Raw genomic sequence first — 144179 nt, 5'->3', positions numbered from 1 at the left:
AAGGACCTAAATATCATAATTTAGGTTTGATTTTAAAATTATCTATTGAGCTAAGGAATTTTCTCTACAGAGGGTGGCCGTCTACTTTACTGTGTCTAGAAGACAGTAGTCATAAAGTGTTGCTAACTTTCCTTATTTTCTAAAACCTACCAATATTGGGCACAGTCAGCTTGTCACTGAGGGTCTTGAGTACACTAGACTGTGCTAAATATCCCTGATGAGAAACCTCGGGATGTGGAAATGGAGGCAGGTAGCAGGAACTATGAGGAACAGTGTCCAAGGCCCACTACTCTTCTAGTGTTCCTCTGTACTGTCTTCTGTACAGCCCTGCTCTCAGTACTATGTTCTTGGGAATGTAATCTTTCTCTGTCTGCTGTTCCCAAGGCTAGATTATTTTTGCAAGACTAAAATAAATATTCATTTTTTAATGCCTGTTTCAGTCATTAACCTCTAAAGCTACATTTGGGTCTGATTCTTCTCTTATTTATATGACTAATCTTTTAAAACAGTCAAAAGAATTACTCAGAGTTTTGGATTGATCAAACCTAGAGACAGTCTGGCTTTACAGAAACTAAAAGATGACTACCTGTAATTCACAGAATGGCAGCACTCTTCAGTTAAGTAAAGTCCAATTTGTTAGATGCATTCCCTTATTTTTTCTATCTTACTTATCCCCTTGTCTTTTCTATCTTCTATAACAGGAACTGATGCTTTCAAGATGGTCTTAAAGAAGCAGAGAAAATCGATCACATTAATTGTTATGGGAGGAAGAGAAACAGCAGAAATGAGACACCTCTAAGCTCGATTTATGAAGTGAATCAAGTGAGGAATATCCAGAAAAGCTTTATACAAATGCATACACTAACGTACAGAGACCAACTCAAGTCACCACTCGAGTAAGTCAGCAAAGCTGAGGTTGGGCTCAAACATGGCTCTTTTTTCCACCACTCTCCATGTCAGGCACTTAGGTGGTAATTTGGCTTCAACATGTAACAGTTCCAGTTTGGGCACATGGTTTCTCATCCCTTTGGGAGTAGCTGGCCCTTGCTATGACCTAGCACTATCTAGTAAATCCTACTGCGACTTCGTCACAGAAAACAGTGATTCTGGACTCTGGATAGTTCATATTCTGATTATTCAGGATTGTTCATATTCTGATTATCTATAATACTATGATGAATTTTCTGTTTCAAGCTATTCCTTTTGAGACATATTTGCTGTGCAAATCAATTTGTGGTCAAACAGTAAGCAAGAAGTGACATCATATTCAGTTTAGTTCTTGGCAGATTCTTCTGTGCCCAGTATGTGAGGGGAGAACAAGGAAATAAAATACAGAATATTATGCTTTATTTAATATAATAGCAAAAATAAGCATATCAAATGCGATCTAATAGGCCAAATATAAATGATGCAGCTGAGTAATATTTCTCAAGAGTAACAAAGAAATTACAAATTAGGAATCAGAATCAACCTCTCTTGAATTTTCAGAGACAAAAATCAACTCATGAAACATGAGAATACTCTTGTTGCTGCCATAGGTGACGGGACCATTGCCATTTGACCATGTGACACGTGTGTATGAGCTGTGGAAAAGATCTAGAAACCTAGGGGTTGTGTTCTTTGTTTGGATGTCTTGTTCTCATGTGCAGAGAAAATGACCTGAATCCGAGTCCCACTTAGAGTCTTTATAGTCACTGCTATTACTTCATGTACTGTGGCTTTTCTGTTCCCTACATTGGATACAGGACTTCTTAGTCTCCTGTGGACTGAAATTTGCAGTCAAACCCAGTCACTGTTGTAGTATAATCCAGCAGGCAGATCAGCACCACACAGTTGCTTGTTCACTCTTCCCAGAAGGGGGAAAATTGAAAAGGTGAAAGTGTTAGAGCTTGTAGGTAGAGATAAAGACAGTTTGCTAGGTGAAAGCTGCGCATGCAATAAAAGCAAAATAAAGAATTCATTCACTATTATCCATTGGCAGGCAGCTGCTCAGCCACATCTGAAAAAGCAGGCCTCATCTCACTTAACAGTTTACTGGGGAGACAAATACCACAGCTCTGAATGTCTCACTCTTCCTCCTTCTTCATCAGATTTTATTACTGAGTATGACACCTAGCTATGGTATGAGACATCTCTTTTGTCAGCTGGGGTCAACTGTCCTGATTCTCTCCCCTTGCAGCTCCTTGTGCACCCCAGCCTCCTTGCTGGCAGTGAGAGGAAAAGAAGTGTTAGCTGTGATGAAGAGACTGCTTACACAGTAACATAGGGCCTAAAGCATGAACATTTTGGCAAAGAAGTCCTGTATCTCTGCTGTCTTCTGAAGATCTCTTCAACAGTCTTCCTGTGGGTGGGTAAGGTAGATTTCTAGCTTACTTGTGAACAACAGATCTTGTATGGGTTAAATCTAGTAAGCAGCTAAGCACTGAATCATAGAATGATAGAAAAATAGAAATGCTTAGGTTGGAAAAGACCTTCAAGATCATCAGGTCTAACCTAAGTCACAACTTAACCACACTACCTAATTTTAACAACCCATTGCTAAATCATGTCCCTGAGCACCACATCCAGATGGTTTTTAATCACATTCAGGGGTGATGACTCAACCACCTCCCTGGGGAGCCAATTCTCATGCTTAACAACCCTTTTCTGTAAATAAGTTCTCCCTGATATCTAACCTAAACCACCCTTGTGCAACTGGAGGCTATTTCCCCTTGAACTGTTACCTGTCACCAGTGAGAAGAGACCAACCCCGCTCTCACTGCAATCACCTTTCAGGTATTTGAAGAGAGCTATAAGGTCTCCCTTCAGTCACTTCTTCCCCAGACTAAACAGTGCCAATACCTTCAGTTACTCCACATTGGGCTTATTCTCCAAGCCCTTCACCAGCCTTGTTGCCCTTCTTTGGATCTGCTCCAGTACTTCAATGCCATTTCTGTATTGAGGTGCTCAAAGCTGAACACAATACTAGAGGTGAGGCCTCATCAGTGCCAAGTACATGGGGAGGATTAATTCCCTAGTCCTGCTCACCACGTCATTCCTGACACAAGCCAGGATGCCATTGGCATTCTTGGCCACCTGGATACACTGCTGCCTAATATTCAGCTGACTGTACATCAGTACACCAAGGTCCCTTTCTGTTTCCAGACACTCCTCCCTAAGCCTGTAGGGGTGCCTGGGGTTGTTGTGACCAAAATACAGGACCCAGTACTCGGCTCATCAAGATCATTGATAAAGATGTTAAATAGGAGTGGCCCCAGTATGGAGTCCTGAGGGACACCACTTTTGACTGGCTGCCAACTGTATTTAACTCAATTGACCACAACCCTTTGGGCCCAGCCATACAGCCAGTGTATATGCCCATACTAACCATGGGCAGCCAGCTTCTCCACGAGGATGTTGTGGAGGACAGTGCCAAAGGTTTTACTTAAGTCCAGGTGGATCACATCGACAGCCACTTCATCCACTAAGCGGATCACTTTGTCATAGAATGAAACTAAGTTTTTCAAGCAGGATCTACCATTCATGAACCCATGCTGGTTGGTCCTGATCCCCTGGTTGACCTTTGATTGACCCATGAAGACACCTGAGATTATCCATTCTGTAACCCTCCCTGGCACTGATGTGAGACTGATAGGTTTGTAGCTACCAGGATTGTTTTTAAACAGTTGGTCCCCACTCCCTGGCTCAGCTCACTGTCATGGTTTTATGACTTTCTGTTATTGGTATTCCACATTGTAATATCATGCAAGGCTCTGGGAGTTAAAGAGTTAATGCTCCAGTTACATGGATCATCAGTAGTTCCGAGTGTACCTGGCTCAGAAGAGACTACTCCCAGAGGACTTTGCATTGCTTTGCATTTTCTCATTTTCCGCTCAGAAGGAAATATAAAACTGTTGGCAAGTCATGAGATGGCTCTTTCCCCTTTTGGATCATCCCAGTAGTGTGTGAGCTCCCTAGCCATCTTGCCTTCAGCATTAGAGTAAGGCCTTTGGTTTTGGACACTCTTGCTCATTTTATTTGATTTATTAGCCTCAATTCCAATTATATTGTTTTATATTGTGTTATTTCGCATTCCGATATCTAACTTAGTAAAATAGCTTTCCTTGTCAGATCATTGCTGCACTTTTGTTTTTAGGCCCTGCCCTTTCCCCTTTTCTCTTTTCCCTTTTCCCTTTCTCAGAGTGTCAGTACATGGGTCCCCCTACCCCGTTGGGGATTGTCTTGGCCAGAGTGACCATGAAATTGTGGAGTTTGCTATTCTTGGTGATGTCAAGAGGGTGACTAGCATAACTGCTACCTTGGACTTCTGGAGGGCAGACTTTGGTTCAGGACGCTTGTTGCAAGGGTCCCTTGGGACTCACTCCTGAGGGGTAAAGGGGTCCAGAAAGCCTGGATGCTCCTCAAGATTTCCATCTTGAGGAGGCTGTCCGAGTCCCATAAATCGAGCCGGAGGGGAAGAAGACCAGTGTGGATGAACCAGAAACTTTTGTTGAGACTCCAGGATAAAAAAAAGAGTCTATGTCCTCTGGAAGATGGGACAGGCTACTTGGGGAGACTACAGAGAACTTGCCAAGATTTGCAGGCAGGAAGTTAGAAATGCTGAAGCCCAGCTTGAACTTACACTGGCTACTGCAGTAAAGGAGAACAGAAAATCCTTTTACAAACATATTAACAGCAAGAGAAGAACTAAGGAGAAATTCTCTCCTTTACTTGATGCGGCAGGGAATGTAACCATGGAGGATAAGGAAAAGGCTGAGGTTCTCAATGCCTTCTTCACATCTGTCTTTAATAGACAGAGCAGTTATTCTCAGGGTACTTGCCCTGACCTTGTAGTCTAGGACGGAGTGCATAATACACCCCCTGTGATCCAAGCAGAGACGGTCAGAGACCTGCTCCTCCATCTGAACTGTCACAAGTCCATGGGACCAGATGGGATCCACCCAAGGGTGCTGAGGAAGCTGGCAGAGGTGACTGCCAAGCTGCTTTCTACCATCTATCAGCATTCCTGGTTATCTGGAGAGGTCCCACAAGATTGGAGGCTTACTGATGTGACTCCCATCTACAAGAAAGGCCATAAGGAAGACCTGGGGAACTACAGGCCTGTCAGCTTGACCTCAGTATCAGGGAAAGTTATGGAGCAGATGATCTTGAGGGATATCACATGACACATGCATGGCAACAAGGGGATCAGACCCAGCCAGCACGGGTTCACAAAGAGCAGGTCGTGCTTGTCCAACCTCATCTCCTTCTATGACTGGGTGACCAGACTGGTAGATAAGGGAAAGGCTGTTGATGTAGTCTACCTGGACTTCAGCAAGGCCTTTGACACGGTCTCCCACAGTATTCTCCTGGGGAAAAAGGCAGCCCATGGTGTGAACAGGTTCACCCTTCTCTGGGTGGAGAACTGGCTAGAGGGCTGTGCCCAGTGGTTAATGGAGTTAAGTCCAGCTGGCGTCCTGTTACGAGTGGTGTACCCCAAGTTACGAGTGCATACCCCAAGGGTCGGTACTGGGGCCCATCTTGTTTAATATCTTTATTGATGACCTAGACAAGGGGATTGAGTGTACCCTCAGTAAGTTTGCAGATGACACCAAGTTGGGAGGATGTGTCAAACTGCCTGAGGGTAGGGAGGCCCTTCAGAGGGATTTGGATAGGCTGAATAGCTGGGCTGAGCTCAATGAGATGAGGTTCAATAAGACCAAGTGCCGGTCCTGCACTTTGGCCACAATAACCCCATGCAATGCTATAGGCTTGGGGCAGAATGGCTTGAAGAATGTAGAGAGGAAAAGGACCTTGTGTTGGTTGATGCTCAGCTTAACATGAGCTGGCAGTGTGCCCAGGTGGCCAAGAAGGCCAACGGCATCCTGGCCTGCATTAGAAATAGTGTAGCCAGCAGGAGCAGGGAGGTGATCGTTTTTTTTTAATATATATATTTATATTTATATTTTTTTATATAAAGCGCCTATCACCTGATTGATAAACATTCTTTGGAACCATTCTGATGGCAGGGGTAAGAACAGGAGTCAGCCTGTCAGTCCCTCAGCATTTCTATTTCCAACCAATTGAAAAAAATAAAATAAAAATAAAAATAAAAAGCCACAAGACTTTGCTGCCAGCCCGGCACGCTGACCTTTAATACTGTTGCTCCGTCAGGGCTGGAGGGAGACTTATTGTGAATGGTACCCTGTACTCAGCTCTGGTGCGGCCACACCTCGAGTACTGTGTTCAGTTTTGGGCCCCTCACTACAAGAAGGACACTGAGGCCCTGGAGCATGTTCAGAGAAGGGCAACAAAACTGGTGAGGGGTCTGGAGCACAAGTCTTATGAGGAGCGGCTGAGGGAGCTGGGATTGTTTAGTCTGGAGAAAAGGAGGCTCAGAGGAGACCTTATTGCACTCCACCACATCCTGAAGGGGAGTTGTGATGAGGAGGGGGTCGGCCTCTTCTCCCAGATAACTAATGACAGGACGAGAGGGAATGGCCACAAGTTGCGCCGGGGAAGATTTAGATTAGATTTGAGGAAAATTTTTTTCTCTGAAAGAGTGGTCAGGCACTGGAATGGCCTGCCTAGGGAGGTGGTTGAGGCACCATCCCTAGCGCTGTTCAAGAAGTGTTTAGATGAGGTGCTAAGGGATTTGATTTAGTAGTTTAGTGTGTAGGGATGGTGATAGGAGGATGGTTAGACTAGATGATCTTGTAGGTCCTTTCCAACCTAATGTATCTATTAATCTATGAATCTATCATGGAACTGGGCTGAACCAGCCCGTAAACCACTGACACACATTTGGGAGAGAAATAGAAGGGCAAATGCAAGAGAACTGATGGGCTGGTGTTGGGAAAATTTTGCTCTAAAAGGCTTGCTCAAGTATCTTTATCTCAAAAAAGAGACAAAGAAGAGTCTTTAGCTTTATTCAAACTAAAGAAGAGTCTACTGGGGACATTTTCCCAGTAGAATTTCTCGAAGTATAGGATTTGCAGATTCTCTTTTATCATAACTTGCCATTTGTGTTGTCCCACCTTGTTTCTTCATTGTCTGAAATACTTGGAGGTTACAGACTTCCGGGTCCACCTAGTAAAGGATCCCCCTTGTATGTGACTTATTCAACCTGCACAGTAAGTCCAGAGTTCATAAGTTCAAGTTGTCTATAAACCTTTGTAACTAAAGCCTTATCTGATGAGAGTGTACAGACCAAGTGGAAAGGAATTTGCGAACTTTTGCACAACAACTTGTGAGCAAGGGCATCTTGATTGCAAGTCTCTGCATAAATGATTTTATTAGCAAGGACATCTCATTTGCGAGCCTCCATGTGAATGATTTTATTTTCAAGGGCATTTTAAAGCTTATTTTATGCCAGCTGAGAAACAAAAGTAAAGAAAGACTAAACAAAAAATGTCAATAAATCCTTCAAATAATGCAAAAGTGATAACCACCAATAGTGTGTGTGATGTCTGCAGAAGAAATGTTAAGAATAGAAAATCACAGTCCATAGTACGGATACTTTCAATTAAAGCTTCTTTTGTTTGCTTGTTTTTCAATCTGTCTCATGAAATTTATTTGGTTCACTTCTCTGATTTCTATAGCATTATCAGGTAATATGGAAGAATTGTGTCATAAGAATATTAGGATGTTCTGTTTAGGTAAGAAAAAACAATACTGAAGTAAGAACACAGGTGAGTCCTTCTCACTAACTGTGTTCTCAGCCTTTCCTGGGTCAGGGCTCTGCCCACATGCCCTCACAGCTGGCTAAAGCTGGCTCATTGTTCAGAATCAGAGTTGTAAAGCTCACCTACCAATTATCTCAATCTGTTATGCTCCGTACAGAAATTGAACAAGAGTCTCAGTAAATTATGCTCCTATGTAATCTGCAGTTAGATGAAAGGACAGAAAACTGATGAATAGGGAAGAACATTGGTGGATGTCCATACAGTTCAGATTTTTAAACTCATATGCTTTTAGGATTGACTATTTATGTGTTTGTTTTTTGTGTACATTATTGCATTATGAGGAAACCTCACTGAGTGCTTCCAGTAATTAAAGGGAGCTTATAAACAGAAGGGAGACAGACTTTCATGTGATTTAACAGTGATAAGACAAGGGGGAACGGCTTTAAACTAAAGGAGGGTATATTTAGGTTAGTTGTTAGTAAAAAAGTGTTTACTCAGAGGGTGGTGAGGCACTGTAACAGGTTGCCCAGAGAAGCTATGGGTGTCCCATCTCTGGAGGCATTCAAGGCCAGGTTGGATGGCCATAGGCAGCCTGACCTAGTGGGTGGTTTCCTTAAACGGGCAGCACACAAACTAAACTTCAACAAAATTTGTGTTTTTTCTTTCTACTAAAAATGTAGGTATTTTCTGAGAAAACCCCATTAAGCATAAACATGTAATGGATTTTCGTTTTTACTGTCAAATGCTCAAGCAACTGAATTTACAAACTAACACCAAATTTACCATTATAATCTGAATTAAGGAGTCAAATTGTAAGTGGAGGTTGTGACCTAAGGCTCTGTGGCATAAGCCCTGAACTTTTAGTCATATTTATACTTTATCTTCCTCCTTGCTTTCAGACTTACACCTACTGATTGTCATAAATTGCCAATAGATCATTCAGCCAAAGATGTAATGCAAAAATAGGAATCAAAGTTCAGGACCTGTAAAATCCTCAGAGATTTGCAGGATGGAATCGTCTGATTCAAACCATTTTTTTTCTATGGTGTCTGAACTAAATTTCCTTCTTATGTATTTGTCTTTCTTCTCCCTAGCTTATCTGTACTTTCTATTTTCTTTCATAATATTTATCTTCCCTTTTCTATGACTTCTATCTATATCCAAATTTGTGGTTTATTTATTTATTTATTTATTCATTCATTTTAAATGAAATAGTTAAGTGTGATGCTGGAGTCAGTGTTACCAGACATACAACTTGAGTTTCAAATGTCGAATAAGCCAAGAGACATTTGAGAAAAATTACGTGCCATATGCTTGTCCCCTCAAGACATACTTGCTTAATGAAATAAATTAGGGGAATGGTATGTCTAGTAAACACTGTTACTGTAATACTGTCAAGTTGTAGGACTGTCATGTTGAAGTTTGTTTCCTGAGAGACATCAGTATGGAACTCTGTGACATTCTGTCTAGCTCTCTGTTACTTGGAATATATCCTGGAGTCCCTGTGCAAAGTGCTCTCAAGAATCTCTAAAGTTTCTGGATGATTTTCTCCAGTGACTCTGCTCATATATTTATTTCAGCTGCTGGATCCACATGGTCATTTCCTCCTGTCAAATCTGAACAAAGAGAGTTATAACATCCTCTAGCCACCTGTGCCTCTACTTTATACAGTGTTGAAGCCTGACAGTGAGATAGATCCTGTCTCTCTTAGCATGTATGTGCACATCAACTTTCTAGTTGCACCCAGTAATTGTGTTCTAGATAGCTAGAGAAGAGAATGAGACAAATCTAAAGGAGACTTTCAGATGATGCATCACAAACTTCAATTTTGTCTTTTTTTTTTCATTTGTATGCATTACATGCCTGTTGATGTTTGGTTGTAAGAAAATCTAGGGAATTAACTCACAGAAAAGGGTGTACACTTGAAGATATGAATCTCATGTGTGTGTCAGGGTACATTTTACTGTAGTGTGCAGTTACAAAACCTACCAAGTCAAACAAAAACTTTAAGAACGTTGATTATTTTGGGGTACTCATCCCTGTGATTATACCACCAGAGCACTGACAGAAGCTCTGGCTACTGTGTCAACACTTAGTCAACACTAACACTAATATGAAATCTTCATAAATGTTAGTGTTCACATCCCTGACTACTGAGGTAAGTCAGACAGATTTGTGAGTAAAGCAATTTATTGTCTTACCTGGAGTAGCTGTGATCAAACTCAAGGCTGCTAAAAGATATGTCTGAACAGCCCTGAAAGAGGCAGCCTATCATTCATATTCCTTCTCCCTTGGCAGTTTCTCTGGCCTTAAGCCTTTATGTGGTATGTGTTGCCTGAGCCACCTTAGTGATTTTTGAGTCTGGTAATTCCCCTTTTTAGACATGTTGCTATTTGTATGGTTTTGGTTCCCCTTTCCACTAACTTATTTGCGTAGTTGCAGCTTATTGTTGTCTCCTTGCATGATCACCCTCAGATGAATATATTTCTCCTGACCTTAACAGTTGTCTTACTGAGAAAGGACAGACTTACTGATACTTCTGAAGGAAGAACTGGACATGCCTTTTAACTAGAGTGGCAGTATATTTCTTTTCTCTTTACAATTACTCGTGGAAAAGATTGGTTGCATACCAATAGCCCTCTATGCAAGAAAGAGAATTCAGTCTACTGAACGGAAGAGGAGTGGGGTTAAATTCCTAGCTCAGCTGTCCTTAGTGAGGAAAGCTAGTTCTTGTTTGAGCCATTCCCTGTATATGAAGTATGTAAAAGAGGGACTAGCAGAAGCGTTTGGACAGCAAAAACAGTGGGAGAGATACAGAGAACTGGATATTATAGACAGGGACTTAAAAAAGTAGTAAAAAGTGTAACTTATTTATAGTATGCTGTTTCTGACAGAGGAAAAATTAAATATTAGACTTCATTTCAGTTTCATCCACCCCAAAATTTACACAGGTCTTTAAATATCTCAGGACCCAACCTTTATTCTACCTGTCTGAATAAGATGTTCAAATGACAGGATATGTAGTCAGTGACATGCAGTCAGTCAACTAAGCTAATCTCTCAAAGTAGTTAATGCAATGTAACTGTTCAGGAGATATTTTCCCTTGTCTTTGAGCCTTCCTCAATCTCTTAACATCTGAGATTAAATAGTTTTGTAGATCATGCACAAATTATGTCATCATTTTGTGGTTTGTTAATGGTATTCCACACCATAGGTTTGTGTAGCATAATGGGAGTTAAAGACTTAATACTGCAATTCTGTTCCAGGTACATGGTTCTCAGAAGAGAATAGTGAACTACAGCTCCCAGAAGATTCCATTATTCTGTTTCCGTTTTCTGTTCAGAGGGAAAGATAATATTGGAAATCACGACTGACAATTTGTTCTTTGGCAGATCTGAGTAAGAACTTAGGTTTTCAGAAACACTCTCATTTTATTTGGTTTATTAGCTTCAAACCCAATTAACTTGTATTTCGCTACTACAATTAGTAAACTAAGTTTGTTTTCAGATTGTCTTCTACTTTTTTCCCTTTTGTTCCTTTTCCTTTCTTTTCCTTTTTGGGGCAGTGGGCTTGTGGGCCTTTTGTCGTCCTGTCACAGACACAGATCTAGAGATAAAAACCATGACAAATGAATAGCATATTGCTTACCAGGAATCTGGACTGAACTGTCTGCCAAATGCCTGTGTGTATCAACAATCAGCAGAAGATCTAGTGTAGTTCCATAGGCAGCCATACAAGATGAATATGGCCTTGGTTTCAAATAACCCATACGTCGTCATGCGACCTTACTGATTACTGTGGAGACCTGGTGGTTGGGAAGCCTCTATGGAGGCATTTATGTTGAAAGTCAAGAGCCTACTCAACTGGCTGTTTCAGCCAAACTTAAGCCAGCCGTAAAAAGGTAAATGAGGCCCATTACCAGTAGATCTGACTCGTCAGTAATTCCATGCAGAAGGAATGGAAGCTATATGTGCTCAGTCCTTCTGAGCTCCCAGACCCATTATAGACTCATAGAATGGGTTGGGTTGGAAGAGACCCCAAGGATCATCAAGTTTCAACCTCTCTGCCTCAGGCAGGGCCACCAGCCTTCAGATCTGGTACTAGACCAGGTTATCCAGGGCCCTATCCAACCTGGTCTTGAACACCTTCATGGATGGAGCATCCACAGCCTGTATGTGTAGCCTATTCCAGCACCTCACCACTCTCTCTGTGAAGAACTTCTCCTTAACATCCAATCTAAACCTTCCCTTCTTAATCTTAAAACCATTCACCCTTGTCCTATTGCTGTCTTCTATTGTAAAACATTTATTTCTCTCTTGTTTATAATCCCCTTATAAATACTGGAAGGCTGCATAAGCCCAACTCCCTCAGCCTGTTTTCACAGGGGAGGTGTTCCAGCCCTCTGATCATCTTCATGGCCCTCTTCTGGACCCTCTCCAACTGCTCCACATCTTTCCTGAACTGCAGTCCCCAAACCTGGATGCAGTACTCCAGATTGGGCCTCATGAGGGCAGAGTAGAGATGGACAATCACCTCCCTATCCCTGCTGTCCACCCCTCTTCTGATGGAGCTGAGGATACCACTGAACTTCTGAGCCAATGTGTTCTTCTTTCTGTATTTTTTTCCAGGTGAGACGCCCTTGTTTCCACAGCTGGTACAAGCCCTTCTTTTCCCTCAGTCTGACCAGCAGGTCCTTGTCAAGCCATGACAGTTTCCTTCCTTTCCTCATGTGCTCTCAGAAAAGCATCCTTAAAAAGCAGCTATCCTTGCTTTACTCCTTTGTCTCTAAGAACAGCTTCCAAGGAGGTCTTATCCAACAATTCCTTAAAAAGCTGAAAGCTCACTAAGGGTCCTGATCCCACTCTTGCCATGCCCACATTCCTTGAGATCCTCCAGATTATACTAATTGTGCTCAATGTTCAGATGTGTCTCACTGACCTTTGCCATTGACAGCTTACACTGTTCTTGGGGCAATCCAAGATTCACTGATCACAGAGGTGTTCTGAGGAGAGTGAGTTCCAGACACATGCCCCTGGAAAATGTAGTCTCTAGTGTCAAATTCTGGGTTCCCTCACACAGGAAAAACACGCAGGAACTGAAGGAGTACCACTGCAATAGTTACAGAGCTGGAGCACTTGCCCCACAAGGAGGGACTGAGAGAAGTGCATTCGTTCTACATAGAGAAAGTTAAATGGAATCTAATTGCAGTTTTCCACTTCATGAAGGCAGAGAGGACAGTCAGAGTCTTAAAGCTGCACAGAGGGAAAATGATGCAACAGACACAAACTACAAGAGAAATTTCTACTGGAAAAAGCATCCCTCTGACAGTGTTACTGTACTGTAAGAAGTATGTAGAGAAGCTATCAGATCTTCATCCATGGAGATACTAAGAATTTTCCCAGGAAAGGCTCTGAAATACCTGACCTAATTTTGCCACACTGTTAACACAGTATTAGGCTAGAGACATTTCTAAACAAGGTGGCTGTGTTTCTTCAGGATCTAGCCCCATTTCCCCTAGTTTCAGTTAGGAAATCAGTTACCTTTTAAATTCTTCTGTTTATGAGTGGTCTGCCTTTTTAGCAGGAGTTTATACTGCATGGTAAACTCTGAGGTGTTACTCTGTTGCATGTATCCTGTTGCATGTATTCTGTAGCCCAAGGGCGATTCTCTGACATTCTGATGGTGGATCGAGATGAACTCTTGGAAATGATTTTCAGACTCAGGATCATGGTGACAACATTAAACTTATAGCAATTGGTCGCTAACGTTCACATTTCTTTCCTCTTGCTAGGGGTTTCCTTCATTGCTTTCAAACTTTGAAGGTTTGCAAGCTCAATTTGTGCACTGCACGTTACTTACAAAACTGGAAAAGTAAGTCTCTGACAGCCTTTCTTACTACAGCCTTGAACTACAGGTTTCATACTATCAACACAGAAGGCCCTTATGCCCAAAAGGCTGGGTCTTCAGGAGATCCATTCTGAAGATTTAATCAGAGCAGCACTTTATATTGCTTTTTAAAAAATTATTATTATATTTTATTTATATTTTTATTTATTATATTTTATTATTCCTATTTTTATGACTATGTAGAAACAACAGAATAAAAGGGAAAATGTCAACTCTGTGGAACCCCTTTTTTTTTTTTTTTTTCAGATCCTGTGCATGCATTTGTCCTTTGTAACTCTGCCCTAGTTGTTTATTACAAACTGTGAAAAGCCTGTGCTTTTCAAGATGATAGCCCTCAGTGGAATAGTGAGGCAGAATATATAGAAAGCTCTGAGGTATCTCTAAAGGGATAAGACAAAGAGAAGATACAGGTATGTTGGGCATTTCTACAGTTTACAGTTTGCACTGAAACTAATGCAAAATATCTGAACTTTTGTTGAGAACACCAAGTTTCATGATACCCAGTGCCTTTAACTAGGAGGCCTGTTGTGTCATCCCTCTAAGCTACCAGCTAATGAGACTTGAAAAATGACAGGCAGAAATGATCATGTGAAGAATAAGGCAGAGACTAGTGAAAATTGTGCTTCCCTGTTCTATTATAGGTCAGGGTTTCAAGATATCTAGAAGAAAATCAGTGGAGGAAAAATGATGTAGTCTGAGAAGGCACCTGCTGTCTGAGTATCCAAAGTTGAACAAAGGTGTCTGAGAAGTGTGTCCTACACTAACAAAACCAAATTATTCCAACAAATGTACAGCATGGATGAAGTTTTCCTGCCCAATTTCTAGGTCCTAGGGGAGGATGTCATATGCTTTCCTTCTGACAAAGCTAGTGTTAACTGATTTTTCCTTTGAAGAAATTAAATAATTTGATCAGCATATATTTTGTATACTGAAATCCATAACCACTTAGCAATAAAAATTCACTGGGCTGCTGTGGCATGTGACAATTGACTTTGAGCCTAATCAGCACATACATCTTCAAAAATCTATATTTATTTCTTACTCTGAAACTTCATTGTGTGATAAATATTAGTTGAATCAAGTCTAAGAATCTAGAAAGTACAATGTTATTAAAAATGTAAAATCCATGGCCAGTACAAATTGGAAACCCTTCACTAAAAAGTTTTAAGTTAATCTTCAGTACCTGAAAACTCATCCTTGTCTCTAGTCATAATTTCTCAAGCATCATATGAGTTTTGGTCACAGGTTAGCTTAGCACAGAGATGGCTTTACCCATGACAGCGTGGAATACACATTTGCCAGTTCATAGACCTCTTGTCTTGAAACTGCCTAACACTAAATAAAGCCTGACTCCATCTTCTTCACACTCCTTTTTTCAAGTACTCATATACAGTAATAAGATGCATTTAGGATTTAGCTTTCTGAACTTGAATGACTGGATTTGAATGACTCTGTATTCCACCCAAGTTACCCATCCTTGCTTTCTATATTCTTTCTTTCTGTGTTTGAGTTTGGCCAGGAACTCCTTGTTCACCCACAGAGGCCTGCTGTCATTTTCATCTGGCTATACCTTTGTTAGGATTCACAGCCCTTGAGCTTGGGAGAGATGATCCTTGAATATTGCCAGCTTTCTTTATTAATCTTCCCTTCAGAGCCTTATCCCATGGAACTGTTCCAAGTGGATATTTGAAGTCTGCTCTCCTGAGATGATGGTTGTGAGATTGCTTTTGACTCTCTTCTCTGCCTTCGAGATACTGAATTTCATCATCACTTGGTCACTGCAACCAAGACTGCTTTTAACCTTCAAATTTCCAACAAATTCTTCATTGGTGATAAATATAATATCCAACAGAGCACCTTCTCTATCACTCAGAGGAGGAAGTTATCTTCAGTGCATTCTAAGAACTTTCTGGATTGCTTAACTTCTACGCTGTTCCTCCAACCACATTGTTTTACATGACTTGTATTCCAATAGAGTATATATTACCACAATGTTGATCCTAATCCTATAACACAAATATGGTGGCTAGCTCCAAATGAATTGTTTTTGTTGCAGTGTCATCTAAAGATGAGTACAAAGCCAGCTATGAATCCTGCCTTTTTTGTCCTGGCAGTCAAAGTCCATTTCTGTGCTGCTATTACAATAGTTTTTTTTCCTGCAGTCAAGATAGGGGAACAATGTCTTTAGTGCAGACAGAATGGTTATACTTGACACACCAAAAGATACCATATTCTTGCTCTGAACTTCAACTAACACTCAGCTGTTTAGCCCCAGGCCAGAGAGAATTGGATGAGGGTGGGAAGGTGGCAAAGGGAGAAGAGCTCTTGTCAGGATATATGGCAGAATAAAAGAGGACAAAATGATTGTGAAGGCAGAAGGAAACAAAAACATATTGGGCTTCTTAGTTTATCAAACAGCTGGTTGCAGTAGTATGATTCTCTTCAGATTGTGAGTGTTGTGGTTAATCCCTGCAAGCAGCTGAGCACCGTTTGCTCACTCCCTTGTCTTGGGGACAGAATGAGAAAAAAAAAATTAGAATGCTTGTAATGGGAGAAGGACAACTTAACAGGAAAGAAGAGGGGGGAGGAGTGGAAAGGGGGAGAGGAAAAACAAACAAATACACAAAACAAATGAGGTACAATTGTCACAATTTGGCCTGGTTTCTGTGACAAGGGGGCAAAGGGACCCACAGATTCATGCCTTGAGGAGGGTGGGGGGAAGGGAAAAGGCAGGGAGACAGGCCTGGACAAGGAAAACAGTGGCAATGAGCCAAAGGAAAAAGAAAAATAAATTTACAAAATATAGTAGTGGAATGTGAGATAATACAGTATGATACAGTGATTGAAATTGAAGCTAATAAGTAAAATAAAATGCAAAAGAGAGAGAATTTCAAAAATTGAAGTCCTTACTGTAATGCTGAATGTGAAGTGGCCAAGGAGCAAAAGAAAGACAAGTGACTTGTCTCTTTTATCTTTCCCTCCAAATGGAAAACAGAAATGGAAAAAAATCTTTTGGGAGCTGTAGCTTATTCTTCACTTCTGAGAAGAATGAAGTTGGAATGCATGAAATATATCAACGATCTATGGAACTGCAGCATTAAACTCTGTAACTCCCAATGCACTGCATGCTGTTATGATGTGGAACACCAAAGAAAAACAATGATACTACCACATTCCATCCCTTATTCCACATAACCACATAATACTTAATATGTACAAACAAACAATAATTAGCAAGCATTAAACACGCACTTTTATATACATACATGGAATTACTGGCTGCACTCTCCCAACATCAGATTCCCTTGTGATACACATTGAACATTCCCATTTTTCTGCATAACCCACCAAATGTACCCAGGTCCCTAAGCAAAAACAGTTCCATGGAAATGTTTGCCTTTGCCTGAAGCTGGGAAGACCCAAACTGCTTGTCTCAGCAAGCTCTTTACATGCATTAGAGGGACTTAATCTCCCTCTACAATATGCAGGGAGCTAGATTGAGTAGGACTGATAGATCCTTGAGTACTGAACAACCAGGTGGCTTCTGCCAATGCTTATCCCAGTGCCTAAATGTTCCACCACCCACTGCTTTCAGTGTAGTTTTTAAGAGCCCAGTATTTATCATTCAATTTTACCAGAAGCTGGTGAATGACAGAGGATATGATAAATCCACTTGATGACACAATCTTTGGTATTTACAAGAGAATTTTTGAAACGAGTCCTATTATCTGATCAATTCTTTCCTGAGTGCCATGTCACCATAGAACTTGTTTCTTGAGACCCAGTATAGTGTTTTGGTTGGTGGCATGAGGTACAGGATATGTTTCAAGTTGGTTACCTCCACTGTGGTAAGGAGATAACACATACCCTTGTGGGTTTGTGGCAAAGGGATTTTATCAACCTGCCATACCTATCCATATTTATACTTTTGCCATTGCCCTTCCTTCCTGAGAGGTTTCATCTTCTTGACTTGTTTAATTGAGGCACATTTTCACAGTCATGAGTAACCTGTTCAATAGAGTCCATAGCTAAGTCCACCCCTTGTTCTCTAGCACGCTTATATGTTGCCTTTCTTCCTTTATGTCCTGACATCTCATGGGCCCACTGAACTATAGATGATTCACTCTTGTGTTGCCAGTCCAAATTTATTTGAGCCACTTCAATTTTGGCAGCTCAATCTACCTGTTCATGATTTTGTTGTTCTTCAGTAGCTTGACTCTTGGGCACGTGAGCATCTACATGATGCCTTTAGAACCATATCTTCTATTTGGGCTGCAAAGTCTTTCCACAGTTCAGCAGGCCAAATAGGTTTACCTCTTCACTGTCAGTTGTTTCATTCCCACTGCTCTAACTACCACCATAGGACATTTTTCACCATCCATGAATCAGTACAAAGATAAAGCTCTGGCCACCTCTCCCCTTCAGCAACATCTAAGGCCATTTGGACACCCTTTACCTCTGCATATTCACTTGCTTCTCCTTTTCCTTTGGTAGCCTCTTCAACTTATCTTGTAAGGCTCCATACAGAGGCATCTTCAATGCTTCCCCACAATATGATGCGATCCATCAGTGAACTGGGTGTATTTATTTACATTTTCTGGCAATTCATTGTGTGGTGGGGCCTCTTTAGCAAGTGTTACCTCTTCTGGTGATGTTCCAAATTTTTTGCCTTCAGGCCAGTCCATGATCACTTCTAAGATTCCTGGATGACAGGTTCTTTTTAGTTTTTATTATTTTTGTTATTAGTATTCCACATCATAACATCATGTAGTGCACTGGAAGTCTCAGAAGAGAAGAAATGTACTCCCAGAAGACTTTGCTGTTCTATTTCCAATTTCCAGTCAGTGGGAAAGATAAAATTGGCCAAAAGTCAATTTTTGCTTTTGCTCTTTTTGATCCCTGGTGGATCAGAGTAAGAACCTTGGTTTTCAGAAACTCTCTCATTTATTTGATTTATTATCTTCAATCCCAATTAACTTGCATTTCTGCTATTGTAATTAGTAAATTAATATTCTTCCTCAGATTGTTGCTGCTGTTTTTTTTTCTTTTTTTCTTTCCTTTTTTTTTGCCTGGTGGGCCTGTGGGCCTGCTGTCCTCGTCACAGGCACAGTAAGATCTGGAGATAACCATGAGAGGACTGCTCTGCAACAACTAGAACATCATTAAATTACCAGCATTATTCTCATCCTAAGTCCAAGACACAACATCATACCAGCCACTATAAAAAATAAACTAACTCTATCCTCAGCAAAATCAGTACACTGAAGAATATCTCAGATATCTATAATAGTATGTCAGCAATAGCAGGCATATGAGATGGTTATGCAATATGATGAGATCTGGACATGTCCTGGAAGCTATTGGGCCTTCTCTTATTCTGTTATAACGTCTCAGAGCAATACTGACTAGAGTTCACTAACTCCTTGGAGATTTTTTAAGGAGCAGTGTGTACCTGCGTAGGGATGTCTTGCTTTCTATCCCTTTCCAAATATCTATAGTTGTATTTTTGCCTCTCTGAATTTAACTCCACTAAAATATGTTTTCATCTTTTATTCTCTGTAATTATCTGCTTTACTATCCAAGTACTTGTTTGTCTCTCCTTCTCTGAGAGGTTAATCTACCTTGCAAGGAGGAGTCCCAGAAGAGAAGTCCAGCGACAACAGATTCCTGAAGAAGTCTTAGAGAAGAAAAAGTGAGAATGCTTCTCGCTTGGTACACACTCCCAGACTCCAGCTCTCTTCAGGTGCACCAAATGTGGTTTCTGACTATTCAGTAGCCATTTCTGAAGTGCAAAAAACTACATTACTGTTCTTGGAGAAAAAGTGAAGACAGATCTTGTAGCCAACTGAAAGCAGAGACAGAGTTTTATGGAGGCTGTAACAACCACAACTGGAATTTGATGAGGTCCTGTGGCCCTGCATCAGTAGAACTGTTGAGGCAGATTCATGTCCGTTTGCTCAGCAGCAATTCTAGTTTATTAAGCAAGAACTTTGAAGTGATTATGGCCCTATAATGTAAAGGACTATAGTTAAGCAAGAGGAGACACGATGAAAGTAGAAATTCTGAACAGGTAGGTGTGAAGGCCATACTTCAGGTGGAACCTGGGCACCAATCTGTCACAGGCTGGTACTTCAGTGTGCCTGAATCACAGTTGACTGGGAATAGTCTCTTGCTACAGGCCAGCACCAGGATGTAATGAGGCAGAGCTCTCTGGCATCCCCATCCACATAATAGGTCACAGTTCTGCCACCACTCATGTCAGCACTGGACATTACCATGTCATTCAGTTGCGCAGAAGTGCATGAATTTGCTGTAGTTCATGACCTCATCTTATAAATTAGCCAGAGTATACAGTTGTTTATGAAAAGTTCATTCTTTCCCACTGATGGCAAAAACAAACTTTCTCTGGACTACTTGGAAGCTTGCCAGTTCAAAGTTGAGCTTTTTGCACCAAACTGCCAGAGTGATCCACTATATCACTTCTTTGAGACTACTGTCATATTACGTTCTAGCAGTGAGTCTATCGCTGCTAGTCAAACCACAGAAGAGAGTTGCTCTAATTTCATTTTCTTTCTCTTTGTACTAGTGAAAGCATTGTTGTAACTTGTAGAGCAAGCTTATTCCTAACTGTGATTAGCAACAAAGTTATAACATGGAAACATCAATATTCCTCTTGCCCCTGAATCTGGGTGCCACCTGCATTCTCCGGTGTGAGGAAACAAGCATAGACAGGAAGATTACCTCTCTACTATTAATTCTAGACCTTGAAAAGTCACACTGACCCTTCAACTGGTATGCTTAATAATAATAGTGGCAATGACAACGACAACATTGATATTTCAGCTATACTTGAAGTGTGAAGGAAAATTTACTTATCACAAGCTTATGAGAGATTTAAATGCCAATTGTAGCCTACTTGTCACACTTCAGCTCTTGCCCTTGCACTCTGGCTGCCGCTCTTGCAGAAACATGATTTCTCTTTACCTTTCAAAGGCTCGCCTTATCCCTGTTAGCTTGTCAGAAGAAATGGTATCTTCTATGCCAAGCCTCTTGCATTTGTTCTGTGAACAAAATCTGATCCCCAACACCACAAGTATTGAATATGTAAGAGATTAAATAGTGTTTTGTTGTTGTTGTTGCTGTTTTGGGTCCATGGAAAAACCAAAGGGTCAATAACAAGGGGGTGACAAAAAAGCAACTTGATTTCAAGAACAGTGATGAGCACAAATAACTCTAGGCTAAAAAACCTTTGATCAGACAAGTAGCAGGGGACCAGACTCCATGACTTTGAAACCTCTTTCTGTACATGTTCAAACACGCAGAGGATTGGGGATGGAATATAAAGAGAAAGGGAGAGAAAAAGAGAGAGAAACTTCCCCAGTTCTCCTCCTCCCTCCCTGATAGTTGTAAGGGCCTGGAGCTTGTCTTTGTATTGTTCATTGGTAATCTGTTTCTTATTATTGAAAAGTGATGTCCAAGGATGGTGTGTGCTGACCTGGCATAATGCTATGTGCAGCTGTGGGAATGATGTTAGTGTCCTGCTCTTAAATGGATGTGTTCTAGGGATTCTTGATAATTGGAGTCCAGGCGCCACTTGCAGAGAGTAAAAGTATCTGTCCAGCCAGCACCTTACTAAAGGGTGTTACATACTCCCACACCCATTTTAACACACAGTAACAATAATCATCCAATCCCCTATCTGTCCTGTTTCCAAGATTATCGAAGACTGAGCTTCTGTACAGATGAAGCTTTGACAGAGTGGGTGGTCTCTGTGTTCCAGTCATTGGTGTGATAAAGCAAATGTGAATTGTTGTAAGACTAAATGCATCCTGGGGGTCTGATTACCACAAGGTCCTTCATATAGCTGTGTGCTCAGAAATAAACACTCATGTTCAGTGAGAATGTTGGAGCTATCCCCAGTGTGTGGGCAGCACCCTGGGCTTCATAAAGCATGGAAAAAGCACCCAAAACTTTGGGCACTCTGTCATGGAGTTTTCTAACAGGCAGACCTGTTGAGAATTCTTTTTTATTTTTATATTTTTTATTTTTTTGCCAGCTTTGCTGATAGATCTTTTGGATTCTGTTGTTAATTGTTAATAGAATAAGAGTAACATGAGTGCAGAGATGAATACTGTTGTGAAAAACATGGTTTGGGGCATCAGTGTACAGTTGTTTGGATTCAGTCTATTCCTTGTTTGTCTCTGAAAGTCATGAGATGTTGGAACAAGTGAGACTGGAATTTCAGCTAGCACCACAGGCCCTTTCTCTCTATGCTGTCCACCCTCTCTGAAGGAAAAATCCTTCCAGAAATCTCAAGCATGGCTCCTGTTTCCCATAACTCAGGCAGTGAGATCTGAAGAATACTCTCCTCCCTCCTCTTGAGAGATTAGCTTTTTCCCGGGTGCATACCAAGAAGCGAGAGACCCAGAATAGCATATCCACTATTTCCATATTGCTATAAATATAAGCAATATCCAGCACATTTGCAGTAGTTATAGGTTCCCTATATACACAAAGACAAGTAAAAAATGGTTAGGCTGAAAAGTTAATGTTAATACATAATAGTCATTGTCCTGGGAGTTATTTTTGGCAAACATACCTAATTCATTTGAGGTTGAAAGAATTTATAACGCCAGTTCAAGGAATACTTCACAGCAAGTAATAGGAATTAGTATGTAAAAACAGAAGAAAAATCTTAAATTATCTTCATAGCAAGAGAGCTAAATTTCTGTAAATAAATCACATAAATTAGCTAAACAGTCTACACTTCCCTTAATCTGGTTTAATTTCAGAAGAATCAGCTTAGAATGCAGTGCTTTTTGCTTTTTGCTTTTACTCCTTACATTTATTCTTCTACTGTATAACAACACCAGTTTCCATGTTTTGATATGTATCTTTGTATTAGTGCCTGCTTGACAGAACTTGAGTAAAAAAATAGTGTCTTGACTGCTTTATTAGAAAATGCTGTTTTTTCTAATTGTTATCCAGCAATTGCTTTCGAAGGACTATGTGCTGGATAGGCCAAACTAGAAGCTGTAAGACAGAAATTCTTTTTTGACCTCTTCTACACCTCTTGTTTTGCAATGTATGTTGATTCAACACTTCTTTGTCCAGTTTGCTCAATTAGGAGTCATAAATTTGGAGGATGGGCTAGTAATCAATAGATGAAGTATCTTGAGCAACATGTATTTACATGATTTTTGGTAGTACTTCCAAAGCACCTGTGCCCTGAAGACTTTATCAACCTTGATTTTCTAGGTGCCACTGTCAACAGATCTGACATTATAAGCAAAAAACGATGGAGACAGTCTAATAGGATAGTGCCACTTTCTCTCTGCAGAAATCAAATGGGAGAGATTACATCAGTCTTCTGTGTTGATTTTTACTTCTCTCATGAAGTGATACTAAAATAATGACGAAAAAATGCTCTTTTGCAAGACATTTTTAATATAAATAATATTATATCGAACAAATATACCATACCGTATATGCAAATTAATGCTATTTTTGGTCCAAATTCCTCAAAATGAGAGTTCATCAGAAGTCTGAAGTTGTAGGAATCTTGTGCTGCACCCAGCTCTTACTTCTCAGAGCAAGAGGCACGGTGGGTGAAGAGCTGTGTGCAGTCCTGCTGCTGGCCCATCATTATAGGAGGCATTGGGAGGAGCAGCATAGGAACATTGGCCATACCCATAAAGAGGAACAGGATGGAGCAGAGAACTCACAGCCATCATGAAGGAAAGGACAGAGCACCTCCAGAGTATGAGACATACTGTTAGCCCTGGTAAAGCCTGGAAGTTAAACTGAAGAGGACAGTCCACCTGCAATCCAGGAAGTTGGAAGACTGTCCACAAAACGAGATACTAATTGGGTTCCTTAATGAAAACACAGTGAATGTCAGGCAGGAAGATTGTTTAGCTTTGTCACTACAAAAGACATTTACAAGCTGTACAGCTTCTCTCATGATGGATGTTTTTTCTGGTCAGCTCTCAGTCTAGTCACCAACTAGCCATAAGTAGATGTATTGTAGTCAATAAAAAGCCTGTAAAGACAGAGGACTGTATCTCAAGAATCACAGTTTCTTTCCATTCTTGTGGATAAAGACAGAGAAACAATTACACCAACCATTTCCAGCTGCTTTCTAACCTGACATTTCAAGAATCACAGAACTGTAGATGTTGGTAGGGGCCTCTGGAGATCATATAGTCCAACCCTCCTGCTTAAGTGGATAAGAAACTACAAAATGGTTAGTTGTGAGTAACCAAATTAAATCAGAGTGCAAACTCTTAACCTTTCCGAATTGTCAGGCTTTTAAATGTAGCACACAGCCAAAGCCTTCTGTCATAAAACTCTCATAACCCCAAGTAAAACTGGAACAAGCAAGGTGCCTCCAGGAGAGGACAGTTGCCTAGGTATGAAGCATATTGCAGGTCTGATCTAGGAAGAAATGCTTTGTGACTTTAAAGTACTCTGTTAGTGAGACTTGTACTGCTCATCCCTGCAGTATGTCATCAAACAGATGGTGACTGATGTGGGTGCCAAAATACCATCTAAATGCCACATATTCAACCTATATGAATGAGAATCTCAACCTATATGTCTGAGGGGCGATACAAATTAGCAATGAAGCATGTTTTCTGTTAGATATATGCTGGTAAAACACTGCCATGGTGAAATGCCTTGGAAGCTCCTTTCCTGGCTGGGTGAGAAGTCCATACATCAAGAAGCACTGATGTGGAGCTGCCACAGCTCTCAGTGTAGTGAGTAGGTATTGTATGGATTTCCTATTTCTGCAGCTGACACTTGAAAATGTTGGAAAAAATGATCTTTTGCTTCCATTTTAGGCTTTTATTGTCTAGTTTGAACTTGTCATAGGGAATAAAATTTGGACCCACAGCTATTCAGACTCCCTTCATTCTGGGCAAGAGGGCCCAGATCTGCACAAAAACCACTTAGAAGATACGCTGATTTCAAATGAGATTTTCAAATTGATCTGTCCAGGACTCAGTTCAGTACTCTCATGAGAGCTTTTCAATTTGTCTGTTAGGACAGAAAAATATGAATGGTCTTACATCTGGAAAGAGGTCTGGAAGGAAGAGAGATGGAAAGAAGGAAGAAGAGAAAGATACACTGTGAGGGAGAGAGCTGAATATCAAAGAACAAATGCTTGTGAAGTCTTCTTATTGTTGATGACTTTCACTTCAAAGTCCCAGAGTTTTAAAGGCATCCCGTAAATCATCTACTTCATACAGTGGCTGCAGAATAAATAAGCAGTAAGTCATTTATCAAGTAAGCAGAAGTCTATAAAGATGGGGAAGGACAAAAGAATGGGATGAGATGGGATGAGAGGTGCAAGAGAAGGAGTGGGAATATGAACAAAGCTAGGAGAAAGAGGCATAAGCAGCATGAAAGATGATGGCACAGGAAAGAATGAAATGACAGCAGAAGTGAGTAGTAAAAGCAGAGAACTAAAGCAAGGAAGAGAGGAAGAAGCTAAGAGGAAGAGGCACTGGAAGGAGAGGAGGAATTGGTCCTTACCAGAAGGATCCGTCGAAGTTTCCTGGACAGATGGACAGAGTTTTCATGCAGCCCTTCCCAGGCTTTGAATGTCTTTTCCCTGTTCTCCACAAATGTGTTCCAGCAGTAGAAGTAATCTGTTTAAGGCACAGGGGCATTAAAGGATGCTCCAGACTGCTCCAGAGAGAACACTGACCTGTCCTAATGTCACTAAATCATCACATCCTGACAGCTTTCAGTTATCTCTCCCCTGCCCATTTTACCTTTGAAAGTCATGATGGCGATCTGGGCCCCAGCCCGATGCAGGCGCCGTAGCCCCTCAGGCTCAGCCTTGCGATCCTCACAGAAGTAGAGGCGGGCAGTGAAAATGCGCAGGGTCAGATTTGGGTAGGCACGAAGGAAGTCAGCCACATGACGGGCACAGTCATAACAGGGGCTCCAGGAGGTGAACCATGTGATGCGGTAACATCGGCCTGGGTCCAGGTCCCAAGCTGAGATGTAGCGTAGGAATAGAACCTCCACATGGCAACCCATCTTCATGAAAAGGAAGAGGGGCAAAGTATGAAAAAGGAATTAAGTAGGCTGTAAGGGAAGCAAGGAGGGTGGTTTGAGCTGAGTGATGAGTGAGAGGAGAATGAATAAGGGGAAAGAGATCTTAAGGTCAGTGCACAGAAGAAGGCACAGTGGTCCATAAGTGGATGACTAGAAGACAAATGTGTGGAAACAAGGTAGAAAAACTGAGATATTGTTAAAACAGCAAGAACTATATGGATGTCTTATTAGTAACATACTTGCAGGTAGCACAAGATGCAGATCTACCTGGAGGCTGAATCCCACAAATGTTATATATCAGTGTAGTGTCCATTCTTGTGGATGCATGTGCTAGAGAAGATGTTGCTGCTTGCAGCTCTTCTTTCCCTGCTGCCCCAGGTGAGAGAGCTGCATCAACCTTAACATGGATATTAGAATAAGATGCCAGTGTGTTCTTCATACCTTGTTACGCAGGTATCCGAAGTCCAGGGAGCATGATGTAGCACTGTCACGACGCTTTACAACGTAACAGAGGTAGGTTTCACGACGGCCTTTGGCCCAACGCAGGTTCTTGAAATTGTAGAGGAAGAGCTTTCTCTTCATCAAGAGGCTGAAGGAGAAGATGAGATAATTTCTATTAGCCCCATCCTGGAGTCAGCAGCTGGCCACACCTATGTTGAGGGCTCAGCAACAGAAATATCTCCATCAAATTCAGACCTCCCAGTGTGAAAAACAAACAAACAAACAAACAAACAAAAAAACAACCAATAATTTGCATGCAGTATTTTAGGAAAGACATGCAGACATGACTGTGGGGATGAAGGAGGAAATGAGGGGACCTTGTGAGTTGAAACAGTAAGTGAATTAGTAGTGATTAATCAAACAGCAGTCACATCTGAGGAGAGTGCAAAGGTATCTGCAAACGTCCCAGAGATGGATGCAAATGAGAGCAAAGCATGAGGGTATCTGGGAATAGAAGATATGAGAAGATGAGAGGGTCTGGAGTTCAGTGATCAAGGTATATTCTTTCTGCTATGTGAAACCGTTATAGCCCCCAGAGCAATGAAAGGATCAAAAAAGACCTTTAGAGAAGACTGGACTGTTTATTTCTACCCTTTCCCAATGGAAGAATGTGGCTGGAAGTGTTCAAGACTAGGGATTAGAAGACAGAGTATGGTGCCATATGCTAGTTGACAGAATTGAGTAACTAGGATATGCACCATAACACCTGATGCGTTAATTCCATTCCCACACTAGGTAAGCAAAGAGACTGGCAAGGGCCTGATCCCATTTCATATGTCCTGCTTGGGAGAAGTAGCAGGAAAATGAGGACGATAAGATAGTCATGAGCCTTATTCAACAGCCTTAGTGTAAACTGCAGTAATATCGGAGGACTTCTGTGTTCACTGTGGTAAGCTATGCACCCCCCCACAACAATGCAAAACAGAAGCAAATGTCTTAAAAATAATAATATCCTTTGTCATCTTTTCCCTCAGGTAAGCTGGTGTTAAGTAAGCAGCTGGGGTCAGTGTAAGAGTTTTCAGGGGGTCTTCAATGAGGTGTGGGAAAGGAGAATTCATATTTGTTATGCATTTCCTGATTTAAATAAGAGAGTCTAAGCAAGGAAGAATAAACACTCTTTATCTATTTCCCACACCCCTTCTATGTGTGGCAGATCCTCAGGAGGTTTGGGGAGGTCAATCCAGACAATCACACAATAAATAAGTGGGCACATTAGGTCAAAGAATTGCAAAGCCCTTACCTGGGGTATATAACAGGGAAAAAAAACACTAAAATTTTCACAGTCATATTTACTTTCAAAATATTTCTGATTTCCTTCCTGCAGTCCCTTTCCTTACATATTCCCATTTTTTTCTCTTCTCAAAAGTCTTACTCTTGCAGAGCAGCATGGTTTTGCAGAAACAAGTGAAGAATGAGAAATAACAACAAGAAAAGAACATTTGGGCCCTTTCAGTGTCAAGACAAAGTGAAGACTATACAAGACAATTCTGAGTCACAAAGATCCATTTGTGCATTTGTAAATATTCACTAACATCAACTCCTGTTTTCTCTACTCTTCAGAACTGGCCATCACTGGGGATTTTTACCAGGAAGAATGACCAGTATGAGAAGAAAAATGAATGAACAGATGTTATGGGAGGCAACTGAGAAGATCTGTAGCTAAGTACAAAGTGATGGTTATGTATGCAACTCCTTTAGCACAGGACATTGTATAGTTCAAAAGAAAGCGGCAAAGACACAGGAGCTTGATTATACACAAGCACTGAACAGAGATCTTCTCCTCAAATAAAGATTCATGAAGCAATCCTGAAATCAGAGTGAAAGCTCCTGGGCATCTGAATGATATGCAGTTATGCAAAATAGAAGAACGTAGTGCTGGAACAGCCTATGCCTAAAAGCAAAAGGTAAGAGTAGCAGAGACAGAATAAATTGGAATCTGATGTAAGAGGGAGAATAGATGGAGAGACAGAAGAGTGGTGCAGGGTTCAAAATGCTTAAGCAGCATCTAAATGTTCATCTTTCTGTTACATTATTTTGTTTGATTCTAGAAAAAAAAAGGATGAAAAGGAACAGAGAATAGTCACAAGAAAGAAATGACAGAAAGGGAAAAGGATACAGGTTAGTTTACAGTCAAAGAGGGAAAGAGTGATGGTGACAGATAGCTGCAAGGTGTAAGAGTAGAACAGGGTGGGGATTTAGATCAGAGTCATATGGAGAAAGGAAAAAGGACAAAAGTGCCAAACAGACAGCAATTTAATTCTAAGAGAAAGACCTAATTTATTATATCAGCAGGAAATTGAAGGCATTCATTTTACCTGTCCATGACAGTTGGGTTCTCTCTCAGATGACTGGGCTGCACAGAATTTGCCTCACAGCCTCTGACTGCTCAGCCCTCAGACTTGGTGCACAGAAATGTGGAATGTTCTGTACTTCTCTTCCCCATTCACCCCTATCTACTCTTGCTGGGTTTCAGACTGTGAGGCTAGGGGAGGAGTTAGAAGGGGCCCTGGAGTTGTATGAACCAAAGAGCAAAGGGTTAAAATGTGAAGGCATGCCAGTTCTGAAAGATGCTCTGCACTCATTGGCTGCCTCTCCTCATTGCACTTGCCATTGGGCCCTCCCAGTTTGCAAAATTATTCCGAATTAATATCAATAACATAACAAGGCAGGAAGCATTGTCTGGTGGTTAGAAGGGGGCCTGGGAGTTGTGTACCACTAACGTGTGTGAGCAAAACCACACTACCCCTCTGGGCCTCTGCTCACACAGCTGTGCAGTGATGATGGTGATGCAGACCTTCCCCAACAAGGAAGCAGCAGAAGTGGCTTGTGACAGTGCCCTGTGAATCCAGGTGGAAAAAGCTCAGGGAGCACCAAATTCTTTTCACTTCTATTTCTTACAGAAAGGTTTGGCAGCTACTTGGCAACATGCAGCAGCACCAAAGCTGAGGATGAGGGAGAAGAGACCTACCTGGCTTATGGAAATGGCATAGGGGTGGTGAGCATAAATTAGGCATGTGGCTCCTTTTGAATGCTTGAGTGCCATGCATTCTGGGCTGTGTTAGTGTGAAAGGATCAGGCACTAACCCAAATCACAAAACTGTATGCAGAAAACCTGCTGAAAAAAAAAAGAAAACATAAACTCAGTCCCCAAACCTACTGAGCACACAGAGCTGGAAACGGTACTGGAACCAGTGAGCTTGGGATGGCATGCAGAATCCCTTTTCTGGATATCTCATGGCAGCAGAGCATTCACTCATCAGGCATGTGGTTACATGCACGTGTACTGAGGCTCACTCTCATCATATGCACTCTTCACTTTGCTAACAGAGTTTTCTGCTTCTCAGGATCTGCTCCACTGCAGCACTGTTGAGGTGACCATTCCTTCTGCAGTGCTGAGGGACAGAGGAGAACCTTCATCCAGGCACAGACTCTGAGAGGCAGGAGCTATCCTGCTCTGTTTCTTCCTCAAGCTGGGCATATAGTGTGAGAACTACAGCCCTTTTGTTTACCTCATGCTAGGATAGGGTAGTTCTTCATTTTTTCTCTGCTCGATTTACTTTCTTTATTAATTTTACTGGCTTTCAGCTTGCTGCTAGAACTGCGTGAAGCCAGTATATGCAAAAACATAAGCTGACAGACCAGAACAGACTACTACAGGCCAGTACTTTAAGAGTGGCTGGTAATGCATGCTTCAAGAAAGGAAGAACTACGGGAAGATCCAGGACTGGACTGTCCTACTCCTTGGGAAATGTATTCCTGGTTCCACGGAAGTAGTGCATATATTCAACAGACACATGGTTTAGCAGCTTCATTGTCAAGAGTTATAGCAATTATGCTTTTTGGAGATCTGGCTTTTAGTATTTGACCGAAGACAGAACAGTCTGCATCCCTTATTAATTCCTGTCCTACATAACAGATTAATTCAGGACATTCCTGCTAATAAAAACTCCCTTTCAGCCTATGCTCTAGCAGAACCTTATGACAGGCATCCCAGGTCAGTCCCAGAATCATTTTAACCTGCTTTCATATTATTTTTTTTTTCTTTCAGTAATGCAAAGGAATTGTCTATTACACATAAAAAGTGAAAAACAACAACACACCCTTGGAAATTTTCTTAAGGTTGACTGCCTATGTTTCATCAGATAAATTAAAATAGCTTTGGCTTTATTCTTGTTTTGGTTCCTAATTTTTAGATCCAAACATTTATAGAAAAATTTGCAAGTTTTTTTTCACATTAAAAGGAGTAAAAAAACCCAAAACTTAATAGTCAGCTAGATTGTACCAATAAATGAAATCTGTGAGATTTATGTGTCAGTTCTCATAAAATGTTGAAATAGATTCTTTCTCAGGTTCTGAGAACCATTGGAATGTATTCTTCAAGATTTAAAACATCATTCCTTTTCCTTAAACTTTGATACTCTGCACAGAGATAAGAAAAAACAAATGAACCAACAGATGAGTTATGTCACTCTTTGGCAGTGCTAGCAAATCTAACTGCTGATGAAAGCTTTCTAATAACCTTCATTTGGACCAGCCACCTCCTGCTTAGTGTTAATGTGAATGCCCAAAGCCAGTAGCAGCAATTCTCTACCTCTGGCTTTAATCCCCAGAGCAGGAATGTGTTGGTGTCAAAACTAGCAGTGGATGTATTTTCAGTGTCTCACAGCAAATCTAGGACTACATCTTGAGAGGGACCCTCAGCTCCTATGCTATTCTTCTTATGGCAGGAGATGCAATCTTTATTGCAGGTTAGCAGAGGTCACGTAAAAATATTTAGCAGATAAGCATGGAAAGATCACTGACCCCTGATTTATTTGCTAGTCAACCTTCCTTCCTGAATGTAAATTGCTAAATCTTTAATATCTGGTGGGACTTCTTTAAGGATGGGAGCTAATATACATGAGGAGATATTTTGACCCCACTTGTTCTTTCCTTTCTGTGCAATGCAAAATTATTTGGAGAAGGGACTGGGTATGAAAGAGAGAAAGGGTTTTATGAATAATGATTCAAAGCTCAGGTCAGTTAAACAAGGCTAATCAGGAAGACTAGGAAAGTTCTCTGCATTGGTGTGTTTGGAGTATTGTTTAGAAAGAGACACTGGTCCAGCTTATCATGATTACATAATGATGCACCAGCATCCCTTCAGGCATCTTATACTTAGGGATTTATTCCCTACATAAAAATGAGAACATCAGAGAATTAAAAGCAGATTGAAGAGTGGGGTAGGGGAGGAGAAGGAAGGTTAACATCACCAGAAAGCAAAAAGAGAATAAATCAGAGAGCAAAGATGTGGTGAATAATTAAAAGTAATTACCTAAACCCAAGGCAGAGTAGAAGTTGCTTGTTTAGTCAACAGGAAGTTGTGTGCTGTTGTGTACTGATATAAATACTTTTTCCATTAACCTCTTGCTCAGAAATCACATTTTGAATCGACCACCAGCATCAACAGTTGGTTGTTTCTTACACTGAGCACAAGAACTGCAACCACCTGTTTCCCTTGCCTCAGTTCACAAGCAAAAAACTTTCTCTTCTTGAAAAGTGCTGATGCACCATAGACTCAGACTTGCACAATACCTCAAACAGGGCAAAAGCAGAGTTCCTTGTAGGTAGATACTGGCAAATAAACAAGTTGATGTGCTTATTTCTTATAAGCATGTTACATTATATTCTGTGCTTATTCCACAAAGATTCACTGCCCCATATTGAAAAATAGATCGAACACAGAAGTAAAATAGTTCTGCCAAGCATACCACTACCCCTGTCGAGGTATGAAAAAAATCAGCACTACATGTGGAGGCAGTTTGTTCCATGGGACAAAGAGCCTTGTCCCTACATCTGCCAACATTCCTGTGATGCATGTGTGGACACCATGACTGGAAAGTATGTTTCAGTAGTGGTATGGCAAAGCACCACTTTTCATGGTGTGGAATATACAGCACCACAGACATATAGGAGATCTCTGAGGATGTGTGTGAAGTCCACTTAGGGTGGATGTAAGTGGGAGGGGTAGGCTGCAAATGAAAATCTAAAGCACTATGAGGCAAGTAAAACTGAAAAGGCATCTGTATTAGATGAGAGCTGCAGCCTAAAGCCACAAGAAGGAAGTGGGAGAGAGAGAAGTTAGAAATTCAGGATATGCTGAAGTGCTACTAAGAGGGTGGGTTTATGAAACTTCGACCTCCACTTTGCACATTGCTGCCTGCTGCAGGATTGAAGATGATGCCACTGATGTAGAATTGAGGGCTGGTTGCTGGGTGTGCACTAAGATTAACTTTATTATGCATTTCATTAGTAATTTGGATTTCAAGGCTTAACCTGCAAGACTTTTACCCGGAGTCTTGTCATAGTTTATTTTTAGCCCATTGTTGAGTTTGTGTTTTTGATGGATGATGAGGAAAATTAGGGTATTATTGAATTATTGAATTGAGTACACGTTTTTCAGCTGCAGTCCTATGAGTGCCTCTCATTCCTTCCCTGTAGCTCTCTGCTTGCCCAGCATAATGAACCTAATCCTGCTTTTATGACCCCATATTTTTTCTCAAATCTCCTGTATTAATTCCTTCATCATGCCACCAGGTAACAGCAGCTCCATCCCTTGCAATGAGTGACTGACATCTGCTGAGATCACGACTTGTAGAAGGAAAGGAACCAGGTTGGTTGAAGAGTATGAGAGCTACTGAATACCTTCTGCGCTTTACACATGCAGGTAAAAACTAAGACTAGAGACCAAGTACATGCAGTAAATGTTTGACAGCTTATCTCAATGACAGTAAGAAAACCACATAGTTTGCAAATCAAAGGAGAATGTACCTACCCCATGCTGAGAGTTGGACGTTGGGAAATAACTACCAGAGCTGATCGCACCATAGCAGTGCATGCAGCTCCAGTCTCAGATATGTCCTGCCAATCTTTCTTGACTTTTGACTCTGTAGTGTGCAAACCTCGAGAACATCATCTTTTTGTACAGTGTACTGCAGGTGTCATTCCAGTGTTACTTCAATCTGCAGCACAAACTCCTGGTCTAGAAAACCCAGGCCATGCTTCTAGTTACATGCTTCCCTTAGTGCAAGTCACTGGCTCCATATCTATGCAATCTTCTGCTAGTCACAGAGAGAAACTCAATTTTACACCACAGTTTTTCACAATGAGAGTCACCTCTTCGCTGTGGTTATGGTTTCACAGATCATAGCTGTCTCTTACTAGCTTCTGTTTGTGCAGTTGCTGCAGCTTGTGCTATTCACTGCAAAAAGAGCTTGCACCTGGCACCTGATTTTTATTTTCCTTTTCTTTTTCAGTAAATTTTATTTCTGGGAAGGGCTGTCACAAAAGTACTTGGAAGCTCACTAGAGAGCAGTATGTTTCATGTTTCTTGGATTACAGTAATGTATTGAGAATTCCCTGCAGTTTTATAAGTTTTTCTTGGCTGGAGGTCCTCATGAACAGTGTTCTTGTATCTTGCAAAGTGTTCTTAAGAAAAAGAAAACAAATGCATTCAGAAGACTCAAGATAGCCTTGCTAGTTCTCTTCTTACTTTCCTTAATGCCAATGTCAAAAGTCAGACAGTACAGTTAGTACGCTGACACCCTGACCCTCTTCTAGGAGGCCCAGTCCTCAGGTCCATGGAGCTGGAATGAGAGACTCATTCCAATTAATCAGTGAAGACAGGGAGGTGAAAAGTGATTTCCATTGCATGATGAAATTCTTTGCTATGACAACTTTGCTGACTTACCTCCTTGCTACTGCACTGCTGTGTCTGGCAGTACTGTACTGTTATAATCGATATTTCTTCAGCCATAACTAAATGGGAAGCTCCCAAGTTTCTGCTGTAAGCAGTGAGGTCAGAGTTATGAAACACAGAGCTAACTGCCCAGGCAGGGGAAGTATATGAGTTTGAAAACTTCTCAGCTGATTCCATTGTTTAAAAATACCCTCTCTGGTTCCAGCCAAAATCATGGATTTGGCTTGGATGAAAGGGCTGGAGGAACCTCCTAGAAAGCAAGAGGAGAGGAAAAAGAGGAAGAATCTGAAGGGTAAACAATGACTCTGACAAACTACTGACTGCAAATAATTACTATGCAAAACTTAACTTTTTATAATTCACTGGTGCCCAATGGATTTATATGCATAGCCTTGTAGCATTGCTTCTGCTTCCCACTCAGATGTACCCATAAAACAACTCCATCTAACTAAAATCTACAGCCCTTGCATGACTACACAAGCTCATTTTCCTTTGCCCAGACTGTACTGTTATCAAAGGGACACTGCGTCCACTCTTCTCTTGTTTCTTTTCTGTGAAGGTACAGGGATGGGTAGGGCACAGGTACATTCATGTTAAAGGAGCTAGCTTGGTCCAATCTTGATTTGGAAAACTAGTGACAAGACTAAAATAAGATCACAGATTTGAGAGGAAAAATCTACCCTGGAATCATTCTCTTAGCTATGCTCTCAGAGAAGACAAACGGCAAAGGAGGTGGCAGAGCCTATGAGGAGTTCAGCTGCCTTTCCTAACACAAACTAAAGAAGTTACAAAGAAACCAGTTGATGGATAAAGGATCTAGGAGAAATGTAGTAATGACGATGCTGAGCTCAAGAAGAGCTGATGAGAAAAAATAGGATCAACATTCACCTTGCACCATGCATAAAAGAAATTCTTTTGAACCCTTCTTCCACAGCAGGAATAAAACTGAAGGGTAAGACTAGGCTTGGGAAAAAGCATGCTTAATTTGTAATCAAGTTAATCCCTAATAATGGCAAACATTGCTTGCTGAAGCTGCTCTGTGCTACTTGAATACCAGCCAAGAGACATGAAGAGCTGTAAGCATTTTCCAGTGGGTACATTTTCTGTCAATCTGACTTCAGTGCTACAAGGGAATAATCTAAGCAGTAAGGTTCACAGGAGTGCTTTGAGCATGGAAATGCTTTGTAGGTACAACATACCCATTGCAAGATATGGCATGCTGATATATATCAGTGTGAAACCACAACCTTAGTCAAGACATCATGTTGGTAGACTATTGGCTTTCATGTTCAAAATAACTTGCTGCTTGCACTTGCCAATGCTGCTCTTGCCACTGCTGCTCAACCCCCAAGGTATCTGCTAAGAAACCAGAGAAAGCTGCAGGAGGATCCAAATCCTACAAACCTGGTGTCTCCAGGTATGCTGATTATGAAAGCAATGTCTGCCTACAAGAAACACAAACAAATGGTAACACATGACTCCAGAAAGGAAATGAAGTCTAATTAGTATACAGAAACTCCAGCATCACCAAGATAGGGCTCAGTAGTCTGGACAAGGGCAGAAAAAGTGGTCTTGGTGCTTATAGCTTCTTAAAGCTCAACAACAACAACAACAACAAAGAGAAGATGCCAAGAAAGCAGTGAAGACCAAGGAGAACCTTATCCTTGATTGTCATATACTAGCTGAGACTGTGAAGAACATCCCAAGAAAAGCCAAGAAACTGTCAGCCATGATGACCAAGAAAGCAACCGAGAGACTAGAGCATATGAAAGCTGACAGACCAAAAAAGGCAAAGATCCTATCTAAGGGCAAAACAGTGAAAATCAAGGCTGCCAAATGCAAGGCAGAGAAACTGAAAGTGGCCCAGGTTAAGAAGGCAGTACATGAAGAAAATGGGCTGTAATGAGCATAGAGTCCTGCTTCAGGAACACAGAGAGTAATTTCTTTAAACGATTAATCATTTCAGTCAGGTTTTGCATTTTTTTTTTCATTCAGTTTTCCTAAAGGAAGAAAATAAACCATAGTAATTAAAATATCTTGATTTGAAAGAAAACTCAGGCTTTGTATGAATTACCATGTTTTTTTTTCTATTTTCTTCAATTTTCTACAGCATGATTGTAAAAGAGAGAGAGCCAACCTTTTCTCAGAGGCGTACAGCAAAATGAGCAGAGGCAACAGATCAGTTGAAAAAAGGAATTTGTGATTTAAGATCAGGGAAATATTCTTCATTGTACCAGAAAGGTTGTGGATTCTCCATCCTTGCCTGTTGTTCCAAGCTCAGCTGACCTAGGCTCTGAGCAATTTGATTAGTTTTGGTTAGCTCTGCCTGCTGTTGACATAGTTTAATCGATGATCTTAATTGAGATTTCAATGAGGACACATTAAATAAAAATTAATATACATTTATTTTTACATTTAAGCCAGTGAGTTCTTGTGTTTCTTCTTACTTATAAACTTAATACAGACAGTTATTCATGTTAATAATAATATATTTATATTGTATCTCTTTGTTAATGTCTAATTTGTGACTGTATTTGGATTGTAAGTGAAGTGTTGTTAAAGTATCCAAAGCAATGGTCTGAAAGAGCACTTAGTCATTAAATCAAGCTTTGCTCTGTGGATTATTTTTACCAATTCAATTGTTCAATATATATGGGAACAGAATGTCAAGAAGTACATGCAGCTTGCATTTTAACTGATACAGTATTGAAAACATTTTTATAAAAAAAAACTCATTAACAGCAAAATCATAGAATCATAGAATGGCTTAGGTTGGAAGGGAACTTAAAGATCATCCAATTCCAAACCCCCAGCCACATCATCCAGTTCCAACCCCCCTGCCACAGGCAGGGTTGCCTCTCACTGGGTCAGACTGCCCAGGGCCCCATCCAACCTGACCTTGAATGCCTCCAAAGATGGGATATCCACAACTTCGCTGGGCAACCTGTTCCAGTGCCTCATCACCCTTTGAGTAAAGAATTTTCTCCTAACTTCTAACCTAAATCTCCTCTCTTTTAATTTAAATCCATTCCCCCTTGTCCTATCACTATTAGATAGTGTAAAAAGTCAGTCTACCTCCTGCTTACAACCTCCGTTTAAGTACTGAAAGGTCACAATGAGAACTCCTCACAGCCTTCTCTTCTCCAAGCTAAACAAGCCCAATTCCCTCAACCTTTCTTCGTAAGAGGTACTCCAGCCCTTTGATCTGCTGACAGAAATACACTGCAGACACAAAAAATCTCATGAGTCAAAGCCTCACCCTGTGTAGATGAGAGCTCCATTTATAGTCACTCAGGCTGAGGTTGTTTCTATTATACCAGTGTGAAATAAGGACTCAGTTGTGCTAGCCAGGAAGAAAAATTGATTCTATGGTATAGAGTTGTGCAATGATGTGCATTGTGTGCTTCAGTCTTGAAGAATGATAGCATGCCATTAGATGCCATTAGATGCATTTAGATGGGTAATTTGGGCCACTGACATTTTTGTTCTAGAATTAGTATCTAAATTTAGTCCTCTTCACTGCTTGCACAAAAATGGACACTGCTTAGAGTCTTCCATGCACTGAGTGCTCCTTCTTTGTAACTGAAATATGATACAGTTAGCATCTGATGAATCTACATGGAAGTCAAATAAAGATAATTTTCCTGATCTTCTTGACCTACAAGTATACTATTTAATGTAGTAAATTTTTCAGTTTTCCGTAGTTCTGAGTTAAATGTCACCAGAGAACAAATTCTTTGCTTATAATGTGATGTATCACAGTTCTTTTCTTACCATTTTACCACCTTACCATTTTACTTTGAGACATTAATTCTTTTACCAGTAAGTCATGGCACATGCTTAGTTAGAAAACATGTTTTCAGCACATATCTCGTGGGCTGGTAGGAGTTATCATTGTGCTCCTCAGCTATGAACTGCCAGAAAAAATTTAGCACAACTATCCATGGGAAATTAAAAAAAAATACGATAATAAAAAAAAAAAAAGCTGAGGATAATTTTCTGTATCTGTAGAAATAATAATGAGCTTATAGAAAGACTTGTGATTCATGAGTGAACGATGGGTAGCAACTCAGCAATGAGCTAGTAGGGAGTAAAGAGGTCCAAATGACAGATTTGGTGTGGAGTCAAGTCTACCCACAAAGCTGGAGGAAATACAGCTAGACACAAATAAACTCAGACACGTGAGATTTGCCAAGAAAAGCAGAAAATAAACTTTCTTTTAATGTTTTGTGTGTATTAATGGATTCTAGCATTAAAATAGTGTTCTCCTGGGGAGGAGCACCTCTTCCTATCCCTGCTGAAAGCAAGCAACAGAAAGATTTCTAACTATTCCCCAGATTGTATGAGTGTTATATTTCTATATACTGTACAGTAGCTATGTTATGCAGTTATATATGTATATATCAGCTTACATTCAACTCAAAATACAGGGTGGAGACTTGCCCTAGTCCAGTTTCCAAGAACACCTTCTAACTTCTCATTTCCATTCTACAGGGAGGTAGGATATGAGAAGGGGGCCTCACAGGATCCCAGCATAGAAGTCAGTGACTGCAAGTTACTTGACTAGCTTTGAGATAAAGTTCTTGGTGCCCTTCCCTCTACAGAAACGTGTAATAATTTCCTCCTGCATTCCCAATCTCTTGAGAGGAGAAGCATCATCCACTGTGTAGCAGGTCTATGCCCTTACGTATATATATGTTATTATAAAGAATTACAAGTTATGCAATCACTGCATAACTTGTAATTCTTTGTCCTGTAAAATGGATTAACATTTAGAGATTTAGCTCATTTAGCCAATTTTGACCTTATATAGAACAAACATGCCCCTGCAGGGTGTCCTTCCATACATGGAGGTTTGTAAAGCAGCTTCTATCTGCACACAGCAAAAATCCAAGTATTGTGGAGAGGCTCTTACATTAAGTGCTTTTCTCCTCAGTTTTCTGAGTAGTCTACCTCTGCACAGCAAACTGTCCCTTATACTGTGTTACTCTGGCTGTTCAGCCTGCCAGGCTGAATGGTACTCAGTTCAGTTGCAGAGTATATTATGTTGTGAGTGTGAATACATGCTGTAGCAAACTACCTTTCTGTTAGAGCTAAGAACAGTGCTCAGAGATCCTCATTGATCTTCTGCTGCAGTGAGGTAGATGCTGAGCTCAGGTGTTCTAGAGAACAGTTGGTCATGCCACCAAAATTCACAAAGAGTGAATTAAGACTCTTCAGACAGCTCTTCCCCATTTCCCCTATCCAACCTCCAAACATTGACCATATACCTGGAAAAGTTTTCTGTGCATCTGGAAAGTGAGGTCCTCTAGCAGCCAACAGACATAATGCTACCAGAGTGAATTATTTTCCCAAGGTTGGCCTGTCTCTATGCTCATAGCTACAGATATGTCCACCTCCCCACCAGCACCTTGTTCTGTACAATACAGCACATACAGAGTGCCTACAGGAAAACCCAAGGATCCCAGATAATGATTCCCCTACCACATCTCATTCCAGTTTGTGACTTCTTTAAGTGCAGAAGACACAAGGTCAGAAGGTAGGAACTCAAGTAGAGATACTGAAAGTGGACTCAGCATCTGGAGAGTGTAGGTACAGACAGATCAAACAGCCCATCAGGACAAACTAATTCATTGCCTCTTGCTGTCCTTCACCCCAGAAAAAGCAAGTTCACAGTTCTTCAAGGACACACATGTTCTTTGAGCTCTCTTGGGCTTAGGAACAGATGTAGTCATACTTGCTGCTTCCTGAAACTTGCCTGAAATGGGCATCAAGATTTTTCTTTGGTAGAAAGGGAAGAAAGGAGAGGAGAGGAGAGGAGAGGAGAGGAGAGGAGAGGAGAGGAGAGGAGAGGAGAGGAGAGGAGAGGAGAGGAGAGGAGAGGAGAGGAGAGGAGAGGAGAGGAGAGGAGAGGAGAGGAGAGGAGAGGAGAGGAGAGGAGAGGAGAGGAGAGGAGAGGAGAGGAGAGGAGAGGAGAGGAGAGGAGAGGAGAGGAGAGGAGAGGAGAGGAGAGGAGAGGAGAGGAGAGGAGAGGAGAGGAGAGGAGAGGAGAGGAGAGGAGAGGAGAGGAATCTCTCTTCTTGAGAACATAATCTTGAGAAAAATGTAATGCCATATTAAATCCAGAATTGTTTCTTTTGGTAATATTTGTGTGAGGGAGGCAATGGGCTTCAAATGAAGAACTTCCCAGAGGTAGTTATAAATCATCTGCTGCCATACAGGACAATGTTGTTTGCCTTGGGGGGAAAACAGATCATCTCCCAGTTCTGTCACTTCTCTGAGTCCAGCAGAGACAGAGTAAACTCAGTAGCTGTGGAGGACTGGAGAGGAACAGTCTGACTGAGCATATCAGAACTCATACTTTTGCCATGCGAGAAACATAAGCCAGGGCATAAAGCCTTGTGCATAAAGGCTTGCACTCCTCCATATGAGACACAGCTTAGGGCATTTCTACCATTGGAGAGGACACTCCATCTCCATTCATGTTTCTTTGCAGAGACAATACACAGATACAAGGACCTCTGGGAAATAAGCCTGCCAAACAGAAATTGAGAGAAAAAGAGAGCATCCACATCCTCAGCAACAGATTTAGTAGACAACTGCAGCCACCATGACAGGGGACTCTGCACTGCAGCATCTGAAGAAGAGGATGTGGGAGGTGGCAAATAAGCAAGGAAATGGTGGGGGAATTACAGTGAGAAAGAAGGACTTGTCTTGATTTGTAGGCAGGGGATGATGATTTCTTTTCTCTCTCTTCTTTTTTCTCTTCTACTTTTGGTAGCTTACAGAGCATCAGGCCTCCTGCGCTGCTGCTCTAGGAGCTGTTTGCAAGGGAGTTGTAGGACTTGCCCAGATCGGTGGAGACGTCGAGAAGGAAGGCCAGCCAGCTGGCGACAGATCTCATCTGAAAACAAAGCAGATAAATACATGTTGACAGATAATCAAAAGTTCCTTCAAACTCATCACTACCAGAAAAGTTGGGAGTCTATCCTTCACTGTGCTTACAGAACCTGTTATCAGTGCTGAATCCTCACACACAGGAGGCAAGTGAATAAAACCTTAGGCTTTTTTTCATTTACTTCTGGCTTTATTAATGTATAACATATATAACAATCGCCTTTTTTTTCTGCAACTACATGAGAGATCTAGATTAGATCTTTTTTTTTTTTTTTAATTTATGAATAGAAATACTGAGAGTTACTCTTTAACCTCAGTGTAAGTTTGAGTAAAGGCTTATCTGGGGTTAGCAGTGCATGATGAAAGCAGAGCAAATTCAAGGCACAATCAAGAGCTCTCAAAATTTTGGTAGAATAGTATCTACTTTTCATAGCACGTGTACTGGATGCAAGCCTGCACTGCATTAGCATTCCCACAAAATTAGTCTATGGAACTTACTACATGTAGATTGGGGCTGGGAAATAAGCTAGTTTGGAGACAGTATCAGATGGCTGCAGTTATTCTTCTGTTCCCCTTCCTAGGCTATCTTGTACTGTAGCTCACCTTGCATGACCTCATTCTCCTTGCAGACAAGACGAGAACACACCTCCTTGTTTATTACATACATGCGACGTACACTGAGGGATCACCAGGAATATGCCAAGGACAGCAGAAAAAAGCACAGGAATAAAAAGAAACAAAATCGTTTATATTCATGATGAGGAGGCAAATCTTAAATCTTTTTGGAATAAGTAGTCCAGAATAAGGCCATTGTAAAAAGAATGGTAACCTTCGTCAAGTCTTCATGGTATGGCCAAGTGACTTGCGTGAGGATTGCAATACAGGATGCATAGTAGCTCCTTAGTGCTGCTCAGATAATAGATACGCTCTTTTAATTAATCAGCTTAAAAGGCAGCACTGAGGATTGGATTAATCTCACCAACTAGTTCCTTGAAGGAAGTTGCAGTTTCCAAAGGAAACAATTGCTGAACTGGATGTGCCATTTCTGGAAGGCTTATAGGGCTTTTCTTGGAGACTGCTGTTTTCTTACCTGGTAACACAGAGGTAGCTGATACACTGCTTTACTGGCTTGTGAACAGAGTACAGGCGTGTGCAAGGGAACTGCTCCTCATGACAATCTGAGAACACACGTAACACACAGAGGTTCAATCCAGCATCACTGGCAGGTATATGCATTCTGGACGCATATTTTACTAGGTACTGTCCTCCAGGCTTCTAGTGAAAGCAGCTAGTAACAATTTTCCATTCTCATGTAAGAGATGGGAATGTTTTAGAGAAGAGGAAAATAAGGCAAATATTTCTGATCGCCTTGCCTCATCAGATAAAAGTAAGGGAAAGTGAAGTGCAAACCAAGCCTACTGGGGATCCTCAACATGGAAGGCAGATACAAATAAATGGAACAAATTGTAGTTGCACAATTAACATGTTTCTAATAGATCTACAGTCTCACGCTTTGGGATACAAATGTGGACAACCAACTCCATTGATTAGGGTTAACTATGATGAGTTTTCTTGAATTTCCTTCTGAAATACCAGCTCTTGGCCACTCAGTGTGCCTGGTCTGATGATGTACCAATTCTTCCCATCCTGGGCAAGCCACCCAGTGAAAGATTTCAGTTTCTACTACTGCCATTATCCAGTACTCTTAATGCAAGTAACAGGATGAAGTGAATTTTCCAGCAGGTCTCAGGAGACAAAATTTGGTGCTCAGCCAGCACCTACCTGTAGAGGTAGGTGAAAGTGGGTTGGTGCAAGCGCCAAATTTAAACATACCTGATGAAGCTGTTGTAGTTTCAGTGTCAGATTGAACTGAAAGACAGAAAGGTAGCAAAATTAGTGTAGTTTTCCATGATTTCTTTCTAGACAACTGGCTTATTCAAAACAAATAACTGGAAAGTTCTTTCAAAAGCCCCCTCGTGTAATTTCTGATGTGGAAGAAGATTTATTTGCTACTTGCACAAAGTATAAGAAAGTACAAACCCAATGTGAATCTAGTGTCACACAACAATGGTAAAAATCTGTCCAAGGTTTACCATAAAGCATTACTGTTCAAAATCACACTGTAAAAGGCATCCTGATTTATAATTCAAAAGCTTGAGTACATGTCACTGTAATTGCCATCAATTTGGACATGCAAAGAAGCCTGTGACTGGCTCTTACTAGCTGGACCAGCTCGTTCTTTAATGCCTATGACAAGAAAGCAACAGCTGTTTGGTTTTATTGTTCCCTGTAACGAACCAATCCACCTGTACCACAGAAAAACAGTATATTTTATTATTTATCCAGAGACAAACTCAGAGGAGTTGCCAGGCACAAGTTCCCACAAGTATTAGAAAAACTTCTGCACACTTCCTGTGTCAACCAGAAGCACAGACAAAATACATGAACATAGAGAAAAGGAGTCTCCTGGGCACTAGGGCTCCAGTTAGGGACTTTCAGAGAACATGGAATTCTAAGTGTTCAAGGGACCAAGTGAGGAGAGGAAAGATGGGTTTGCAACACACAGCTGTGAACTGAAAATAAACTCACCAGGACTAAGAAGAACAGGTGGTGTTACAGCTGCAGCTGGAAAAAGAGAAGATGTTCTGAAAGATTTGAGATTTCATCCTCTTCCCTCCTAAAGTTCTGCCAATGGCTCATCACTACTGACTTGTAGACAACAGACATGCTGTTCATAATACCAACAACTATCTGAATTGTCAGATTAATAGCACACTTCTGTGAATATGCTACATCTGACTGGATGCTGTAGAGCAGAGTTGGATTCCATGGCACATCCCTCCCTGAGTAGTTTCTTCTTGATCCCTCCACAGTAAGCATTTTGAAAGTAAAGTTTTCTGTCAAGGCTTCATATTTAGCCTTTTCAAGTTTAGAAGCAGGTTAGCATCAGCCAGTTTAGTGTGGACACAGGATGCATTTATCTGTCCTCCTGAAGACTGTCAGGTCTCACAGACTGAATGTGAGACTCATATATGTTCCACTCACCTCGCACCAGCCACCATGTATACATGAGACTGTGCATCCACTTTTCTCTGCCAGCATTTTCCCAGTGTTTTCCACTTGATCCACAATATTCTAGTCACAGAGCAGAATCCGTTCCCTGGGGCAATCTCTAGAACAAGACTTGGCTCCCCATACATGTTTGCATGAGGTGAGCCATGGGTGTCTAACCTTTTGGCTTGCATGGACTGCACTGGGTGAAGAGAAATTGTCTTGGGCCGCATAGGTTGCTCTGAGCCTAAAGTCTCCTATTTATTTCCCTGGAAACTACAACAGATACGATGAGTACAGTCACTCTGTTTGTTCAGCAAATGAAAAAAAAAGTCTATTTATTTATTTATTACATGGAGGAATTCAGAGACATACCTTTGCTTCATATGCATTTCCATATCAGAAATCATTTTGTCAGACCACTCAACTGCTGCCATCTGTTGCACAGCAACAAAATGCAACAGGAAGGTTGGCAGGAAGGTTCAGCCTTGTACTGCCATATTGCCATCTGCCTCTAACATTATGAGCCAACATAAAAAATAGCAGGCATTACTTTCAGAACAGCCCTCGTAAAATATGTACTATAGATAGAGCAACAAAAACATAAAGCTAGTGGGATATTTGCCCTTGTCTTTGTGAAACTAATGCATCAGTCTGACTTGATGGCACTGGTTGCAATTCTTTGTGAATTATCAATGTGCTCGTCAGATTTTTAATTAAATTTTACTCTCCCTGTCCTTCACCCTTGACAGCAGTTGCTCACAAACGAGCAAAAGTGATGACATGAATAAGGCATGACTGTGAAGTGAGGGACACCTTTTTTTGTTGAGAGGTCATATAAAAGTCTAATAAGGCAACATGATCAGATTTTTGAGTTGAATACCCGGTTGCAACTCTATGCATTCCATTTGGAAGTTTGCAGGTAATGTATTTATGTCAACTGAAAATGGAGTCACAAATGTAAATTAATGATTGTTTTGGCAATATTGAAACCTATTCACAAATGCCCGTATTAAAACAGAAAGCATGGCTGTGTACTTTGCACTGTTCACAGGACTATTGTTATGGTTTTGTGATTTTTGTTGTATTGTTGATATTCCGCATCATAACATCATGTGGTTTATTGGGAGTTAAAGAGTTAATACTCCAGCTCTGTGGATCATCGATTGTTCTGGGTGTACCTGTCTCAGAAGAGAAGAAGAACTACATTCCCCCGAGGACTGTGCGATGATTTGCATTTGTACATATTTCCGCCCAGAGGGAAAGATAAAAACTGTCTGTGGTCACAGGACTCTCTCTTCCCGTTGGGATCGAGCTCGGCAGTGGGTGTTTGTTGCAGCTGTCTGCCTTCAGCGTTAGCATAAGGCCTTTGGTTTATCGGACACTCTCTCTCTTGCTCATTTTATTGATTCATTTGCCTCAATTCCAATTATATTGTATTATATTGTGTTATTTTGCTTTCTGATATCTTATTTAGTAAATTAGCTTTTCCTCCTCAGATCATTGCCGCTGTTTTGTTCTTAGGGCCATCTCCCTTTTTCCCTTTTCCCTTTCCCCTTTCCCCTTTCTCAGGGTGTGGGTCCGTGGGTCCCCTGCACCTAATGTCACAGAACCGGGCTGAATCTGCCCGTAAACCGTTGACAACTATGTTTACCAGTGTATTAAAATGCAGAAAACTATTGGCGAGAACTTGTTAGCAGTACACTACGATCACTCCGTCATCTGGAGCCCACACAATGAAAATCGCATACAGACGTCTGGTAGTTGGGAGCGACGGGTGCGCACCCGGCCTCTTGACGCCAGGGGGCGGGCCACAGTGGGAGCCGTGCGGGGCCGCCGGTTGGACGTGCCTGAGTAAGCGCTCGTCTGAAGTGCCATGCATTCACCGTAATTTTCACTTTTTTTTTTTTTGCTACTCCTCGGTGACGTTAGCTGCAGGTACGGCATGGAGGACAGTACTACTAGATTAATACGTGAACCTGGCCAATTTATCTCCCTTGTCACTTAGTCTCTTTCTTCCTACAACTTCCTCCGGAAACTCAGGCTGTGTAAACATCAGATTTCATGGCTTCCTGCAGTGCAATCGGTTTCAGTCAGCTCTGAGTACACCAGGTGAAACCAGCATTTCATTGGATAACAGATCATTAGCTACCTTGATTTACTTTCCTGCATGGTGCAGAGAAGAGACTCCCTGAGAGCCATAAATTCTGGAAGAGGACTGCCAGATGTCAAAGGTGGGGAAGAGGGGTTTCTTAACATTTGGGGCTAAAGGAATGGGAATAAAGGTGAACAAGGGGATAAAGAAGTCTGAAGTTGTTGAGAGGTAAGAACTTACCAGGGGTGCTGATGAGAGAGCTGGTGTGAACTTCACCTGGAAGAGAGAATGTCATAGAATCACAAAATTGTAGGGGTTGTAAGGAACCTCTCCAGAGGTACGTTACACAGGAGAGTATTCATATGGGCTTTGAATATCTCCAGAGAAAGAAATTCCTCAACCACTCTGGTTAGCTTCTTCCAGGGCTCTGTAAATCTTAAAGTGAATAAGTTTTTCCTCATGTCCATATGCTCTTTGTTCTAGGTTGCTCCTATTGCCCCTGATTCTGTCAGTGGGCAGCAGTGAAAAGCATCTGACCTCAGTCACTTGACTCCCATCCATTAGATATTTGTAAACACTTAAGAGATCTGCACTCAGTTTTCTCCAGGCTGAAAAGACACAGGTCTCTCAGCCTTTCCTCCTAGGGGAGATGCTCCAGTCCCCTAATCATTTTGTAGCCTTCCACTGGACCCTCTCTATAAATTCACTATCTTTCTTGAACCGAGAAGCCCAGAACTGGACACAATACTCTACATGTGGCCGCAGCAGAGCAGAGCAGAGGGCAAGGATCACCTCCCTCACTCTTCTAGCCACATTCCTTTTAATGAACCCAAGGATAACACTGACATTCTTGGCCAAAAGGGTGCCTTGGTTCATGGCCAACCTGTTGTTCAGCAGGACATCCAGTTCCTTCTATATCCTGAGAGAGTTTGTCTTTACTTTCGTAGTTTCTTACATGACAAACTATAGATAGCTTGAATTATCTGGGCTACTGGGATAGGCTCAGGAGACAGTGGGATTCAATCCAGGATGTACATAAACATACTGAACTTGTTCCACCTTATCCACTGCTTTCTACAGTAACTGAACTGGAAATGGAATTCTTAGTGTTCATTTTTGTCTGTTGATGTCCTTTGAACAAGGGAATGAGACTTGATAATTCTTAATGGTCCCTTCCAACTCAAGCAATTCCATGGAGGCTGCTTCAAAAGTAATACCTCCTATTTTATTATGGTGGCCCACAACATCAGAGGTGATGGTATGGCAGTAGAGGTTGAGCCTTCCCACTAATCTTCTGTTGCACTCTGTTGCTGTGTGGCAGATGGCAGCAGAGGGGCAGTCTGACAAAATGACATCTGACATGGAAGTGAGCATGAAGAAAATGTGTGTAATTGAATTCCTTTGTGTTGGAAGTAATTGCGCCCATTGATATTCATTGATACTTGCTGAATGTTTCTGGAGAAAGAACAGTGAATTTTAGCACAATGAGGCAGTAGGTGGTGTGTTTCAGCAGTGGTGACAGTGATGTGAAAAATAGCCCATGTTCTTGACAGTCACACAAATTTTTATGAGTGTGGCATGCAAGTTCATCACTGATAAAAATGCATAGCTAATGGTGGAGACTGTGTAGAAAAACAGAGTTTTGTAGCTGAGAATTTCCTCTGTCAAGCAGTGTTACTGCACTCTTGTCTGTGGAAATAAATAAGAGGCATTACTTTTGGAGTTACCTATGTATGATTCTATGATGTTGCACTAAACCCTTACTGAACTCTGGATTCATATTCTGATTTCTCAGCTATGGACACTGTAGGCATCATGATTGGAAGAAAAGTCTTCTAAAACCAAGGCACTGATGGCTCCTGCAACAGCAGGACACGCAGCTGGAGTACTCACTGCATGACCTAATGAGCAGTTAATTGCAAGGCAACTCTAAAATCTACGCTGTAAGAATTCATCAGCAGATGAGTTTCTCTGAAGGGAAACTGATGGCAAAGCTGGGGTAGGTGGAATGGAGGGACAAAGTGTGAAGAAAAGGGAAGCTTGGCTGACACATTTTGGACTGGCCTCTGAATTCTTTTCAAGAAAGGGTCATGGCTCTGAGATGCTTCAAGGCTTTAGTCAGTTGCTTCAGTTTGGAGAAAAGTAAGGCTCTTGTGGTTCCTCTGAGTGATAAAACATGATGAAAATATACATTTATTTTATCTTATCATGTCAAAGAAATGGAAGAAATAAGGTACAAAGAGATAAATCAATTTACCTCCCAACAACACATTCAGTGTGAAAACCAGTTAATACTCTTCTGCTGCAGTCTTGCAGACGAAGTATGATATCACTTATGCACCATTTTGCTCAGGATTTTCCTGAGCAGTTGTGAAGTTGCCCCAGCTTCTCACTGCTAAAGAAATGTGACCTCACAGCCCTTGACGTAACTTCACGCAAAGCACTCAAAACCCCAATATTACTTGCGAAGAGCATATAACATTTAGCAGGTTATTTTAGAAGCCTTGTTTATTCTTCCCTGAAAGACAAGCTACAGTGTCAGAGGCAAGGAAACTAAGAACAGCATTTGCAACTAATCAGGCTGCAACTATATAGGACAACTAAGTCACATGAACAGTTAATATACAGGCAGTATATTAACGTGCCAGTAATACTTACCAGTTACACTCTCCACGTCTTGTCCATTCACCACCCAAGGAAACCAGCCTGCAAGGAGAGGAGAGTGAAGAAAGGAGAGGGATTTCTATAAGAAATCTTTGTAAAATTTGTTATGAGATGATTGATTGTGTAGAAGATACCACCCACAGCTGAAGAGAGAAACGCTGTCCACTCTGCCTCCGCCCTCTCTGCTCCCTGTGAACCCTGATTCTCCATGTGCTGTTTCCACCATTATTGAAGGCTAGGCAGGGGAAAAGACGTAAATACCTCCAAATCTCCCTGATTTTGCACTTCTGCAGCACTTCTTGATGTATTTTGATAACAAATTACTACTTGCCTCCCTGCTGAGGTTGGTCAAAATCCCTATCTGTGTTCTAGAGAAAAAAGAGGAAACCGAGTCATAGAAGTTATTTGTTTGGGGTCACAAAAGTGTGTCATTGGCACAGTAAGCAACAGATTGCATGTCTCTTTTAGCAAATAATTATCTGGTCCCTCATCCTCCCCGAATACTGAGCAGAGTAGAAGATCTTTCCTGTGCTCAGGAAGGCTTGACTGTGTGTGCTGCATGACAAAAGAGGAATTGAAATAGATTGCTCATTTATCCAAACATAACGGGGCAAAGAGCTGCTTTCTCCAGCAGCCAGGAATATGAAAATATTTCCTGCTACATACAGAGAGGGGAAACGCTTGCATAATTGGGGATGGGTTGAAGGAAAGAGTTGGCAGGAAAAAGAGAGTGATCTGGGGCACTGCAGGAATGTGTGCAGGACCAGCCCAAAGCACATATTATGGACTCAGCCTTTAGCTGTCTACTCTTAAATGGAAGTACTACATGAGTAAAAGCTATCTTGTCTGGAGTTTTATCCTTAGTCCCTCCTCATTCCAATAGCCATTACATGCAAACTGCAGAAGGATTCTTGTGACTTCTATTTAATTATATTCTGCAGCTTTAAAGGACTATTCTGTTCCACACCCAGCTGCCAGCAAGGGCTCAGCTGCTGGTTGTTGAGGGAGAGACAGATACATATAATTTATATACAGGGTGGTGGATGCCTACAACTTTCCTGTTCTGGCTAATCTCTTAAAGGTAATAAGCATAGGCAAAAGATCTTCACTTTCTTGATGGTTTCTAATAGAAACAAAGTTGTCAGGTTCTGACCTAAAAAAACTTTTTAACATTGAAAAGACACCTTTTACTACCTTTTCTTCCTCCTGCAAGATGACTAGAAAACTAGACCAGTTCTAAAACGGCAGGACACAAGTGAAGTGAAACTTCAGAGTACAAGGAGAGGAGACAAATGAGGTGAATTTCTAGAGAGATTTTCAATTACATCAGTTTGTATTTGTTCAGGTAATCAATTCACATGTTTTACAAATGCTTGCATTTTATTGTCCAAGTTGCAGCAAATGCATCCTTGAGGTCTGAGAAAACTGCAGCCCTAACTCACCAGTCTATAGCTAAACCAAAACTGAAAAAGACAATGAGAGACCAGGTGCTGTTGTCTAAGTTAAAATATAAATAACAGAATTCCAAAACCAAATTCAGAGAAGTAAGAAATTCTCATTTAAGATCATTTTCTATGCATCATAGACTTTTTCTTTCTACCTTTAACTTTGTGGACCAGGTCTTGGATGCCTCTCCCTAATTTGTAGTCACAAACATGACATCTTCTTTGTGGTAACTACTGTGCATGCTTACAGGAAAAAAAAAAAAGTGCTACTGGGGGCAAAACTGAGCTCCAATTAAATTCCTATGCAGTCACCAAACAACAGAGGAAGTTCGTCTCAAGCCATTTCATGCAGCTTGAGAGGAGAATTGATGAGATTAGATCAGAATGACCTGATTTGAATGTCATAGGTGCAGTCATCTGTCTCTTATATACAGTTATTCTGGGGTGAAACTTTCTCCACTCACTGGAGTTAATCTTTTGCTGTCTATTCTGAGTATTCTGACTCTACAGTCTGATGCTGATCTATTTTTTTTTCTTTTTGTAATTTGATCCCACTTGAATTTTTGCCTAAGATACACCAACCAAAGGAATGAAGCAACAAAACAGAACAAAACCATAAAGTGGAGGCTAAGTTTTCAAAACAGCAACACAAAGATGGACAAAATTTACTGGCAACTAGAAGACCTGTCTAGAAGTGGGGGCACTCCAGCAGTAACTGCTAGTGACATTAACCTTATCACAATTACAAAAGAATGAATTTTGTGGAGTACTGGGAAATGGTCTGCAGATTGTGCAGACACTGGTTGTCAGCTATATGAAGTACAGCACAATCTATAGCATAAAGCATAGCTAATTCTCTTTCAAATTCCAGACCTGGATGTTCTGCTTATCAAACATTCCTGCAATTCACCTCTGTCTTGTGACTGCCACTATTTACTGGGGGGTTGGCACATACAGGAACCAGTTCCTGAGTTCCTAAATTTTTCCTTATACCCCTGTGCCTTTCTTGTTCAGCCTTTTCCCCCTTCACTATCCTTCTACATGTCTCTGTCTTTTTCAGAGCATTTCACTTTAGCCTCTGTAGGACACTCAATGCAGCCAGTGTGGAGAAGAAATCCTCCCCTTGTAGTACAGACTCACCAGCTGCAGAAAAGAAGAAAGCTAAGAGGCACAACACTGTAAAGGTTCCAGAGGTCTCCATACCTGTGGAGAGAAGAAGAAAGTAGTCAGAAGAAAACTATAATGGGAGCAGAGATACTCTCCTTTGTAGCCTAGAAATTTTGCTTGCTGCCTCCATTTCCCTCTCAAGACCACTTGTTCTTCTCAGCCTCCCTCCCACCTGTCTCTCTCCCAATCTGGACAGTTTTCCAGACATTTCTGAAACATTTCAGACTGAATGTAAAATTCCATCTGCCTTCTTCCTCTTTCCGCCTCGTTTCAGCCTCCATCCCTTTTCTTATAGAGGTGGCTAAGCCCTTCCACACATGCAAACCCAGCAAGCAAGAAGTTATCTTCTTGTCTCCCTCCACTCTCTTTTACGTTAGCATTGTTTTAAGGAGAATTGAGAGAATACATAGGATTCACATCACTTACTGCTGTCCTCGGTCTCTGCTTGTTTCAGCAGCAGATGCTGTCTTTCTCCTTTAGCAGTTCCCCCACTTTGGCTATTGGCTAAATCAAATGCAACCACACCCAGAACATGCTCTACTTTTGTTTGTCTTCAAAATCCAATTTTCAGGGAAAAAAAAAAAAAAAGAAAGAAAGAAAGAAAGGAAAAGAAGAAGCCAGTGAGATGGTGGGATATGCTGTCATCATGCAGCTGGAATGAGAGGGGGGGTAGCGTGGAGTAGCAGCCTACACCCTCATTCCAGAGTTTATTATACTCCAAAGTGAGACTGCTCCTCCCATTCCCTCAGGATGGCTCAGCCAGCACCATTCTTGTGCCGACATTGTCCCGTTTTGCTTCGTCCTCCTATGCAATGCCCTTGCTCTCCCTTCTCTCTTCTACACGAAGTACCGTTTTCCCATTTAGCTGTTCCCTCGATCCTCTTTTTTGACCGCTTCCCTGTCTCGCCCTTGCACACTGACAATATACAGCCCTCTCTGGTTTTTCCGAAACAAGGCGCTCGGCTCGCCACGGTGACAGGATGGGTTCTAGTTTCCCCGATGGTCCCCAGGATTGCAGTATTAGAGACAGAGGCCCTATCAGTCATGCGCTGCAAATGATGCTGGAGGAATCCGAAAGCATTTAGCCAGCGGGACCCGAAGCCAGAGCGACGGGCGGGTGGGCGCACTGCGGCACGAGAACAGGGCGGACAGGGACGAAGGGAGGGTGGCTGGGCGGGAAAGGATGTTCCCACTGCAGCGAGGAGGGGGTGCACAACGACGGCGAGCACAGGGCGGCCTCGGCCGCGAGATAGGGGGCAGTGCGAGTGCAGGCGACGGCACAGTGCCACCACCCCCCCGCCCGCCGCGCGCAGACAGGAGCCTGGCCGTCAACCAAACAGCTGGCAGAATCAGCATTACATCAATCGCCGCCCCGCGCCAGGGAGGGAGGAGTGTTTCTGTTCCCAATCCTCTGCACCGGCATGGGGAAGGGAGTTGGGAACTGGATGTGATAGGGACAGGGATGGGAATAGGGATAGAGAATGAAATGGTGAAAGGGATGGAGGAAGAGATAGGCATGGGGAGGGAAAGGGTTTGGATATAGGGATGGGATGGGGAAGGGGATGAAGAGAAAAACTGGAGTTGGATGGGGAGAGGGATAGGGATGGGGAATGGGTTGAGGATGGGGATGGGAATGATGATGCGGAAGGGGATGGGAATGGCGATGGGATAGAGGATGAGGATAGGAATCAGGATGTGATTGCAGATGGGATGGCAATGGAGATGGAGATGGGGAAGGAGATGGTAATGATGCTGTGAATGGGGCTTGCCCTGTTCTGGGGTTGTATGCAAGGGGGTCAGGAAGCAGGTGTTGGTCAGGGGTCAGCTCTGCAGTACCACTGCTGTTCAGACCAGTATGAAAAGGATGGGGAGCGTGGAAAGTGTGTGTAAAAGGGAAAAAGTAACAGAATGGGAAATAAACAAACAGCAGAGGAAAGGTGAGGAAAGAGGTGTGAGCCTCACTGATGCCATCCTTCAGAATTCCTTATGCTGCTGCACCTACAAGCACGCCGCACACTACAAACAAAGGGAGCAAGCCAGGTAATCGCACTAGCTCCCGGCCCTTCCAGCAGCAGCCCTGGCAGCACCTGCCTCCTGCTGCCTTCCCAGGCTAGGGGATGGCCCAAGCTCCCTTCATTTACAGCAATGGGAACTTTGCATTGGAAAAATGTAGCCTATCAGGCTTACCTTTACTTCTCAACAAATTGCAAACTAGGAACAGTGCATAATTGGTAAGGAATTCCTCACTATGTCCTAGCTGCCGCAAGGGACCCGAAGTGTTACACCATGCAACAGAACTGAAGCCAGCACCTCTTACTTAACAGCAGCTGAGCAGTGCTTGTGGCAGTGCTCACAAGAACAAACAACCGCCTGCTTACTTATTCCTGGTCTTCCCAGGCCTCAGATGAAAAACACTGGTGGTGGGTGGTAGCAGGACAAGGGTAGGGGGAATGGGGAAAACTGAGCGTTTACTTCCCTGCTCAAGGGCAGTTCTGGAGTGAAGCTAGATACTGTTTCACTGGGGCTAGATACATGTTTCACTTGCCACCTGCCAAAACTCTGTACTCTGGAGATGTCCAAAAGGTGATTAAAAAAACAAAATAAACTGCTGGAAGCTATAATAACAGCTCTCTGATCAGAGGAATCCTCCCAAATCCAAATAGTAGTATGTTTGGGCTATAGCTTTCCACAGAGCTTGGTTTGGCTTTTGTTTCCCTCTGTGCTTCTTTTGTATTACCATGGATAAATAAAATCCAAGAGCTGCTTCAAAAGTAATGCCTCCTATTTTATTATGGTGGCCCACAACATCAGAGGTGATGGTATGGCAGTAGAGGTTGAGCCTTCCCACTAATCTTCTGTTGCACTCTGTTGCTGTGTGGCAGATGGCAGCAGAGGGGCAGTCTGACAAAATGACATCTGACATGGAAGTGAGCATGAAGAAAATGTGTGTAATTGAATTCCTTTGTGTTGGAAGTAATTGCGCCCATTGATATTCATTGATACTTGCTGAATGTTTCTGGAGAAAGAACAGTGAATTTTAGCACAATGAGGCAGTAGGTGGTGTGTTTCAGCAGTGGTGACAGTGATGTGAAAGATAGCCCATGTTCTTGACAGTCACACAAATTTTTATGAGTGTGGCATGCAAGTTCATCACTGATAAAAATGCATAGCTAATGGTGGAGACTGTGTAGAAAAACAGAGTTTTGTAGCTGAGAATTTCCTCTGTCAAGCAGTGTTACTGCACTCTTTGTATCTGTTGGAGTGTCTGTGGAAATAAATAAGAGGCATTACTTTTGGAGTTACCTACTTTTTGCAGATAAAGACCCCGTGAGTTCTGAACCACATGTATTCAAAAACTTTCATTGATGCCATATGTTGTGGTCTAGCAGTGTACTGATCACTATATACCACAGAAAGCAGAACTCAACTTCTCCTAAACAAGGTTTCTTCAGATTTTAAGTCTTTTTTTTTTTTTCTTTTATAGTGGAGGATTGTGTTCTCTCTAGGCTGCCTCTATTAAGGGAACTATTGTTAGCAGCACCCCTCTGTTTTTAGAGATTGCAGTGGATGGGTGGATGCTCTTGACGATGGAATGGGAGGCTGTGAAGCAGCTCAGTACCTCATACACCAAACAGACCGCAGTGACGGTAATGGATGCATCCTGGTGTATTTGGTTTCTCCGGACACTGGAGGGAGCTGCTGCATATCAGCGTGGCAAGCCACATTTTTTCTCTTGCAGTCCAAGCACGTTCTTGGGAAGCTCTGAGTCTGCAGGCCACCAGCTGGCATGAATTCTCTCCTTTTACTTCTCCCATTTTTCACTGCATTGGACCCACAACTCTTTAATTGTTTTGATTTAAGGGAATCTTGCTATCTCCCCTCCATCCCTGCTCTGTGACATTCACAGTTATGGTAGACAGACCTCAATGTTGGTAGATAAAAATAATTAACATAATTCTAAACCTTCCTTTGTAATCCATTTTACTGCCTAATTCTTTTCATGCAGCTGTCCTTCTCCAACAGAAGTACCTTGGGGACATTTGCAGCAATCTGGAAGATGACTCAAAGTGAAACATTCTTTCCTCTGAAAAGTCAGACCTCAGTGCCACGGCATGATGTGAAGGAGAACTGTGCTGCAGTAAAATGATATCATAAATTGGTCAATCAGGAAACTCTCTAAGACTCAAGCTGAAGAGTCAGAAAGCAGGTGTTCTTTAATATCAGTGCTGGATGCATATGGGCTATCTTCCTATCATGCATGGCTTTACACAAAAGATCTTCAGCTTATATACATTACTTGTTTTACATATGCTGAAGTTTCCCAGAATTATGTTACAAATTCAGAAACTGACTCCAAGAAGGACCTCCTATTTCCTTGGTACAAAGATTCAGCAGAACTTCCTTATCTCCTTGGTTCAGAGCCACAGCCCTTTCTACAATCTAAATTAATTTCAGGCAGGGGTTTCCATCAATCAACACTAGCAAACTTAACAAAATTGTTGTATCAAATAGCATGAGTGATTCATAAAGGAAATGAGTCCATGTCCATACACACATTTCCTAACTGATTTGACCCCAGCACCTGTGTGTAGTTACCTAAGAAGAGTTGCAATACAGTGATTCAGCAAGAAGTTCCCTTCTTTTCAAGTACATGTTTCAAGTACAGCATGAAGATGCTATAGCAATGGTAGCATGATATTTTGGATGAGACACAAAATCAGCCTTCCCAAAAATGGAAATCTCCTGGTGCATTTCACTCCCAGAAATGACTGCATCTCAGCAGACAGGTGCATATCATTTGCAAAGGTCCTGGAGAGGCATTTAAATGTCAGCTGAATTCACCGTCTCTGGTCTTTGCATATCTTCTCAGCAAGTTACATCTGAGTGATAAGAAGTTGAACTGCTATAAGATGTTAGAATGTATCATTCACCAGTGTATTAGTAGGTGGTTATTTGAACTGGGGCTGGTGAAGTAAGTTTTCTTGGAATTTACACTGATGACTTCTTTTTTCGGATGGGCCCCACATCTGAGGTCTGACACTATCCTGCATCTGTCTCACTGGAGCAGCTGAGGTCATCAATGGGGAGGGGGCATGAGCTCAAAGCCTGATCCATCTGTCCCCAGTTTTGGGAGGTTCAACTCTGACTTCATATCCAGTTAACTGTAGAAGGGGTGATGCTGCACCTCTCACTGAGTGATAGTCATGCTTTATGCTGTTTTGTATCTACAAGGATAAGGGATTCTTCACCCCTTTATTTCCAAAAATGCAGGCTTGCCTTGCAATGTCTTGCAGTCACATAATACCCTAAGGGAGTCCATGAAACTAATTGATACATGTTCAGCTCCTTTAAATCATTTCAGCACTTGTGAAGAATGAGAATAGGCAATCAGTGAGCTCTTGGCTGTTGGGTGATTTGCCCTTGTTATTTAGGCTTCTCATGGCGAACAAGCCTTCAGTGAGAAGTTGCCAGGATGTTCCTTCTGCCTTTCTGTGCTTCGGCATTCCATTTTCTGCCCTTATCTGTAGTTCCTACTGCCAGAAACACCTTTCTTTTCTGGTTCCTTATACTGCCTCAGGGCCAACGTTCTCTTGGCAGTTTCACATGTCCTTTGGGAACTCCCCTTTCTTCAAGCGCCTGAGCTTTAAAGTGGTTTTTCAGTCCTTTCTACAAGACCACCCTCCCAAGGAAAAATATTACACTTTAAGTGTGTCAATCACATAAGTTAAGACCAGTTGTTTGTTCATATAGATTTTGGACCAAATAGAAACATCATCTTTAATTAAACCAATGCCAGTTTTAAGTACACATACGCTATGACTGCAAGTTAAAAGACAGTAGCAGTTTTAGCCATTGATTCCTCCTCCCATCTATTCACAAGCCCTAGAGCAAAGTTAGCAGGTAATTAGAGCTGGCTTAAGAAGTCACTGCCCTGTTGGTGTCTCATCTGCAACCAGCTGCCTCTGCAGCTTCAGGAAGAAAGGACCTTCTCTTGAAACATCTCCTGAACCGTTTCTGTAAATTGACACGTGTGTTCAGGACTGCAGACTGTAAGTAGTTACTCTGGTTCTGCTCAACAACCAATCTAGTACTGAGGTTGCAAAACCATCCTCTGACTGCAAGCAAAGCAAGCGTTAGAAAGTAGGAATGTTTTAATCTTGCTTAGAAAGTTCACCAGAGCTGATCTGGTGGTGATTAAGTCACATCTGAGCTTTCTCATCGTTACTTGAGGCCTTAGTCAAGGCTCACTCTTTTGTACCTTTTTACTGCCACTTAATAGCCCTAGTTTAGTTGTAACCTGGACAAATTTTGTCAATTTCACTTCCTCTAGCAGGCCAAAGCCCAGAGCTGGACCAAACCTCTCCCCAAGTAAAGCAGCTTCAGAATCACATGCTCAGCAGGCCACCCTTCTGTTCGGATGCTATGGCACTGAGATGTGTTTTGTCTTGGGATCCTCACGCAGTCTCCTGATTCCAGTAGTGGACTTAAAAAACTTAAAAAAATTATGTGATACCCCTATAAGCTTTTAAACATAATTAGAGATGGGGACAAATGTGATGGTTTGCTTTACATTTTGTAACATTTAGAGAAATAGCTATTGTAAGGACTTTCGAAAAAATCTGTCCACATCCAAAATATGCAAACTATTCAAGTCCTTTTTGTTATCAGTAATGATGGAACGGTACCCTGCTGCTGGGAGGAGGTAAGAAAGAAGAGCAGCAGTTACACTGTGTAGAAGAAATGAAAATGATGCTATATGTCACCAAATAAAATGATAAGGTTTATATTGTATGAAAAATTAGGAACTACCAACTTTCAGGTTTTTACCCCACTGTTTCCCATCCCTCCACAGGGACTGTAAAGGCTGATTTACTTTTTAAATCCACGGTTACACTTTATTCCACAATTTACATTATGGGAATTTGAGCAAATGAAGATTTTAGGCACTACTGCTACTACAATAAACACAAACTGCTGTCTCTTCTATAGGTATAGCTGGGTTTGACCAGGTTGCTCAGATTTTCTTCGTCCTTTCCCAACACTATTCTGAGTTGACAGCAGTCTGAAACCAAGGTATATGATGCTAATGAAAACATCCTAATGTGATATGCATGCATTTAAAGGGAAAGGGACTGCACTAATCTAACTAATCTCAGCTAAAACAGCACCAAAAGTAGACCATTGTGCATCAGTATAAACAAGATATCTGAAGAAAACAACATAGGTGACTACCCTCCAGCAATTTTATATTATTCTAATATTTTTTGCTTCTCTGTCGATGCAGCTGCCCTAATATCTATTTTGTAATTACAAAAACAATTCAACTATTCCTTTATTATTTCATCACTTGTAATTGTTCTCAGAATAAAGATTTACTGGAAGTTTATTTGCCTGCAACATAGGATATTTGCACTGAAATCAATACATGCTGGGTTTGCCTGTTATAAGTATATAAATGCTATTTCTTTATAACAACCTAGACTGTTTAGCAAGTCTTTGGCTACTTATTGTATCCTTTAGTTCCACTTACTCACCTGCCATCCGGGTTATTCTCTCTAACTTAATCATTTTTTCCCCTACAATTTTGTGGGTTTTTTTTTCTTTTTGTGTATTTTTTTCCCTATGTTTAATATTTTTTCTTTCTTCCTCTCCTTATCTCCATATTTCTTCCTTTGTTCCTCTCCTCTTCTGTGCATATCCTCTTTTTTTTTTTTCTCTCCTTTCTGTGCTTTCTCCTAGTTTCTCTGAGCTTTTCCAGCTCTGCTTTCTTTCTGTCTCCCTGGTTTATGTTCAGTTACCTTCACTGGAATGTTGGCAGAAATATTTTTTGTCTTTGAAAACAAAGAGGCTAAATAAGTAACTGCATAAATAGCTAGAAGCAGATAGGATGTTTCAGTTGCAGAGCTTCCGTGTTCTCACAGAATTTCTTACTCAGCAAAGGAGACAGTTATGCTGCCATCCCTGGCCCTGCACCAGGACCTTGGCTGGGATTGATGGATTGCACTGCAGTGAGGGCTGGGAGTACTGCAGGGAGAAGAGGGGAGGGACGGGGAGTGAAGGGAGAACACAGGTTGCCAGTATCAGGACTGGAAGGGTAGAGTGGGGAGTGGTGGAGAGAGAGGAAAGGGAGTTCAGTATGGGGGGCATGTCTAGGAGGGCATGTTTTGCAGGCTGCACCATTCTTGGTAGTTTGCACAGCAATAGTGTGCAAACACAGCTCTTCAAATCAGAATTTCTTAGGAGCTGTAACAGGGAAGGCAACATTAAAATGCAGAAACATTTAAAAGGTCAAACAAGGTGAACTGCAAAGCTTATTGAAGTTACTTCCATTGTACTCTGAAGGGTGCCTTTGAGCAGCAGTGAGGTATCTCTGAGGCTACTGGTGACAGTAAACATGTTGGCAGCATCTGGCTGCCGCAGCTTTGTTGCCATCTGGAGTTTGGCAAGAAAGGTGAGCCCTTTTTGTTGGGCACCACAGGGAATGCAGACAATGTCTCCACAGCACCAACTACAAGCACTGAACCATTACTCATTGTTGTGCTTCTCCTCTTCCTCTTTCATTTTTTCTCTATGCTTCTCCATATGTTCTTTAATTGCTGGACAGATTTTTCTGTTTCCACACAGCTTCCCTTCTCCCCTCAGTATCTTTCTCTCCATCACTCTCCATCCTCTCTCCTCTGGTGGACTTCTTCTTGCTGCTCCAGACCCAGCTCAGTGTCAGGGCTCCGCTGGTACCTTGCCCAGACTGGTTATCTGGGGATTGCAGGGCTGCAGTACAGCACTTTCAAAGGAAGTGGGGCTGACACGCAGCTGAATTACAGCTCAGGAGTACAAGAGTGCCTCTCCAGCTGATGAAGGCTCCCCACTTGCAACCTGCTGGAGAACCCCCCCTTCGAAATGAATTCCTTTCCCATGCTTGCCCCTCTGACTCCTGCTGGCTGCCTGTCCAACCACCCCCCCTCCCCTCCATCCGGCATTGTGCTGCACCAGCTGCCGTTTCCAGCCACGCTGACCCAGTTCTGCCTCCCTGCAAGACTATTCCATCCCCATAATGCCAGCTGCAAGGAGAGCAGGGAAAAGGGATCCTGCACTGCAGGTAGCCCTGTGGCACTACATCTATCATGGTGCACACCCTGTCAAGGGGAGAGAGCCAGAGCTGACATACTTGTGGCTGCCACCCTTCATCTTCTCCAGTGACTTTCTGCAGAGCACACAAGTTACATGAAGAAACTGCTCTCCACAAATGAAAAAAAAAATACAAAAACATTTCCTGTAACACTGACTCATCAGTTCTGGACACAGAATTGCTGGGCACTGAAGGAAAACACCAAAATCACTGGAAGAAACAGCATGCTCTTAAGACTGATAAACATCTCTCCTTCAGGCTGAATGTACCAAAGTGCCTGCAAGGTATAGCCACCCTGTGGCTGCATCATAACCTTCCCAACAGGCAGTGAAATTGCAAGTCATCACTGCAACAGCATTCATCAAAAGAAAATGGGGAAAGAGACACAGAAAAGGGCAGAATAGAAAGAGGGAAAGGATCTGGATATAAACAAAGGGGAAAAGAAAGGGAAAAAAAAACCCCACAAACTTCCTCAAGGTGGTAGAAGAAAAATATATACAGTGAGAAAAACAGCTGGGGAAGAGGAGCCAGGTAGATTAATAGAAGAGACAGAGGGGAGAGGGGAAGCGTTTTCCTTCCGAATTATCATATCCTTCAAGGATTACCTTTTCCCCTTTGTTCAGCTCCTCAGTGCTGTTCCCTGTTTCTATGCAGTGTAACTGCACTCAGTAAGGAGAGATGTATTGCTGCCTTTTAGAGCTGGTTATGCAGCAGGGCTTGAAGCCGTACCAGCTGTTGTGCATCCGCCCCTTTGTTTCCGTGTATAACTGCCTGTATGAGCTGCTTTGTGTATTTCTGATCAGACCGTGTCCAGAAGGAGGGCAGCAAAAGCCCCTGCCCTTTCCATTACCCATCACCGTGATGCATGCTTTCCCCCCCCCCCCCCTCCAGTTCCGAACGGCTGCTTCCCGGCAGGAATCCCGCAGTCCCCTCAGCACTGCTCTTCAGGCTTCTCCAGTCCTGCTTTCAGGCTCCGGGGCACAACGGCGCTCCCACTCCTCCTTTAGGAAGAACTGTACCATGACTTGGACAGTCCATCTCTTGCCCTTTATTTTACCTCAGCGCTCACACTGCAGAAATTCTTTTCCGCCTGGTCAGCCTGCTCGCTCCCTCCCTACCGCTAAGTGAGGAAACAGATAAAGCGTAAGAAATAGGGACAAACGAGAAGCTCCAGTATATCGATCCCCACCCGTCGGCGCCTCTGCCGCGTAAGCATTTTCTGAGCTCAGACAGCGATCCTTTACACGACGGGAAGATGGTGGAGCAAAGCGGAAGACCGCAGACCGACCTCTACCGCCGCCAGCTCCAGCCGGCTGCTGAGCGAGCTAACAACGGAGAGACCGCGCGTAGGGGCGGTCCGCAGTCGTACGCAACCACACGCCTCCATACACTCGCGCCAGGCCAAATATGCGCGCGCGTGCCCCGCTGGCGGTGCGGTGCGTGCCGCATATGTAGTCTCGAGGCCCGTGGAGCGGTGGCTGCCTGAAGTTCGGTGCACGCATCGCGCGGCTCTTGCTGTCGGCATCTCAGTCTTTCCGGCTTGCCGCCCGCTTTGCTTGCTTGCTTGTTTGTCTGCCTGCTTGCCGCCCGCTTTTGTTTGCTGGCCGTGGCTGCTACGGGAAGAAATGCTGCTCAGTCGCTGGGAGCACTGCGCGGAACAAGGTGTGGTACGGCCAACGGGGAACGACAACCTGTTGGGAGCGTGGGCCTCGGTGGGGGGGCGGTGGACGGGACGTGCTGCGTGGCAAGGGTGGGTTTGGTGCGATGAGGGTGGGTCAGTGCGCAAATCTGGATGCCTTGCCCTTCAAGGGATTGTGTGGTGCTGTTTGTCACAAACACAGAGGTTGGAGCTGGCAGCAGCTGGATGCATCGTGAGCCTGGAGCTTATGGCACGCTCCTCCCTGTGTGCTCCCCTGGCTGTAAGCTCTCTGTTTCTGCTGTCATACAGCAGCTTATTCAGAACAAGAACTAATATAATAGTTGGAACCAAAACGAAACTGTAGTTTGGTGAAATTCAAGATTATTTTGCACGATTTTGTATATTCTTATTTTACCTAGTATGCAACAAGGATTATACAGCTATTTTTTCATTGAAAGACTGTCCAAAAATTGTTTCTCTCCATGGGAGTATCTGAGGCCATGTGTGAATCGAAGCATTCATGTATGAACAAAGGCATTTTTACCTTGCCTTATATTTTTTTATTTATTACTTATACATCCATGTGGGAAGCAGGAACACTGCTGTGAGATATGGCCAAATCTATAGCTATTGCTGACACTGGTGACATACAGGCTTAAGCAAATTGATATAGTTAGGTTTTGCAACTTTTGCAGGCTAATATTTTTTATATTTTTCTCATCACGATCTCATACACTCAGACACAATAAGGAACTTTCTGATGTTAGTAATGAAATAATGCCCTGCAGACCTGGGCTGTTTTGCATTTTTAGTAAACCCAGTGACAAAAGATGTTTCATGGAATCAACCGTGAAATTGGATTTTGCATACATTAAGGCTTTGGACTAGTTCTTCTCCATTTCAGAGTGCATGGGAACAATCTCAAAAGATGGGTGTCAGGAATGCTTAATGTTCGGTGGCATTCATTCTTTGCTGATTATTATCAGTTTATTTCCTGAAGAGTAAAACTAGGCAGTCTTCTGGACCATTGATGTTGAGGGCACAAGCAAATGTTTTCCTTCCTATATCAAACAGTGAGAACTTTGTCCTAAAAATAGGGACCTCACCTTCATTGACAAAAAAAAAAAAAGGGAGAAAAAAAAAAGTATAACATCTACATACACCTCAGCTGCAGTAACAACTGTTGAGGAAAAAAAACACCTCAACAGCTTCTGCAGCTGTGGGCATGTCTTGGGTGAGAATATTCTGAGCAGTAAATTGGTGCTTTCATCTGCAACAGCAAAAGAATTTGAGGACTCCCTCCAAAATGACTTAAGTTTCTAGATGATGGGAAATTATTCTAGAGAGGTGTTAACTGACCTCTTTAAACTGACACTATCAAACTCAAAGTTTCTGCCTGAGTTCAATGTACTACAACTACAGTATATCAAGAATAAAGATAATTAATGGCTACATTTTGCATGCAAGAGAGCTGAGAAGGCAAATATTAGTCAGTGGAATAAATTCTTGCTAATAATCTTTAGATCCATATGAAATATCCTGAACAATTTGAGATATAGATCAAATGTTTTAGCATCACCAAGATGAGTGTCTTTCCTGTACTTGGGGAACAACTTTCTTTCAGATGCCTTATAACCAAACTCATATTTCTATATACTAAAATCTACATTATAGAATTTCCCAGCTGTGCAGTTCTTTCTACAAACTTCTAATTATGTTTGGGATACAGAGGCACCTGCCTTAAAGGTTTTCTGCTTACGTGAATATAAAAGAAAAAAATCTGCTATGTATGTTATACATCACTATAGTTAAAGCTAGTGAACGCTGATGTGCACATTCTCTTCTTGCTTAATATTGTCTTTAAAACAGCAAACATTAATCTAGAAGAATTCTTATTCTGAAATGTCTGCTAAACACGTCTTGGTTACACACATCTTCAGTATAGCAGTAATACCACAGTAGACTTCTGTTAGTAAATTCCATGTGTAAATAAACCTTTGCACCTCACAACATGAAACTGGAGCTTTTGAAAATGTGAACTTGAAGTACGTGTGAACTCTATTCCAGAAAGCTTAGAATACAGTAAATCTGCCAAATAATATGTTGTTTTGCTAATATAAAAGTAAAAAGAAATAAAGTATTGTCTAGCATTTTTGCGTTATATTTATTTATGTTTATTTACCTCAGTGGGATTTGCCTACAATTACCTCCTTCTCTCAAGGAGTTTTCTTTGGTGTTTAGATGAGTATTATTGTGTTTTTCCTGTACTGTTGGGCAGAGTCAGGCAGATGGGAACCTGGAATTCAGAAGTGGTCTCTGGCTTGCAGCCACAGACTATTTAGGAGCCAGAAACATTGGCAAACCACCTAAGCACGGAGCGGGAAAGTGCTTGTGCTTCAGGTGATGTTCTGAGTAAATGGGGATGCTGGCCACCAACATCATCCACGAGGTAGCCCTTCCCATAGCCTACTTACTAGGCAGAAAGTTTTCAGAAGAGGTGCCTGAATCATGCCTGCAGTTTGGGGAGTTGAACTGGCGTGTCTGCAGAACCAAATGAACAGTCATACCCTTCAGTAATGGCAGTCTTAAAAATGCTCAGTGATGTTTGTGTTGGTGAGTTGTAACTATCAGCCATAACACTGTAGCAGGTGTAACAAAATAGGAAGGTATGATACTATGGTACATCATTCTGCAGTATGACTGAATGGATGTTGCATCAGATTTTAGGACATACTGTCATAGAGATATATACACCAATACTGCGGAAATCAATCCCACTGTGTCAGTTAAATATATAGGATACTGCAAAGAGGTTTGGATGGCACATCTTTATTCTGTAACTGCAGGTTTTACAGCCTGCTTGAAACAATTCTGGATGCATCAAGTGTAGATGAATTTCACTGGGGGCACATGGAGTATATATGTGTCTGCCTTTCAGCTGGTAGAATTAAAGTGGTTGTGGTTAATTCTTAAAAGGGAGAGGAGGGTAGGTTGTTTGCTTGCTAGATTATTAGAATGAGTGTTAGGTAACATCAAATTTGACCAAGTGGGTATGTCCCATATTTGAAAGGTTGGGAGTGTTACACACTATTAAACAATATATATGTTGTTTCCCTTAGACACAGATGTTGTGTGCTTTGTCCAGACATTATTAAGTTAGATGAATAAGAATTTCCTACAGGACAAGATGAAGAAATTAAGTTGAATATGTCTTGTTTGTGTGTTGAAGCCTAGTGAGGGTGCATCTCGATTATTTTGTCCATTCTTGGCCTTCTCAATATGAGAAGCAAAGGATCCACTTTAGATATGGTGGATAAGGACTTGGACCATCACATATGTGCAGATTCTACAAGAACTGGGACTGCTCAGTCTGGAGGAGTGGAGGAAACTCAGGGGATCTCATCACTATGTCTAAATACGTGAACAGAGGGAGTGAAGATGGTGAAAGCAGATTGCTTGGTGGTATTCAGTGAGCAGTCTATTCTTTGGGCACAAATAGAAATATGAGAAACTCCATTTAAAAGTTGTTGATTTTTTTTTTCGTAATTATTTTTAATGTGAGGGAGGGTGGCTAAATCCTAGAGATTGTGGAGCATCTATCCTTGGAGATGCTCAAAATGCAACTGGCATGAGTCTGGACATCCAGCTCTGGCTGACCCTAGTAGGGGCAAGGGGCTTCCAGAGATGCCTGCCATCTTCAGTTCCATGGTTTTGTGGTGATGGATGGAATGGAGACCACTGTGTCATAGTCTGCTGTGTGCAATTTGTGCACACACAGCACATGTCAAATGAATTAATTACATAGTTGAGAAATTCTTGGGACTATTCTGTCAACAGTTGCGGTGACTAGGCACTCAGTTGTACTGGGGTTGTAAGATGTGAGAGTTTCATACAGGGAGTATTTTGGTCATGCCATTCCTGAGAAGGAAGTAAGATCATTAGCAGATGTAAGGTAGAAGTTAGGGGATTTTCAGTGTGTACTGCTATGTGAAAGTGTAAATTCAATTCTGCATGAAAGTATAGGAGACAGGGAAGAGAAAGGGTCATTAATGCATCGGGTATGCTGTGTCAAGAGTGTGTTTGGCATGCATTTGGGGGGCAGCATGCTGTCATGGTGAAGCATACCTAATATGTGCTAGTATGTCTTGTAATGTGGTATGGAGGAAGCTGAGTAGGTGTGCTACAGAAACTGATAAGGTGCTTGTTAACACACTGAATATATCATACTAATTTGTTGCCAGCAGTTATTATTTTAGAAAAATGATGGCAATATGAAATGATGCAGCCCACGTGACATACTGATTGTGTCAAACATAGTGATTGTAAGTAGTGTGTGGAATATGTCACACTTGTCTGCTGTATGAAGGACATGAAGGTTTTGGCTCTATGTGCCACGTGAAGCAGCAGCCACAAAAAGCGCAAGTCATAATGCGTTTTGTCATGCCACCTGACGTTTGCCACTTAACCTGCACCGTACTGCCAGAACCCCGAAGTGGCAGGGTGGCAGTGGCACATCGGCTCTAGGAGCAAGCAGCCGGAGCCGTGGAACGCAGCAGCCTGGCTTTTCCTCGTATAGCTGCGGGAGAAGCTGGGCAAAGCCGCGCCACTACTGCCTGCGCCCGTTTTGCCTGAGGCGCAACGCTGCGAGCACGGTTTAACCGTGCTTCTGGCCTGGGGTAGACGTAAGCTTACCAACAGGGAGATGGCCACCGCCTGCCCAAGGCAGCCAGCTGGGGGCCGCCTCGAGGCGCCGCAGGCGTTGCCCTTCGGCGGGGCGGGGAGAAGGCCACGCTGTGTGGGTGCGGCAGCCGCAGTGGCGGCCGTAGTGCCTGAGGGGAGCGCGCGGCCTGTCTTTATTGCCTCGCCCGCCTCCTCTCGGCGCCCTGCCTCGCGCCCTCTTCTCCGCTCGTCTCCACCGTACTCGCTCATTAGCGCCGTCGCCGTTTCCATTCCTCCATCGGTCGGGCGGCAGGAGAGAGCACGGGCGGCGGCGGCGGCGGCGGCGCCCACTCTTTTATCGGGGCGGCGGTGGTGGCGGTGCGGGAAACAGCCAGCCCGGGGAGGAGGGAGGACGAGGAGGTGGAGGGCGGAGGCTTAGCCCACTCCCCTTTAGGACCGCGCCGCTGAGTGACTGCTGGCCGCAAGGAGGGGGAGGAAGGGGCGAGTCTCGCTCTGCCGCCTGCTTGCCTGGGCCTCAGTCCGGCCCTGCGGGCGGCGCTGAAGCGGGCGTCGGTGAAGCGTCCGGGCGGGCTGTGTGAGCCCGAGTTCTGCTGCACCCGGGGTGGGTGAGATGGGCTGAGCGGATGTGAGCCCGGGGGTGGGGTCCTCTGTGCCTGGGGGTTGGGATCGTTCCGCCCCGCTTCTTCTCTCAGCGCGGTGCCTGTGGTGATTTTGCATCCCCGGTTGCTGAGGCGGCCAGCGCTGCGACGCACCCGCGCCTTCCAATCGCGCCCATGCGGGCAAGCCAGCCGAGACGCAGGGTTGGTGGCTTCTGGACACAGTTTCTTAGAGAAAAAATAGGGTGGGCAGCTGTTACCCAGCTGTGAGGCGGCGCGGGTCCCGCTGCCTGCGCTTTCTGTAGTCGGATCGAGCTCTGCTTGTATGTGTTGGGGTAGGTCTCCTCGCGTCTTGCCTTCCTCTCTGTGCTTGCACGTCTTGGGCGTGCGCACACGCGCTAGTGTGTGTGTATGCAGCCGCTGAGGTGGGCTGGGAACGCTCCCGTGTGCCTGAATGCAAAAATCTGCGTTTGTTGGGGACAGTTTTTCACGTGATTTAGGTTTGAGTGAGTGTGTGTTTGTCGTTGAGACTTAAAATGAAATCTTTACAACTAGGTTTCTTCTGGTTTTTTTTTTGTTTTTGTTTTTTTTTTAATTTCTCCTAATGTTTAAAGAGCTAGCTGCATGTTGTTGGCTTGGCGGATCAGGATCTCCATCTTCAGTGTGCGATTGTTATGCTTTAATTAACTCAATCATTTAAACAAGCTTCTGATTTTTTTTTTTTTTTTTTGTGTACCACTGTTTATAAACGACTCATCCTGTTGGAGAGGGGGATCTGATGTATAGGATTATGCCTCTGGTCCGTAATGTACTTTTCTGCAGTCTTCATAGTTGAATTCTAAATGCTCTTATTGGGGGAGTGTCTGAAGAGTCACACAAATAAGCATGAAAGCTTTTCTTAGATTTTAAAACAATTCTGAATGTTTTGTGAGTAGATATAAATGTACCTTTCCTTTAAATAAGTACACATTCATCAATAAGTGAACAAACACGAAGTTTCTGTTATTTTTTAAATGCTTTTTTGTTTTCCTTCCCTCTTAAAATGGATGTCTGTGATACTGTATTTTTGGATATTGTTTAAAGTTGCACGTTTTGCCTAAGTGGTTCATCACATCTTTTTCTTTTGATTCTGCTTGTTGTTTTGCATAACACCTTTTCTTCCTTTGAAATTTGTATACTATGTCTTTGTATGTTTGCTTATGTCTAATAGGGATGTTTCTTTTTCTTCCCTAGGTGTTGGTGTCTTCAGACTAATTTAGAGGTTTAGTTCTGAGAAAGTTGAGCCACAAGGATTACATACAAAACTACTGCTCGCCACCAGTATTCTTTTTCCTCTTTCCTATTCCTCTTCTCCCATTGGGGAGTACAGCTTGGGAATTTACCCCCTCACCCCCACAGAAATCTGTCTTGGTCCTTAAGGATCAGCTAGACACAGTACCAGGAGAACGTTATTCCTTATTTGCTGCGGGAGCTTTATTTGTACATTTGGAGTGCAGTGTAGGGAGGCGTCCAGGAGACTTCCTCGCCCTCCTTTTTTGAGTAATAGGGGATTCAGGAAAAGGGGTGCTTACGGATACACGTGACCTGGTTAAAGGAGTCAAGACTGAAGCAGCACTTAACACTGAAGGAAGCACCCACCTATCTTTTCGCATCTTTTTTTTGTCTTCTGCTACTTCCTCACCCAATTTCGGGTAAGTCTTTTCAGTCCATTCATTGATGCAGTGCATGTCTCCCTTCCCCCACCACAGACACTAGGAGAAGCATGCATAGACTGAGAGTAGGGTGGGGGAAGGGAGGAGGGAGAACAGGCTTTCATACACAGATCAGGAGGAGAGAAGTGTGTGAAACCACACTGCAGATAAACCTGGATGGATGTGGAAGAACCTCTCTTTCAGAAAAACATCTAATGTGGGAGGAAACGTATGTTTTATTTGTGTGGGTGTGCACACACACGGTGAAGGGGGGTGAAAAATCTGTGAGCCTGTTGTAGACAAAAAGAAAAAAAAGAGGAAAAAACACTGAGATTGAAATGGAGAGATAGCTGATCTTGATTTGACCAGCTGATGTTGCCTTGTGTGATATAGAGGAAGAGGGTAGATTATTCCTTGGAGATTAGGACCCGGGGTGTGTGAATGAGGGATGTTACCACCTACTTGGAAACGTTAACATGTGAGGAAAGGCTGGTGGTGTGGGTTCCCACGTTTTAAAATGCAGTTGTGCCTAGGATAGCTATCTAGCATCTTTAACATTACTCAGTGCAAAGGTAGGGAAGAGTTGGTGAATGCCATCGTAAGGGATGCATTTGCTAGTCAACGGGAGTGGAGGGGTTGTACTGGAAAAAGAACAAGATTAATTCATTTCTATATCCTATATCTCTTGCAGTCTACAGTTCTTGCATGGGAAGGTGGGTAAATATTGGTCTGTGATTTCAGGGAGGTGTGTTTGACTTTTACCTGCTTACAGTGACTTTAAATTTTAGGGTACTTGTACAGAGGGTGGATGATAACACAGCAGGGCTTGATGAGTTGTACTGCAGCTGCTCAATATATTACATAAAATGCATTTAAATAAATATTCTAGCTTTTCAGGTTTTTCGCCTTTAAAAATCAACTCTCACCAAATATGCTCAATTATGTGACAGTTTTAAGAAAACTGGTCTCTGGTAGGCAGGAGAGGAATTTTTCTTGAGGTGTCCTTAATCGGAGGAGCAGTGTCAGGAATGATTTATGGGTGTTATTTTGTTTTATTTTATTTTTTAAATAAAGCAATTTTAGAAGTGGTTTAAGCTGTCAATTTTATCTCTTTATAATTCAACTACAAATATTAAGTGTTTATTTATATAATTGGTATTCTGGTGTCTGTGTGGGGAACAGAATTAATTGTTCTTTATGCTTGAAAGAGATGTGAACCAGTTTTAGACCAGCTATGGGTGTTTGGAATAATGCTTTATTCTCCTCACTAGAGTGAGACAGATGTCTATGGCATGTGCAGCATATGACCCATCATACAACTCTTAGTTAACTGATCTATACAACTCACAGCAAAAGTAATGCCTCCTATTTCTTTCCACGGAAACTCCAACAGATACAAAGAGTGCAATAACAGAGAAGAAAAAATAGAGAAAATTCTCAGCTACAAAACACTATTTTTCTATATTGTCACCATAATTAGTTATGCATTTTCAGCAGTGATGTACAGGAGCCTTCATGTAGCAGTCATAAAAACCTGCACTGGTGGAGATTACTGGCTGTTGCCACTGCTGAAGCCCACTGCCTCACCGTACTAGCATCCACTCTTTGGTCTCCAGAAACATTCAGCAAGCAACAGTGAGTGTCTGTGTGTGTAATTTTTTTCCACGAGGAAGAATTCAGTGCTACACCTTTGCTTTATACGCGCTTCCATGTCAGATGTCATTTAATCAGAGTTGTTCAGCTGCCATCTATTGCACAGCAACAAAATGCAATGGAATATTTGTGGGAAGATTTGACCTCTACTACCATACCACCACCATCTGCCTCTGACACTGTGAGTCAATGTAATAAAACAGGAGGCATTACTTTCAGAATAGTTCTAGTTATATCTAACATTTCCATTGCAATTCTGCCTTGAGGAACCATCATTAATGTAGCTTAGACGTATCCATTGAATGTGCTTAGACCTTCATCATCTTAAGGTGTAGCCTCCTAAACAGGATTCTAGAAGCTGCTGTAATGGTAGAGAAAATCAGTTTATTGGAAGTATGTGCAGTTTCAAGCCTTAGCTTAATTGTGATGAAAAGTAAAGCAAAATTCCCTTTTCCAACTCAAATAATGCTGTTCTGTAGAGGAAAAAAAACCCACCAACAGTGAGATGTGCATTAATAATAAAAGATGAGTGACTGGAGTTAATTTTTTCCTTTTTCTCTATTTCCCATGGCAATCATGACTCATTTTTTTCTCTTCACAATTTCTTGAGATTTTTATTGTGATCTAAGATGTAGGGATTAGGCATGCCTAGTGGTGTGCTAAAACTAAGATTAAGTTTTACCTTTCTAACTGCTGAAACCTCTAATCACTGTTAGGTGAACAGCGCTGTGCTGTAACTGAAGCCTAGAGTCTCAGACAAGGACTAAAAAAGAGGTGATTTTGGGAGGGAATGACGACAATTACTATCCTAATAACTTGTTTCTCAGATCTCAGTATGGGCAATAGGAGAGAGCTACATCAAATCACAAGTTAAGAAGTTGAGATAGATAGTGCTAGATCATATTGATTTCTAAAACTGCAAAACACTTGTAATTGTATTTGTAATTCCTGTAGGGAAGAAACAACCTAAGTTTATTAATATAGAAACGTACTGAGTATCTGCGTTTTGAATAGGAAGGATATAGAACAATCTTTTTGTGTACTAGATGCCTTGTATATCACACATTTATCAATAATGCATAAATATATTAGTATATCCTAACAGTTGATTCCTTGTTTCAGCTTAGGGGAAAAAATGTCATGATCAGTAAGAAACTCATCCATGTTTTCTCCTTTAGCTTTTTGGTGTTGAAGCCAGGACAAGGAGTAAATGGATAAGGGAGCCCAAGTCTGTAATTCCCAGAAACAGGTCTTTAAATATATCTGTGTGAAGATGAGACTGTTTCAAGGGAAAGAGTGGTTTCCAGCTTTTCAGGTCTGTCTGGACAGCTGATATGATTGGACGAATTCCTTGTTATGCCAGTATTATATATTCTGCTAAGATGCAAAGTAGAAAAGAAGCACAGTGACTACTTTTGTTACAGCAGCTGTGGAAGTTATGTTATAGATTCAAGGAATGCAGGAGGAAATGTTTGCATATGATAGGTAAGGGAAGAAACTGCTATGTGAATGCGAAAATGAACTTAGCTTAAGCAATACAGCAATGCCACAGCTTGAAATTTAGGTTCCATCAGTTCACTTCATACGCTGCTAAAAATCAGTTCCACGCAGCATCTCTCTGAAGTAGTTGCAGCAGTAGCTGCTTGGCTAGTCTGAGATTTGGTTTGCTTTCTATTGTAGAACTTAGATGCAACTGTTTTGCTCCTAATCTGTTTTATGCAGTTAAGTCTGTTTTTTTTCTTCTTGTTCTTTTCATTTACTAAATCTATTAGTTACTGAAATATAATGTAAATTGACCTTAGTAGCGTTAAAGAAAAACAGCATTTGAATTGTTCATCTTATAGAAGGCATTTAAGCATCTGATCTTCCCTTTATATGTATTATACTTTGCAATTGATGTTCACATGGATTAGAAAATGTCATGAGTACCCAGCATTATATCAGATGCATCTTTTAGTTTGAAATTGGTAGAGTTGGTTATCATGGAGAAATACATGTCCAGATCAAGAGTTTCTGACTATAAAGCAAGATTTCTTCTTACAGGCTATTTTCTTAAAAATGTGGTGGTGATTTTTATGAGGTTTAAGCCAATACAATAAATTGAAGATTTTGTGTTTCATAAGACTTCTACAAGATCGAAGTAGAGATTATAAGGACAGGCTGAAATTAGAAGATAGAGACCATTTTTAGGAACAGAATGTTAGAGTAGTGAGGATTATTATCGTAATCCTTCTCCCTTGCTCCCTCCTTTTTTCTGCTTTTGTTTTATTCTTCCCTCTCCGTTTTTATTTTCATCCCTCTCCGTTTTCTTTCCTCCCTTCCTCCCCGTTCCCCCTTTTTGCTTTTCCTCTTGCCTCTCATCTGCCCTCTCCTTTTTTCCTCTTATATCCCTCCTGCCTGCCCTCCCTGTTTTCTTCTCTCATCCACCCTTCTAGCTTTTTTACTTTCATCATCTCCCTTCCCTCTCCCCCTCCTTCCCTTCCCTCTTGCCCTCCCTGTCCCCCCTTTCTGTGTGAAGGACACATAGATGTGACCATGTAGAAGAGACTTAAGAAAAATGAGAGAAAATCCCTGTTGGCAATGAAATCAAGGTTTGATAGCTAAATGGGGAGAATGTTGTTGAGGAAATACTTTTACCAATTTTAGTATCAGTACTAAGAGCAAAAAAGAAAGGGAGAAAAAGCACCCACAAATAGACTTGAATATCTGTTACGGTTTCTGTTGTTTTTTTTTTTTAATCATCAGGAAGTCTGTCTATTTATTTATTTATTTTTACAATGAGTTATGCTATCCTGCTAGACAGCGCACTCTTCAAAAGAGAGATGGTAGGTTGTGTTGTTTTGTCAGTCTCAGATGCAAAAATAAAATAAGGGTAGAAGCCTTCTGAACTGTGTTGTAATGGTGCAATTTCTGAAAAACGTAGATAATCTTAATTCTTACCTGAGGATGTAGTGCCTGAAAGTTTCCTGTAAACTACTGTATGGAGAAAACTGTTGAGCAAGCTAGAAGTGGGGCAGGATTTGTCAGTTGTCTGCTGTTGCAAGACCAAGCCTCATCTTGCCTTTTTCACTTTCAATTGCTTTGAAGGAAAAACAAAACAAACAAACCGATACAAAACATACACTTTATAGTCTACTCCCTCTTGTGCCCTTTTCCTTGGAAGGAGCAAATACTCCTTATCCTGCTGTCATTTGAGCATCTTGCTCTCAAGGACTGGTCTGCATCTGTGATTGCTTTTGACTAGCTTCTGCTTTCTTTCAGTCTGTGTAGTAAGAGCTTTAGTCCTTGGCCTTATTTTTATTTCTAATTCAGCAAAGCTGTGGAAAACTTGTCATGGAGTCTCCAAAGTTTGCTTTTTGCCATTATGATTCTTGGTATTAGGAATAAAAGTGATCACTTAAAACTTTCTTTTTTTTTCTTTGTTGTTATTTAAGAAATAGGTTTATTCTTATGATTACAAAATAACTCTTTTGCCTTAATACTTGCTTCAGAAACTTCATGCATGACCAATAGAAAAGATACCTAATGGAAGTTCTTTCAACTATTAAGGTAGTTATACACCTGAGGTCTTGTATCTTCTAATACTGTGTCCTCTCATTAGGACTACCAGGTAGACTACCTGTTTTGGTCCCACAGTTCAGTTCTGTTTAAAAGTCAGGGAAATTGCATTAGTGAAAACAAACCTTTTATACCTCTTCATTTAACAGGAAGATTTAAAATTTTAAAACAGCTGTGGTTTTCTCCAGAATTCTATTTCTTTATGCCATGATGCTTCCTGGTGGTTTTGTTATTTGTTTGTTTAATGCAAATAATTGGTTTTTTTTTTTTGTCAATTAATATATCTTTAGCTGTTATACAGCTCTTAAAATATTTTCAAATATAGTAAAAATGCAGTCCAAGTCCCCTGTCAAGGGAAGCACTACCTTGCTTTTATAACCTCTAACACCATTGAAGTTCTCTAATATGAAGCATTCTTTGTATATTTGGTGTTGAATTTGTATGTGTTGTTTATGTGTAAAGGTTATTTTCTTTTTTACAATCCTTATTTTTCTGTAGGCTACATATATTAGTGTTTAATATTCTTAACATTACATTGATGCTCCTAGTTCCATTGGTTCTCCAATAATGTTCTGGATACGTGCTCTGGATAATGTCAAATACATTTCACAGTAGATGTGAAGTACTTGTAAGGGTGAATTGGTCTTAAAATAATACTATGGAAGATTGTTTTAGGGCCTTTTTGTCTGGGATATTTTCCTATTATAAAGATCTGGTGTAATCTGTCTTCTGTATACTGTAAAAGGATTCATCAATTCTGTCACAGGTGTTTTAACAGTACTTCGTTCAGGAAAGCAGCTGAGCTACTTACAATTGTTGCGAATTACCCTAAATATTAAGATGGAATTCTGTCCTTCAAAGATGGCCATTCAAAATGTTTTCATTCCTCTTATTACTGTCATGAAAGAAGAATGGTATTGCTGCTATCAGTAATTATGTTAAATGTATATTTATACTGTGGATGAAACTAGGGTAGGAGCTGAGATTAGCATTTAGTAAGTAGCACTGAATATAAATGGATTTATTTCTGTTGTTACTCACTTATAGATTAGACATAGACATTACTTTCCCACTTGCAACCCACAGGTTGAAAGTCTTGAAAAGGACTGACTTGTACAAAGGCAGTAGAACTCAGGACAGTAGGGAATGTGAACATAGGAGCCTGTGTACTCTAACAGTCTCATCTTTTCCACCATCTAGAAGTTCCATTGAAAAGAAACCTTGAAGGTTGCAAGAAGAGTTCAAGATGTGCAGTTCAGTTGCTCCCAGGTTGTGGTTCTTAACAGACCGTCGCATCAGAGAAGATTACCCTCAGCAGGAGATCCTCAGAGCATTGAAGGCCAAGTGCTGTGAAGAAGAGCTGGATTTCCGGGCCTTGCTGATGGATGAAGTGGTGCTGACAATTGAGGATGGAAATCTCGGTGAGGATAAGCTAAGGCTGGGAATGTATTGAAAGGGTACTTGTAAAAAGATCGTAAAATGGAATGTGTACTTTCTGATAATGAATTCCATGTGTGCCAGACTACGTATAAATCATCTAAATAATACAGATGCACAGGATACCATATTCTTCAGCATTTACTGTGATAATAAATTAATATATTTATTAACTTAGCCTGTTTGCTTTAGAAATACTTTTGCCTTCCCTCTGTAGAACAGAGAAAATGGTTGCTTTAGCTTAATGATTCCTGGATATGGTCTGTAGGACTTTCAAATTAAGACAGAATTACTGAGCTTTATTTTTGTGTAGATACTTAAATTTTATGGATCATATTTTAAGAGTTTTAGGTAACTTTTTTCTTCTGTTTATGTTCTGGCTCCAAGAAACCAAACATTTGAAATAAAAGGAATTTTCAGTGGACAGTACAAATTGTTAGAGAACTAGAAGTAGTAATGTGACTTAACCAAGCATGCTACTTTGCAGGTGTGTATTTAGAAAAATAGCCTGAAATACACAGAATGCGCCGCAGAATAATTTGAACTATTATTTCAACTTACAGTGTTTTAAGCTAAATTGTAACACTTCTGTTTTGCTATTAGCTTATTTCTTCTGTTGTAATTAAAAAAGAAAAGCAAAACATCAAGGTGTGTTAGAAGTATTAAGTAAAATGCTTCTTTTAGACAATGAGTTTATGTTAAAGGTAGAATATTAATGCTATTGTCAAACTGAGTAAAGCTGTTTTTTTACAGCTTTTTAGTTTGGATTTCCTATAGGAAAGAGAATGTGGTGATTTTTTTGTATCCATGTCTCTTCCTATTCCTCTTTACTGTGTATCACTCGGAGGGAGGAAAGAGTTACGTTCCTGCAAGTTGTGTTAGAATTATTCTGTGTAGGAAGAAAATATGCAGGTACTCAGCTGTGAAGAAGAGGTTGCCACATTACTGTATGCCTTGTTCCTTGTTGAGGAATCTTTATAGGAGGGAAATCTTAAATTGGCTCTTGGGAAGAACTTCGGTCAGCATTTGTACTGTCACATGAATCAATCAAACATACAACAGAAATGCTTGGAAGAGTGGGATTTTTGATTCTTCCATTACTAAACATTCATTATGTTAATTTGCATATTGTTATTTTTGTTAATTTATTTTTTATTGTGAAATGTCTGTGATTTTTATCAGACTTGAAATTCTGCAGAATATCTTCACATCAGAGAAATTTGTCAGAAAGTCTGAATGTATTTTTGCCTAGAGTATGCTGTTCATTGGGCAGTATGTTAAGGCAGTCATCCAGAAATGTGGCTGCAGTCTTTTAAGACTCATAACAGATCCTTCAGCTTTTCCGTATTGTTTTTTATATCCTGTCCTCTGCCTGTATTGGGGGAATTAAATATGTCAAGCATGAACTGTGGGCCTTTCTGCTCTCTTCCATGTAATGTTGCAAGAAGAAAAGATAAAGTATGCAAGCTGGAGTTGCTGAGAAACATATAGTACAAGAATGAGAAAAGTTAAAGAAATGACTTGAAAGAGAATGCAGAAAAAGGAAATTATTTTCATTCAGAGTGTTCATTCAAAACTGTGTAAGTAAATAACTTTTTTCAAAAGGAGTGAGATAATGCAGAAAAATTGTGGGTAGAAATTTCCTTATATTTGATCTGAACTGGCTTATTGTGGAGTTGTTTTGTTGCTTTTTTTTTTTCCTGCTCAAGAGAGATGAAAAATCATGCCCCTTAATTTTCCAGTTTTCTTTTTCCCAGTGTTTGTCCACAACTATACATGCAGATTTCTGCTTGAGGACACATGCAGATGTTTTGTGTTTCATTTTCTTCATTAAACTGCTCTGTTGGCCTAGAATAAATGGTGTCTTGTAACAAAGTTGAGGTAGAGCATTCTGCACCCTTTTTGTTAACTTTTGTTATGAGGGATTCAGATTGAGCAAAATTTCATGTAACATTGAGAACCTGATGATGAGGCTGTTCCTTCAGTGGGTAATACCTGCTTTTGCTTCTAGTTTTCTTGTTACTTCTGTTGAAAGCATGGCACTAGAGGACTCAGACTTAAAGAATAATCAATACATGTGGAGGAAGTCTTCTACTTTGCCCTTGTGAGGTCCCATCTGAAGTACTGTGTTGAGGTCTGGTTGCCCCCAGTGCAGGAACGATGTAGAGCAGTTGGAGAGGGTCCAGAGGAGGGCCGTGAAGATGATCTGGAATATCTCCCCTACAAAGATGGGCTGAGGGATCTGGGCTTGTTCAGCCTTGAGAAGAAAAGGCTGTGAGGAGACCTCATTGCAGCTTTCCAGTATTTAAAATGGGATTATAAACAGGAAAGGAATCAGCTTTTTACTCAAGTAGGTAGTGATAGGACAAGAAGGAATGGTTTTAAGTTCGAGGAGGGAAGGTTTAGACTGGATGTCAGGGGGAAGTTCTTTACAGAGGGTGGTGAGGTGCTTTAACCAGCTGTCCAAAGAGGTGGTGGATGCGCCATCCCTGGAGGTATCCAAGACCAGGTTGGATAGAGCACTGGGTAACCTGGTCTATATTATCAGACCTGGAAATTGATAACCCTGCTTGTCACAGAGGGGTTGGAACTTGGAGTCTCTTACAACCCAAGCCATTCTATGATTCAGGCCTAGGCAGTCTAAATTACTGTCATTTAGACTCAGTACAGTAGCACCTTTACTGCACACAGTCATCCATTCTAGCAGGCCAGTGTTTGCTAGTTTCCATATAAACAGCTCTGTCTCAGCATTCAGCTCTCTTTCTTGATGTCCAGTTCACAAAAGCTAACGTCTGTGATTCTGAGAGTCTATGAAGTAATAGATTTTCACATTCACAGAACTGTGATTTGGACCTTTAAAATGTCTGCAATTTCTTAATTGTTAAAAGAATGTTAACTTTCCAAAGACGAGTTGAAAACAAAAGGATGTCATTTACTTTAGCACATTTTTTGTAAAAAATATTACCAGTGATATTTTTGTGTAGTCTTGCTGACTGTTGTAATAATGGATATAGAGACCAAAAATTCAGCATAGTATTTTAATAAGATTGAAATGCTTTGCCTCATAGAGGGAATGTGGTAAAGACACTTCTTAACTTATGAAGGGTTAGTGGAACAGTGGGATGTGTTGAGACTAAAACCTGGTGCTTGTATTGATTAGGTAGTGTATGCTTTGACAGTAGAGTTTGTTGATGTAAATATCACTGACGCCCAGAGCTGAATACGGGTCTGTAAAACTTAAGCAACTTTGTGACTCTTCCAGAACCTGTGTATGTCAGAGAATGGTCAAATTTACCATGTATCCAGTCCAGTAAGTGATCACAGCAGTAGTGACTGGGTCACTGCTTTACTGTATTGTGTTGATGGATACCCAAGCAAGCCAGCAGTGTAGGTTTAGTGTGCTCTGCTGGTTCCTTCTGCAGCTAGAAGCTGGTATTTTCCATCACCCCTAGTACCTCCCTGCTCTACTTCTGCTGGATACAGGGTCTTCTGGAGATCTGTGTCTAGTCTGCATGTTCCATGCCTCAGCGCAGCATGAATCCAAACATGAATACAAATGCAAGTGTAGAATTAGTTTCTCTGTTGTGTTCAGAAGGTCTTAAACTCTACCTTTTTTGGTAACAATTAAATTCAACAAATAGAAAAAAGAGCCAAAAGCTATCTTATCTCCTTGCCAGCTTACCCAAGCTGTGCAGTGTTACTTGTTTTGTATATCTCAAAGGCAGGAGCTGCAGAAATTTCCAGTTGCATAAAACAATGAATTTTTTCTTTAGGGCTGAACCTGTTGAAATGGTTATTGACTGAAATGCACAGCACTGTTGTGCAGGAAGGGGACAAAAATATGTGACTGGGCAAAAAAGGACAGTGATATAGCAGCTGTTTTGATTTAAAGTGGCTCAGGCTATCGTACAACCATAGCCTAAGTTTCTTAAGAGCTAAATTCTTGAAGCTAAGTCAGACTAATGATAATTCTACTGCTGAATGGAGCAGTCATTTCCCTCTCGTCTCTTTCAGGCTTTGCTGGTGCTTGTCTTGCCTGGGCTTCCTTTCATATAAGTTCATCTAACAAAAAAAAAAAAGGTTGACCCAATACTCTTATTCTTCTTTAGGATCTGGCATTTTTGGAAGTTGAGTGAACTAATCCAGTCAAACACTAGCAGCTCTGCTCAACTGATTAATAGTTTTCTGCTGGAACAGCTTGGTGCATTTTGTGGTAGCTGAATTGCTACCTCTAATGCAAACAGCAGAGAACGAGTCTGTTCTTTTAGGCAATGGCTGATATTTAGGTGAATATAATTAAACATTCAAAGCATACTTTAAAAGGTGAATTCTTTTATGGGCTGGATATTTGATAGTATCAACTTTAATTTTGTTTTGTGTTTGTTTCTTTGTTTGGTGTGCTTCTCTGAAGCATTTGCTGTTTACTGCTGTAAGGAAAACACTAGGTTATTAAATTAGGTGGCTAGTAGCCTAGTCTAGTTTAGCAATTCCTATATTACTTTGAAATAAATAGTAGGCAATTTGTCAAATTTAACGTGACATTTTCAGACACATCTGAAGTCCTGTTAAAGTGTGTAATTTTTAAATGCATATTTGTTTGCTAGGGTAGTGGTATCCACAGGCTTAGGGAATTCAGATCCAGACAGATGAAAGCCTGTGAACAGGAGTGAGTGGTGAATGGTGTTAAACCCAGCTGGCACCTGATCACACATGGTGTTCCCCAGATGTCAGTATTTGGGCCTTCCTGTTTAATACCATTATTGATCTCCTGCACCCTCAGTAATTTTGCAGATGACGCCAAGTTGGAAGGAATTGTCAGTCTGCCTGGGGTTGAGAAGGTCTTCCAGAGTGATCTGCACAGTCTGGATTGCTGATGGGATGAAATTCAACAAAACCAAGTGCTGGATTGTGCACTTTGTCCACAACAACACCTAAACAGTGCTGCAGGCTTGGGGCAGAGTGGCTGAAAGAGTGTGTGGAAGAGATGGACTGGAGAGTGTTGGTCAGTGCTTGACTAAACGTGAGCCAGCAGTGTGCCCAGGTAGCCAAGAAGGCCAATGGCATCCTCGCTGGTACGAGAAATAGTGTTGCCAGTGGGAGCAGGAAAGTGATCATCCCACTGTACTCATCTCTCATGAGGCTGAATCTTGAGTATTGTGTTCACTTTGGGCCTGTCACTACAAGAAAGGCCCTGGGGTATGTCCAAAGAAGGGCAACAAAACTGGTTAGGAGCACAAGTCCTATGTGGAATGGCTGAGAGAACTGGGATTGTTTAGTCTGGAGAAGGGCATCAGGTGAGACCTTATCACTCTATACAACTACCTGAAGGGAGGCTGTGGTGAGGTGGGGATTGGCCTCTTCTCCTGTATAACTTGCGATAGAACAAGAGGGAAAGGTTGCTGGTGTGCTGGTTTGGGTATTTGGATTTCCTGTATGGACCTGAAATCTTGCAGTATTAGTCAGCCATGTAGCTTAAGTCTTTAATCTTGCAAAATACATTTTTCATTTCATGCTGCCTATTTTTCATCCCTAATTTGGTTTTGATTTTTTTTCCCCCCACACTGGGTTAGATAGAATTGAAAAACAAGCATGGAGAAATAAGGACATTCAAAAGATTTCTGCAAAGTATGTATGTAATAGAAAGCTGAGGAAAGAAGGGTAAGATACCTGAGTTTTCAGTGTAATGGTAAGAATAGCATTCTGTCAGGTAGATCAGTGGTAATGGCTTTTATGTCTACAAAATAGTTCTTATATTAAGGTATCAAGAGTCTTAATATTTATGAAGAATCTTTAAGTCACCTTGAAGACTGTCTTCTTTCACACAGTAGGAAACATAATCATGTCTTCTTCCTTCTGTCTGTTTCAGCAGTGCCCTGACACTTGGTAGTCCAACAGTGTACCTTACTGTAGGAGCTTTTCCTGCACTGTGCATCAAATACTGTGGGAGTGATGTAGAGGCAAGTGGCCTTGGCGAGGTGCCTTGCAGAGTTGGCCTGTTTCCTGCTATGAACAACAGACACAGCAACCATTACTTTCAATGCAGTTTTGAAGAAATTGGTTGGTAACCAGAGGTGGTCCATAAAAATGATCCAAGGAGTGAAACACCTCTCCTGTGATGAAAGGCTGAGAGAGCTGGGGCTATTAAGCCTGGAAAGGAGAAGGCTCTGAGGTGATCTGGCAGCAGCCTTTTAGTATATAAAGGAGAGCTATAAGAGAAGAAGGAAACAGACTCTTCATCAGGATCTGTTGTGATAGGACAAGGGGAAATGGTTTCAAACTAAAATGAGAGCACTGGATTGGATAAGGAGATTTTTATTATTTTACAGTAATGATAGTCACACACTGGAACAGGTTGCCCAGAGATGTAGTACATGCCCTGTTCCTAGAAACATTCAAGATCAGACTGGACAGGGCTATGAACAACCTAATCTAGCTGTAGAAGTCCCTGTTTATTGCAGAGAAGTTGGTTTTTATAACCTCTTAAAGGGTCCCTTCCTACTCAAATGGTCCTATGATTATTCCATTATGGGAGTTCTTTTTGTTTGGTTCTTTTGATAGAATATATTTCAGTGCTCTCAAGTATTTCACATTTTCTGAGGAGCCACGCAGGGCATATTTCATGGTAAAGAGCATCCTCAGCTAAGTACGTGTGTTTGTATCTTTTTATATATAAACATTTATATATGTAAAAAAACATATGAGGCCCATGCTGTCACACCAGAAAACCAAGAGCATCTTGATCTGCTCATCCATGTGAATCAAAATATTATGACCAGAGAACTCTGTACAGAGCTGAATATCAGTTTCTATGCATGGGAAACAGTGGTGGGAACATTGAAATACCGCAAAGTTTGTGCCAGGTGGATCCCACAGATGCTCACACGGAAACAGAAAAAACACCATATGCAAGTTTGTCGGGACCTGTTGAACCAATATGAGGCTAAAGGTGACTGTTTTCTAAGATCACACCATAACCGGTGATGAGATGTGCTGCCACCACTATGAGCTGGAATCAACACTGCAGTCTGTGGAGTGGTGACAAGTGAATTCCTCATGGAACAAAGAAGTTCAAAATGCAGCCCTTAGTGAGTAGAATGATGTGCACTGTCTTTAGTGGTGGGAAAGTGGTGAGTGATCTTTCTGGATTTCCTGGAACCTGGACAGACTGTCAACTGTGACCTCTGCATCACGATACCGACTAAGCTGAAGGCTCCAAGCTCCTGAGTCAGGCCGGAGAAGAAAACAACAGGAGAGTTTCAGTGCCCATACCAGTTTGAAGATTGCAGAGCACACTGTCAATCCTGGCTGGACTGTCCATACCCACCACACAGTCTGGATTTGGTGCCTTCGACTTCCGTCAGTTTGGGCTGATGAAAGATGGCCTGCATCAGCAGCACTTTACTAACGATGATGCCATCATAGCAGCTGTGAAACAGTGGGTCACCTCCACTAGTGAATATTTTTATGAGTGTGGCATGCAGGCTCTTGTTCGAGGCTGGCAAAAATGCGTAGCTACCAGTGGGGGCTATGTTGAAAAATAGAGTTTTGAAGCTGAGAATTTGCTATATGAGATAGTGTTATTGTGGTCTTTATATCTGTTGTGGTTTCTTTGGAAATAAACAGGAGGTGTTACTTTGAGAGTGACTCGTGTGTTCATGTGTGCATTACTTTGGAATACTAACACTGGTATTGGTATTGGACAGTGTGTTCATGGTTGAGGAACCGACAACACGGATCCACAGAATTAATTATATTCGTAGTTCTATGGCCAGTCAGGATGCTGTGGTTTGAGTGGAAAATTTTTTTTAGTGTGAAGCAAAACGAGTTCACTAGTACAACTGAATAAGTCTGATGAGGCAGAAGCAGTCAGTTTTTACCGTCTTGAAATTTATTTTTATAGAAGTTCCATGATTTCCTGCACCAAACCTGTGTCTTTCAGATCGCTTATAGTAAGTACATCCATCCTAATCAGATCATGTTGTGCTTAGTGTTGCTGAGGAGTGCATTTCATTCCTATAGCATACCTTTACCTTCTCAACAAAGAAGGTTTTTGTTAATAGCAAAATACTGCATTTCATATTCTTCTGCTAGTGATGCCATGTGTTGCCGTTTCCCCGACTCAGATGTTATTTGTAGATATAATCTGTACTGGGATTAAAATTTTACGTATCTTTTGCATGGGTTGTCTATTGCTGTATCTGCTCATTGCCAGTGCAACAGGCTGTGGTACTTTTACGTTAAAAATTCATTAAAAAGTTGAAGTAGCTCTTACTTCACAAAACCAGGCTCAAACTCAACTCAGGACCTAAAAGGGACTAATTGTTTCATTGGCGGCCTCATGTGTTTATTTGTATGTTTCTTTGATGGAGAATATTGTTGGATGACAGTTTATGCCAGGAAGAAGGAATAGTGGTGAGAATTACATGTATAAAAATTACATTTATTTTTTTTTCTCCTTTATAGCTTAACTCTAGAAGTTCCACTTTTTTTTTTTTATCTTCCCTTTCTAAGTTTGGCTTCCGGACAGACTTTACCTGTACCTGTGACTGAATTTCTTAAATTGCTTTCTAAATTTCATTGTGGTCAGGAAGTCAGGCTGTGTCTTTTCTTCCCTAACATCATAGCTGTAAAGGCACTTTCAGCATGGAGATTTTTTTTTTTTTCTTTTTAAGTCAGATAGGATTGAAAGAAAGGACATTTCCCATTTACCCACAAATCTAGTCTGAGCTGTGAATGAGTGCATTGTGGATTGTATGTCTTACTCTCTCAGCCGCCTAAAAGCCCAGGCAAATCATGGGAGATTGCTATGGAGAATCGTAGAATAATAGAGATTTTAGTTGAAAAAATTGTCAGTACCAACCTGTTGCTCAAACAGAGATCAATTTGAAAGTTAAATCCAGCTTTAACATTTCATTAGATTCCACAGGGCATATCCAGACAGCTTTTGAAAATCTCAAAAAGCTCCAAAAATGAAGATGCCATAACCACTCTGGCAGTCTACTCCAATTACTATCCTCACAGAAGAAAAAAGTAGTGTAATATGCAGTCAGAAGTGTATCTGCATGTTGCATCTCTCGACTAGCCTATTGGGTAATTCAGAGCAAAGCTGCATGTGTGTGATACACTTCTTTGCGTGGAGTACAAACCCTTCTCCTCACCTTCAGAGCCTGTCTTTCTGTGGGAGTGTTTATCCATTTGCTACAGCACTCCAGACATGCCAACTATTCAGTCATATTTTGATGCCTCTCAGTGAGATCGTACCTTTTCCTCTGCGTTTGGCCTTCCTCCTTTTACTCCACACTGAACAAATGCATGAACCAGTGCCTAAGATGAGCTTTTGCTTGCATTGCTTTCACAGGGAAAGTTCCCTTGGGTGGGTATACTCTGCAACTCTGTGTCTGCTTCTCCTCAGACTGGTCACTGTTGCACAGTCATACTGGTTTAAATCCCTTCTCATTAATGACATCAAGTGTGTTGACAAGGATAGTCATAGTCTAGCCCTACTTTTCAGAGGGATTTTCTCTCTTCAGCAGTTTCCATTCTTCAGAAAGTATCTTGGGATGATAAAAGCCTCTTCAGCTTGAGCTTTCCTTAGTTCAGGTTCTCCTTTGGTCCTATAACCAGTGCCCATATAAATAAATGAGCAGAAAGTTACAGTAGCCCAAAGGCTGAATTAATCTTAGGAATTTCATCACAGCCTTGCAGATGACAAGCCCCTTGCAGAGCTTGGTCTGCAGAAGAGAGTTTGCAACTTTAGTCACCTGTTGTTTCCACTGGGTTATACTGCGTGAGTCAGGCTTGGCTGTATTTGCTGTCATTCCTGAGAGAACTTGTTCTTTCTCACCTGTAACTAAGAGAGACTGTAAGATCTATTTGCAGTCTCTTGGAAGTTTGTTGGAGGCTTCCTCAGGCACTGTAGCATTGCAAATGCATGTAGGATTGTTGCAGTATTCAGAATGGTTACTTTCTGCGTGAGAGATCCAGAATAGATTCCCCAGAGAGCTGCCAATGAATAGAGATTACTTGTTGGAGTTGTGGTGTAAATACAGGTGGAAAAGCAGATAGAAGTTACATAATATAATGACTGGATATTTTTGAGATATCCTATTTACATTTGTTTTTCTGTCAGTCTCCCCAGGATCATTCTGGTCGAAGAATGAAATGGTTCTCTATTCAGTTCTTCTTACCTTCTTGGGACTAAGGGTTAGGCAGAATTCTGAAAGTAGATGCTTGGAGCTGAATAAGATCTATGGCTTCAAATGATTGTTATGCTATGTATGTAAAGTGCTTTTGCTTATTTGTCATGCTTGAATGAGGCTGGCATCTCGGCCTTAATAGCAGTTTTGCTGCCTTTTTCTTTTTTTACCAAGCACGTTGGAAGCCATCAGGGATTGCACTTTTAATTTAGGACAGGAGAACAAGAGGGGCAGTTGAAGAAAAAGAAATCTGTCTGACAAACTTGTTTTTTCAAAGTGGAAAGGAGGGCTAGCATAACCAGCACGAAGCTAGAAACACAAGTAGAAGAAAAGCACATTACAGACAATTCTACAGTCTCAAAATGGCAGTATGCAAACATTTTAAGCTGTTCAGACGATTGCTATTGTTGCTATGATCCAGGCTTGTTTGTTGCACTGGCATTTCTATTGATCATTTTCTGCAGTGAGCTCATTATGCAGTACCTGCAGAAATCAAATTGAACAAAAGAGCAGAATAGTTTTATTGCTGATGCAGGAAGTTTACCTGCTCACCAGCGAGCGCAGTGAGTGCTAGTGAATGATTTGCATGGATTACATGGGACTGGAGAATCAAACTTGCTACAGCAGCAGCAGTTTAGTGACTTGTCTTTGTGAACTGCAACATTACCTGACTGTCCAGCAGCCTTTTGTCAAGGTGATTTCTAAAAAGGTGTTCATTTCTTCTCTTTTCTTGCTTGAGCCCAAGGTGCTTAATGTGCAGTCAACTATTTAACTTCTAAGAATTTTTGATCTTTTTAAATAATTAGAGGCAGAGTTTAGAATTGAATGTATGTTACAGTTCTTTTTCTGAGAATGAATCAAAGGTGGCACTTGGAGATGAGATTTTTCTGACTGTGTTCCTGTAAGGCAGAGGAAAATGTAATCTGAAAATATTTAAAAGAGTTTGAGGAATGTATGCAAGATTGTAATACTAAATGGTTGTAAAAAGCTTGTTTTCTCATCTCTGACGCTGAATTTTTTTTTTTTTTGTGTGTGTGTGCGCGTGTTTGTGGTCAAATCAACAGCTTTTCAGTGTTCTTTGTTTCTTTTAAGTTAGCCAGATGCTTATTTCCAAGCAGGTAAGACAAAGATCTTTTAAGTTTATAGTACAAAGAAAAAGTAGATAAAGGCATTCATGAATTTATAGGGATTGTTAGACTTAGCACTACATTCACAGTCCAAAGATTATTAAGATTGGTAAGATTTCTTAAATGTGTTTATTTCAGATGTCAAAATAAGCTGGCAGTTGGTGATGTCCCTTCTGTTGCCTTTCAGTTCCATACTACCACTGCCTGATTTACTTTATTTGTCTAGTCTGGTTGGAAGGACTGTTTGTCTGTGTAATTTTGAGAAATGTTTTCTTTTTAAGGTAGTTACGGATTTTATGGACTGTCTTAATTAGTGAACATAATAAGCAGATGTCTTAATTTCTTAACACCTTCTTGATAGTAGGCTTCTGCATCCACAGCAGGAGAGAAACTAATGCATGATCTGGTGGGTGGCAACCCTATCCATGGCAGAAGAATTGAAATTAAATGGTTTAGGTCCCTTCCAACATCAGCCATTCTATGGTTATATTTGTATTCTCATTAGAATACTGGCATGGACCTTGTGTGCAGTTACTGCAGTGTCATTTTAACCCTGTAAAGCTGAGAAGAGGAAAGAACCCCAGTGATCTTATAGAGGCATGGGGAAAATCAAATTCTTTCAACTCCTGTGTTGCTTTCTCTCTATTTTTTTTTATCAATGTCTGACAAAACTAGGAAACTTTGGGTTATATCTTTGTGCCCATAACAAATTCCATTTATTTATTTATTTAGTATGTATTTACTTACGTATTTATTTATATTTATACATTGTACTTATGAAGAGACCTCAAACTGTTATATAGCATACACCTGAGTAAATTAAATGTTTATTTGCTGTATACACAAAAAAAAACCAAACATTAAGATACAGAATATCCCTAGAGATGGGAGCTGGTGTTATCTCTGCAAGCTTTGGAAATCAATTTTAACCCAGCCTTTGAGGAATGTATCATTATTCAGTTACTGCTTTTAAGGGGAGCACATTTGTCTCTAAAACAACTGACTCATAAAGTTAATGTGATTTTGTTTAGATGGTTCTTAGACTGGAGTGACAGGTCAGAAGAGTATTCTGAGGGAACTTTTCCCCAAATTTCAGGCTCAAAAAAATGTTTAGGAACACTTGGAAAGACAGGTAGTTGGATATTATTTATTAAAAGTTTCTGAGAAGGTAAAAACTTCTGTCTTACTTGATATAGGAGATACATATGAAGGATACATGTCTCTGTAAGGAATGGAAAATTCCCATGGGATGTTTTTCCACTGATTTGATTTTAGTAATAAAAGAATGAATTGCTGAGATAAAAGAAGATAGTTTTTGGAAGCAGAGAGAGAAGAGGTGCTTAAATTACGTACTTAAAAGGCTTTTGGGCATTACAGGGGAAATTTTAGATTAATCTCTGTTGGAAGGAGATGCCTCTGCCATGCTAGATTGCGTGAGTCTTTCCTCTGGTTTTATGTCTTGTTTTGGAATGACCTTTGTGGTTACCCCTTTTTTTTTTTTTTTTTTTTTGGATATGCTGTCAATTCTTCATCTGCAATTTAAAATTAACAGAAATTGGACGTTCAACATATGGGAGAGACTCAGTGTTAAGAGTGGAGTGAGTTTGCAGTAAGGTTGGTTAGATGTTTATCCATAGTCTTGTCCTTTATCATTGAAGACTTGTATTTTATGTTGATAGTGTTTAATTGATATGATTTTCTGCACTTGGGGCTCAGGGGGAGTTCAATACTTTTTATTCCTAAGGCTCTTGATGTTGATGAGCTCTGGATAGATGATAAAAAATAACAGAGATCTACCATGGGAGTCAGTTGAGAGTACTTTGTACTTTTGAAGCCTTAAGAGCTTACTTGACCCCAAGAAATGTAATGAGATGTTGTAGTGGAGAACATTTTACAAAGATCTCGACAAGAGGTACAAGAAGACTCATAGCAACTTAGAAACTAAGAGATTGTGTCTGGTTTATAAGCATAATGCTCTTTTTTCTTGTGAGGTATGGTCTATACTGAGCAGCAGTTTTAGGCAGTAATTCCATTAGGCAGGCTTCTTAAGTGTAGCTCCTGGATTCCAAAACATGGTGGATTTGCCTTTGGTCCCTCTCTCATCCCTGTTCCCAGTTATGCCATTGTTTCTTACTTGTGCAGGCACTTCTGCTTATCTTCTAATCACAAGCCACTTTAGCTCTATTTTTCCCTCCCAACAAGTCATTTTTCTGTCATTCAGGATTTTTTGAGGTGGCCCATGGTCCAGCCATTTGGGTACCAAAGCTGTCTGTAAGTGCAAGCAGTAGAGAGACAGTTGTAGGAATACCTTACGTTCACGACAGGGAGGCTGTTATTTCTATACCTTTCATGAAACCATGTCTTACCGCTAGTGTTCATAGGAAACTGCTGCTGCTGCTATAAAGAGGAATAGGATGCTTCTCTTGTTTTGTTAGCTGTATGTTCATGTTTCTCTTAACTTAGTTCTGACTACTGCTGAGCTGCTGTAAATCAGTGGTTAGGTTAGGTCCCTGCTGTTCTGTCAGCTAAAGCAAGTCCAATAAGTATGCCCAAGATATTGAGGGAAGAGAGGAACGGGGGAGAGGACAGTTCTTAATTCAGATCTCAAGTAAGCATTCTTCAGTGTTGTGGCAGGGGCAATGCCTACCTCATCTCAAACAATGAGCACAGGCACCAAAGAGAGGAGTGTCTCCTGAGTCATGGTGCTTTGGCATATTAATATGATAATGATGCTTTATTTGGGAGTACTAATCAGTGTTTTCAGAATATTCATTGATTGTTAAAATATTAAATTTCTAAGATCATTACAACTGTATATGAATCATTTATCATAAGTACTAATTATATAATGGCTTAGATCGTATTTTAAAATGTCTGACATTTTGAACTAGTTCAATTGTCAGTGCATGTTTAGGGTTTCTTCTATAAGGTCTGTATTGCATGTCAATAATGGACACGAGAGGTATGTCAACACATTTCTGTTTCACACAATGTTCAATGACTATGTAGGTTGATTCAGTAGTAATGCTTCCTATTTATTTCCATGGAAACTCAACAGATACAAAGAGCAAAATAATCTTTCCTCTCATAGAAGAAACTATTAGTTAAAATATATAAAAATAAACTAAGCGCTTTGGATTTTTTTTTTGCTTGTTTTTTTTTTACTTCCTTCTTAGATTAGACTGTTTTGTCTGCTTTTAAGTGAGATTTGTTCAAGAGAGCTCAGGTTATTTGAAGAATGCTGCATCAAGCTTGGCCATAGCAATAGCTGTAGCAGTTCATTAGCAATCCAGCTAATGAATCTTTTTTGCTAATCCAAATAATAATGCCTAAAATCCTGGTCTACTTCAGAGGTAATTAAAAAAATTGAAGATGCAGATAACTTGAAGATGACACTGCTACTAAAAGGAACAGTGAAAAAAGCTACTCTTGACTACTCATTTTCTGCCTTTGCACTGCCTTAATTTTTCTTTTGGATTCAAGTTGTTGTGTAGGTGTACAAATACTTTTGTAAGTAATGTAGAGAAACCCTGTAAGATTTGGAATCAGCAGCTGCAACAGCAAAAGAGTAGAGCTCTTTCAGTGGCAGAGCTGATTTTTGCTGGTTAGTAGTGTTTATGTCTGAGTGTGATGATTCATGAAGATTTCACCCCACTGATGTCTGATGTAGCTGAGACTACGAAAGTCATGAATGGTGCTCTGCAAATATAGCTAGCCAACCTGTGACAGATAAGCATCAGAAATACAGAGCAGAGGAGAATATATAGTTGAAATAGGGTAGTGAGATTTCATCTTGTGGTTTCAGGTTAAGTTTGTTGTTTCAAACCTCACCCCGGAGTTACAGTTCCATGCTTCCTGTATGCTGATACTAGTAACTCTGAAGCTATATAAGCTGAAAACTTTTTTCCCCCCATAAAATTAATTGCCTGTTGGTCAGTGAGTGTCATCTGCCACCCCAAGTTTTTCACTATTTTCATTAGCACATGTATTTGTAAGAATGGTTCTATATTTTTTCTTGGGAAGGTAAGAGGTACTCTGGGTAAAGAAAGGGACACGGAGTATGATAGATTTCGCTGAGGTGCCAGCTTTCTTTCTGTTTGTAGCTGTAGAAGTGCTCTTAGTTTCTTTTTTGCAGGTTAGAGTCTTGTTTAAATAAAATTGCATTTGAAGTGCTGTACTATAAAATATCACCTTATTTGTGCACACTTGTTGCTCACAATCATTTTATAAGATAGACTTGTCCATGTATTAAAGAAAGCTTTTGATTTATACAACAGCATTTTGATAATGCATTCTGCTTTTGTTAATTATTCCTAAATACTTCTCCCATGGCAGAATTTATGTTCAAAGTATATGAAATATTAAATTGTAGAAATGTAGTTTTGTTTGTTGAGTTTGGTGAGGAACTGTGTATTTTATTATTGCCAGTAAACTACTATTAGCAATAAAGTTTGGGATATTTTCCTTTTGGGTTTTATATGGCAATTAGGATGAAGCATATTTAATTATCTTCATGTAAACTATGAGTAATTATTAAATACCTTAGAAGTTTAACACTAATATTATGCAGCTTCTTGTGCCTGACAGATACTGGAAGGGTGGATGAACCAGAAATAGTAATGCACTGTTTTGAGAACAAGAGTAAGTCAAGATTTGTAAGCACATTGAGTGATTCTTGTTACAATAACTGATTAGTTGTGAAAAACAGCAGAATGAGATGTCCTCAAATTGTGAGTAACATTTTTTGTGCTGGGAGGCTAATCTCTTTTTCCCAGCTGAAGAAACAACTTTTAATAGCCTGCTTGTTCAAACTCTGTTCATTTGGAAAGTGTTAGCAAATCCAAAATGGTTGCACTGATAAATTGGTATGGCAAAGTTGAGAGAGTTGGAGACTTTCAGGTTAGCATACTGATCTTTGAGGTCTGAAAACTTATTTTTAAGTGGGAAAATTTCTTAGTCTCTCTTAGTTCCTTTTAAGAATGTGATAGACTGGTGTATGTTTTGTGTTTCCAAAAATGTGATTCAAATTTTATATTTCAGAATGTTGTGTGCACAGTGGACATGTGTATACATTCCATTTGTATACTGCTGATGTTAGAAACATATTCCACACACTTCTTCTGTCTGAATACTGAAACACTTTTTTCCTGCTTTTTTGAATTATTGTTTTGATTATAGAAAACAGTTTACTGATTGTATGTAAAAGTGCTAGATAATGTAGTATTTCCCCCAGAGAAAGTTTCTTTTTCCTTTCTCTTATGCTTATATTCTTTGGGTGTCTTCCTCAGGCCATAGCTTCCAATATTTCCAGCTACTTTCGTATTTTCATTTATTATAGAGTATCAATTAATGCTGATTATTCAAATTGCCTAAAACCAGAATCAGAATCAGTATTTTGGTTTCAGATATCAGTATTTTGATTTACATGGCAGCCTAAGCAGTTCTCCTAGTACTTGTGCATTTTATCATTTAGCTTTTCATTGTAACATTTTATTAAGTAACTTAGTCAAGCTGTGGTTCTTATGGTTGTGCTGTACTTGAAGACCTGAATTTGAGTCCTTAGTAATCCATGGTCCTGTTGAATCTGGTTTTTTTTTTCTTTTCTTTTAATTATTATTTCCCAAAGCAATTATTTGGAGTGAGAATGCTTTTATCAATTTAATTATTACTGAGATTTATATTTTGTTTTAAATGCTGATAGTTTGCTATGATGAGAAATGAAAAACCTTTGTAATTATTTATGATACTCTTATTAAATCTTTTAGAATTTAGACTTACCACCTGAAAACAGATTCATTCTGTGAGAAGATACACATTGTAACAGCTGAAGATATGGATGTTCATAATGTGCAAGATGGACATGAAATGTTGCTTCACAGCAATAACGTTTAACCTTTTGATGAACTGATGACTGTAGAATTTGGAAGGCCTATACAAAGAATGCAAGACTGAATAAAGCAAGTTTAGAAATGTCTAGTAATTTAAAATGCTGCTGCAGTATGAGTTAAAATTGCTGTACACTGTTGCTTGAAAAAAGAAACTGTGCACTGTTTCTTGAAATTTTGATCCTTTATAGCCATTCATAAAATTTCTTATAGTTTCTAAAGTGCAAGAAAGCAGACTAACTTAATTGGGTAGTAGAAGCATTAATGCTTATGGGTTGTAATAAATAAGAGGCTGAAGTTTAAGGACTGACATACTCTGTATATGTGATTGAATTGCAAAAGTGCATTTGACTTGCAGTCTTTACAGGATATTGTCATTGACTGTATTTGTGCACTTGACTTGTCCCAGTTGCCTGGTAAGACTAATTGTGAAACCTCTTCACTCAAGCTTAAAGCATTCTGCCTCATGTTTTTCTTTAGTATGGCTGCAAGCACTTAGTCAATTTAGGAAGCTTAGCGGACAGCCAGCAGCTTTTAAAGTCGTAATAACTCCCATTTTGTTTGTATGCCTGTTATGAAGTATTTCATTTGAATATGTACCACCTAAATGATAACTCCTAAGAGTAAGGCATTGTAATTCAGGAATTGAGTTGAATTACATTGAATTCTTGGCTTGCCTGGGCTGCATTAAGTGAAGAGGAATTGTCTTGTGCTGCATATAAAATATATAATATAGTTAATGTATATAAGTAGGAAAGCATATTTTAAATATATTTTTATTAAACATAAAAAAAGAGAGCAGTAAAAACATAAAACTAGCAAGTTGGACGCATATGACTGATAAATTGTCATAAGGATGGAGATAGAAGCTACTTAAAAATACCTACATGAATGAGTGAGGACTGGGGAATTCCAGAGTTATTTTTTATATGTACTGTCTGCATCTGCCCTAAAATAGCACTAAATCATGTTGTGGAGAGGAAACTGTCCTTTGCATCTTGCTATGCAAGAAAATTCTACCATGTTAGATGTTACTATCTCAAGGACTTTCTTAGGCAGTAGATGTATGTTTTCTGATCTCACTGCTAATGGCAGCAAAAGTTTTAGTTCTTTCTTTCATCTTTGTAGAAGTTTAATGCTACATCTATTTTCTGTGGACTTCATGCGTTCACCTAGTGGTCTCTGATCTATTTGAATCTCTGTAAGCCTCTTCAATAGAGACCAGCTACTTGGTTCTTTCAGCTCACATGCTATTTTTAGGGAACTGCAAGCAGCAGGAGCAGTTGGGCCAGCTGATGAGGAATCATGTACTAAAATAACCACACAGTTGCTGTGAGCTTCTTTGAGTTATCTTAGATATAAACTTGGTGGAAGGCTTGGTGGAAGCTTGAAAGATGTGGTGTAACCTGGTTAAGTTAATTCCTGTTTGATTACAGTTGTCATCGCAAAAAAAACTCCTTTTTCACTTTCATCTTAATAATATATTTGCTGTATTATGTTACAAGTCTGCCATATTCCGTTTTGTAGACTTCCATCTCACAGAGGAAGTCTGAAGAAAACTGAGTGAAGGTTTTCTTGCAGGTCTTGCTCTTTCATGTGTTTTTAGAGTGTGAAATTCCAGCTCAGAAGTCTTCTATCTCATAGGGCCAAAGAATACCCAAATGTTTTTTAACTTAAGAATTCTTTTTTCCAAGCAGTAGTGAAATGGATATTGGTAAAGTTCATAATATTGAAGAGTCAGTTCAATCTATCTTTCCTTACTATGAGTACTTTGTACTACAAAGGACTTTACAGCTATCTGTATTTCATGTCTGCGATATCATGGACCAAGTTGTTATTATTCGAGGTATTTGCATATGGTATGAACTGACTGCTTCCTGCATTTTTGTGAGATCTGTTCATTATCTGCAGGCAGTCATGAATGTAACTCACTATTACTCCCGCCTGGATGCCTACCTGTGGAACCTGGTCCAGGGAGCCTGTTTTGGTGGACTAGATGATCTCTAGAGGTCCCTTCCAACCCCTACAATTCTGTGATTACTGTTCTGGGACTGGAATGGTGCTGTTACTGTAAAGGAAAGAGACCCCATCTCAGTTTTCAAAAAACATTTAATTAGCCCTTAATCTCACTGTAGTGTATCTTTTTTTTCCTTTCTTTTTTTTTTTTTTTTGTGTTCTTTCCTTTGCATTCATGAATTGCTTTTTGGAAGAGAAATTATTTGTACGCATTAATATGTTCTGTGTTACTGCTTTCAGTGCATCATAGTGAATAAACATTATTTTATCAACCCACTCATCGATAATGACCATTAACTGCTGGGTGTCAGATGGAATGCTGAATACTAGCTTGTTTTTCAAAATAGCAGAATCTGACTCCTTTTTGCTGTAATAAAGTTGCTTATGTTTTCAGCACTGTATTGCTGTGAGACTGCAACTAGTTTTTATGATATATGTCAGTAGTGGTGACTCAAATTGTACATTTCATGGAGTAGCTCTTCCTCTTGTTCCTAAACCATCTTCTCAGGGGAGAGAAAGAGAGAGACAGAGAGAGAGAGAGAGAGAGAGAGAGAAAATAAAAATGTACTGAGTTTTCACCAGTCTTTTAGTCAAGTCCAAGGCAGGTATTCAGAAGAATCCTATCTGAGGCGTTTACATTGGTATTGTGTTCTTTTTCAAACTCCATTGTGCAGAACTTCAGCATGTAGTATGACTAGAAAGAAGAAGAACAAAATAGACTTTTGATAGATTATAAATTAGAAAATGGTAGTTATGGTTTACAGCAGAGATGTACAGTGGAAATTTTGGGAGTCTGTAGAAAATACAGTACTTTGTAAAATGCGTTGTTACACAGCCTGCACATGAATCAGAACATACATGCAATTACAGTGCCAAAAAGTGGATGTAGTTGAATGTAAACCTTAATATATTTTCTACATGTGTAAATGGAATAAGTGGAATCTGAGTGACAAGTTAGAATGTATTTTTTAAATCTTTACTCTTTTTTCTTGATTAAAGGGGATGATAGTCCATTTCCTGATATTCACATTCTACTCAGTTTTCTGTCAGTCTTTGTTTTTAATCTTACTTGAGATGCTTCTATAAGATGGTGTTTGTGTGTCTGAAGCCTGCTTATTTAAACACGCAAATCATGTCAGCTGCAATGCGGCAGTGCTTGGTGCTAATGAGGTTAACATCCAAAATCTGTTTTCTCATCTCTGTACAATTCTAGCAATTGGCACTGGAGGAAAAAAAATAATTGGATATGGCTTTGTTTTGGCTTTTCCAGAGTATGGTTCCATGCCCTTCTGATGACTGGCAGTATATTTCTACTTCCATTTAGGGAGTTGAGTGTTTATTTCATTACTTTTGGTGCAAACTCTAAGATAGAACCTGGTTGGAAAAAGAAATCAGCAGGACCCCTTGTCCTTAATACATTGCTTCAAATTTACTTTTAAATGAAAATAAAAATAAAATGCATTTCCTGACAGTATGTATGTCTACAGATTGGGTAGGTGCATGTCTTTATTTGAAAAGTAATGACTTTGGAATAGAGCTAATCAGGTAACTATTTTGGGCTAAGTCTGAATAGTTAGAACAGGCCTTTCACGGACATGAAATGCAGATGAACTGTGATTTCTCAGCCACTTCTTCTTGTTTTTAAGGTGCTGATAGCAGTGTGATCTGTATATTTTACATTCAAATCAGTTTGTCTTAAAAGCAAATAAAGTGAATATAAAATACTTGTATCTTCCCATTTTCAGCTTCCAGACTGTCATTATCAAGCTTGATGCCTTCCCAACTGATCCTGTAATGCCTTCATGCTTGCAACTTTCCTTTCCATGTTTTGTTTTGTTTTGTTTTCAGAGACATTGTCGGTAAAACTGTAGGCCCGACAGTCATGACAAAGCGATTACAGTGCTGATGGAGCTGATTTTCTTTACAATTCCTTCCTCAGTGTTACCTTGTGCCACTCTGATAGCTGATAAAATTATTTCTGAGCATCTGTTATACATCAGTTTTTGAATTGATCTCGTAAAAATGTTGCGTTTTTAAGGGTCATACTTAACCTCATTTACTTTGGTGATTGTGTAATGTGATTTCACAAACAGAGGAATCGATAGAAGTGGGCCTGAGAAAGGTAAAAACTGTATAATGAAGTCAAGAAATATATGTAAGAGGCAGGCAGTTCCTGAGTTATTGTTACTGTTCTTATCGTTGTAGTGTTCAGCTTATGTGCATAGGAAGGTTGACAATTTAACCTAGAAAAAAGCTTTTCATCCTGGGAAGCGGCCTTAAGAGTATGTGCCCTAATACAATGTAAATGTAGTTTATGAAGCAGTATGACTTGATGAGATGTGTGCTGTTCTAATCCTCACCATTTAAGTCTAGTGTGATCAAATACAGGGTAGTGTTTCTTTGTGTGTTTACATCCTCCTGAATACCTTGCAGCTGATTGGAATGGTTTGCTTTTCCTTCTTTAGGTCTCCGGGTGAATGGGGAACTTATTACTGCTTACCCCCAGGTGGTGGTTGTCCGGGTGCCAACACCTTGGGTCCAAAGTGATAGTGATATCACAGTCCTTCGCCATCTAGAGAAGATGGGCTGTCGACTGATGAATCGTCCCCAGGCCATCCTCAACTGTGTCAACAAGTTCTGGACATTTCAAGAACTTGCTGGTCATGGTGTGCCCCTGCCAGACACCTTTTCATATGGTAAGGCTTTGGAATCAAATAGAATAGTTGCCTGCAGAATTTATGCTTTTATAGTGAATAAAGTTTTGGAAATTCTTAGAATTAAGTACTGTGAGGCTGATTCCACAGATGAGTAACTAGAAAAAATATTATAGTCAAATGCTGGTTTTAGCTTTGTTGATTAGCTGTGATATTTTATGAAGGGTAGTTTAATTATGCTCCTACCTCCCAGGAACTACATTTGCTGATTACTTTTAAAACTCTTTGAACTCTTTCAGTTGCCTAAAATAACGGACAGAGACTAAGAACTGAATGTCATAGGATATTAAAGATCTAGACTTTAGGAAAATCTGAAAATATGTTGAACTTCTATATAAATAAAAAAATCTGCAAATATATTAGTAGTTATGAAAGGCCAGAAACAGCACAAGCTCACATGTTCAAGTATTAATGGTTCTTTGGAGTTTGGTTTCCCTCCAGAATTCCCTCCATCAGTTAGTTGCTGATGTTCCTTGTTCCTGCCATTGGAGTCTTTGGTTCCTGATGAAGTGCCAGATTAGGAGAACCATGTGTTTGAGCTGCTGTGACTTTATTTTTCCTTTAATTAAAATACATTAAAAAAACACCCTTTCTTTCTTGGGAAGCATTAGTGCTTTCCTCTCCTTCATGCAGTTACACTGATAGGCCTTTATAATGAAAACTTGCCAAAAATGCAAACTTGACAAAAGCATCAGTAACTATTTCTATCAATTAGTATGAAAATGCATTTGAGATGAACAGTGTTTATAGAAGCAATTGCTCTAACTCTTTGAGAAATAAATGAGTTTCTAATTCTCAGTGGGGAAAGGGAAACCAAGAATGATGGTGTAGTTAGAGAACATTTTTCTTCCTAACCTCCTGCCTGTCTTTTAATTCTATTAATGTCCATCTCTAGAATTTGACAGAAGCGTGGCCTTTCTTTTTTACACAAGTATCAAGATATCAAGGAGAGCTGGCTTTGCTGAGAAAAACAGGATGTGCTGAACTGCACGTTATTTTATGACACACATTAAAATCTGCAGTGAAGTACTGATGATTGCTTCTGGCTTTCTGAGTAGTGTCCTGGCTTAACTTCTGTGCTTTACTGCATTGCTTTTAAAGGAGTCTCATCCCTTCATCTGCTGACATCTTATTTCTTGTACTGTGGTCAGCCTCCTGTGAATCGAAGAACTCAAATAAAATTAAAGCATCAGTCATAGTGAACAATTGTTAAATGTTACTCTCTACGATTCTTATAGATGAAGTGCAGAAAAGGTCGAAGTAGTAATTCAAGAAATAGGGAGAAAGAGATGCAAGAGACTTAAACATTAGAAAAGGGGAAACGGGTGACAAGATTTGAATTGTTACCGCTGTCAGGATTATGCCTCGACTTTGTATTTCATGCTGTTTTTCTGGCTAGTAGTTTGGATGGAAGTGTTCCTGGTATGTGCTATATTCCTGTTAGAAAACTGGAACAAGTTGGTAGAATCTGGGCATTCAGATTTAGAAGACTGGATTGAGCTTTTTGGGGTTGTGTTCAATGACCATTGTCATCATTAAACACTTTTTAATTTAAAAGAGATTTAGGTTAGATGTTAGGATTAAATTCTTAGCACAGAGTGTGGTGAGGCACTGAAACATGCTGCCCGGAGAAGCCTTGGAGATATTCAAAGCCAGGTTGGATGGGGCAAGGAGCAGCCTGATATAGGGGTTGGCAACCCTGTCCACAGCAGGTGGGCTGGAACTGAATCTTTAAGGTTCCTTCCAACCTAAGCTGTTCTATGATTGTCAGTTTTTGTCTTACATTCCAGAGGAAGTAGAAATCAATAAGGCACAGATTACAAACACCTCAAAATTCTGACTGTGTTCTGTGACCAAATTCTTCTTAACTGTTAATTTTTTTTCTTTGCATTATCTTGCAAGTTGGAAGAGTGGGAGGAATGTGTCACAATTACATCCCCAGTTTGGCCACACCAGGCTGGTGGCATATAATATTATTGGTTTTCTTTTACCAGGTGGTCATGAAAATTTTGCCAAAATGATTGATGAGGCAGAAGTGCTGGAGTTCCCTATGGTGGTGAAGAACACACGGGGTCACCGAGGTGGGTCAGAGGTGAAGGCAGGGAGTACTCTTAGTAGTACTTGAGATTTTGTGCTTTAAAGGGGTAATAGTAGGTAATAGTTAAGGTTTTCTATTAGGTATTGAACTTTTCTTGCAGTACTCTTAAGTTCTTCTATCTTCTAAATTCTGAATATTGAATAGGCTGCAATACTGGAAAACAGTTTTAATAGAACATAATCTTGAATTACCAGGGAGGGTAGGGGTTCAAAGTTATAGTACATCAGTGACTTTTGTGAGGAGGGCTTCGAACTGGAATAATGGAAGGCCTAGCTCCAGGGATATAGAGAGGTGCCTACACAGATTTTAGGGATGTTTCTGAACAGGCATAAAAAATGAAATTTTAGCTCAACAAACCTTAATTTGACTTTTATTTCTAAATGACTTCTTCTATAGTTAGGGTTCTGTTTTAAATAAACTGTCATAGACAGTTTGGCAAATTGAATCTTTTTCTTTATTTCAGGGAAAAGATCTCTGACAGTACTGGTGATAGCAAAGCAGGTTTGCGTGAAACTTTTGTTACCAGTTTTTTGTTTTAAGTGTTGAATATAAAATACTACATCAATTCATTTTAATGGTAGATAGGAAGAAGATTTGGAATCAGTTTTAGAGGTTATTTACATAGGAGAGCACACTGTTTTTAATCTACTTTAAAACCAATTTGATAAATACTAGAAGTAAAAAGAGTCTGAAACTGATGTTTAAGCACATAAACCAGGAATTACCATAAACTAATGGAAACACACCAACATGTTACCACTTCGTCCTTCTTATTGCACCTGTTTATTCCCACACTATTGTTCTGGTGCACCTCTTCTGAAGCATGATGGTTTCTGTAACCATTTAGTAAATGAATTTAGGAACAATTATTAGACTGGTTGTGTTCATTTGGATTAATTCCTTGCTTGAATTACCATTTATCTTCACAAATTCTTGCACTGATGTAGTAGAAGACTGAGAGCAAAAGGCTGCGGCAGTGGAAGATATTGGCAGTAATACCTATTTGTATGGTTTCAAAGTGCTTTTAGACCTTTGCAGACCTATGACGTTGGAATTTGACTTTTCAGCAACTTGAATTTTGCAAATGTGGAATAACTGAGGAATTGGATTGGGTTTGCCTTGACACTGCTTCTTGTTAAGATCTAGAAATAATTGTAGAGTTTGCAGCTATTGACTTTCTTTTCCATTTTTAGCTAGAATTCATATGAATCTGTGCTAAAGCTAGTGTTATCCTGGGCTGCATAAGGCAAAGTATTGCCAGCAGGTCAAGGGGAGTGACCCTTCCTGCCTGCTCAGCACTGGAAAGACCTGGCATGCTGAATCCAGTGCTGGGCTCTCAGAACAAGAGGGACATAAAGCTACGGAAGTCCAGCAGAGGGCCATAAAGATGATAAAGGAATTGGAGCACCTCTCCTATGAGGGAAGGCTAGGAAGAGAAGGGACCGCTGAGCCTAGAGAAGAGAAGGCTCAGAGGGGATTTTATCAGGTCTACAATTATCTGAAGGGAGAGTGTCAAGAGGATAGAGCCAGGTTCTTTTCAGTGTTGCCCAGTGCCAGGACAATTATCAGTGTACACAAACTAGAATGCAGGATGTTCCCTCTAAATGCCAGGATGCACTTCTATGGTATGTGGATGACTGAACACTAGCATAGGTTGCCCACATTGGTTGCAGAGCCTTGAAGTCTTTTCCTAAGGACACTCAAAAGCCATCTGGACGTGGTCCTTGGCAGCCTGCTGTCATTGCCCCAACTTGAGTAAGAGGGTCCTAAAGCATCAATTAATTCTGTAATTTTGTTTACAAATTTTATACGTACTTTACATACCATACATTTTATTGCAAATTTATCCATGCCTGCACTTTCAAATTAAGACTGTTGGGGAACTTCTTCAAATTAATTTAAGATGGACCATTTTCAAATCATATTTAAAAATGAGACAAATGTGTCTACTAGATGTCATTTGATGAATAAAAGTCATGTTCTCCTAAGCCCATTTTCTGCAGTTTGCTGCTGCAGTAAATGTGCTGTTTTTATTTTGCCAAGATTTGGTGGTGGTGCATAATTACCAAAAGCTAAGTAGTTCCCCTCCAAAGCATCCTTAGTTCTGTCCAGTTTTAAGAATACAGTAGGAGTAACTGCCTGTAGGAGAGCTAAAGTTGGGCATGTGAGTGATCATGTGGAAGATTTTGCTTTATTGTCCTACTTTTGAGTCTACATTTCTGATGCTGTGGTTCTTATAAGAAATTCCATGAACCTCAAGCAGCATTCTGTGCTTTGCAGCACTTAAATCCTGCAACAGCTTTACTAAAGAAGCAAAGGCTTCTTCAGTAGGGCTTTGTAGAGCTTGCTAGAGTTCCTAGCACGTTATTTCTCCTAGGTCTGCTACAGATGCATTTCTGTTCTCTTAGTTAGAATAGGCAGTTTATAAATTGATTTTTGTATTTCCATAACATTGCAGCATGACTCAATGACAATTCTGCCATAAAAAAAATAAGTGCTGCCTTATTGCAAAACATAAATTTAATATGACATGAATGAGGCATTAACAAAGTAAGAGGAATTGGGAGAAGTAGCTAAAGATGGAAATGGATGCCTTCTTGTGAGACTAGATAAGAGATGGAAGTGATAGAGTCTTCCTTGAATGCTTTTTGTTTGTATAAGTAAAATTGGAAGAGAACGGAGAAGTCTTTGTTGCTCTAGGAATGAAGGAGAATGATATGACATGTTTTTGCTTAAACAAAACACATTGTTGATAAGTTTGCTGAAATAAAAGCCAATAATTTCTAAAGAACTAAAGATTTCTTTTAAAATTACAGTACATCCTACTCACTTCTATGTTTTGTGAAATGTTCAGCTAAATTTATCTTGGACCCTTTGGAGTTTAGTGTTTTGCTCTGAACTAAGTTGCTTCACTTCTAAGCCTCATTCTGGAGTTCTGTGATCCTGAGTTATTAGAAGTATTGGGAAGAGTAGCTTTTAGCAACTTCCTGGTAGTGAAGCAGCTTTGCAGTAATACAGTAGTGATGTAAGAGTTCTTAACAGCCTGTTGTTTAGCAATTTCATGTGATTGGTTCTTGTTGTATCAAACGTAGGCTGTGGGTCAAATTAAATGTCTACTGCTCTTGAGTATTTTTTCCCTTTTTTTCTCATTAAAGACTTGTTAACTTTACTCCTTCATTAAGGGCTGAAATTACAAAAACATCTCCTTTATCTAGAACTTTTTGGTTTTGTTTATTTTTTATTTTTTATTTTTATACTCTTCTCATGGCTCCTCTACTCTTTCAGTACTTGAATGCTGAGAAGCACTGAAACCCTGGAGTGCTGATGCCCACAGAAAAAAATTGTAAATGTATATAAACTACTGATAGTGCATGTGAAACCGAGCAGCATAGTGATCAGAGGTTTTACTTCTCTGTGTTGAATCATTGACTCAGCTCAAATTAGTAGCTTCTTCCAATCCTACAATCCATCCTTTTCTTATACAGGCAAAGCTGTGTTCCTGGCACGAGACAAGCACCATTTGGCAGACCTGAGCCATTTGATCCGTCATGATGCCCCATACTTATTTCAAAAATATGTTAAAGAGTCTCATGGCAAGGATGTACGTGTCATCGTAGTAGGAGGCCGTGTGGTGGGCACCATGCTCCGCTGCTCTACAGATGGGAGAATGCAGAGTAACTGCTCGCTTGGTAGGAAAAGCTTTGTTCATAGTTTTGATCAAAATATTTGAATCCAGAATAAAGACAAACTGAACTGCAATAAGCTGCAAGTTTTATTTTGTATTATCTGTGTTTTAACTTTAGATGTTTACAGAGGAAGCATGAGAGCAAGAATATATTACACAAAACTATATTCAGAAACTATCTCTGCCCAAAGTATTAGATACATAAGACAGTTGGAAGGGAGTCTGAAGTTCTGAGAGGACAAACAGAACATACAGTGCAACAGAGTAGGAAAAAAAAAAAAGAAGATGGAAAGCCAGTGAATAAAGGAGACCACCAATTGGGAAGAGAGAGAGTACTAAGAGGGAAAACTGTTTAAGGCAATCAACTGCTGGGTTGTGTTTTACAGCTGCTTGTGCTGCCTTAAGTTTGTCAGTCTACTCTCTGCAATTTTTTTCCCTTAAAAACCATGTCTGTGAGGAAGTTTACTACACTGATTGTAGTATACTTAGATTTGAGTTTCTGCGTCACTTTCTGTAGGACAGGAGAGGTTTCTTAGAGTAAAAGGAGAAGGGAAGGTTGAGGTTGCCTGACTAGTAATTATCTGAATTTCCTGGAACTGACCTGAGCATGGATTGAATGAAATATCTTCATGTACAGTACAGTTTATTAAGTAAAAATGGATGAAATATTTCAGTTACTACTTTTTGATGCTGAGGAAATGCAGCCTGAAAGATTTTTCTGCTAAATGTTTTCAGTGTTTTATGATTTTAAACTTAAGTGATATGACAGCAAACCGAGAGAGAGAGAAGCAAACAAAAATATCCTAACCCTCTTCCCCCACAATTCTATCTGACAATTATATCTATATTCTCATCAAGAACATTTGGTTTAATTTTGCTGGGCGATTTATTGTGATAACTTATAAATACATATAGCAAGCTTCTACCTTAAAGGAGGAAACAAGGGTATGCATAGAAAGAAGAAGAAACAAAGGTGATTTGTTTGGTCATCTTTTTTTTAATTCCATGAAGATAGCAGAAATATATGAAGATGTCTTTCTTCACTATTTTTATTACTATTTTTAAATAAGTCATAGTCTTGACCTGCTTTTGGCAGAATCTGTTAAGTCCTGCTAGATTTCAAGTTATAAGCAGCTGATGTAGCAAAAAGGTTGCTTTTTCAGTTGTTATTAGCCCTGTGCTTGCAGGCTTGCTTTGAAGCTTCAACTGAAGTGCACCAGCCAGGCACTTGTGACCAGATTAGACACAGCTCTTTTTTTTCCACTCTTTCACTTTTTTTCACTTTTTCAAATGTTTTTCCACTTCTTTTTTTCATTTTTTTCCAGGTGGTGTAGGGATGATGTGCTCACTGAGTGAACAAGGCAAGCAACTGGCAATCCAAGTGTCCAACATTCTGGGGATGGATGTGTGTGGCATTGACTTACTGATGAAGGACGACGGTTCATTCTACGTCTGCGAGGCCAATGCAAATGTAGGTTTCATTGCCTTTGACAAGGCTTGTAATCTAGATGTAGCTGGTATCATAGCGGACTATGCCGCTTCTCTCCTAACCCCCGGTCGCTTGACGCGGCGCATGTCCTTACTCTCTGTGGTGTCCACGGCAAGCGAGACTAGCGAGCCAGAGCTGGGCCCTCCAGCTAGTGCCGTTGTCGACAATATGAGTGCTAGCTCCAGCTCTGTCGACAGCGACCCTGAGACCACGGAGAGAGAGTTGCTCACCAAGCTCCCGGGGGCTCTATTCAACATGAACCAGCTATTAGCCAATGAGATCAAACTTCTTGTGGAGTGATGCCACATGTAAATAAATGACCAACAGAACTCTCTTGTAAAATTTTCTTTGAAACCAACTTGCAGTGCTGTTTATCAGAGAAACTAAGAGAAATGAAGAAAGGAGAATTAATCAAGAGAGCAAGATTAAAAGGCATGTGTTCTGTGACTGCTGCCTCTATTTTTTTGCAGAACATAATATTGTGATAATTCTTCAGCACTGTTATAATGAAGATGTTTAATTTACACTCTAAATGGGAGTTTTATTTGGATGCTGTTTTGGTTCTGCAACATATTGCAGTGCATGGGTGTTCACAGGAAAACACTGAAATACGATTAACTGGAAAATTTTCAGAAAGCTCTGGCAGCTCTCTAGAAACTTTTGTGAATTAATGTAGCAGTTAACTCTATTCTCTCTGAGGCTTGATCCTGTAAATTTCTGACTGCTTTTAATTCAAAGTGAGAGTTGAGGGTGTTAAATCCCAGGTATTTATAACTCCTGTACACCTACTGTTCCCACTCTCACAGTAAATTCAGCATACTTTCGAAACCATCTCTTTCAGACCTTTGCAGGATGTGGCCCTTCAAATGAGACAGAGAGGAGTGTCAGTTGCCCTAATGTGAGCTTTCTGTACAAGTTTCTAATTGGTGTCATCTTGATATTAACTGGCAGATTTGTGTATGTTTTTCTTTACAAGGCTTTTGGAAGAGGATTTCTAGTACCTCAGATTTTTTCACTTCAAATCCTGAGTTTGGGAGGTATGCAGGGGAATTGGTCATATTATATTTGTGGTAGAAGTGGCACATTTTAACTATTTTTTGCATGATTGGAGGAGTTAAACAGCACTGTAATGTTTGGTATACAAAATAATGTTTAATCCAGTGTGAAAAGAAATTACACTAGTTTAAAAAAAATGTGCATTGACTTGTATTTGTTAGTGTTTTAGTCGTTCTGAGAGAAATCTGCAATGTTAATGTTCCTTTTTTTTATTTAATACATGCTAGTCCAACACTCCCTTCTTTATACCTGCATCTTTAACAGTGGCCAAAGTGAAAACACTGCAGACTATTTGTTAAGAAAACACTTGAGTTAAAGTCTGTGCTATGTTTTTTTTTGTTGTTGTTTGTTTGCTTTTTTTTTTTTTTTTTTTTTTGAGCGGGAGGGCTATTTTTTGCTTTTTATGGGGGAGAAATGTGATAAAGTGTGGAGAAGTGAAAAGTTGGTGAAAAGTGATTAGAAGTCTAGAGGTACATTAGAATAAAGTTGCAGTTCATACAATACTTAGAAGGCTTACTTTTTCCCACTGAGAATATTTAAAAGCTGATGTTGTCAGAAATCCAAAGTGTATAACTGAGAAGAAGTTCATAATTCTTTGGCAAACATGCAGCAAATTATATAAAAAATAAAAATAAATTTAAAAAATAAAAAAGGAGAAAAGAAAAAGGAAGAGAGCTCAGCCAGAATAATAATAAAAAAGTATAAGATAGGTCCATAAACTATTAACAAACTGATTCTGTGCTGTTATGTGTTTGTGGTGTGAATGCACACACTTGTGTGTGTTTGTGAATGTGCATTTGCTTTGCTTCATTACTTTTTGGGTTTTGGCTGTTTAGATCCTATTTTTTTCTTAGGCTGCCTGATTTTTTCTTACTTGTTCTGGCTGTGCATTTTCTCATTAGCCTTGAGCTGTTTTGGGTAACACATAACCAGAACAGAGATATTGAGTGAATTTTTCAGTCCCTATCTTCCCTTCATTCTTTTCCTCCACCTTCTCCTCCTTCTGTTCTCATTCCATTCCCAGTTTTCAGGGATCATAAAGCCCTGGAACTATATATATATTTATATATATATAAAGATAAGCCTCTTTTTTAAAAAACACAAAGTAAAACGTTTACAATTGAATAACAATCTTCTGAAAATAGGGTTTGTTTGGAGGGGGGTTGTGTGTGTGCAATGCTGCTGTTTTCTGGATACTTTAATGGAGCATGTCCCATGTACCCTCTGAGGCTCTGCACTGTCCACATTTGCGGTCCCTCTTCACCTCTCTGCTGCTCTGCTGTTTTATCTTCACTTGGACCTTAAACACAACTCATGGACACTATGCAGAGAGTCTTCAAGAGGCAATAAACAGAACAGTATTAACCTGCTTTCATGGAGGTTTGATCATGCTTCTTTGTACAGTTCTTTCTTTTTAATTTTATAAGAAATGTAATAAAATGGCTTTTTTTTTTTGGTAGAATTAAATACTATTATTAAAATTGAGTGTAAGGTTGACTGTTGGTGTTAAGCAGGAGAAGCAGACTAGCTGGTCCAGCAACAGAAGGGCCTTCAGCAGTCCAGATATTTTCAAGTCTTTTCTTCCTAAGCTGTCAAGTGCACAGGTGTTATCTGAAGAATGTAAAGATCTTTAACTTCTGTGAAGAGTTGCAGAGACACAGAACACAAGAGAAAGCTGATTTTCCCTTTTCAGCTGTGGCACACATCAAGTACATGTGGAATAAAAGCAGGGAGTCAGCATATGGTAGCTGGTACAGTAGTACCTCTGTACTTCTGTCACAATAGTATTTTTAAGGCAAAAGAACAGTTAACTGAATGCTCTAGGCTGTTTTTTAAAGCTCCATTCTGTTTTGTGGAGAAATGCTGTGGTACACAATAATTTCACATTTCTCTCACCCTTTCAGAATATCCAGATAACATTTTGCAGTAATAAAACAGATGTAGTAAATAACCATGAGATTTTTTTGACAAACAATGGGTTGAGAGACTTACAGTTTGGTTCCTTTGTGATAGGATACTCCTCTGTGGTTGGTGCTTCCAAGAAGTTTTGGAGATAAGCCTTTGCATAGTGGTCAGGGAAAGAGGCAATATTTGTAATGTCATATACATTTGTTTATTCATATGTTTCGTATTGCATAAGAAAACCCTACTTGAGAATTCGTTGGTACAAATGGACACACTTGTCTGATGTATTTACTCGCCATTTATCCATTGCTTCTGAAATAGTGAAATGTACAGAATGATATGGGGTGCAGAGGGAGGTTCTTGCTTTTACTTAAGCAAAAAAAAAAAATCCAGGTGTGGCCTGTTGTAACCAGTCAGTGTTTCCCATTGAAGGTAAACTTTACAGACATCAGCTTTATATACTGTATTTTATTCATTTCCATATGCTGAAAAACACATGCTAAACTTCCATACAGTTGCACTAACACTACCTGCATATTTGAGTTTGGAAGTTTATGATGAAAACGTAAATGATATAGAGCTAGATTATATTAGTGTTAATGCATCTTACGGTCCCAGAAATTTTTCTGTATTTCTTAATGTTTGAAAAAGCCAGTTAGAATCTCTCTCACAACAGTAAGTTTCTTAAACGACATATGATTATATTTTTCTTTTTTTTTGTAACAGTGGAGACTTTCTTCTGTTCAATTTAACATGTTTCTAATTGATGTCTTGCTATGTCAATGTATGAATTGTATCTTAAGCTTTGTATTTAATGCTTTAGTGTGTTTTATAAAAATTTTTAATTCAATGTCACGCCACATCATCCATAATGCAATAATAGAAAGTCAATGCTTGATGAGTATGTGGACTGTTAAAGCTTTTTGTTCTGAGCTAGTGGTCACTATTTGTGCATTTTTTTCCCACTTTGTGAGCTATCTTTCAAATGAGATACTTACTCAGGAAGTATCCTCTGGAGCACCAGTGTACTTCAGATGCAAAGGATACTTCTTAAGATGTTCAAAATTGAACACATGACACCACTGACATTTGCTAAATCTTTTCTCCCTTTTATTGTGGATACCTGTCAGTTAAATATATAAGCAACCCTAAGGCCTTAGAAAGACTTTGTGAAAACAATTTGCTTGTACAATATCTTTCTCACGGCTCGCTCTTTTTGAGAAGGTTTATGGGCTTTATGGCTGGTGCAAGACAAACGACCCACTTCTGTTCTCTCTGTGGAATTGTAGGTGCTCAGACAGGTAACCTCTGTTGCTACTGTCTTTCTTAATTTTTTCACTGTTCTAGGAGTTGTTTTATACTGAACTGCAGGATTTATAAACCTGCAATATTATAAACTGCAGTATTTATAAACCAAATTTTGTTTGTTTCGAGGGTAACTTTTGGAGCATTCTTATGGTGGATCTTGCTCTCATATTTCTGTTTTTAGTTGAGAATATTTTATTTTATTTATTCATTTAAATTGATGGCAGAAATTTGATGCATGAATTTTGGGTGGGTTTTGTTGTTGCTATATTCTGTGTGACTTATTTTTCCTTTATTTAAAAAAAAATGTTTTTAAACAAATGTTTTCTAACACTGTGCACTTTCTTACTGTTCTCTGCAAAACTTTTCAGGAACCAAAAAAGTCAAACAATCCAGAGAAAATCTTTCCTTCTCCCCTTTCCGATGGCAAGAATGAGAAGTTATGAAAAGTCCTTGAGAATGTCTCTTCCTAAACTTTTCCTCTCAGTAATGCGAGTGGGTAAATTGGTAAACACAGCAGTTTGGTGACATCTAAAACCGACCTGTTGTCAGGTAAATTGACTCTTTTTCTGGTCTTATTGTAACCTTCATAAGTTTGGTAACTTGTCTGCCTTCGCCTCTTCCTATTTTCCCTATTAGTCCATTCTGGTCAAACTTCTGGAATGATTTATTTAACAGTGGAATTTAGATAAAATTCTACTTCTTTATTTCCCCTTGTTCTGCATGTTGACCTTTAAGAAATCTGTCTTTGTCTTTTGCTTTATTCAGATGAGACAAAAATGAGGACAGGTTATAAGTCCTCTCATATAGATACCATAATACTTTAATTCCACCTCCTGTTAATCACTTCTAGGTAGTTTACTTTCAAGTGTATTATTTTAGCTTAGATCTTTGAAAGACAGAATACTTCCCAGTTGCAAAGTGAACATAAAACGTAAGTGCATCAATTTGGAGGTAAGAGGTATGAAAATCTAGTCCTAAGGTTAAATTAAATATATTAAAATTCAGTAGATCAGGATCTAGTGAAGAAGACAGATCGGAGAGCCAATTCTTTCTGTTTGTGAAGGGTGAGAAATGCATTTTATGTTGTCTTCACTGGTAGATAAAAGAACTTTATCCTTCTCTGTTAACTGCCATCCTTAACCTCAAACCACTTTAAACGCAATGAGAATTTCAAGGTTTTTTACTTTGTGTGAATAGGGGACTCTGTACTTAAAGTGATAAATATCACAGTTGGAATACCTGACTTCATACACCCTCCCAAGTTTCCTGTTGTGGAATTTTATTTCCCATGACGTGTAGAGACTTAGAGCTCATTTCAGATGTTTTTTCAGCATAGGTCACTCTCAAAGTAACACCTCCTGTTTATTTCCAAAGAAACCACAACAGATATAAAGACCACAATAACACTATCTCATATAGCAAATTCTCAGCTTCAAAACGCTATTTTTCAACGTAGCCCCCACTGGTAGCTACGCATTTTTGCCAGCTTCGAACAAGAGCCTGCATGCCACACTCATAAAAATATTCACTAGTGGAGGTGACCCACTGTTTCACAGCTGCTATGATGGCATCATCGTTAGTAAAGTGCTGCTGATGCAGGCCATCTTTCATCAGCCCAAACTGACGGAAGTCGAAGGCACCAAATCCAGACTGTGTGGTGGGTATGGACAGTCCAGCCAGGATTGACAGTGTGCTCTGCAATCTTCAAACTGGTATGGGCACTGAAACTCTCCTGTTGTTTTCTTCTCCGGCCTGACTCAGGAGCTTGGAGCCTTCAGCTTAGTCGGTATCGTGATGCAGAGGTCACAGTTGACAGTCTGTCCAGGTTCCAGGAAATCCAGAAAGATCACTCACCACTTTCCCACCACTAAAGACAGTGCACATCATTCTACTCACTAAGGGCTGCATTTTGAACTTCTTTGTTCCATGAGGAATTCACTTGTCACCACTCCACAGACTGCAGTTTTGATTCCAGCTCATAGTGGTGGCAGCACATCTCATCACCGGTTATGGTGTGATCTTAGAAAACAGTCACCTTTAGCCTCATATTGGTTCAACAGGTCCCGACAAACTTGCATATGGTGTTTTTTCTGTTTCCGTGTGAGCATCTGTGGGATCCACCTGGCACAAACTTTGCGGTATTTCAATGTTCCCACCACTGTTTCCCATGCATAGAAACTGATATTCAGCTCTGTACAGAGTTCTCTGGTCATAATATTTTGATTCACATGGATGAGCAGATCAAGATGCTCTTCGTTTTCTGGTGTGACAGCTGTGTGTGACTGTCCAGAATGTGGCTTTTCTTTTGTGTTGCAATTGCTACTGCTGAAAAGCACTACCCACTGCCTCACTATGCTAACATCTCCTGTTTGATCTCCACAAGTGTGCAGCAAGCATTGATGAATGTCAGTGGCTGTGATTTTTTCTGCATGGAAGAATTCATTTCTACATCTTCATATGCACTTCAACATCAGACACCATTTTGTCAGCCTGCCCCTCTGCTGCCACCTGTCACATAATGACAGAATACAGTGGAACATTGACATGAAGGTTCAGCCTCTACTGCCATACCACCAACATCCACCTCTGGTTTTGTGAGCCAGAATAATAAAATAGGAGACATTATTTTTGGAGCATCCTTCATATGTACATTAATTGCTCTTATCATTATTGTCATTATAGGTTTTCCTGGAACAGAGCAAATCTGTCAACACTGCCATAAATTACAGCTTTGGTTTACTGTGGAAGGGAATCATTCTGGTGCCAAATTTTGCTCTCAGTTATGCTGAAAAAAACATGGGATTGCTCTGTGTACATCATTGGAGTAGTATTCAATTTCCCTGGTATAACTGAGTATACATTTTATGTCTTTAATTTTACTTTTTAGATAATTTTGCAGACCTGTAGTCATATTTCCATTGTCTTTGCTTTTCAGCTACACCTGCTTGCATCTCAGCACTGGCAGGCTTTTTCCTTTATTTGTGTATGTTTTTGTGCATTAGCTGCTATAGGATACAGATGTAATACTTTCAGGCATGTGCTTGGGTCTTTTGAGGGGAGAGTTTTGTGGGTTGTAGTAATTTCTAAAAACAATATATTTTCCTCAAGTTTGTTCAGCAAAATTCTCATTAGCTTGTGGTTTCATAATTCTGATCTTATTTCCTGTGCATTACTTAAAGATTTTCTTGGAAGAAATACAGTACTAGTTCTTTGTAGTGTTTAAAAATTAACTTCTTGGGGGAGATTGATCAAAATGTGGTGCATTAGGCAGAAATTAATTTTACTGTTGCTTAAAAGATGATTTTACAGATAATGCTCCTTCCTGCTTATGGAATGGCTTTCAAAGCCTTCTACTGATGTTGGTTATTCCCATTGCTTTGCCTGAAGTGTGAAGAATTCTAGAATATGATGAAAACCATGACAAAGGACAATGACTGTGAATGCCAAACAAGAAATTCTTCTATATGCCCTTCTGCTGCAACAGAATCATAAAAGTGGTAGATGGCAGCAGGTGCAGCAGAAGAAACTCCTGTGACTCCTGAGTTTTAGGAGAAATGGATTGCAAAATATTAACTGGAGTTTAGGGGGGTGGAGCAGAGTAAGAATCCATGAGCTGTCCCTTTGAATGCTGAGTCTAATTTACTGAATTAAAATTATTAAAAGACTAGCTTTTAAAAAGTAGAAACTGTTTGATTTGGTGTTTGGTTATCTGATATTCTTTTGGTCTTTGATTCCACATTCTAGTTTCCCCATTGTTTCTGTAAGGTACAGTACTTTCTTTGACAAATTAAACTTCCCTAAAATTACCACATCTTAAGTTCTGGAAAGTAAGTCTGTAAGGAATTAATCTAGTTCAGCACTCTGCCTCACAGATCAGTCCACCTTATGTATAACGTTTTTGACATTTTTGTTTTAACCTATCCTGTAAACCAAAGAATTAGTGAGGAAAATGCTGCAGGGTTTATCTGTGAGTTTTTATTTTACAAGGGGAAGAAGTATCCTTACTGACAGTCAGTGGTTAACCTTATGGGCTGACAGCCAATCTCCTTTTTAGATACTCTTTTTTGCCCATCTGCTATGGAATGCTACCTTTTAGGTTCTTTTTTTATGTACTTGATATTCTTTCAGATCTCATCTTGAGATGTTCTTCAGTAGTTTATTGCAGTACTACTTGGTGGTAGCTAACATATGTGTATATATATCATTTCACATCAAATGTTTTTTCCTCTGCATCTAGAGCCTGATTTCATCTGAGCATGAAGGTCTTATATCCCAGTATTGCCCATATTTGTACTTCCTGTGCAAGAACCATAGCTTACAAAGTTATATGATAAGCAACCAGCTTCATATTCTAATGACACTTGAAGAAATCAAGATTTTCATGTGGTACGTAATGGTCAGTTGAGATTTAAGGACAACTGCAGGGATTCACTCGTAACAAATGAATAGGCTTGGCTTGAAGTCTTAATGGTATCCTCGAACCATTCTAATTTTGTGCACTAGGACACAGTGGAGCACATTTATTCTAACGGAACTAGATGCATTTTTCAAAATTCTTATATGTTTCCTATGCATAATAAGTCTCTTTGAACGTTTCCCCTCCGTTTCTGAATCCTTGCCTCTTTTTGGTAATTTTAACTAGTCTTTTCAGTAATTCCAAACTGGTAAGTAAAGAAGATAAATTTGTTTTTAGGGTGAGTATACCAGCCATTAGCCAGTTATAACATAAATAAGTTCTTTTTACTAATAGAGATGCTGAAATCTTTACATAATATTTAAGAAAAAAATATTTCTACCTAATAACAAAATACTTTTATCTAAGGAATTTATAAGACATTGATTACAGGTACAAAGTAACAAGTGAAAAATTAACTCAGGTACCCAAATGTTATCAGTCCCAAGCTTGGAATTATTATGAAAAACCTCTAACCAGGAAAAGCCAAACAGCAGATCCATTATGCTTTTCAGTGAATCTTTTAGTTATTAGTTATTGTTTAGTAATTTTTACAGAGTACCATGCAGATTATATGATACATGCCTTAGAAACTCCATGGTAGTATGCTTCATGGAGATTCTATATATCTCACAATTAAAAAAGAAAGACTAACAGTTGAGTTGTGTATGAAAGTGGAAGAATGCTGAAAATGCAAAACATAGTGTTTCTGACATCATGGCTAACAGCTATTAGTTTTAACGACTTCTTAGGTTATCAAGACCAGTAGTAGCTCTCACTTTCTTGATTGCACATCTCTACCAATAAAATACTTTGAGTATATACTCCAATATATGTACATTCATTTATAAATTATATACATGTACTACTGTACTATTATGTATATTATTAAACATACACAAAAATAAAAAAGATACGAGGAAAATATTATTTTAAAAGTCATTTTATTTATTAAAAATATTTTCTTGTTGCACCCAAGTGGGGAGTGGGGAATATACTCTGAATTCTGGAGGCCACTGATGAAGTCATCATCAAATAATTATTGTTACATAAGCCATTAGTATGTTTCATTGAAACAAGACCTCTGTTTTAACTAAATCTCTTACCAGAGGTGGTTTTGTACTTTCAGAAGAGTATTTCTAGTTTACTTACAGTTAAGTATTCGAGATTCTGTTTCCTATAGTTATCTGGGATAGTCATATTAAAACTAGGAAGTTTAAATATGAAAACTCATTTGGCTGCAAGTTCTTGATGTCCAGGACACCACATAGGTTCTAGAACACATATCTTTTAGGACTGTTGAATGCTGGTGGCTTTTCCTTGTAACTTCTTATTTCTCATACAGTCTTTAAAAAAAGTTAATATGTGGACCTCAGGCTGGAAATTTCAGAACTGAGTTAATCCAGATTGGAAGCAGATCAAAGGCACAAAGTGAAAAATATTTTGGATAGAGATTGGAAAGAGTCTGGTTAAATACAACACTGGACAAGATCTATGTGGCTGATGAAACCCTAAGACAAAGTTTTTAAATCCAGGCAGACAGCGGAAGTGTGAAAGGGATAAAGCTGCTTCTGGTGGCAGAGGAAAAATTGTCTGAAACATGTCAGTGTGCTGGCCTGTCAGCAGAGATGGAGATGAGGCTGTAAAACTGCTTTTGCTGATCTTGAGCATTCCCAGCTTTTTGTTGTAAGGAGGAATCTCGCCAGACTTTTCTATACATCATATACCATACACATGCTAGCTTTTGGGAGCTGGATATCAAGAACTGAATGTTGATACAGAGCTGTTTATATAGAAACTAGCTGTAGCACTGGCCTGCTGGAATGGATGATCATGTGGAGTAAAGTCTAGGCCTGAATCATAGAATGGATATGGATACCTCCAGGGATAGAGCATCTACCACCTCTCTGAGCAGCTGGTTCCAGCACCTCACCACTCTCTGTAAAGAACTTCCCCCTGACATCCAGTCTAAACCTTCCCTCCTCGAACTTAAAACCATTCCTCCTTGTCCTATCACTATCTGCTTGAGTAAAAAGCTGATTCCTTTCCTGTTTATAAATACTGGAAAGCTGCAATGAGGTCTCCTCACAGCCTTTTCTTCTCGAGACTGAGCAAGCCCAGATCTCTCAGCCAATCTTCATATGGGAATTCTGAACCTGTAAGTTTTTGCTTCATAGCATTTCTTGAAAGTATGGGGTAGAGGCACAGAAATGTTATGTAAGCCTTTTTAACGAACAGTGAGATTGTTTTAGGTGAGTAGTTAGTCAGCTGTTCAGGAAATATTTTTGGGGGGATGTAAGACATGCAGGAATATAAGAGTAATTTCCCAAATAGTCCACAGTTTTACATGTGATTGTTAATACATTATGGTATTTTTACATAAAGCAGAGCAAGGCACCACATTCTCATCAATTCTCATGAGGTGTAGATTTGAAGAGGAGGTGTGAACAGTATTTTCCATTCTTACTAATAGACTTCCATGGGCAAGGAAGGCTTGGTATATATGTGAAGAGAGGAAAGGACAAGTTCCTCACGCTGCAGGAGATGTGGGTTATGGCTTAGTTTTACAAAAAAATTATAATTATTTAAATATTACTAGAATATACAGCCTGGATAGTAGCATGTCAGTGTAATAAACTCTGTCTAAGTTGTGGGGGAGAAGTAGTTCATGGTATGCAAATTTCTACTTGTTCGCTTTGCTATTTGGAGGCAATAGCTAGGTGCAGTTACATGTAGTACACTGTCTTGGCAATAGATTTGGATTTTGGTTTGGAAAGAAATGTGCTTGGAGAGTTCCATAGGTCTTTCTTCTGCCCATTCCTATGAGAAGCAGAATTGTTATGGGATAGCAGTCAAAATGCTTAGGAACTACAAGACTATATTCAAAGTCACATCTCAGTTGGACACTTGCTGATGTTGCAGGGAAGAGGGCATTTTGGTATATCTTTTAATAAGAGAAAGTGAAGAAGCATCTGAGAGACTTTGAAAATGCTGCATGCAAAGCAACTGCTTTTGTTGCTTTCCGAAATCTTTGATGATGTTCTGTACACGTAACTTACTGAAAGGTGTACTGACTGCTAAAATAGTTCTTAGGGATGAGGTCATTTGAACAGGGGAAAAAACTTGGAATACTTTTTAATCTCCTTTGTTAATTGGTGAGAAGCTCAGCATCAGCCAACCATGTGTACTTGCTGCTGAGAAAGATACTGCAGCTTGCAGTATCTTTGGCTGCATCAAAAACAGCGTGACTAGCAGAGCAAGGGAGGTGATAATCTGCCTGTGCACTGCTTTCATGAGTCCCTGCACGGAGTACTGTACTCAGCTGTAGGGCTTTTTAAGGTAAGAAGGACATGGACCTGTCAGAATGGGTCCAGAGAAGGGCAGTGAGGATGGTCAAAGAGCTGTGGTTTAAGGTATGGCATGCCCAAATTAAGGATTGACTTTTTGTTTTAGGCAGATTACAATACAATTATGTTTTAACATAGGGTTGGGACAGGAATTGAGTTTTATTAGAGGTCATTGGAATTTTGGGGGATTAAGTATTGTAATCAGAAAAAAAAAAGTGATACTGGTAATTTATATTACCTTAATAGTTTTTGGCGACTTTATGTTATTTGCAGAATTAACGAAGATAATATCTTATGTACAAAATGGCACTTTATAATCGTTGCTAACTCTTCTGCTTGTGACACGTTGTTGCTATGCCTATTTCTTCTATATGGTGGAAGCAATGATACTACTAAGCTTCCTTGATAGTTTATCAGTATCATTAAATACTTATATCTTGGAGAGAAAGGAGCTGGACAGGTGAATACAGCACACAATATTTCATGGATGAAACAGGAAGGTGCCATGAAACAAGGAAAGAAGACTGAGCAGAAGCTATATACAGGTTCTGTATGGTGCACACATCCATTCAACTGTTGTATCAGTGCAGTGGGACTCCAGGAGTCAAGATGACTCAGTTATACCAAGATGATGAATGGGAATGTTGTATTGACTGTGCAGCCATAAATATTTAATGAATATTTCATATCTGGTGTTTCCGAGAAGTACTGTCTACTGATACTATTCTCTGGATTCTATCTTCTCAATAGCATTGTGTATTAAGCAAAAAAGAAATTATTTTATGAGTTTCAGGAGGAAACTTTGAGTGCTTGTGTTTATATTTTCCTGTTAATCTAACAATCAGAAGGCCAACAGAAACAACATAAATGTTTGTTGCTTTCTCCACCCATCCTAACAGCAACATAGGGGAGGAGTAGTGCAACTGTAGTATATATGAGTTTTTGTGCATGATTGAGTGTATGTGTTTAATAAATGACAAATACGAAAATGTTATCTCATGAGATAGTAGACAGAAAAAGCTGCAGTTTTACTTTGCTAAACTTTTGCACATTTTTTCCTCCACATGAAATATTTCCACAGGAGTGTACTGCTTGTGAAAGATACTGGATCAACAGTTATGGAGACTGAACTCCTCTACCTACAGGAAAGGTAACAGTATCTAGATTTCACCTTTAGAACACTGTATCTTGCTCCTTGATATGGAAAGGCCTTTTCCAAGGTCAGAAGAGGTGTTTGGTACCCATGGCTTAGTCCTTGGTGTGTCTGTAATGCAACTATCAAGGAAGCTAGATAGATGTTAGTTGCAGACATCTTTTTTTTATGATGCCTGCTTCAATTTCTGATACTCTGTTTTGGGGGAAAATGACTAACTTTTCAATGATTTGTTTCTCTAGGATTTTTTGTTTGATTGGTTGTTTTTCACCAGCAGGAGATGTATTCTCCCTCTTTTGTGAACGTTTATTTCTTGATAATGTCCCCTTCATAGTGAAGGAAAGAAAGGATGAACCAGCAGCAGTGTAGAATGGGATGATGTCCAGACTTGGATTAGCAGACATGATGAGCACCATCTCACTAACATAAAGATCTGAATAAAAGTTGTGTGTTCTAATTCATGAGAGTTTGCAGTTCTTGGTGTCTTCTCTAACAGCCTTTCTTTGAGTGCTGGTTAACTTCACAAGTCTGTTGATCTTTTAGCTTTTATATAACTGAGCCAGAAATGTAAAACCTGTTGGATATTTTCCATCACATTATCATTCTATTCCTTCAGAGATTTCATTCCTAAGAATTCTGAAGTTGTTTCTATTAGTAATTTTCCCAAATGCCTTGGAAACTCTGGATCAAGCCTTTGATTTTATCAGTCATGTTGCTGAGAGTACAAGTCTTTTGAGAGTTTTAAAAGGAAAACCATTCTATCCTGATAACATTGGTAACTGCTAGAGATAAACAGTTCTGCTCTTCTATTAATGTATTAATGATTCTTTGTTAAGATAATGAATGTCTGGATTTGAGCTGTTTGGCAGTTATGGACATGAGCATGTAAATTTGTTTATAAACTTTCTGAACAGAGCTAATCTTTATAACTATGGTCTTGCATGTATCCCTTTAGGTTTGTTGCTAGTGAAAGAATTAGACATCTAATGATACTAGTTCTATAATGTGATTACTTGAAACATGTATTAAAAAAATAAAAAATCAATAGGTCCTTGGCTCTTGCACTCATTTAAGCTGCCTCTTCAGTGAGAGGAATTTGCCTCCTTACAGTCCATCTCTTCATGTACCTTGCTTAAAAGCTCTCATTAAAGAGCAGTGGTCAAGAATGTGCTTATAACATGCTAAATTTTACTACTTTTTGTCTTTCCTTTGTTCCTTTGAATTATCAGTTGGATATGAATACTAGATTATCAATAGCTAGTTTGTGGATATTCATAATAAAACATTTGTATGTTACTTTTTGAGTTTTAAATACTACAGTGGAAACAATGTGATGTCTTAGTATTGACGTGCTGTGATTGTTAGGAATAGCTGTTACAAACAGTACCCTTTGCACTTTTCTTGAATTTCCTTTTACTTGGAATTGAGTTTTGTGCTGGCAGAAATTGAGCATTCGCAAAACTGTTATTCTTGGTGTAATGAGGTTTTGGAGTGGAGTATGTTTGTGTCAGGATCATACAGTGAGAAAGGTTGTAACTTTGTTTGCTATGTGAGCCCTTGAAAACCTCTGTAACTTGGGCCTGCATTCCCAGCTGTGCAAGATCTAAGCAGATAACTGTACTTTTATCACAATCTTCTTTATTTTTCTGGGTCATTTTCCTTATTTTTTGTTTTGTCACCTTGATTACTTCTCCAGCCCAGTCCTTCCCTCTCTGAACAACTTGGTTTATCACTGTACTATCTCTAGGTTATCTCAAGCTCTAGGTATCAGATTAGAAATACTCATCAGATCATCTTCCCTTCCACTTTCTCATCCCATACTGTCATCGCTTCACCATTTTTCCAGACATACATACTGCTTTGGAGGGCTTCCTCTGTTGAGATGGTAATGATATTGTGAGAGGGAAGAGCATGCAATACAGTGGCAAAGCTGTCTCAAAAATCTCAAAGGTGGAATCCATGGGAGATAGGCTGCCATTCTCTACTTTCTCCACACCTCCTTGGTTTTAGCTGTTGGTGTACATGTACGTACATGTTGGTGTACAGTGTGGAGTGTGAAATACCCATTTGATTCCTTCCCAGTCCTGTACTTCCTTACATGACAAATGGAAGCCATTATCACTTTGGATGACATCAGGGGTAGATACATTTTTAAACTAGGATGATAATCCTCTAATTGTATTTTGCCCATTTGCTTTCTGATTCTTGGTTGCTACAAGAAAGCTAGAAGCTACTTCCACTTCTGTAAGGTCATATTGATAAACTACTGAGGATTTGAGTGGTCCAGTCTAGTCCATTAGTCATGTCGACCATAAGATCTTCCCTTATAATATGTAGAGGTGCTGCCTTAGCAGGATGATCTGCTTGCGGTTTCAGTCCGCACTTGGGTCATTCACAAGTTTTCCTGTTTATAGGCTTGTCTCTACTCTGTGCAGCAAAGTGCTCCATTGCCTGTGTGACCTAAGTTCTGATGTAACCATTATACCAACTGATACCACTCAGGATCTAAGATAATTTTCCTAATTTCAGTTAACTCATCCACCATTAGATTCTGTTTTGTGGCTCAGTGATTATCCTTTGCATGGGCTTTTCCCTATCTGATCCTAAAAGGCGTTTTCCTGGCCATGTCCAGTAATAGTTGCCAGTCCTTTTTCCTCCAGGCTGGGGATCTGTTTACTCCCCAGTTCAGGGCTTTCCATTGACAGAGACACTATGTGACACCAGCTCACATTGTATAAGATTCTACATATATGATTTTTGCTCCATTTTGTGCTGCTAGAACAGCTGCTCTTATTTTTCCTACTTGTGTGCTGCCTTCATGTTTTTCTATTACTCTATTACTTCTATTACAGTGGTAATATCACAGAATTGTAGGGTTTGGAAGGGACCTTTAGAAATCATCTAGTCCAACCCCCCTGCCAAAGCAGCTCCCTAGAGCAGGTTGCACAGGCAGGTGTTCAGGTGGGTCTTGAATACCTCCAGAGAAGGAGACTCCACAACCTCTCAGGGCAACCTGTTCCAGTGTTCTGTCACTTTTACTGAGAAGAAGTTCACACACACATTTGTGTGGAACTTACTATGCTTCAGTTTGTGACCTTCCCCTTGTCCTACCACCACACACTGCTGAGAAGAATCAAGCTACATCCCTTTGCCTCCTGCTCCGTAGATATTTTTATACGTGGATCAGATCCGCTCACAGGCCATCTTGCTGACTAAAATAAATTATATTAAAATGGCCATGTAAATTACAACATGAAATGAACCACAGCAACGTTCATATTTGTTTCAGTACGTTTGGTTTTACAAGGTGGTATCATTCAAGTAAAACTCCGTTCCCTTGGAAAGCATTATGGACACTACAGTATCATGGAACTGTTGGACTTTGTCCAGTTTTATATACTTATATGTTTTATATATGTTACATATTTTTAAATATATATTCAATGCAGTAACTTTATATTGCCGTTTGCCACTTTCCCTTTTGGCTGAGGCATCTGAAAACCAAATATTTTGGTCTGTTGTACCCTCAGAAAGGTGCATTTGGAATTGATGAAGGCTTAAAAGAGAGTTGTAATACTAAATATATGTGTTTACATGCATCTGAAGTTTGGAAACTTTAGTGTGTCTTTTCAACTAATTTCCAGATGGTGTGTTTTTGTGCAATTCCTTCTTTGGGATCAGTCCCCTTCAGAATTGCTTCCAGTCTGATCCGTACAGGCTGTTCCTGGTACATTTTCTCCACTTGCATAACTGCTTGGACCAAAGATAGAAGTCTCTTTTCCCATTCAGAATATTGTTGTTCTATTTCTTTAAATGTGGTTGAACTAAACAGTAAAGGCCAGTTTGGAACAGGTTACAGTAAGCAGCATGTTCAGCAAAACCCCATTCAGCTATACAGAGGTTGAAGGGATATATTAGCCTAATGACTGATACGTTTGTAACTCTTCAGTTAGAGTTTTAATTGCTTCTCTGTATGCTGATTTCCACTCCCATGTCTTGCCCTTCCATAGGAATGAGTATAATAGATGGGAAGTTATACAAAATCCAGATACATGTTTCTTCTAATATCCCAGAGATCCTATTAACTGTTGTAATTTCTTCCTTGATTGAGGAATTTGCAGCTCATTGATTTCCCATAGAGTATGGAAAAATTCATGGGAGAATCACTGTACTGCCTACTGTCCACCAAATGCTTAAAAATTTCTCTTCCTTATTTGGTCCCTTACATTTTCTAGGTAGAATCTCAATTCCTACTTTGTCTAGTGTTTGCCATACTGCTGCTGCCACTTCTTCCACATTCTCAGGGGAAGTCCCTCAGATTAGAATATCATCTGTGAATCATCCTGAGGAAGTGAGATTGCCTATAAAAGTTCAGGGAATCCAGCTTGAGCAATTGTGGGAGAATGTTTATACCTCTGTATGAATGTTAAAGTATTGTATTCCCTCACAAGTGAAAGCAAACTTCTTCCTGCAAGGGAACCATGAAGAACATATCCTTTACATTTAAAGCTGCCTATGTTTCTGTGTGGCTGCTTGCAAAGTAGCTGTTAAGTTGGCAATGTTTTGGAAGGCAACAGCTATCTATATTAGCATTCAGGCACTGATAATTGGTTGTTAATCGTCACTTCCTGTCTGCTTTCTGGACTGGCCAGACAGGAAGTTGTATGGGGAGTGAGTTCTGGAGTTGGTCTTTTCTCCCAGTCTGCTGTAACTTCAGAAATTGTAGAGTAATGCAGTAGGTTAGTAATCTTAGATTCAGGGAGTGCAGAGGCTGTGGGAACTATACATGCTACAGCACCCCTTTTTCTGTGGGGTTCAAGATTGTTATTTGAGCCAAAAGAATGTATATACGCTGCCATTTGGCAACCATTAGGTTCACCTACTGAGGACATCAAATCCTAAACAATTTTAATGACAGTCTTTAATTGCAGCGTGAGTACATGATGCACATTTCTCACTTGTGGTTCGACAAACAGCACTCATTCCATTCGCACTGGTAAACTTAACCCTTTGTCATCCAGATTTCACTTCTTGGCATCTTGCTATGTTAGTATTGGAATTTGGGCTCCCATATCTATTAGAAATTTCACCAGCTGTCTTTGAGGACCAACTGGAATCTTAATATATGGCCCATCATAGTTTTTCCATTGATATATCTCCACTTGAGACACATCACTTGCACTCATAAAGCCAGCCATTACTCTTTTTTTTGTTTGTTTCGTGCCCTTCAATTTTTCTCTAATGAAGGGATTATCTCCCTTTCTGTGAACTGGTGCTGAAAGAGCTGACATGCATTCCTTTCTTTCACTACTATCTAATTTCTGGAATGCTTCAGTCAGACCCAAGATAATACTAGTTGACTGACCATGCATTTCAACTCTGGGAATGCCTAGAACTAACGGCCTTTTCCATTAATTGGTTCTCCATCCTTGTGATGAGCAATAAGCAGACATACAGTAGGAGGGGAGAAACTTAGCAACTTACAAGGTCTCAGTTCATTATAAGCAAACACCATATAAAGATAGCCTTAGGTTGCTGATATTCACACCGCTCATTAGTGAAGGCCTTGAAGACTAGGGAAGGAACTGACTAGTAAAAGTTTACTGGTAAGAGAAGGTCTGGAATATAAGCATCAGTCTGGTGGGACTGTGCCTTCACACAGCTTGAGTTCATGGAGAATTCACGAGCAAGGTGGATTTCTTCATCCCTGAGACCCCAGCCCACAACCACCAGGAGGCATTGCACAAGCACAAACTTGGAGACCCCCTTCTAGAACTCATTGTAATACAATGACTATTCACCTACTAAAGCTGAAATGGAAAGTTTTAGAGCTATCACTTAGGAATTCCTTTGTTAAACTAATATATTGGTTACTAATCCCTATTGCTAAACAAACCAACCTATATCAAGTCCACTGGGGCCTATCCCTGTAGAGTTTCTCAAAGTATTGGGGTACATATCCCCCTTCATTTTGTTCATCCATGCCTTATAATCTGGGTTCAGTATCCTTAAAGTCTATCACTCTTAGTTCTGCCCAGCAAACAAGATTTACACACAGGTGCAAGACTAGCATCTCCTGTGTTGATGGTTTTGGGCAGGTTTGGCCCATTTCCGTGACTAATGGGGTGGAGGAACCCACTAACCCATGCCCCGGGAGTGGGGAAGTGAAAAAGTTAGAAAGATGGACCTAAACAGCAGCAATGAGGTATGGGAGAAAACTAATTTACTAAATATGATAGCAGAATAGAAGATAACACAAAATAATACAATGTAATTGGAGCATCAACTCTTTAATTCCCATTGCACTACGTGATGTTATGATGTGGAAAACTGATAACAAATCATAAAACCATGACATCCTGGCATATACTTGCAAGGTAAGTTTGTTTAACCAGATCCTCATGACTGAAACGCTTCTCAGCTTTGTGTTGTTGGGGATATGAGGAGAGACCCCATATCCTTCTTTTGTTCTTCCTGAATTTTATTTCATCCTTGTTTTTCCTTCACCTTATATTTCTAATTTACCTCTCTTGACATGCTGCTATTAAACCGGTATCTAACATTTTAGAGATTATTTGTTTCCCTTTTCCATTCTTTGTGCAGGCCCTGGATACTACAGATCTATATGCTTTTTAACGGCATCACAATTATTCCAATTGTCATGAGCACATTCATATGAGAAATTGGGAGTCAGGATCACTCCAGACTATTGTGTCTGTGATGTGACTAGCCATCCTACTGACTATGCCAATTTGCCATGAATGGAGAATGAAGAATGGAGAATCACTTATAAGAGGAAGGCAGTGTTGGAAAAATTTCTGCTCCAATAGGCTTGCTTAGTTATCTTTATCCCCCCCCCCCAAAAAAAAAAAGACATAGGAGATTTTAGCTTTTTTTACTTCAACAAAAGGGAGAGTCTGAAGGGACATTTGCTGTGTTGGGTCTTTCAAAGTGTTGCCAGACACAGCACCTCTTTTATCCCTATACCTAGATGTTATAGTGAACCCTCCCCCTTTCCCTATTGTTTAAGGTACTCGTGTTCACATTCTTCTCAGTTCACCTATGTGGTCATCCCCCCAGTAGGTACCCTTAGTTTACTTTGTTTGTATATACTCTGTAATTTAGATTCAGTTTGTTCTTTTGCCCAACTAGACCTGTCTTTGTCTCCTATTTGACAAAGTCTACCCCTCTTTGTCCTGTCAAGCAAGCAAGATTCACAAGTAGTTGAGAAAGTCACAGAATCTGAATGTCAGGGGTTGGAAGGGACCTTGAAAGATCACCTAGTCCAATCCCCCTGCCAGAGAAGGAACAACTAGATTAGGTCATGCAGGAATGTGTTCAGATGGGTTCTGAATGTCTTCAGAAAAGGAGTCCACACAGCCTCTCTGGACAGCCTGTTCCAGTGTTCTGATACCCTTACTGTGAGGTTTTTTCTCATATTTATGTGGAGCCTCCTCTGTTCCAATTTCAACCTGTTGCCCCTTGTCCTGTCATTGGATGTCACTGCAAAGAGCCTGGCTCCATCATCCAGACACTCACCGTTTACATATTTATAAACATTAATGAGGTCACCCCTCACTCACCCCTCCTCCAAGCTAAAGAGACCCAGCTCACTCAGCCTTTCCTTGTAAGGGATGACTTGTGGAAACAAACTATATAACCCAGGATGAGGTTATAAAGCAGGTATGTTTATTCAGCGCTGTGCACACACACTGGTTGCAAAGGGGGTAGCCCCACCTAGCTTGCACACTTAAGGGAGGAACGACTACATATTTAAAAGCACAAAGCATACATATTCACTGCATTCCTAAGAATGGGATGGACTACTGCAATCAGTTCTGGGAAATAATTTCTATATCCTCAAATTCCTTTAGGCTGAGCATGCGCAGAGCCCTCTGGTGGTTGTGGGCAGGGGTCCTGAAAATGAAGGCTGTATGTCTTCCTCACTGTGTCCTTTTCACCCCACTGGAGGTCAAAGAAGTAATCCAGTTCCATCTGTTTTCCAGTTAGCCATGGTTCTGCAGTTTACTGTCTTTGCTCAACCACTGTTTGGCCATCATATTGTTTTTATTCAACCTTCATTAGGCTTGTCCTCCCTATCCCAGGTGGTACCTCCACCAGTCTTGCCTTCATTAATCTTTCTTCTCTTCCTGAACCATTCTTAAGTCCCTTAATCCACTCTTACCCCAAATCATTCCCCCATTTTCTATTACTACTTAGCAAACCCTATTATAATGGAGGGATGTTTTAAAGTATCCTCCACTTTCTATTTTGTGTCTAAGTTTATGCAATTTCCACTCCTCATAATTATTCCCAGGGGTTTTACACATCCATAGGGCACATCACAGTATAATACACACAAAAATAATGAACAGAGTAAAAGCAATACAAGCCAAAAAGAGTTGCTTTAGCCAGCTAAAATTTGGCAACCGACTGGTGAGCTGTTAACCCCTAGCTGTTAACTCCAAATGAGGTATAATCCAGTGACACCTGATATATTATTTTGGCACATTTCCAAATAGCTTCAAGATGTGTTTCTGTCCTTTGAGACTTATCCACAAATGCACAACAACTTTGGTTAATTACCATACACACTCCTCCTTCCTTGACTGTTTGAAGGTTTTGAGCCATTCTATTCTGCAGGACTACTTTACTGAGGGAAGACACCTGATCTGCAATGCCTTTATTGTATCTGTGGTTGCATTTTAATTCTGTTCTAAAGTAGCCAAAATATTCACAATTGCCACTTACCCTGAACTATGGAATAAACCACCTAGCAAGACTGTGATACCCTGTAGGTTCTTCCACCAAAGGTTTCATATTTCTCTTCATCCAAGGGGTCCTGAGAATGCCTAATGGCAGGCCATTTCCCACATGTATTGTATTCGGGGGAAGCATATAACCCATTATGCAATGCCCTTCCATTGTCTGGGAGCGTCTTCCTAGCTCTCCTGTTTCCACACAACCACCAGTACTCTGATTATAATTTATACTGGCTAAGGACCTGGCTCAAGCTACGGCTAGGATCATGCTTTTGAACTTGACGTATAGTCTTCAATAAGCACTAAGTGAAGCATTAAAGTATTTCTGCAGCTATTTGAGATTGAGTGTTCCTACCTCGACAGCACCAGTACAATTGGTCTCGATGAGGTCATCTTGCTTCCAACTGGGCACCCATGTTGTCTCATTCCAGCCATCCCTTTGACCAACAGTAGGGTTATCCCCACAACAGCAACTTCTAACAGTGAAATTGGATCAAAACAGAAAGTCCAACTTCCGTCCGTCGATCATCATCCTGTTAACCAGGGTCTTGTCTCCTGCATACAAATACTGAGAATAGTTAGCTTCCTGCCTTGTAAGCAAACTGTGAAAAGTTTACAGATGGTACCCCATACAGTGGAATTTCCATATTTCCTGTAGGGAGAGTTGTGCATATCCAGTAATCTGTGAGATTAAAATCTTCCACCATTACTTGTGTAACATTAAGATATGTATTTTCTAGCCAGGCCAAAGCAAGTCCTACAAGATTACTTAAAAAACAGATTTTAAACATTTTTTGTCTTAATTATTAGTCAAAGCGGTTCCTTTTCCTTAACAGTACACCAAGGTTGTGCTTGACTCACGTGTGGTGGATCCATGGTGTGTGCTCTTTCACCTTGACTGCTGTGTGCGACGTCAGCAACACCTGGAATGGACCTTCCCACCTGGGTTCTAAAGGCGAGTCTGAAAGAGATTTAACATATATGCAGTCTCCTTCTAATACATTATGTACGGGACCTCCAAATCCCCTTGCTCTGGTACTCAGAACTACCTTCTCAACTTCTTGGAGTTGTTTTTGCAAGTTTGCTATATACTCAGTCAATACTACTTCTCCAATTTGTCTCAAAATTCCCTTTAGTACAGGATATGGCCTCCCATATAGGATCTCAAAAGGATTCAGCCCTTCACACTCTCTGGGCTTTGTGTGAACTTTCAAAAGAGCTAATGGTAGTGCCTGAGGCCATGTTAATCTGACCTCCTGTCCCAGTTTGACAATCTGTAATATAACCAGGTAATTCATTTTCTCTACCTGTCCACAAAATGTGGCCTATATGGCATATGTAATTACCAATCTTTCCTAATAATTTATTATTTTTGCAATAAAATGTTTTCTTGATCAGATGATATTGTGGCAGGAACCCTGAATCTTGTAATTATTTCTTGCAACCGTACCTTAGTTACTTCCCTTGCCTTATCAGACCTGCAAGGAGGTGCCTCTAGCCAAGCCAAAAAGGTGTCTGTTAGTACTATCATATAATGAAACTCCCCTTTTCTTCTCAGTTCTGAAAAATCAATTTGCCATTGTTACCGTGGAACATTCCCTTTCCCAATAGCCCCCACTTATACTCTCTTCCTCTTATTAGGATTGTACAATTACTTTGTTCAAGTATTTGTGTATTCACCAAGATGTTTTATTATGTTCCCTTAGATACTAAAGCCTACAACAGTGTGTCCATTTGGGTATGCACACATCTTTCACCTTTCTCTCTTACCTTCTAAATCATTAATTAGATTTCTGTCAAATACATACTTAGATTCTGCCCATATATTTAATGCTCTCATCAAGACAGTTATTTCAGCCTTCTAAGCGGACGTCCCCACAAGCAATTGTTTTGCTCTGATTACCTCACTGGTAGTAGCTCGTATGCTGTCTTACAATTTCCTTGTCTCACAAAACTGCTTCCATCAACGAATCCAGGAATCCTCAGCACTGTCTGATGGTTCCTCATTTAGGTCTGGTCACTGGTATAGGCAGTCTCTGAGCAGTCATGCATTGCTGGATCAGAGGTAGCTCTGCGTCAGTGTTCTGGGCATCTGGCAAATTGCATCCTTCTCTTTTTCCTTACTCCATCAAGCTTACTGTTGAGAAAAATGAAAACCATTTAAACCAAGAAATTCAGTAAACTCACTGTCCTCTGTACATAGTCTTTTGTTACTGTGGCATCCACGTACTGCAGCAAGGTTCCACCTTGCAACTGAGGAACCCAAGTCTTAGGCTGACAAGCTGACTGGTTCTCAAAATCATTGGGCTGTTCTCACAACCCTGGTTAACACTGTCCAGGTTAACCAAATCTTTTCTCCCCATATTGGGGTTTTAAGCTTTTGGTAAAAACAGGCAGAGAAAGGTAAACCCCACCTACTCACTCCTTAACTTGGTTAATAAAGTGTATGAATTTGCCACTAGTCGGTATATATCTTGGACAGTTCTATTAATTACCCTCAAATCTTGTATCAAATGATAGCTCTTGCTGTTCAAGTTTCGCTGGCAAGATTGGGGTGTCATATTTGGATTCACATTCAATTAATAATCCGAACTCCAAAAGTTGCATATCATTTCTTCTATTCTTCTACATCAATCGTGTATCCTTAGAGGGCACTGGGCTGGCTCATGCTTTTAACTTCTCTTGGGGCTGCATTTTTGGATCTGCCAGGCATCCCTGCTGCCTGCACTCCTGGATATATCTGACTTATGATTTCATAGGTTCATAGGTTCATAAGGTTGGAAAGGACCTACAAGATCATCTAGTCCAACCATCCTCCTATCACTATCCCTACCCAACTACTAAATCAAATCCCTTAGCACCTCATCTAAACGCTTCTTGAACAGTGCTAGGGAACTGAAGTTCAGTAACTTCTGGGGGTACAGCATTGTTTGGTCTCAAAAGTAAGCCTTCTCTTGTTGGCCAGTAGCTTCTACTGCTGTTACGAAATCAGCATCTACGGGTAATAATTCTTGATGTAACACAGGGTAAGAGGCACCTGTATCCACCAGAAAATTAACCCTGCTCCCCTACTGCATTTTAATCAGTTGCTCAGGTTGAAATGAGATTTGGAAGCAGATGCTGTGAGTCCAGATCGGTGAGAACTTTCAGAGAGATAAAATGCATGCACCTAGGCAGATCCACCATGGAAAGATTTTTCTACAGTATTTACCTTCTGCGTCATGTGCTTTCTCAACACATCTCCATAAGAACAGAAATGCACCTCTTCTGATAAAACCTAGCACTGATTTTAATAGCTGCCTTCCCTGCATGCCCATGAAGCCAAGAAATATGACAGAATAAGGATGTTCACTGTCCCTATTTCAGTCCTCCCTTTTCTATATCCTAGGCAATTCTTTTGCCTATGGTACCCCATTGTCCTTTAATGTATTTTTGAAGTATTTCCATGTTTCCACCTGGTGTTTCATATGATGTCTCTTCCAGGTGGCATGATCATCTAGAGCTTTTTGGCAACGCTCTGGACAACAGAAGGTACACTGTACTAATACGCAAGTTAACATTACAAAGAAGATTAGCATAGTTACAGCAACAAAGAGCTGTTTTAACCGTGTGAAATTTGGAAGACAACTAGTAAGCTTGTTCCATATATCTTCATATGTTATATTAAGTGCTGTGCTTAGATTAAAAATCCTACTTCTTGACCAGAACATGATTGGTTCTAATGATACATTACACTGCCCTCCTTACATCCTTGTTGGATGAACCTAGGCCCTATAATTTTGTTGGATCTTGTCCATACATGCATTTCAACCTACTTCCCAATCTTGTCCATTCATTCTCTGACTAGTTTCTACTAATGATTCCATATCTTGGTGTTTTCATCCTTCCCTAAGGCATGACAGTGCATACTTAACAATCTGAAAGATTAAATCTCTGCGCTATTTTCTGAGTCATTTGTACTATTTTCTTGCCAAGCACAGACAATCCTTACTGTCAGGAATTGTAAAAGAAATTTAAAATTAGTTCACATTTTGCATCTTCAGCCTTAGCTTCAGAAGTTCTTCAGTTTTAGAAATCCCAAGATATCTTTGTGCTTTTTTCACTTAGGTGTCATGAATCCAGAATGGCTGTTCCTTCATCTTGACTGCTGTGAAAGTCATTAATAGGACTTGGAATGGAGTGCTCCATTTCCAAGGATGACCTGAAAAATTTCTAACATACATCTAGTCCCCTGGATGAATAGAGTGAATTGGATGGTCCAATCCCCTACCTTGAGCAGGTAACAGTCCTTTACTGATTTTTCATAATTGTTGTCCCAGGGCTTGTACATATTGCCCTACTGTGTTTTCCCCTAGCTGTTTTAGATCACCTTGCTCCAACAACTGAGTCTACCACACAAGATTTCAAAAGGACTCAAACTCTCTTTAGATCTTGGTTTCACCTTAATTCTCATTAAGGCTATATGGAATGATTGATACCAATATAAATTAGTTTCCTGAAAAATTTTAGCTATTTGATGTTTTATCAAATGATTCATCTTTTCCACATGCTTGCTTGTGGTCAATAGGGTATGTGCACTTGCCAATCAATTCCCAGCATTTTACTGACTTTTTGTACCACTAGCCCACAAAAGCGAGTACCCCTGTCTGAGGATATCATGACAGGTACCCCAAACAGAGGTATTAGTTAATTTAATAACACTCTCATAACTTATTTTTCTTCAAGGAAAAGCTTCTGGCCAACCTGAAAAGTGTCTGTGTTATGGTTTTATGATTTCTGTTATATTATTATTGTTATATCATAAAACCATAACAGTCTGTCAGCACCAGTATGTACTAGAAATACCCCCTTTTCTAGGAAGTTTAGAGAAATTGATTTGCCATTGTTGTCCTGGAATGTTCTCTTTCTCAATAGACCCCACTTGTACCTTCTTCCTCGTATTAGGATTGTTCTTCAAATAGATTTCACATTGTTGAGTAATCTGTTTCAGTGTAGTATACTGATTACAACTGACAATTACTTTGTTCAAACACTTACAAAGAACATCTGCTCCCCAATGTGTTTTATTATGTTCCTGTAGAACCAATTTCCATAAGATGGTAAAGGGCACGACAACGCATGCATCAGGTATATATGACCATCTGTCAATTTGCTCTTTTCCTTCTAAATCATTAAATGCCTATCTTCTTTAGAATATTTTACAGGTTCTGACTTGAGTTCAGTGATTTGAAGTTTACTGTCTGGAATTAAAGCCAATTCCACCAATTTCTTTTCCATCATCTGCCTGTTTTGCCACCTGATCTGTCATCTTATTTCTAATTTCCTGTGCAGTGTTACCTTTCTGATGTCCTTTCCAATAGTTACAAGATTTCTTTGGCATGCTTGATTTGTTTTCCTTGTGTGCTCTTTCCAAATGGTACCACGAGTGTGTACCACCCCAAAGACATTTATAAATTGTCCATATATTTGTCCTCTTTCCTTATGCTAACTCTAAGGCAATCAGTCAATACAATTATTTCAGCCTTCTGAGCAGAAGTCCCCCAGGTAAAGGTTTTAGTTTGATTACCTTGTCAGTAGTAGTTTTTGCATATCCTACTTCATGGCTTCCTTGTCTCAAAAAACTGCTTCTGCTGGTGAACTGGGAATCCTCAGCATCATCCAGTGATTCCTCCTTTAGGTCTGTCTGACTGGCACAGACAGCCTCCAAACAGTTGTGCACTACTGGGTTGAAGGTGGCTCCACATCTGTGGTCTGGACATTCAGCAAATCACTTCCTTTTGTTCTGTTTCAAGTTATTGTTTTCCTCCTTAGATCTTGAATGAGGTTAAATCACTTGCTGCTGGATCAACTGACTTTTCTATTGAGAAACTTGATAGCCATTTAAACTAAGGAAATTCAACAAACTCACAGTCCATTGTATACAATCTTCTTTTGATAACTGTGGCATCCATGTACTACAGTGAAGTTCCACCTTGGAATAGAGGAACCCAAGACTTGAGCTCAAGAGCTAACTTGTTCTCAAAAATTAGTGGGCTGTTCCCACAACCCTGGGTAATACTGTCCAGATTAACTGAGTCTTTCTGCCCATATTGGGGTTTTCCTGTTCAAAGGGAAATAACTTTAGACTCTCTTTGCTAAATCCAGGCAGAAAAAGTGTCCTTCAAATCCAGAATGGTAAACCGTATCTGCTCATTCCTCAACTTGGTTAATAAAGTGTTTTTTACCACCACTGGGTGTATATCATCGACAGTTCTATTAATGACCCTCAAATCATGCACCAAGTGATAGCTCATGCCATCTGATTTTTTCACCAGCAAGATTAAGGTCTCAACATTCAATTAATAATCCAAACTCCAAAAGTTACCTATTATTTCTTTTATCTCTTGACATTTTTGGCACCCAATGTGGGGCTCAAACTCACAACCCTGGGATTAAGAGTTCCATGCACTACCAACTGAGCTAGCTGGGCAGAGATGTATATTTTATAGTGAATTTCTCTCTGCTCTTGGAGAGATCTGTTAGGAAGCTTATCTGTACTGCAGACGCTGTACTCAAAACATGGCCTTGAAGTCCAGGCATGCTGCCAATTTTTCTGGGATATTTGTAAACTTTTCTGGGTGCTGCCAGCTTGTTTTAGTAAAGAGAAAAAAAATGTTTTCTCTTTTAAAGCTGTTCTTAAAGGGATTTAATCATACTGGGAAAGTACTAGGACGTTTTCCAGTCTGATCTATGCAGCTATAGGTAAAGGCATACACAATAAACTAAAAACGCTGATGGAAATACCTACTTGGCTTTTGTATACAGTGTGGCATTCAGTTCCTGGGGGAGCAGCTCCAGATGGAGTTGCTGATTTAACAGAACTTGTGATTTTTAAACAGTCTCCTGGTCTCTCTCGTTTGAATTCATTATGTATTTTTTGAATGCTCATCTAATGATTGTGATGTTGGTCTCCCTGAATGTACTCATTTTACTCAGTATCTGTATTTATTATATTTTGAGAAAGCCTTCCCCAGAGCCAGAGAATAGTGACTGACAGGGAGTTTGGAGGGACTTAGGAGAGACTTTAGAGAAACAGGTATCATCAGTGTCATGGGACTTTTCTCCCGAATACCTGCAAGATCCTGAGAACCTAAGCAGATATTTGAGACAGGGATGTTGCGGCTCAGACAGATCTGAGGAGGCCCAAATTATTTGGGGTCTGGCTTCTCGGGCCTTATTCAGTACTATCCCAGAGAAGCATAGTTTCTGAAATAGAGCAAGAGAGTCTCTGAGCCAAAAGAGACAGTCTTTTAGCTGACAAACAGACTCTCCAGTCCAATTTAGACAGTCTCCAGACTGAGTGAGATGCCCTCCAGATGGAGTGAGACACCCTCCAGTCCGAGCAAGATGCCTTCCAGTCTCAACAAGACACCCTCCAGACCAAACAAGACAGACTCCGAGCCAAACTAGAGATAATGATCATTGAAACTGACCAACCTGATCAACCTCAGGTGACACCAGAATCAATCTCAAATGCCCCTGTAAGAGGATGCAAAATGAAAAGAATCTCCCTTAGAACAGAAGGAAGAGGAGAAAGTAGAGGAATTAGACACTGTAAAAGAAGAGAGAAAAGAGGTCCAGAGGAGTAGCTCCAAGCTATAAGGTTTCCACAGGGAGGGCTGAGACCTCCAGCAAGATCACAGTCACCAACACCTAGTAGGGCAATGAGTCCTGAACAGAGTAGGAGGTGAGAGAGACATTGTCACCATTATTACTTGACCTCTGAAAACGAATGAAATTTGAGGTTTAAAAAAAGACTTATACACACCCAAGTGAACCTATTGTCACCTGGTTACTATGCTGTTGGGACAATGGGGCCAACAGTGTGGGGCTGTATGGTAAAGAAGCTCGCCAATTGGGTAGCATTGCCAGGGACTCTGCCATTGACAGAGGTGTTAGTACATGCCACAACAGACCCTTCACTCTCTGGAAGTGGATGCTGATATCCATGAAAGAAAAATACCTCTTCAGAGATTATCTGATGCCTGATAAAAAGAAATGGACTGCTGTGGAAAAGGGCATCCATTATTGGAGAGAATGTGCTGTGGTGGAAATGTTACATGATCCTGAATTCATTCATGACAAACCAGACCAAGAGCATGATCCTGAGAGAGTCAGGTGTACACCAAATATGTGGCGTATATTCACAAGTACTGCACCAGAAAGGTACGCCAGTACATTAGCAGCAGTGTATGGCAGAGGGGAAAGGAGACCCCTTATAAATGAGCTAATTAACAAACTTCAAGACATTGAGTTACATTTAACCTCTCTACGAGCTTGTGTTTCAGCCATTGCAAAGATAACTGAAAGACTGGACAGAATGGAGAGCAATATAATGGATGAACTGTCCACCATGCTTTATTCTGATGAAACTGATGGATCTGATGGGAACTAGGATTCCCAAAACAGCAATGTCTCAGCTATCAAAAGAGGATGTTCTCCTGCTCAAGCAAGTGACAACAGTAAGACTATGTCATGTATTGCCTTGTGGTATTACCTACACGACCGTGGAGAAGATATGAAGAAGTGGCATAAAAAACCCACTCCTTAACTTCAAGCATGGGTAAGAGTTATGAGATAGATCAACCAGCAGGGTGAACTTCTACAAAAAGGTGACTGCTCCAGTGGCTGCCAGACGTGGCAACAGCCGTAAGGACAACAAAGGTAACAAATAGAGAGGCCGTGCCCACAGCCAGGTGAGGGAAAGGGATAACAGAGTGTGCTGGACTGTATGGATTCAATGGTCTGGCACATCAGAACCACAAAAATATAAGGCACTGGTGGACACTGGTGCACAGTGCACTCTAATGCCCTCGAGTCACCAAGGGACAAAATTAATTTATTTTTCTGGAGTGACTGGGAGTTTCCAAGAGTTGACCATGTTGGAGGCTGAGATAAGTCTCACTGGTAAACACTGGCAAAAACACCCTATTGTGACTGCCCCAGGAGCTCCATGTATACTTGGTATTGATTACCTCAGAAGGATGTATTTTAAGGATCTCAAAGGGTACTGCTGGGTTTTTGGAATAGCTGCTGTAGACAGAGATGACATTAAGCAGCTGTCTGTTTTGCCTGGCCTGTTGGAAGATCCATCTGTTGTGGGGTTGCTACAAGTGGAGGAGCAATAGGTACCGATTGCTACAAAAACATTACACACATGGCAGTACCACTCTAACAGTGATTCCTTTCTCCCTATTCTTAACTTGATTTGTCAACTAAAGAGCCAGGGAGTGATCAGCAAAATGCACTCACCTTTTAACAGCCACATATGGCCAATGCGTAAAGCCAGTGGAGAATGGAGGCTGATAGTAGATTACCATGGCCTGAATGAAGTCACACCCCCACTGAGTGCTGCTGTGCCAGATATGCTACAACTCCATTATGTGCTGGAGTCCAAAGCAGCCAAGTGGTATGCCACCATTGCCAATACCTTCTTTTCAATTCCTTTGGCCACAGATGTAGGCCACAGTTTGCCTTCACCTGGAGGGGCGTCCAGTACACCTGGAACCGTTTGCCCCAGGGGTGGAAGCACAGCCCAACCATTTGCCATGGGTTGATCCAAACTGCATCGGAACAGGGCGGTGCTCCTGAGCACTTACAATACATTGATGATATCATTGTCTGGGGCAATACAGCAGGCAAAATTTTCGAGAAAGGAGAGAGAATAATCCAGATCCTCCTGCAAGCTGGCTTCACTGTTAAGCAAAACAAAGAGAAAGGACCTGCACAGGAAATTCAGTTCCTACGCATAAAGTGTCAAGATGGATGGCGTCACATCCCAACAGATGTGATTAACAACATCACTGCCAACCCCTGTAAACAACTGTTCCTCCTCCTGTTTATATGCTCCCTTCAAGTACTGGAAGTCCACGATGAGGTCTACCCAGAGCCTTCTCTTCTCCAAGAAGCCCAGTTCCCTCAACCTTTTCTCATAGGAGAGGTACTCCAGCCCTCTGATCATTTGTTGTGGTTTTGTGATTTTTGTTGTGGTTTTGCGACTTTTGTTTTTGGTATTCCACATCAGAACATCCTGTAGAACACCGGGAGTTAAAGAGTTAATGTTCTGGGATGGGAGGGGCGTAGTGGCATTCGACCTGGCAGGCAGAGGAAGAAGGGTGGAGCTCCTGGCAGAACATCAGCTGTTTTCGCTGGCTCTTTCTCTCTCGGTTTGCCTTTGCCGTGGAGAAAACTACGTGTTTCCCCTGCAGTGTACTAGCATAAGATCTCGTATTTTTGGACACTCTTGCCTGTCTCATTTTGTTTGATTTTGTTGGATTTAGTAAATGACCGTTCCTCCTCAGATCAGTGCCGTTGTTTTTTTTTAGACTCATCTGCTATCTCTGTACCCTTCCCCCTCTTCCGCATGGGCCGGCCATGCTACAGAAGGCTTTTCTGCGAAAGGGCATCCCTCTCTGTCCTTTTTTGTTTGTTTGTTTGTTTGTTTGTTGTGTGTGTGTGTGTGTGTGTGTGTGTGTGTGTGTGTGTGTCTCTGTCACGGACTCAGATCTAGGGATAACTGTGAGATCATTTTAGTGTCCCTCCTCTTGACCTGTTCCAAGAGCTCAGCATCTTTCTTGAGCTGGGGGCCCTAGGCCTGGATGCAGTACTCCAGATGGGGCCTCACAGGAGCTGAATAGAGAGGCACAATCACCTCCCTCTCCCAACTGGCCACCCCTTTCTTAATGCAGCCCAGGATATAGTTGGCCTTCCAGGCTGCCAGTGCACACTGCTGTCTCATGTCCAGCTTCTCATCCACTAAGACCCCCAAGTTCTTCTCTACAGGGTTGCTCTCCAGGTGTTCTTCCCCTAGTCTCTATAAATACCTGGGATCTCCCCTTGCACTTGGACTTGTTGAACCTCATTAAATTCTCAGAGGCCCACTTCTCCAGCCTGCCCAGGTCCCTCTGGATGGCTTCCCTTCCCTCCAATGTATCAGCTGTGCCACTCAGCTTGGTGTCATCTGAAAACTTGCTGAGAGTGTACTCGATTCCATTGTCTATGTCATTGATGAAGATGTTGAAGAACACCGGTCCCAAGACTGAGCCTTGGGGGATACCACTTGTGTCTGGGCTCCACTCAGACATAGAAACTTTAACCCTTTGGCTATGACCAGCCAGCTAGTTCTTAATCCATCTAACATCTAACTTCCTTCAAATCCATACCTCTCCAATTTAGAAGGAAAGATGTGGTGAGGAACCATGTCAAAGGCTTTGCAGAAGTCCAGGTAGATGACATCCGTCACCCTTCCCCTGTCCACTGATGCCATCACTCCCTTCAAAACCCACAAGTCAAACAATGCAGTTCTTCAATTTCCATTAACACCCAGCACTTGGTCTCACAGTTGGGACACTCAATTATAAGAACCGGTCCTGCTACTTCATTTATATTTCCAGCTTCTTTCTCAATGTGTTATTCTGTTTCAAGGTGGGACACTTGCTTTGAACCTTCATCTCTGTTTCTTATAGTGCCTACACAATCAACAGGTGGGAAAGATTTGAGAAAGTACCTTTTTTAGATTGACAATTGCATGGAGAGAAGAAGTGTAAACCAAAGAAGGAACAAATAGGAATTCCTAGGATAAGCACACATTCTTATTGTGAATGATGAAGCTATGAATTCATCTAAATTTCTCTTAGAATGTCCTACTTAACAGATTAGAGAGTAATGCTTTTTCTTTGACGTAACAAATTTTGCATTCTTTTTTTTTTCCCACTTAACTAATTATCTTCATGGAGAATGGATTTTTGTGCTTGTAGCTCATGGAAGATTCCTTTTGCTTTTTTCACAAGAATACATTCTTCAAAACATTTATTGCTAATAAACAGCAAAAACAACTTTAGAAAGTATTCTGGATTCAGAAAAAGGAGGTGGTATCAGAAATGCAACAGGCTCCTGGAATGAACTAGGACCTTGGATGAGCGATCTATGTGGCTTTGATGTTCACTTACACTGTAGGGGTGCTGTAGAGATTGTCCCTTTGAGAACTTGGGGTTTTGTATTTCTGAGTTGTGAAGGACCTTTCTTTCTAACATCCAGAAGCTTTCAAATAATAGGACTTGCAAACTGATATAACTTAATCAGAAATAAAAACAGTCCTTTAGGATATCTAGCAGCTTTCATATTTGTGACAGTTTACTTAATCATATATTAGGCAGTTTCAGATATCAGTAAAGTCATATTATTAAAAGTGCCAGTCTTCTAGTAAGAATCTGCAGTTCCTTCTTTATCCTTTCTGTAGTAGAAAGTACAGAAACATTACCTATAAAGAACATTAAAGCCTGCTAATCCTGCAGTCATCAGTGCCTCAATTAGTATTATTTTCTAAATCACGGAGTATAATCAAAATCAATTTCCAAACTTTACACAGCTATTTGTGAACTGTAAGCTATTGTGGCTGCCTTGTGAGTCTTTTACTGCATTTGAAAAAAACAAAAACTTTGTGTAAGAGCTTAGACTATGTAAGAGCTTCACAGGTTAATCAAACAATTTCTGATATAAAGTTAATTTGTTTACAGAAATGAGCATTCTAAATCAAATAGATTCTCTGGTAGTGCGTCTCTTCAGGGAGTGCAAGCCATTGGCAGACTGTCTGAGGAAAAGGTCATTTGTTTCCTACAAATGATATCTGCAGATATATGATTATCATCAGTTTAACATTATTAAGAATGGTGTCTTGTTAAAAGAGTTTATTCTACTAATTTCAGCCGCAGTGCAGCTTGAAATACATTTAGGATGATTTTTAAGTGGTTCCACACTACCACAAATACTCCATAGAAAATCCATGTCTGAAGTGAGCCTCCTTGTGACCAAAAACAAGACCAAAGAGCACTTGCTCTTGTTTAACTTCATGCAGTTGGTGATTATCCAGTTACCTAATTTGTCTAGATTTCCCTTAAAGTCTTTTCCACCCTCAAGGGAGTTAGCAGCTTCTCCAAATTTAGTATAATCAGGAAACATGCTCTAACCACCTTCTAGTCCTACATCCAAGTGATCTATGAAAACGTTAAGGAGAACTGGCTGTAAAACAGAGAATCCTGATTGCGATTGGCTGCCAGCCTGATGTAACTCAATTTACTATAACCCTTTCAGCCCCACCCATCAGTCAGTTGCTATCTAGCTGTATGCTGGACATTATGTCCAAAAGGATATTGTGAGAAACAGTATCTAAAAGTTTACCAAATACCAAAAAGGTAACATCAAGTGGCTTCCCTTGGTCAACTAGACCTTGTCATAAAAGGGAATTTAAGTTAATTAGACAGGGCCTTCTCCTTATGCAACTGTATTGGTTGTGACCAGTAACTGCACTATTCTTCAGGTATCTTTCAATAACTCTTAGCATAATATTGTCGATAATTTTACTGGGTACTGAAGTGAGACTGACAGGCCTACAATTAACAGACTCTTCTTTCTTGCCTTTCTTGAAAATTGGAATGTTTGCCAGCTTTCAGTCAAATGGTAACTCTCCAGATTCCCAAGACCATTGAAAAATAATTGAGAGAGGTCTCACAATGACATGGGAAGTCTCTCTAATTACCCTGGAATTAATCCCATTGGGTCCCAATGAATCAAAGTGAAGCAGCAAATCCCGCACAAGTTTGAGGTTGGCTGGGAGTTGATTGTTCTTGCAGTCACAGTTTTACAAATTGGGGCACCTGGGGTGCCAGAGCCCATCATCAGTGCTGAAGATGGAGGCAAAGAAGGCATGACACGTCTCTGTTTTGTCTAGACAGCCACCGATTGCCACCTCAACCACAGGATCTTTTCTGTTCACAAGCAACAGGTCTAGGAGATTACCATTCCTCATTGTCTCCCTTAGTACCATGAAATTGCTATCAGCATGTTTTAAGTGCCTCCTGGACTTGTTTCTATCAGTTGTGTGATATTCCTAGTTAATGTATTGCAAATTAATGACAAGGGAAGTTGATCTAGAGTTCTCTCATAGTTTTTTAAAGAAAAATTCATTGGTATAGTCATCCTGGATGAGCCGTCTACTCCCACAATGACATCTGCCTTATTTACTTGTCCTTTGTCTTTACCCAGAGGTTCTCAACTGTGTCATAACTAGCTGGCAGCTCCATACAGTCCAGCCCCTCCATTATATACAGCACCATGCCCCCACCTCTACTGCTCTGCCTGTCTCTTTAGAAAAGGCTGTAACCTGAGAAAAAGGTATACAAGACAGTGCTCAGCTAATAGCATTACTTTCCACTTAAATTTAGTAGGGTTTTTTATTTATTTATTTTATTTTTATTCTGTTCACACAGTCACCAGGAGTCAGTATTACTACCCCAAATAATGGTGTGCTGCAGAATTTGGAATTACTGTTCCATCAAGGTGAGTAGTCCTCAGCTTGTGGTGTGGAGTGTATCTGAACAACAACTACTGAAATTGCTCACTTTGCAGGTCCCTTGATAAAGCTACTTGCAAAGTTTTTTGTTGCCAGAACATAAACACTGCTAAGTGGAAATAGTTGTCAGAACCAAAAAACAAGTGTCTTGAACAATTTTCACTTTCAGTAATTCTGGAGTGGTTGCCATTGTCAGAACAGCTGAATGTACATTAAAACAGAAGTACATTTTACAACACTACCTGTTTGTCAACTACAACTGCAGTATTATTCCAGTTTCTCAGACCAAGCCTTTGTTGCCTATGTTCCATATATAGGTCTTCAGGTCTTTTCAACACTTGACAGAATCACTGTTTAAATCTTTTATTTTCTTCTTCAGTCTGTTATTTAACCACAAAGGTAACTTCTCAGTGGTATTATTTCAACTTACAAACTATATTTCAGTCTTACCAGTCAAAGTATAGTCTTCAAATCAATTAAATCCCATATTTGTTAAATAAATATAAAATAAAAATTGGTGCCAGATTTTCATAATGATGAAGACTTACAAACACCTTTGATTTTTAGGGATTTTTTTTCCTCATGTATTTAATTATGCTTAAATGAAGCAAAACTGTTCCATCAGTGTGAAGTGATTCATAGATTCATAGATTCATTAGGTTGGAAAGGACCTACAAGATCATCTATAGTCCAACCATCCTCCTATCACCATCCCTACCCACTAAACTACTAAATCAAATCCCTTAGCACCTCGTCTAAACACTTCTTGAACAGCGCTAGGGACGGTGCCTTAACCACCTCCCTAGGCAGGCCATTCCAGTGCCTGACCACTCTTTCAGAGAAAAAATTTTTCCTCAGGTCTAATCTAAATCTTCCCTGGCGCAACTTGTGGCCATTCCCTCTCATCCTGTAATGATCAGGGAGAAGAGGCCCACGCCCTCCTCACCACAACCCCCCTTCAGGAAGTGGTAGAGTGCAATAAGGTCTCTTCTGAGCCTCCTCTTCTCCAGACTAAACAATCCCAGCTCCCTCAGCCGCTCCTCATAAGACTTGTGCTCCAGACCCCTCACCAGTTTTGTTGCCCTTCTCTGAACACGCTCCAGGGCCTCAATGTCCTTCTTGTAGTGAGGGGCCCAAGACTGAACACAGTACTCGAGGTGCGGCCATACCAGAGCTGAGTACAGGGGGATGATCACCTCCCTGCTCCTGCTGGCTACACTATTTCTAATACAGGCCAGGATGCCGTAGGCCCTCTTGGCCGCCTGGGCACACTGCCAGCTCATGTTAAGCCCAGCATCAACCAACACCCCCAAGTCCTTTTCCTCTCTACATTCTTCAAGCCATTCTGCCCCAACCCTATAGCATTGCATGGGGTTATTGTGGCCAAAGTGCAGGACCCGGCATTTGGTCTTATTGAACCTCATCCCATTGAGCTCAGCCCAGCTATTCAGCCTATCCAGATCCCTCTGAAGGGCCTCCCTACCCTCAGGCAGATTGACACATCCTCCCAACTTGGTGTCACCTGCAAACTTACTGAGGGTACACTCAATCCCCTCATCTAGGTCATCAATAAAGATATTAAACAAGATGGGCCCCAATACCGACCCTTGGGGGACACCACTCGTAACGGGACGACAGCTGGACTTAACTCCATTAACTACTACCTGCTGGGCACAGCCCTCTAGCCAGTTCTCCACCCAGAGAAGAGTGAACCTGTCCACACCACGGGCTGCCAGTTTCCTCAGGAGAATACTGTGGGAGACCGTGTCAAAGTCCTTGCTGAAGTCCAGGTAGACTACATCAACAGCCTTTCCCTCATCTACCAGGCTGGTCACCCAGTCATAGAAGGAGATGAGGTTGGACAAGCACGACCTGCCCTTTGTGAACCCGTGCTGGCTGGGACTGATCCCCTGGTTGCCATGCACGTGCTGTGTTATCTCCCTCAAGATCATCTGCTCCATAACTTTCCCTGATACCGAGGTCAGGCTGACAGGCCTGTAGTTCCCCAGATCTTCCTTATGGCCTTTTTTGTAGATGGGAATCACATCGGCAAGCCTCCAATCTTATGGGACCTCTCCATATAACCAGGAATGCTGATAGATGGTAGAAAGCAGCTTGGCAGTCACCTCTGCCAGCTCCCCCAGCACCCTTGGGTGGATCCCATCTGGTCCCATGGACTTGTGACAGTTCAGATGGAGGAGCAGGTCTCTGACCGTCTCTGCTTGGATCACAGGGGGTGTATTATGTGCTCTGTCCCAGACTTGCAGGTCAGGGCGAAAAGTACCCTGAGGATAACTGCTCTGTCTATTAAAGACAGATGTGAAGAAGGCATTGAGAACCTCAGCCTTTTCCTTATCCTCCGTGGTTACATTCCCTGCCTCATAAAGTAATGGAGAGAAATTCTCCTTAGTTCTTCTCTTGCTGTTAATGTATTTGTAAAAGGATTTTCTGTTCTCCTTTACAGCAGTAGCCAGTCTGAGTTTGTGCTGGGCTTTAGCATTTCTAACTTCCTGCCTGCAAATCTTGGCAAGTTCTCTGTAGTCTCCCGAAGTAGCCTGTCCCATCTTCCAGAGGACATAGACTCTCTTTTTCTCCCGAGGTCTCAACAGAAGTTCCCAGTTCATCCACACTGGTCTTCTTCCCCTCAGGCTCGACTTACAGGACTCAGGGCCAGCCTGCTCCTGTGCCTTTGAGAGTTCCATCTTGAGGAGCATCCAGGCTTCCTGGACCCCTTTACCCCTCAGGAACAAGTCCCAAGGGACCCTTGCAACAAATGTCCTGAACAGGTCAAAGTCTGCCTTCCGGAAGTCCAAGGTAGCAGTTTTGCTAGTCATCCTCTTGACATCACCAAGAATAGCAAACTCCACCATTTCATGGTCACTCTGGCCAAGACAATCCCCAACCTTCACATCTCCTGCTAGTCCTTCTCTGTTAGTGAAGAGCAGGTCTAGCAGGGCACCTCCCCTAGTAGGTTCTTGCACCAGCTGTGTCAGGAAGTTATCTTCCACACACTCTAGAAA

At 40.5% G+C, this 144179-nt stretch overlaps 3 protein-coding genes across 8 annotated transcripts; 1 reads left to right on the top strand and 2 right to left on the bottom strand.

Annotated features, from left to right (window-relative positions):
* Window positions 1–23013: 23013 nt before the first annotated feature.
* AICDA (activation induced cytidine deaminase) lies at window positions 23014–28630 on the bottom strand. Its single transcript, XM_065742295.1, has 5 exons — window positions 28457–28630; window positions 26082–26229; window positions 25352–25622; window positions 25110–25225; window positions 23014–24826 (listed from the first exon to the last, which is right to left on the bottom strand). Exons 1-5 carry the CDS (start codon window positions 28462–28464, stop codon window positions 24773–24775), a joined length of 597 nt encoding a protein of 198 aa, XP_065598367.1. The 5' UTR covers window positions 28465–28630; the 3' UTR covers window positions 23014–24772.
* Window positions 28631–39978: 11348 nt separating this feature from the next.
* On the bottom strand, window positions 39979–51774 carry MFAP5 (microfibril associated protein 5). The gene is made up of 9 exons (XM_065742294.1): window positions 51616–51774; window positions 51172–51234; window positions 48581–48628; window positions 46163–46198; window positions 43366–43401; window positions 42610–42645; window positions 41867–41954; window positions 41380–41453; window positions 39979–40783 (listed from the first exon to the last, which is right to left on the bottom strand). The coding sequence occupies exons 2-9, from the start codon at window positions 51230–51232 to the stop codon at window positions 40662–40664; spliced, it is 501 nt and encodes a 166-aa protein (XP_065598366.1). The 5' UTR covers window positions 51233–51234; window positions 51616–51774; the 3' UTR covers window positions 39979–40661.
* Window positions 51775–68893: 17119 nt separating this feature from the next.
* RIMKLB (ribosomal modification protein rimK like family member B) lies at window positions 68894–119187 on the top strand. 6 transcript variants are annotated; one of them, XM_065742290.1, is made up of 8 exons: window positions 74671–75563; window positions 97269–97499; window positions 99512–99598; window positions 103101–103304; window positions 104626–104771; window positions 108975–109051; window positions 109427–109607; window positions 117940–118009. In XM_065742290.1, the coding sequence occupies exons 1-7, from the start codon at window positions 75389–75391 to the stop codon at window positions 109581–109583; spliced, it is 1077 nt and encodes a 358-aa protein (XP_065598362.1). In that variant the 5' UTR covers window positions 74671–75388; the 3' UTR covers window positions 109584–109607; window positions 117940–118009. The 6 variants fall into 6 exon arrangements, with proteins under 6 accessions (XP_065598359.1, XP_065598361.1, XP_065598360.1 ...); XM_065742291.1 differs by lacking the exon at window positions 117940–118009 and adding an exon at window positions 110395–110562; XM_065742292.1 differs by lacking the exons at window positions 108975–109051; window positions 109427–109607 and adding an exon at window positions 118289–119187 and having other exon boundaries at window positions 117940–118008.
* The last annotated feature ends 24992 nt before the right edge of the window (window positions 119188–144179 follow it).

This window comes from Cyrtonyx montezumae, unplaced genomic scaffold, assembly GCF_038088225.1.
Source record: "Cyrtonyx montezumae isolate F1298 unplaced genomic scaffold, pur_monq_1.0 scaffold_3, whole genome shotgun sequence".
NCBI lineage: Eukaryota > Metazoa > Chordata > Aves > Galliformes > Odontophoridae > Cyrtonyx > Cyrtonyx montezumae.
Note: the sequence above shows the minus strand (reverse complement) of the source record. Positions and strands in the feature narration are given on the sequence as shown.

Excerpts from the sequence above, each read along its gene's own strand:
- MFAP5 (XM_065742294.1), bottom strand. The coding sequence starts at position 51,232 with ATGGAGACCTCTGGAACCTTTACAGTGTTGTGCCTCTTAGCTTTCTTC. Across the intron at positions 48,629-51,171 it reads TTTCTTCTTTTCTGCAGCTG|GCTGGTTTCCTTGGGTGGTG; the intron begins GTGAGTCTGTAC and ends CTCTCCTTGCAG. Across the intron at positions 43,402-46,162 it reads CTCTCTCATCAGCACCCCTG|CTGCAGCTGTAACACCACCT; the intron begins GTAAGTTCTTAC and ends CTCTTTTTCCAG.
- AICDA (XM_065742295.1), bottom strand. Across the intron at positions 25,623-26,081 it reads TCGGATACCTGCGTAACAAG|ATGGGTTGCCATGTGGAGGT; the intron begins GTATGAAGAACA and ends CTTTTCATGAAG. Across the intron at positions 24,827-25,109 it reads AACTTCGACGGATCCTTCTG|CCACTGTATGAAGTAGATGA; the intron begins GTAAGGACCAAT and ends TTTATTCTGCAG.
- RIMKLB (XM_065742287.1), top strand. The coding sequence starts at position 75,389 with ATGTGCAGTTCAGTTGCTCCCAGGTTGTGGTTCTTAACAGACCGTCGC. Across the intron at positions 75,564-97,268 it reads AATTGAGGATGGAAATCTCG|GTCTCCGGGTGAATGGGGAA; the intron begins GTGAGGATAAGC and ends TTCCTTCTTTAG. Across the intron at positions 97,500-99,511 it reads GCCAGACACCTTTTCATATG|GTGGTCATGAAAATTTTGCC; the intron begins GTAAGGCTTTGG and ends TTCTTTTACCAG.